The 136,802-nt window shown below is 38.6% G+C and overlaps 13 protein-coding genes across 15 annotated transcripts; 7 read left to right on the top strand and 6 right to left on the bottom strand.

Annotated features, from left to right (window-relative positions):
- Nucleotides 1–12,020: 12,020 nt before the first annotated feature.
- Nucleotides 12,021–13,796, top strand: LOC134662959 (esterase FE4-like). The gene is made up of 2 exons (XM_063519262.1): nt 12,021–12,208; nt 12,532–13,796. The coding sequence occupies exons 1-2, from the start codon at nt 12,026–12,028 to the stop codon at nt 13,783–13,785; spliced, it is 1,437 nt and encodes a 478-aa protein (XP_063375332.1). The 5' UTR covers nt 12,021–12,025; the 3' UTR covers nt 13,786–13,796.
- Nucleotides 13,797–21,080: 7,284 nt separating this feature from the next.
- LOC134662958 (probable dolichyl pyrophosphate Glc1Man9GlcNAc2 alpha-1,3-glucosyltransferase) lies at nt 21,081–26,092 on the bottom strand. The gene is made up of 8 exons (XM_063519261.1): nt 25,944–26,092; nt 25,507–25,779; nt 24,830–24,977; nt 24,190–24,432; nt 23,968–24,073; nt 23,160–23,358; nt 22,543–22,629; nt 21,081–21,569 (listed from the first exon to the last, which is right to left on the bottom strand). Exons 1-8 carry the CDS (start codon nt 26,000–26,002, stop codon nt 21,089–21,091), a joined length of 1,596 nt encoding a protein of 531 aa, XP_063375331.1. The 5' UTR covers nt 26,003–26,092; the 3' UTR covers nt 21,081–21,088.
- Nucleotides 26,093–34,669: 8,577 nt separating this feature from the next.
- On the top strand, nt 34,670–35,546 carry LOC134662822 (transmembrane protein 60). The gene has a single exon (XM_063519145.1). It carries the CDS (start codon nt 34,781–34,783, stop codon nt 35,186–35,188), a length of 408 nt encoding a protein of 135 aa, XP_063375215.1. The 5' UTR covers nt 34,670–34,780; the 3' UTR covers nt 35,189–35,546.
- On the top strand, nt 35,446–37,662 carry LOC134662819 (uncharacterized). The gene is made up of 3 exons (XM_063519142.1): nt 35,446–35,670; nt 35,908–36,142; nt 37,269–37,662. Exons 1-3 carry the CDS (start codon nt 35,461–35,463, stop codon nt 37,481–37,483), a joined length of 660 nt encoding a protein of 219 aa, XP_063375212.1. The 5' UTR covers nt 35,446–35,460; the 3' UTR covers nt 37,484–37,662.
- Nucleotides 37,663–39,997: 2,335 nt separating this feature from the next.
- LOC134662757 (anaphase-promoting complex subunit 4) lies at nt 39,998–43,813 on the bottom strand. Its single transcript, XM_063519044.1, has 6 exons — nt 43,580–43,813; nt 43,030–43,136; nt 42,677–42,868; nt 41,816–42,356; nt 41,513–41,712; nt 39,998–41,194 (listed from the first exon to the last, which is right to left on the bottom strand). The coding sequence occupies exons 1-6, from the start codon at nt 43,686–43,688 to the stop codon at nt 40,004–40,006; spliced, it is 2,340 nt and encodes a 779-aa protein (XP_063375114.1). The 5' UTR covers nt 43,689–43,813; the 3' UTR covers nt 39,998–40,003.
- Nucleotides 43,814–44,746: 933 nt separating this feature from the next.
- Nucleotides 44,747–57,363, bottom strand: LOC134662796 (epoxide hydrolase 3-like). Its single transcript, XM_063519101.1, has 6 exons — nt 57,120–57,363; nt 47,297–47,421; nt 46,738–46,850; nt 46,158–46,326; nt 45,763–45,902; nt 44,747–45,081 (listed from the first exon to the last, which is right to left on the bottom strand). The coding sequence occupies exons 1-6, from the start codon at nt 57,318–57,320 to the stop codon at nt 44,813–44,815; spliced, it is 1,017 nt and encodes a 338-aa protein (XP_063375171.1). The 5' UTR covers nt 57,321–57,363; the 3' UTR covers nt 44,747–44,812.
- Nucleotides 57,364–58,790: 1,427 nt separating this feature from the next.
- Nucleotides 58,791–67,107, bottom strand: LOC134662957 (uncharacterized). The gene is made up of 10 exons (XM_063519260.1): nt 66,912–67,107; nt 66,372–66,492; nt 65,766–65,954; nt 65,059–65,207; nt 64,353–64,525; nt 63,863–64,002; nt 63,367–63,541; nt 62,076–62,183; nt 60,098–60,215; nt 58,791–59,154 (listed from the first exon to the last, which is right to left on the bottom strand). Exons 1-10 carry the CDS (start codon nt 67,049–67,051, stop codon nt 58,845–58,847), a joined length of 1,623 nt encoding a protein of 540 aa, XP_063375330.1. The 5' UTR covers nt 67,052–67,107; the 3' UTR covers nt 58,791–58,844.
- A 1,498-nt stretch (nt 67,108–68,605) lies between these two features.
- On the top strand, nt 68,606–70,302 carry LOC134662955 (thymidylate synthase). Its single transcript, XM_063519259.1, has 5 exons — nt 68,606–68,795; nt 68,885–69,142; nt 69,221–69,341; nt 69,497–69,722; nt 70,026–70,302. The coding sequence occupies exons 1-5, from the start codon at nt 68,720–68,722 to the stop codon at nt 70,233–70,235; spliced, it is 891 nt and encodes a 296-aa protein (XP_063375329.1). The 5' UTR covers nt 68,606–68,719; the 3' UTR covers nt 70,236–70,302.
- A 1,291-nt stretch (nt 70,303–71,593) lies between these two features.
- LOC134662566 (protein ILRUN) lies at nt 71,594–75,253 on the bottom strand. The gene is made up of 5 exons (XM_063518835.1): nt 74,826–75,253; nt 74,564–74,677; nt 73,282–73,508; nt 72,610–72,731; nt 71,594–71,738 (listed from the first exon to the last, which is right to left on the bottom strand). The coding sequence occupies exons 1-5, from the start codon at nt 75,008–75,010 to the stop codon at nt 71,712–71,714; spliced, it is 675 nt and encodes a 224-aa protein (XP_063374905.1). The 5' UTR covers nt 75,011–75,253; the 3' UTR covers nt 71,594–71,711.
- Nucleotides 75,254–76,307: 1,054 nt separating this feature from the next.
- On the top strand, nt 76,308–84,395 carry LOC134662565 (zinc finger protein 710-like). The gene is made up of 7 exons (XM_063518834.1): nt 76,308–76,461; nt 76,625–76,737; nt 76,935–77,105; nt 77,434–77,585; nt 78,265–78,385; nt 83,162–83,261; nt 84,184–84,395. Exons 1-7 carry the CDS (start codon nt 76,354–76,356, stop codon nt 84,364–84,366), a joined length of 948 nt encoding a protein of 315 aa, XP_063374904.1. The 5' UTR covers nt 76,308–76,353; the 3' UTR covers nt 84,367–84,395.
- A 1,686-nt stretch (nt 84,396–86,081) lies between these two features.
- Nucleotides 86,082–89,536, top strand: LOC134662564 (putative neutral sphingomyelinase). The gene is made up of 6 exons (XM_063518833.1): nt 86,082–86,160; nt 86,304–86,477; nt 87,034–87,217; nt 87,392–87,546; nt 87,881–88,073; nt 89,001–89,536. Exons 1-6 carry the CDS (start codon nt 86,120–86,122, stop codon nt 89,469–89,471), a joined length of 1,218 nt encoding a protein of 405 aa, XP_063374903.1. The 5' UTR covers nt 86,082–86,119; the 3' UTR covers nt 89,472–89,536.
- A 10,712-nt stretch (nt 89,537–100,248) lies between these two features.
- LOC134662954 (transmembrane protein 184C) lies at nt 100,249–106,139 on the bottom strand. Its single transcript, XM_063519258.1, has 6 exons — nt 105,714–106,139; nt 105,348–105,587; nt 104,778–105,059; nt 104,144–104,243; nt 103,574–103,748; nt 100,249–100,483 (listed from the first exon to the last, which is right to left on the bottom strand). Exons 1-6 carry the CDS (start codon nt 105,974–105,976, stop codon nt 100,254–100,256), a joined length of 1,290 nt encoding a protein of 429 aa, XP_063375328.1. The 5' UTR covers nt 105,977–106,139; the 3' UTR covers nt 100,249–100,253.
- A 1,260-nt stretch (nt 106,140–107,399) lies between these two features.
- Nucleotides 107,400–117,164, top strand: LOC134662563 (zinc finger protein ztf-16). Of its 3 annotated transcripts, XM_063518831.1 has the most exons (8): nt 107,400–107,418; nt 107,587–107,691; nt 107,968–108,092; nt 110,904–111,412; nt 112,401–112,711; nt 113,521–113,651; nt 115,202–115,375; nt 116,809–117,164. In XM_063518831.1, the coding sequence occupies exons 3-8, from the start codon at nt 108,018–108,020 to the stop codon at nt 117,046–117,048; spliced, it is 1,440 nt and encodes a 479-aa protein (XP_063374901.1). In that variant the 5' UTR covers nt 107,400–107,418; nt 107,587–107,691; nt 107,968–108,017; the 3' UTR covers nt 117,049–117,164. The 3 variants fall into 3 exon arrangements, with proteins under 3 accessions (XP_063374901.1, XP_063374900.1, XP_063374902.1); XM_063518830.1 differs by lacking the exon at nt 107,400–107,418 and having other exon boundaries at nt 107,426–107,691; XM_063518832.1 differs by lacking the exon at nt 107,400–107,418 and having other exon boundaries at nt 107,677–107,799.
- The last annotated feature ends 19,638 nt before the right edge of the window (nt 117,165–136,802 follow it).

Below are 136,802 nucleotides of genomic sequence, written 5' to 3'. Positions count from 1 at the left end.
CATATGTATAAAGGGGAGCCCTGAATTTGCAGCCCTTTGAATTCTCCTTATAACTATGTATCCTACTGTTTTTCAGAACCACATCAGCACATCACGTAGGTAAGCCGCAATTCTTGTCCGTATGTTTCCAGTATAAAAGCGCAAATTCTCGGCAAATGCATCCCAGGCGTAAACATTGCGAATGCCGCAGATCCGCGCGATATTGGCCACGCATGCTCTTTATCGCTATACCTCGTAACTTCAGAGCTTAAGAGGAAATGGGGAAACCGGTTCTCCATACAAATGTAATTCTCATTTTTCTCTCCGTTTATTTACAATTTAGAAAATATTTAATACAGTCATATTTACTAGTCTCTGTTATCATGTAATGCTGTATACTACTGCGTTCGAGTAATCTATGTATTCGATTCTAACCGATAGCAGGCTCGGGGGTAACACGAAATCGGTATTTACGTCACCAGCCCCGACATCGACAGCGGTGTCGCCCGATAACCGCTTCGTCTACTTGGATTTGCCGAGGAGATATTCTAATTCAGCAACGGAATAAATTTATAATTATAAACTAAAGGGCGTAAAGACAGGAAATTAGAAGGAAACAAGACATGGCGTGCCGCGCGAAACATATGTGACGGAACTGATGAAAAATAGCAATGCTAACCATTGTTCATAACATAACTATTCCAAATTTCCAATCGATAGTGTAAGTAGTAGCGAGATACTGAGCGATGTGACAGACAGACGGACGGACAGAGTCGCACTACCATAAGGTTCCTTTTTACCTTTTTGGTACGAAGCCCTAACAATTAACAGCTATTAATGAAAAAAATACTTAAAGGTGACAGTCCATTTCCAACCGCAGCTGCACTACTGTTCATTTTACTATGGAAATTGACAGTAACGGCGATGCGTTCAGTGCCAGTAGTGCAGCTGCAGTCAGAAATGGAACGTCACCTTAGTTCTTTTAAATTACTTTGATTGAGAATAAAAACAAATACATATACATCTAATATTGTATCACGTTTACAATTTCCTTCTCCTCATTATTACGGTATTTACGGTTGCACCCCCTAAAGGAGCCTGAGGTTCACATACAATTTTCAATATGATGCAATATTGGCGCTAAAATATTAGTATGTAGCCAAATTGTATCAGTATAGGTATATCTATCTATTAGTAATTTAGTACCTAAAAAATGCTAGTTTCATATTTTAGATGCCCGGAAAATAATAAGTAAATTTTCATCATTTAGAACTAAATTATTTCCGCCGAATGAAGGCACTTATCTCGCACATTACAATTTACAACATATAAAGCTTTGTAGAGATAAACCAGTTCAATGCAATTCTCTATTCTACATAATCGTCCGATCGGCAAGACCGAGACGAGCCATTAAAATCTAGGAACATTCTAGCGCACATGTTCACCGAATAATTGGCTACTAAAGTATGGAGACGAAGACATTACCTGAGACGCCGCCCTTTCCATGTCCGTAGAGACCCCACATTTTGAGTCCAAATGAAGATTCGGCCCTATAATGGCTTTTTGTGACATTTTTATTCCTTATGTCTACGGAAAAGAGGAATTTAAGAATGAATGAGAAAGGAAACAGTAATCGCGCTTATTTATTCTTATATCCGGTTATCCCAATTCACATACTTATTTTCTTGCAATAAGTGAATTAGAAACTTTTCCGCCGTGTCCTTCTGTATGAGTAAGTCCGTCTGTCCATCCGCGGCTTAGCTCAATGTCCGTTAGGGCTAGAAAGATGAAAATAAGCATGGACATATATTAAATCAATCATACCTCCTCCATGGAGGTCTTGATGTTAATAACTTGTGTAAAATTGATAATTTCATAAAGGATCTACCTAGATAATACAGTTTTTGCACAGACTACCTACAACATCTCAAACGGTTCCAACTAGAAATCTATCACACACTAACACCATCATACATCACCGAGACACATTCCTTTATCTAACACTGTTCTACAGCAATGCTAAATTGCCTACTTAGAACTATAAATATCTCAAACAGTGTTGGTGCGTGTGATGTAGGGGCCAATTCAGACAGTCGATCTGCCCATCAGTCAGGCATGCTACATTGCACTGAATATTCGAGGTTTCGATTTAGATTTAGTGTAGATTCGTGACGGAATTGGCATCTTTAAAAATTACTTACAAAGTAGGATTTTTAAGATTTGTAAAAGTAAGTTGGAGTGTCTTGAGATCACAAAAAAATCTACAAGGAGTGGTATTTATTTATTTATTCAAACTTTGAGACTTAATGCCTTAACTTAAGGCATTCTCTATACTAGTCGTCCATTAGGGCAAACAGAAACTTGTAGATACTTAGTTAAAGATTCAAGATATCGAGATGAAATATAACTGAAACATCTAATAAGATACCTACTTAGAGTATGTTCTTGTAATATATTATTGATAAGAGAAAGAAGAAACTCGAAAGTACATTTTTAAAAATATTAAATTAACAAGTTCCGAAGAAGCCTCTCGATTCTTTTGCGGAGTACAAAGTTAACGGAACCAAAAAGCCGATTCTGTTGTTTTTCAATTTGACATAAAGTGTCATTCAATAGAAATTGCTAACAATGTAAACAAAAGTTACGAGTAAATTGACATTCAGTGTCAATTTTAGTATGCCGGTTTGTTTACATAGTTAGCAAGTTCTATTGAATGACACTTTAGTTTTCATTTGGATACGCCCTTAGCTCGTGTCATCAGCCATCTCACGTGTACCAATAAGTGCGAGCGACATGCGGTATAAGGGCAGTTTCAGACTAGCGTATAAACTAAATTTAGGGAAAAAGAAACGCGCGTGTAAGCTCGTAAAAAACATCCTAAGACGACTCCCGATTACATTTGTCAGCAGGTCAGCACCATCGATCAGTGTGAAGCGCTAATGCTGATTGGCTTATTAAAACAAGATGAAAGTCATATCAAATCGTAAAAACTAAATCGGCCTCCACTCCAGTAAACAAGTTAGCCGGTAACAGGAAACATTGAACACCGAACCCACCTTAAGCTTGAAAGTTTTCTTTGAACAATAAATGTTTTTATATTTTATAAGAAAAGCAATGGTCAAGAATAATGTTTTGATCGGAAACGTAGGTACAATTCGAAGCTAGTTATTCTTTAAGTTTAAAAAAAAAATATTTTATGAAATTCGGTAGTCACATTGACATATCCGATCCATATCGTATCTTTAGAAAAAGTTTTATACGTTCTTAAACTTTGAAATCAGGCCGTTATTTATTTGATCAAAGATCCCGAAACTAAAGAAAGAATTGGCTCTTCTGTAGAAAACATCGACATCTGATCAGCCAAAATGTATGACACAATGACCTAACATCTAATTTATCTCGAAAAATATTGAAAAACATCCCTGTATTTAATGGCTATCGGTCTTGAATTTTATTATGCACCTTACAAGTAATAAATTCTATCTTAGTTAATATATGTTTCAAACTACACGAAATGTGCAGAAGTTGTGGAACCACACTGATCTAACAATTTTCATTCGTTCCGCCCGAAATTAGCAAGTGCGGTTTCAATATCAGCGACTATCGACACCGGTTTGCGGCGATAATAAACACTAACTAGAAATTTAATTAATCGAACACTCCCCAAACGCTACGATCGGAAATTTCGATAATTTTCTTATCAAACCTCGCATGTCACAATTCCTTGCCACGCAGAAAACAACCTTAAAGGCTTTAGCGTGTAAGATGAAATTTGAAGAATGGTGAACGTTCAAGACGAGGTAAAGAAAATTGAGAGAATATTTGCGGAAATAGAACATCCATTTAGCGTAATTTTAACTGTATCCAATGGCGTCTCAAGTAGCGGTGAGTGAAAATCGCTTTCGCGGTTGGCTTTTGTCGGGGCATATTGATAAGGAAAGGAGAGGAATGGATCTATTTACTATTTGGTTGGACTTTGAGTAGTAACAAAAATAATTATTTCTCGTTTAATTATAGATCCAGCACTTATCTACTCCACGTATAACATCATTAATCAGGAAGATTAATTCCGACTAAAGCTTAACTAACTAGGTGTAAAGTAAAGATTTAGTCGGAACTCCACTTTGCGTATAACAGTAACTTTACACCTTACATTCATTACCTTTTCAAAATTTTGGCTCTAAAAGATCGCGTCAAATTTTATAAAGATAGTCATTAAATACAGCTTTTATAGCTAGAATAAAAAGCCCCGAACTCTTTCAGTTTAATTTGTCTAAGACATCTCGTTCACGTTTTATTTTAACGTCTGACGAAATAAGACGGGAACCCGTTAATTTTAAATTACTCTCCATCAAAATGGAAGGACACGGTGCAAAATAATTAATTATTACAGGGGAAATAACAATTTCAGTTTACATTTTACTTCGCGAAGCGGCTTTCATTTGTCGTGCCGAGAGAAGCGGTGATACCGTTGTACTCGTATTCACTGCTGTGCTTAATGTGCTTGCAACTAATAAAACTATGGACTCGACTACGCGGATTCTCGACACGGACCTGTGGAGTTCCCTCGCAAATACACCGGCTTCATAAATATTGGACTCCTGAATATAATTATAGTTGGTCAAACCAATTTGTCAGTATATAAGAACAAAAAAAACTCATCCTTTTCTTTTGGATGTAGGTGTAGTAGTGTAAGACAAAGATAGTATGATTCTCTCTGTCTATTTTCGAAATGAGACAGTCCTTTGACAAACGATAATATTAGGTACTTATTTTAACGTTCAGGTACGAACTATGAGATTCTTTAATTGACCGGATAGTCATAGGACACATTTGTTTTGATTTATCAACTTAATAAGTACCTAAATATACCTACTTACTCTATCCTCCTGAGACGCCGGTACAATTTTTTTTACAAATTCCACAATCTATTTTGAACTTTTATTGAGTAACAAAGAGTTCCTAATTCAAAAACAAACTGCTTCTGAGTTTCCAGATATAGAGTGCGTAAAGTTCTAACTTAGTTTTTTACGTAAAAGGAGCCGAAAGTCACTTATTTTAGTTTATGTCTGTATTCACTATGCTTATGTAAAGCAACCCTTTTTTCCCTTAGACGATAACGTTTCACCCATTTTTACGGGCTCTATAAACTTGGAAGGTCAAATACACATTATGAATAAATTGCTAGGGATCTTTTTGTTCAATTAATTAACATAATAATATGTATGAAGAGGTTTGACGGTTATTCCGTTAACCCATTAACATGTTTTAAGCCCACTTAAATCTGAAGACCATATTTATAGCGACTTTTGATCTTATCTTATCCTATATGAAATTTGCTATATGGGGGTTTTCGGGAGCGAGAAATTGATCTAGCTAGGTGTTATCTCTGGGAAAACGCGCATTTTGAGTTTTTTTATGTTTTCCGATCAAAGCTCGGTCTCTCAGATATTTTAACCTAAAAACCAAACACTTGCATTTCATTTCAACAGTGTTATTTAGTGAAATGGAACTGCTCGTGAAGACCAGAATGGAACTCCTCCGCGAAAAGTATTTGACGTTTTGGGGCTAATTGGAATTACTATGAGGTGCACTATGGCCGTAAATTATTTTAATGGTATTTCAAACTGTTTTGCGAAGTTGGTTTTTAGGGTTCCGTTACGAGTACGTAGGTACAGGTACCTCAAAAGGAAAAGACCGGCCAAGTGCGAGTCGGACTCGGGCACGGAGGGTTCCGCACCATCAACAAAAAATTGAGCAAAACAAGCAAAAAACGGTCACCCATCCAAGTACTGACCCCGCCCGACGTTGCTTAACTTCGGTCAAAAATCACGTTTGTTGTATGGGAGCCCCACTTAAATCTTTATTTTATTCTGTTTTTATAGCGGCAACAGAAATACATCATCTGTGAAAATTTCAACTGTCTAGCTATCACGGTTCGTGAGATACAGCCTGGTGACAGACGGACGGACGGACGGACGGACGGACAGCGGAGTCTTAGTAATAGGGTCCCGTTTTTACCCTTTGGGTACGGAACCCTAAAAACGGAACCTTATAGGATCAGTTTGTTGTCCATATGTCCGTCTGTCCGTCTGTCAAGCATGAACGGAACGCGTAAAGCTATCGAATTGAAATAAAAACTTTATGGTAACTATTTACAAATAATACATTATTTAACTTAAAACTTGCAAAACGAATTGTAATAATAAACAAAAACTATGTCTGTGATGTTTACTTATATACAGGGTGTCCCAAGAAGTAGTGATATACTGAAGCTGGGAGGTAGAGGACCTAGAGGGCTATCTGAATCACCCCCATGTATGTTCCGCGATTTTTCGTATTTTCGGAGTTATGATTTTTTTTTTAATTTTTCACCTATCGCCGAGTACGATGAGATTTTTATTTACGGTGACGTGAATTATTGCGGTAGATGCTTGATTTTTTTTGTCTGCTAAGCTGATAGATAGGCCAATTTAGTATGGTAACATTTACTATCGTTAGATCTTTGAATGGAATTAAAAAAAAATTTAATGCCAAGAAAGATAAAATTACCCAGTATGTTCACAACTTCAAGGGCGCTTAAAAAAATAAAATCACATAAAAAAAAATTACCGTTTGGCTTTTAAAAACTTTCTCTATCTATCAGGTAGCTACCCTGAAAATTTCATTTTATTATTCATAAGGCTTCAATCAAAAAATTTAAATCTAAATGTGGTAAGTGCAAAATTTTAATTTACATGATGATTAATGCAAACAAAGTAAAACCAATTACAAGGTGTTTAATTACAAGAAATTTTCAAAATGGCCCCCCTGTTGCTCAATGCAAGTGCGACATCGCCGGAAAAAATTGTCTTTTAAACGTCTGAATGCAATTCTATTATTTTTAATGGTTTCTTCTGCTACTCTCAATTTCCGGGTTAACTCGTCCAAATTGCGGCATTCTCTCGAGTAGACGAGGTCTTTGTAGTATCCCCATACAAAAAAATCAATGGGGTTTAGGTCGGGGGACCGTGGAGGCCAGGCTATAAGGCAGGCGTCACCCCGGCCGCAACGACCAATCCATCTTTCAGGGTATCTTTGATTTAAATAGTTTCTCACGTCCAAGGCAAAATGGCATGGTGCACCATCACCAATGATCGGAATAGGTAGTGCCATTTGGGGTCAATAACCTCAAACATTGTACTTAACATGGATAAGACTCGCGATTCAAAGACTCTTATTTTTTCACGAAAATATTTCTTGGCATGTCTTTAATAGGCTACATGACTAATTTTCATTTATGGTATCAATCTATCGAGTTTGTTTTTAGGATCAAATGTCTATATGGGAGCCATTGCATTAAAGCAACACAAAAGTCAGAAATTATAGTCAAAGTCCGACAGTCGCACTTCACTCGCGAAACGCCCCTCACAAAAGGATAAGTGAACGTGACGTCAAGGTCATTGAGATCCCATCTTGAAGTAAGGACAAAACAAGAAAATTGCGTTTTTGTCCATGAAATATTGCGTTTATGTATATAGTTGCTATACAATATTTTTTTGGATAAAATGTAAGGAATCGAAAGGTACACATTTTTATCGTTTTTGGAAGTTAAACAAAAACTTAAATTTTGAAACTTTCAGGTCCTGTAACATTTCCGTATTTTATTTTAATATCCACATTATTATGATAAATTGATCATTTGCTATCTATTTTACTAGATTTTGTTATAAAATTCAACATGTGTCATTATCCCTATTGAAGTAGGTAATATGAAAACCCGGGGTGAAAAGGTATGTCCATACTAAGCTTACGCACCGAAGTCCCGTGAAATGGCACTACCAATTCCGATCACTGACCATCACACTGCAGTACTATGCTTCTGCGTGTCTCAAAGTCCACATCTTCTAACAGCGGGGGTAGATCGACGCGTAGAAAATTTAAAAAGTGATTGCCGCCCAAGCGGTCTGGCAGCTGAAAGGGCCCGATTAGCTGACCGCTAAGTATGCCAGTCCAAAGGTTAACACTAAAGTGTTCTTGGAATGTTGATTCCCTTTTTGAATTCGGATTTTCAATTGCCCATGAGTGAGAATTGTGCATATTAAAAATCCCATTTCGTCTAAAGTGGGATTCATCCGTCCACAAGATTTGGTTAAAAAAAATTTCGTTTTCAGCTTGTCTCCTCAGCATTTCCTGACAGAATTCAATTCGCCGATTGTAATCTTCCGGTTTCAACTGTTGCACTTTTCTAATGTGAAACGGATGATATCCTACGCTCTGTAGTGTACGGTGTACCTGAGATTTAGAAAGTCCGGTACGACGTTCCATAACTCTCACACTGGTCGACGGGTCTCTTTCTACTTCTTCAACAACTGCATCTACTACATCAGGATCCGGCATAGTGACCATACGGCCTGATCTGGTACCCGGTATGTGACCTTCCAAATACGCATTATGTACTCTTAAGACCATGCGATAGTCAGGAAACGTTTCAGGTTGAGGCCCGCCTCTTCGTTCCACATGTTCCCGGTACAGCCTTGAAGCTTCCGCCCCATTCCCCCTAGCATAACCGTAATAGTAATGCATTTCTGCGTAGTCACGTGAAGTAAACATGATCACTTACACGCAAACTCAAGTCCAGTTAAATAATGCCAAGTCGTCGATTCCAGGTAATAACACTAATCCAAATCGTAATGCAAGTCAAAGTCCATATGAATAGCCAAAATGATTAGGGAAACGAACAATTAGCAGTATTAAAACACAATTTTTAAATTATTGAAAAATAACAACGATGACCAAACAACGTGAAAATTTTCTCATGCGTCAACCGTCTTTTGTTTTTTGTTCTTTTTCTATTGATGGCCAGTGCGTGATTTAGAACGAAATTTATTTAGAAAGGTTTTGCTTTGCTTGCATTAATCATCATGTAAATTAAAATTTTGCACTTACCACATTTAGATTTAATTTTTTTGATTGAAGACTTATGAATAATAAAATGAAATTTTCAGGGTAGCTACCTGATAGATAGAGCAAGTTTTTAAAAGCCAAACGGTAATTTTTTTTTATGTGATTTTATTTTTTTAAGCGCCCTTGAAGTTGTGAACATACTGGGTAATTTTATCTTTCTTGGCATTAATTTTTTTTTAAATTCCATTCAAAGATCTAACGATAGTAAATGTTACCATACTAAATTGGCCTATCTATCAGCTTAGCACACAAAAAAAATCAAGTATCTACCGCAATAATTCACGTCACCGTAAATAAAAATCTCATCGTACTCGGCGATAGGTGAAAAATTAAAAAAAAATCATAACTCCGAAAATACGAAAAATCGCGGAACATACATGGGGGTGATTCAGATAGCCCTCTAGGTCCTCTACCTCCCAGCTTCAGTATATCACTACTTCTTGGGACACCCTGTATATTTTTAAGCCTGTTAATTTATCTGACGGTTTAAATGTGGTGTCCACTCGTCCAGTCTAAGTTGCAAAATGCAGGTAATTGGATTATTTAACTTACACGGAAATATCTTATACCGTTCGCCATACAATTTTTTGTACTATCGGTCACTAAGCTAGGTACCTACACGTACACCGCGGACGGTCAGAAGTTAAGCGATAGTTAAGCGATTTTCAAAGCATGAATGTACCTAGCTCTATTCATTGATTCCATAGGATTAGGGCTTACAATTCGAATATTCGAGTTTGTCGAATATTCGACCTGTTTTGATATTCGAATATTCGGCCGCTCAGGTTTCGAATATTCGAATATTTTTTATTACTATAAAAAAAATCTTGGTCATCCGCTGTAGTTACAGTTTCTGTGTGTTTCCGGGTATTTACAGTGAATGAGGAACGGTAGGTACCCAAATACGAAGGAAATAATATTTTTACTGTATTCCTCTCGATAGACTTCGTGAATACACTGAAACCTAACTCAATTTAAAAGAAAACGAAATCAAAAAGTATGTTATTTTTACGGTGCGTAAGTTTTAAGTTAAAGGGTCATTCTGTTTATTCAGTACAAGCGTACGTTAAGCGAATTTTTGAAGTCTAAACCTTGCCACTTATCGCAATTCTCAAATTTAATCATACCAAACCTGCCCAACTTGGTAATCTAACCATGCACCTTTAGCTGACGAATAATCCACCTAGTAGTCAACTAACTTTTTCCCTTAAATATTTCAATATTATATAATTAGCCGACCATTAGGAATAAAAACTTGCCAAAACAAATAAAGTCAATAAAGATTCAAAATACAATGGAATTAAAAAGGCCTTTTTACAGGCCTCTGAGTGACCTACTAAAAAAATATCTTACATACCTAGGTGTTTGGATGGTTAAAGTTATTTCACGCAACGACGTATTTATAATAAGTTTTATCTAGAAATATTAAATACGTCTAATTTTGGCGTTTTACTTGTTTTTATAAATGTGGGCATCTCATAGTAGGATGAAAAAACTAGTCACGAGATGTTAAGTGGATTTCTGCCAAATATAATTAGTTTTAGCAATATGTGAAAAAAGCTTTTGAATAAAACGATAATAAACCGATTTCTCGTTCCTTTTCTTATTTTTTTATAATATTCGAATAATTATTCGAATATTCGAATACGTCTTCAGAAAAAGTCGAATATTCGAATATCTGAAAGTTTCGAATATTTGCAATCCCTACTTAGGATTCATGCATATCTATATAAAAGCATATATCTTCATGTTTTTTGTGGCAGAAGCTGCTGGAATTACTGCGATTACGTTGTTGCGCGAATAAAATTTGTAAATGTTCAGATAACTAATAGGTTTCAGATAACCTACTTACACGGGAAATTTAAATATTATTCTCAGGGATCGAATGGATCAATCTGGGAATACTTGTGGCTAGTACCGAGAATGAATCCTATCCTACTATATACGTCTACCGTGCAGTCGGCTACGGAATACGGACTTGACCGCATGAAGCTGATTTATATTAAGTAAGTAAAAACGTATTATAATATAAATTAGTTTGAGTCCCAAAAACTCAGCTAACTTCTACTAGAAAATCATTGCACTACTTTTTTACCCACCGTCTAAATAGAGATAAATGGTAGAGCTATACCCAGTGCCCCTTGTATGGCAGCCTGTCTGCACGAGGCTAAGATCTTTAAGCATTGGCCAACTCCAGGTGTTCAAACAAGCAAAACTTTCTCGAACAGCGATCTATTAGGAGGGATCTCGAGCTTATTGTCCTAATAATTTATGACGGACTTCACTTTTTGTTTACTTCTTATTAGGTCTTAAATTTACTGTTTCATTTAGGCGTAATGATAATTTATTGTTGTACAGGATTTGCTTTAATTACGAGTATACCTAATTTTATGCGAGCGGACATTGTTTGCAAATACGAGTGTTATACGGGAACCGAGTGTAGTTAACATTTACTGATTTTGAGATGTGGTGCTGAATAAATATTTTCAGTGTTCCACCAGGAAAACCCTTTCTTGGGACACCTTTGGATTTTTAACCGATTGCCTGATTTAAACGCAATGATTATCAAGCAATTACTAATATTTAAATAAATGCACTAAAAAATGCAAAGACACTAAAAAGTTATAATTTTGTTTTTCTTAAAATAGAACAGTTTTTCTGATGGATTCGATTTCAGATTTTTTTAGATTTGGATAGACAATTCTAGTCTAGGTACTGCAGCGATAAAAAACGAAGTCCTTCAGGGTTATAATCGCCAAAATCTAAAAAAATCCGAAATTTTCGCGGTTTTCTCAATTTTTGACATAGTTGCGTTCGGCGCTCGAGGTCACAAACTTGGATTTTTCATTGGGCCAACATTTTAAACAAGTAAGCAAATAATCAGAACTACCGGATTTGAGAGGAACCCCGTACTATCAGGCGAGAAAGTTACTGGATTATATAACAAGTGATAAGTAATATATCTTTTACCGACTTGTCACACTTCGTTATCATTTTAAGATAAAACCAAGATAGGTATATCAGTAAAAACAACTTGATTTTAATGACCTGCGTACCTACAATATGCACTATGCAGTTTTACTTATGGACTCATAAGATAATGTCACATCTAAGATTAGTTTTGGCAGTTTTGATATTTAAAAATGTTAATAGTGATATGAGAGTAGATCCCCTAGTACACACGAATGTAGGGTTGATCAAGGGGTTAAAAGCATCGGATGGGGACTATTCTATGTTCTTGGGTATTCCTTATGCCAGTGTTGATAAGGAAAACCCTTTTGGGGTAAGTATGTTCGATTTTTATAACGGGGTACTTAAATATCCATCGACGACGTTAAAATAAAAATGAGCAAGGCGATTAATTAACAGTCATTTGTTTAATTTGCTAGCGTGATGGATTAAATGAGGATTGATTAAATAGTAATTAATTATTCCAACTATTAAAAAATATTCATTCACTGGAGGTGACCTTATATTTATACATTATATTAATTCAGATCGATTATTTATATAGCATCAAATATTACAAAACATACAATACTTACAATAGCATCAGATATTGTTTGATATCATATCAGATTGTATCCTATAAACAAATATTTACAGGCTTCCTTGCCTCATCCAAAATTTGATGAAATCTTTGAGGCATACGATGACTCGGCACTCTGTCCCCAGCTAAACGAGAACACTAACACTATAACTGGGACTTTGGACTGCCTCCACCTTAACGTGTTCACCCCCAACTCTGCGACGTCCTTAAACCTCCTCCCAGTCTTCGTCTACATTCATGGAGGCTTTTTGCAAACTGGCGCATTTGGCAGAGGGACTTACGGTCCAAAGTTCCTCGTGCAACACGATATCGTGTTGGTAACAATCAATTATAGATTAGGACCTTATGGCTTCATGTGTTTAAGTACTCCGGAGATCCCAGGAAATCAGGGATTAAAAGATCAATTGAAAGCTTTGAGATGGATTAAAGATAACATTGAAGCCTTTGGCGGGGATCCTGGTCAAGTAACTATAGCGGGACAAAGCGCAGGCGCTGCTGCTGTGGACTTCCATTTAATGTATCCAGGAGAGAGGTTGTTCCACAAGGTTATACTGCAGAGTGGCGTAGCATTAACCCCGGAAAGAATGTTAGAATTAGACAATGAGGCACCTATGAGGCTAGCCGGATATTTTGAACATAAAACTAGCGATTTGAATGACGCCTTAATATTTCTAGCTACTAAGGATACTAATTCAATAATAGAAGCAACACTGGAACTTGGCATCCGTTTTAGAGCGTGCGTAGAGAAAGAATTTGAAGGTGTGGAAATATTTATACCACAGCATCCAGCCACCGCCGATCGGCTGAATGTGAAAAATATTCCAGTATTAATAGGATCCGTCGACAAAGAATTTTTGACCTCGTATGCCGACAAGGAATCAGATTTTTTTCAAAACCTTACTATATTTAGAGACTCGTTAAATAATGTATTTGATTTTGGCGACGATTTGGACTTAGTACATCGAAACTTGAGAAACTTTTACGTAGGTGATCACGTGATGACAGACGACGACAAATGGGAAATTATAGATTTCATGTCTGATTTTACATATGTTCATCCTATACAGCGAGTTTTGAGGAAGTACAGGCAGAACGAAGCGAGAGACATATACTTTTATATCTTTAACTATGATGGTGGAAGAAATCTTGCGAAGTACAGGGACAAAGTGAGCGCGCCGGGAGCCGCTCATGCCGATGAGTTGGGGTATTTGTTCGATGTCTCTTTTATTACCGAAGCGCCGTCGTCAGAAGATCAGACTGTTATAGACAGAATGACTACGATGTGGACTAACTTTGTCAAATATGGGTAAATAATATTTGTTAAATATTAATTTTACTGATGGCTAAGAGACAAACTTCAGAATAATTCATAAATTCTTCATGCGAATGTGAATTACAACGGCACTAAATACAGTTTGTAATACATAATATAACTAATTGAGTACAAGTTTTCATAAGTTTTGAAAGAGCTCGTGATTTTGAGCACAATTAGCGGTATCCGACGTTTGCAAATAATGTTATAGCCTCGAAATTTGGAAAGAGGCGATTGAATCTATAATGATTCACATAAGTATAAATAGAACATAGATAACAATTCCATGTTTTGAAATAACGTTGACCGTCTCATATCTGTGACCATCACCACCATTGTGTGCGGTATGTTCTCTACTGTGCAATACCAGGAGGTATGCAGACATTGACCGCAATGTGTATTGTTTTTGTTGTCCTAAGGCACCCCAGAGGTGCAGAGCCTTTCTATCTTCAGCGACCCTTCTGGTCTCGTTCGCGCTTTTGGCTCGCTTATGTGTATTAAGAAGGAAGTTATAATTATTTTATTTCTGCAGTAGGTGTATCAGCCCGATGATTACAGTAGGTACTCGTTCTTTTTCAGAAACCCCACCCCGTCGATAACGGAGCTGATTCCCGTCTCGTGGACTCCGATCACACCCGACAAGTGGCACTGTCTCTGGATTGGCGCAGATTTGGCACTGAGAGGCAGACCTTTTCACGACCGGATGGCCTTCTGGGACCTGTTCTTTAACATGTACGGGCATTTGGAGAAAGGAGTGGAATAACTTACCTACTTACCCGAAAATCGTTAAGTAAATTTAGGCTTAAATTACCCACTGTAAATAAGTGACATGTATAAACTTTGGAAATAATTTAATTGGTATTGGACGGAAAATTTCAAATCAGTATTTTTTGTTTAATGATTGTTACCAGAACTCCATTTATTCTAAACAAATTGAAAGGGTCCCATTCCTGTCAACTGATGATGAGATCCATGAGACGACGACGATCAAAACCGACGTGCAAGACGTTATATATTGCATTGTCACTTAAGTGTAGTTAGTCACGAGTAAGTGAAGTATTAAGTGTGTTCAAAAGAGTCCCTGACAATTAATAAAGTAGACGTCACGCTACGATCGTGCGTCTTTAGAATGTCACGTCATGACGCCATAAGATAAATAGGGTGTCATGTTTTTATCGAGGCTCATCCCGCCGAATCTAGCTTGATAAATAGCAGGCAATGAGGAATGACGGGAACCTGCTAATTATTATATTTTATTATTTTATAACAAAGAGCGTGGGAGGTTATAAATGAAGGGAAGCGCTCCGAGACTAGACTGTTATTCTTAAACAAGTCTTGACTATAAATAACTTGCCAATTAATAAGAATAATAAGCTATGTACATATACTGGGTCAAGCAGATCTTGTCAGTAAAAAAAGGCGGCAAATTTGAAAAATTTAGGCGAGAAAGGATATCGTCCCATAGAAAATATGAATTTCGCGCCTTTTTCTACTTACAAGATTTACTTATTGACCATCTATACTTACGTTAATTTCGCCTCAATTGATCACCGCGTGTATGCAAAAATGTATCTAAGTATACCTATCCATGGATATATATAATATAATATAGGCATTTTCATTACTTGCTTTTTATGTATTCCTCCAAAAAATTCAGGGAATATAATATAGTATATCTTTACAGACTATTAATTCAAATAACAATAACTTCAGCGAAATCGAAATACCAACCTTCCGACAGTGATTTTACTTTTTTAGCTACTCAACAATGTGGATGAACTTGTAGTAAGTTTATATGCTAAAACCTGTTGTGAAATCATGTAATAATACTTACTTCAAATGAACCTTTTAAACAGTGAGATGGGAAAACTTTGTTCATCTTTTTTAACCCTAAGTATTTGTCAAAGGTGTTTAAAGTTTCAAAGCCGCGATCGTAATTACCCTGAGTTTATTTCCGGAGACATAATTCAAGCATCCAAAGCCCTGTCACTTGTTTCCACTTTCCGAGATGAGGACTTGAATAATGAAAACTAATTATTTCCCGGCATTATGAATATGAATCGCCGGCGGCCGGATTTTTCTGGGACCAGCGGCGGTATGGCGGCGGGCAATATTGAACGAGGATAATGAAAACAAATCCCTCTGTTGAAAGACGTTTAATTTTACTTGCCTGCACTCAATGATATTAAATAACTATAGATAGGTCATACTCTTACATAACATAACGAGCACAAAAAATACTTCCATATTTATTTATATACTGGTCTACGAAGAATTCTGTTATTTTTGATTAATTTTCGCATTCCAATTTTGGAGATTGTAATATAACCTATCTTTAGATATTTAACATCATAGCCTGCACTTGGATTGGCGATAAGCGTTTATTTTTGAAGGATTTTATTTTACAATTTTTACAATTATTAATCACACTGGGCCCCAACGCTCGTATAGACTCTATATTACCTATAGAGCACATTGTTACACGGTATTACTCTACCTTCATGACAATCATGAATTCATGACTAACGCACTAAGCTTATTAGTTTCCATGAAAAGCATTCCTTTGACGGTATTATTGCCTACAAATCATCAAATTCACTATGTTCACTAGGTATATCTCCGGTGAATGATTGAATGCGTTCATAATTAAGCAAATTATTTAATTCCTGATCGCATCAGTTTCATAATCTAATACTAATAAGATAAAGCGAATATGAGTTTGTTACGTGCATATTTGACGAGATTCAATATTTCAATTCGACAAAAATATTTTTGACGCTATTTTGGGTAGGTAAAATATTTTAGGTACCTACTGGCGACATCTGTAAAAAGCTTCCCCATTATAAGTAGGTACAATACAAATCAGTTTAGGATTTGGCATTTCTCTGTTTTTGTCGGCAAGGCCAAAGACCGAGTATATGTACGTTGTAGTTATTTTTGCCACGTCGTGTATCAGTGTCGTTGCTTCTTCATCCACCCCACATTTCACCGTATGCACGGGGAATTAAAAAATACTTAAATATTGAAATCCCTTTCCGTGTTGACTGTCAGTCTGTCACATGCCAGAGACCGTTTTACTGAGATAAAAGCTTTTAGAGCTATTTGGCGTTAATTTAATAAATTTAATTACGTCAGGCAGTACGGACCGTTTAATTAAAATTGACCTATTCATTATCGCATACCAGCAGCTCCGAGCATGTAATCAAATCCTAGTATAAAAAAAATATAACAAACTTTTTAGGGTTTCGTACCTCAGTCGGCAAAAACGGAACCCTTACAGGATCACTTCGTTGTCCTCTATCTGAAGAGACCGTTTTTCTCTATCAGGAACGCGTGTATCAAGCTGAAATTAATAGGTATTTTATAGGTACTCATAGAGGAGAGGCCAATTTGAAGGAACTACCTTATTTACGATTTTCGTAGGAATTGTCCTCTTGTAGCATGTTACAGCTCTACTAGTTCCCCACAAAAAAAAATTCAATTATTATTTATTTTTATTGTATGTGGTTATTTTTCTTAAAAGTTTCGATCCTTAGCCGGACATTGCCTCTGATTCAAGTTGTTCGGGAGAATCTAATTTCCTATGATTCTATTTTAGTGGAACGACCATCTGTCGCAAACAAAATCGAATAAATAGTATTTAAGTACGTACTCGTATAGGTACTAATCTTTTAATGTAAGCTAAGCGCTTATTTTTTGGTATCGTAGTAGGTAACCTATCTAGTCTTCGAATTCCATAACAAAAACAATAACAGTCCGCCTTTATAAAGCAGTGCCAATTCTCAAAGCCGTGATCCCGGTAGGTAATAACAGTAAATCGTAATTTTATCGCCGCCCGAGCGGCCTAAGTACACATCTCATGAAAAAAATATATTGCAATACAAAAGGAGCGAACTAATGCGGTGCGAGGCGAGTATTATTGAAAAGGTAGACAGAAAATTTACTTTTTTTGCTAAGAGAAAATAGGGAATATTACGCGAAAGTCTGCGTAGGGGGCGCCACATCAACAACAAGTAAACAATCTAAGGGCCTACCGCAAACGAGAGAGTCGACATTTTGTTATCTAACCTCTCTATCACTCTTGCATATTCGAGCGATAAAGAGGCAGATAGCTGAGTTTCGATTTCGCGTTCCCCGGTAGGCCCTTTGTAAGCAAACCGCCTTGATGTATCAATGTCATATTTTATTGTCTGTGAAAACTTGTCAAAAACAGTTTAAGGTACAGTATGTATAAGTTACTCTATGGTATATTTAAGTCACTAGTGCTGCACTCTGACGGCAAAACATTGCAGTAATACTCCCTATTGGAAACTTAATAGAGATAGCAAAAAGTTTTTATTGCGTTTTTAAAACGATTCCGCGTCTAAAACGGATAGACTGGCATCTCATTCAGCAAAATAGATCCGAAAATAACCCGAGAATAAAACTTGACTATTTGATTTACCTAAACGATTTCGTCTATCATTCTAATTTGTAATTAATATAATATCATGCCTTATTATACAGAGATAAACTGAAACCCTATATACATAACCAATTTGATAAATGATGTACAGTCGACGTCACAGATATAACACTTTTGCAACTTACGTACAAAGGCGTAAGGCGAAAAGTGTACCTAAACATATATTTTACGTCTACTGTACATTTTCAACAATAAGTTACTCTTAGTATCCAGTAAATTGTATTCCATTGCAAAAAGATGAAGAATGTGCACATATCCTATGGTCGACCGGTAGAGAATGCCTTTAGGCAGTCCGCCATTTGTACATTTTATTTGTATTTTCTGCAATAAAGTTTATTTAAACTTTATTATTTATTTAAATAATATTGTAATTGCGTGCGCGATGTATTAATACCGGTTATTACCTATACATATTATTGTATAACATTTTCCCTATAGCTCCAGAATATCCCCCCAGACTCCCGGGAGCGATCACCACGCTCTGTTTTACGCGCGCCACTACTGCGCCCGCTAGACCCATTCACATTCGGCCTATCCCGAACTAGCAGGTACAAAGTTGCAAACAAAAGACTGCCACGGAGCGTGACAGCTTAACGTCTTAGACCGTTTCTCTTCTAGTGGAGCGAGGCCAGCTGAACGTCCGATTATACGGCAGCCTTATAGAACAGGCCTTTGGATTATGGGTACCCAATACCCACCCATTTACTTATACCTATAGGTAAATATGTAAGCTAATAATTATTAAAAGTATAGCCATGTTAAGTTAAAAAAACAGTTTTCTTTTAATAACTGTTCCAAGTTTTTGGTATCTTTTGTAGTGTAAAAAAACACTGTGTATAAGGGAACGCAAAAATAGGAAAATAAACTTTACAAATCCTCATAATATATACCTATTCCTGTTATATCCAATTGTTTTTATTCCTCGCTGAAAAGAAAATACTCGTTTTACTTTATCGTCAGGCAAAGATCGCAGGTAGACCGTACGTCTACACCTGTCCCGGTTTTGGGTTTGACAGGTTTTTTATTGGATTCGCGATTTTCTATTCAATGAGTTAGGGTGTTTTGGTAACTGGACCGTGAAATAAATATGGCTAATACTGTGCACATAGCTATACAAAAGTAGACTCGTAACCCGGATTAATGTAAAAAGGAACTTCAGTTTTTACGAAACACATTATATTTTATTTTAATATCGTGATGTTCGTATCTTAAAGCATAATTACCTTAGGTAGGTAGGTACCGACTTTAAAAGACAAAAAGCCATAATAAATAATAACACAAAGCCTCTTTTAATAAAATCAGAACATTACATTTTATTTTAAAGTTTTTCTTAACTTTTTCTATACAATCCTTATCTTATAATAATTATTTAGTATCACTAATTAATCAATAAATTACTTCGATCTGGCAACCCAACTGTAGGTAATTTTGAAACGGTGATAGGTTAAATTAATGTTTTAGTATGTATTGACTATTATTAAATTAATGTTTTAGTATGTATTGACTATTATTTTAATTGGCACTCCCAAACAACGCTAAGCCATAAAGAGTTTACAGTATTACACGTAGTGTTGATTCGCTCACTCGTGAGGCACCTCATTTGTACCACTCATTTTGTTAATTTGTCGCACTTCGTACCGCAAAAATGTCTTACTTCACTCCTCTATTCATTTTACTCATTTACTCGCGCGCATTACAAACAGCTCTTGCCACACAAATCAAGTGTCAAATTTCAAAAAAACTCTTATCCTTTCAAATTCACTCGCAAGTCTCGCGACCGTCAAAACTCATACACTCCTCACAACTCGCAACAGAGTCCCTGCATCGCGCGAGGCGCTAGGTGCTCGCCTGCTCGCCGACACTCAAAACTCAAATGTCTCAAATGAAGAAACGAGTAATGATCCACACTGTCAACTGCCGAACTACAAACCTTATTGCAACGACAAAAGGTCCACCGAGAAATGCGTTGAGTTTGTACCACTCACCGCCTCTCTGTGACATAAACCCCTCAAAAATCCTTTCAAAATGAAACAATGAATTAGAAATACCCAAAGAGGGAGTGAGACCGACACGCGACGTACTTCAATATAGCTTCGCGTCACCACCGAAAATACGTTAACAATTAAACACGAAAGACAACAAGCGTAAGCGCTGCAAGCTTTCATACATCTTAAAAAAATTGTCGCTGTTGGAATTAATGGAATAGTTGACGCTGAAAATATGCTATTACCTCACCTCATTTGAAGTAAGACATTGTAACACCTCATTTTAGAAAATGAGGTACTCATACAAACCCATTTTAAATTGATGTCCTACCCATCACTAATTACACGTAGGGTAGGCATAAATACAATGCATTGCATTTAGGGTTTGCACGACGGATCCGAAATGTATGGGAATATCCGCGGATCCGGATCCAATTGCAATGTAAAAAAGTCATGCAGAGTACCTAGGCGTTCGAGAAAACATTGATATATTAGTTAAAAAAAACACTTATTATGACGATTCTCTTGGTAATCGTTTTCTACAATGTTTTTTTAAATTGGACTAGTTACTTACATTTAATCAGTTTCATGACAGTACTTCCATCATGTGCCTACTTTAACGAAGAATATGTATAGTTATTAATATTATTAAGACTTGTAGATTCTAAAACTTTTAAAATCATCTCTATATTAATTATACACCGACTCCACAACTACACTTATGAGCAAAACTGGCCACTGCAAATTTCCATTATCAACTAATCCGATTTCATTGCTCATAACTGTATTTCAATTATTAATTACATAGTTACCTATAAGTAAAACAGGATTTTCCTGTTTTTTAACACAACCTAGTTTATTTTACTCTTAGCATACTGCGTTAGGTTTCCTGTGCCCAACATTGGCACCCTGCTCACGTTAAAGTAAAGGAAATAATAATAATATGAAATCCAGAAATACGCAACTCCGAGAGCGCAATAAACCGAAGTCATCATCAGAGGCAAAAATGGTAGAGTTTTGTCCAAACCCCACAAAGTATGAATGAAATTCTCGTAAACGCACAGTAGTATTAAACCATAAACGTACAACGATTCCACATGACCCAGCATAGGAAGGCGTAAGAAACCACGTCGAGGTTTTTTCCTTAGCTTTACAGGCTGCTCATATAATCTTGGTATATTCCCAAAGGCAATAGCGCTATGAGTTAACAACATGAATATTTTGATGGATAGGAGACTTTTTGGATATAGTAAAGGGAATAAAGAGTAGTGTCCGATGGGAGACAGAAGAAGAAATAGTCTTCCGTCAACATCTCCGAGTACCGACAAGAAACTGGAACAAATAATTTAATATAAGCACGACGAATAAAACAAGACCAGGCGTGTCTCACTCCGCGATTTCGTCGCTTTGCTACAGGTAGCTAAAAGTACATCCGTTCGGCCCCAATTTTGGGGAAAGCCATAAGCCGCGCGTGGCGCTGTCGCCACCTAGCGGCCATATCTGTGCTGATCGTAACAGACGAGTTTTGTTAGAGAGTGAGTCTTCTGTACTTAGTACTATTATTTATTCTGTGACGAGACGGACAGTCTAGTGTCTGAACAAAATCGCGTTCCTTCAATATTCAGCGCCATTTATTTAACGGAAGTTGAGTTATTTTGAACAGAGGTGTAAAGGCCGAACACAATGGATTGAACTGAGACCAGCTTCAAAACAACTCAACTTCCTTTCGATAGATGGCGCTGTGGAACCCGAATCCGTGACCAGAGGTCTAAAGCTTTGGATTCCTCCGAAAACGGTGCCGTAATATGACGGCCGTCATATAGCGGCCGCAAAAGACGGCCGTCTTTACGGTGGCGACATGTGGAAAGTACCACGGCGTCATAACACACCGTCAGCCACCATATAGTACGGAACCATTTATTCAAATCTCGTGTCATTTATTCAAAATGGCGTCACCGCTATCTAATAAAACGTTCACGAAACTATCGACACCGTCATGGCGGCCGTCTTCCAAATGACGGCACCGCTTTTTTACGTTACGCTGACAATCAACGCCGTCTAGGAAACCGCGCCATCTTGTTTACATAGACAACGTTCTAGTGACGTCATTCAACGCTATATAGCGGCCGTCATATTACGGCACCGTTTTCGGAGGAATCCAAAGCTTTAGCGTCAAAATGGATGGAATTGCAAGCTGTTGCGTTAGTGACGCCATCTAGTAATAACCCGAGTATTAACATAATATATATTGTCCTTCTTGTTTTATTCTTCTATGAATAAATTAATAATACGTCTCTTTTCTTACCTTAATGGTATCAAAATTAAAAGGATAGCCTTTTCATGAACATGCCAGCTGAACATGAACGACGTAGTAGCACATAATACCAGACATCTGAAAACGAAAATTGACAATATTAATATTTTCAGTTAATATACCCAAAAAAGGAATGGTGGTTAATGGACCACCACCTTGAAAAAGAAATGTATAGATACATACAATCTGATTATGGCTAAGAAATGAAAGTAATAAAAACAAACCCCAAAAAAGTTAAAATACACGAATCAAGTAGTCACAATAAATTGAAGGCTGCTAAAATACGTAGATATTATCTTACTATGCGTAGGGAAACTTATTTTGATTCAAATTAAACTTTGATTGAACTAATATTACAATTTTTTTTTATAATGGTCATAATTATAGGAACTGAAACTGAACCTACTTTAAAGTTAGGCCATAACATCAAGTCGCTTTCCCACTGTCTGTCTGTCAGTCTGTATGTATGCTTAGATCTTTAAAACTAAGCAACGGATTTTGATGCGGCTTTTTTTAATAGATAGAGTGATTCAAGAGGAAGGTTTATGTATAATTTATTAAACCATGCGAAGCCGGGGCGGGTCGCTAGTTAATTATAAAATACGAACCTCACAAAACTAACAGTTCTGTACTTTCTGTCAGCTCCAAGGTGCCAAAGTTTTACCAGAGCCGGTATCATGAAAATGGCGGTCAGTGCCATGGTGTGGACGGGCTTTATGGATGGAAGCACCACGTGGTCAAACTCCTGCACCAGCCCACCCGTCATTGAAGCCTCCACCTTTGGCACCGCTATGCCTGCCCGCGGTACTGAGTTGTCAACAGAATATTATTATTTTAAATGAAAATGACTAAGCAGGATAATAAAACTGGTTAGAATAATTATTTCATTAATAAATTAATCCTTAATTTGACAATGCAAATGGAATGCAAAGTACTTTATCTCTGACCTCACCCCACCTCACTGGTTTAAGTGGAAATATTCCTTTAAGCTAGCCATACTCAAAGTGTGTTCCGCGGAACCCTAGAGTTCCGCGACACCCCTGCAGAGGTTCCGCAAGAACTTAGAATTATGCTTATTTAATTAAAAAATACACTTCTAAAAACTATTGTTTTATTGTAGAGTTCCATCAAGTATTTCGCTTTCTAAAAGGGTTCCGTCAAAAAAAAAGATTGAGAACCACTGCTTTAAGCAATCCAATCATGCCAGCAGTTGTAATACTAGTATTTTTTGTCCAATAATATAATTACTAGCTTTTGCCCGTGACTTTATCTGTGTGGAGTTAGTAATTTGGGTCAAACTATCTCTGTATTAAATTTCAACTGAATCGGTTCAGTGGTTAAAGCGTGAAGAGGTAAGAGACAGACAGACAGACACACTTTCGCATTTATAATATTAATATGGATAGTAATACTCACGAGCATGCTGCAGCACCTTGTCTGAAAAATTGTAGAGTGCCCAGAAATTTGGAGCCCAGTATGCGTGGCACAAGCCTCTTTTAAATGGAAACAATCTTGAAATTATCTGAAAACAAGACATTATCAAAAATTAATGAATTCGGCTAGTTCAGTTGGCTAGTAAAATAAAAAAAAATAAAAATAGTTCAAGGAAATACATTTTTTTATTTATGTACATTTTACCTGTGGTATATGGTTCAAAAATGGTCCAAATGATAGAGCAAACACTGTAGTGACAGTTATTCCCAATTTCAGCAAGTTCACGAAGGAAAAAGAGTACCATGGGGTGTGCACACCATCGTTTGTTGATATGGTAAAGCAATACGCTCTGAGCAAGTGTACAACGTACACGGGTGCCACATATAGGTAGATGTGCTTTAAGTTCAGCAGCACTGCAAACCATAGCGCTGCAGACACATAATTACCCTGTAACAAATGTTAGGTCTTGGTTACATTTGACAACTTTACTTTAGAACTACTAAAAAGTTATAATTGGGTACTAATACCCAGTTAGAGCTTTGTGAGATTTAGCACAGGGGCCCGTTTCTCAACAACTTGTAACTTGTAATTCAAGCGGACGTCACTTTTTGACAGCTTTTGTTAGAAAGGGACTTCCTCTTGTATTACAAGTTACAAGTTTTTGAGAAACGACCCCAGGAATGCACAACAAGAAATTAGCCTACTTTACATCTACTGTAGCTATTAACTATTCATTTATATTGGAGATAAGATTGTTATTAAAACTGTAATTACATTTACAGTAGAAAAAAACGAATAAAAGCAAGTGTTCAAGTCAGACTAATAAACTATACATTTAACTTACTCTTATCATATTTGACATGGAATAGAGAAGAAAGCCATACAAAAATCCATTGTATTGAAAATGTATGTGATCTACCATCAGCAGCCCCGGGTTAGACACTAGCAGAATAAACACAAGCAGCTTACCATCACTAATAAGATTTGCACAACTGAAAAAGAAACAAAACATTTCTTCTAAGTTTTGTTGAAATAGGAAGCTATTTTTTTATCCTAGCTGTATTAAGTATAGACCTTCTACTCGATAATTACAAGCAACAAATAGGCATATGTATTTTTTTAAACATTTCATTTTCTTGCATTATTAACTGAGTATTGTACTTGGAATAATGAGTAAACCCCATTAATAAAGTTGCAATTCATTTGAAATCAGGGTTGGCAAAAGTATCTCCCATAGGGAACCCTAAATTTAATGTTAGTGCCCTACTTCATCCAAGTAAAAGATTAAAATAATGTTATTTTCAATGAACTGCATCATAGATAATGGGATTTGATAATGATTAATGAGTAATATTGTACAAGGTAAGAAGGTTGGAGAGGGCCTATGCCAAAAGGCACACCAAACTGCGGGACATATTGTAGTAAAAAAAAGGAAGATAATAATATTGACTTAATAACTGTTGTACCCAAGGATCGGAAATAAAAGGCTATATAGATAGATAGATAGAATATTGTACATACCTCTTAGCACTAGCAATATAAACCAAATCTAAAACAATTACAGTTAATCTTTGGAAAATCACAGTCATATCCGATGCATAGTTTAAATTATCTATGTGCAACATCCGGGGATCAAACAACTTCGCCACAAATGATAAGGAATATTCCAGCCAAGCAAAGAATGGTGGGTAATCCAGAGTCCATTCTGATGTAGCGTCATAGTACCATTCGCTGATGGAGAGGTTGTGTGTTATTGCTAACCAGTTTCTGTGAACCTCGAAATCCGTTGAGTGGCTAAAACAAACAAATTAATCATTTCACGGATGCCTTACTCCACTTCCATGGTGAATGATATGTATATTTAAACAACCTAGCCTAACGGTAACAGTAATATTGCTTAGGCCCTAAACAGTAATTTAGCCCCATGTAAAAAAGTAAATTAAACAACTGCAACTTACTAAAGAGGAATAAATAAGCACTTGATAGTGCTCACTATCAGTACAATTTGAAATATCATTATTGACTACGTATTTTTGGTTAGCTCTTCATCAATATTATGTTATTGAACTTTAATTTCATATTCTTGAGAGGTTATGTCGGCGAAACAAAGATTGTTTGTAAACGTCACATATATGAGCTGTCAAAAACTACCACAGATTCTGTGAATGTGTGTAATCAGATTGCACGTCAGGGGGGGGACAGTCACATATAAAGCCCTTTATTCAAAAAATAGCACCACCTTTATCATTGAACACTAAACTTTTTTTTTAAATATGGCTACATTTTATTTCCTCAGAACGTCTTAAAAGTCTCGTATCTAGGACATGCAACAAACAAGAAACATTTAATAGAACAGAGTATTTTATGGCCATCGTTGCCATGGAGACGATTGTCACAATAAAAAACATTTTTGTCAAATAAAACTCAAAATATAATATTTTCGTATTTATTGTACTACAACATAATTCAGATAAATAAAAAATACTTTCGGTTATACAATGTTAAAAGAAACAAAGTTTTCATACGCCATCACAGTCGCTGAGAACTTTACAAGATAATTCAGAAAAAACCATGGCGGGTAGATTCCCGACCTGCTGCGTGTAATTGTGTTTCGTGGTCAATTGTGTGTTATTTCAGCCGTGTATGTTACGAGAGCAGAGAGGTCTCCACGAAGTCCACAATCAACTTATTTCAGATGCGGTGATGCACGTCTGTCCAAATCCAGACAAATACCCTGAGCGTTTTAAAGTTTGGGTTAAGCTTATTGGGGGCAAGTTGGATACCCCGTCAGATTATGAATTTTATAAGAAGAAGAGGGTCAAGAGGATTTGTGATCTTCATTTTACAGATGAACATAAAAATCGCTTTAAGCCACTGAATGCAATAGCAGTACCGACGCTATGTCTACTTGGTAAGTCAATAATAACAATATAACCACACAGCTACACAGCCACACAGCTAGTATGCCTGGATGGCGGTTTTGAAGCCTAAATCACTATACTAAGTATGCTAAACTTTTACTCATAATTATCAAAAAATTGCATGTAAATAAATAAAATACCTATGTAATAATAAATAAATATTACAGAACATTATTACACAAATAGTCGCACAGTAAGCTCAATAAGGCTTGTGTTGTGGGTACTTAGACAATGACATGTATAAACTTTTATATACCTATAAATACTTAAAAATACATAGAAAACATCCATGACTCAGCAACAAATGTCCAAGCTCATCACACTAATAAATGCCCTGACCGGTTTTGAAGCCGGGACCATTGGCTTCATACGCAGGGTCACTACGTACTAGGCCAGACAGGTCGTCAAAAGCTGTCCACGATTGTAATTTACAATGCACCTACATGTGGAACTGAAATTATGCAACAATTTTGGATATGATATACCTTTTGTACAGTCAGCAATAGTATGTACTTACCTATTCGCTTAGAACCTTTGCATACTAACTTCTATGCAGGGAGATTACCTTTCTTTGCAGATGACTCTGCCAGCGCGAGCTACGCGTTACGAGCGCAGGCGTAGCCAACAGCATGAGAAAGATTGTAGGTCTATGTAGTCAAATTGACTACACACAGAAAACCCGCCTAGCGGGTCGCGGAATTGAACGCGTATGCAAAGTTTTTTGTTGGTGCAATAAAATTTAAACAATCATAATTTTAATACACTTTCAGGCACAACCACCTTTCAAGATTCTGCTCCTATCTGACATTCAAGCCACCTTTCATTCTGCTGCTTCTACGTCAGGTAAATCACAAACCATCCATATTCATAACTAGATTGTTAATTAAACACTCTACTTTTCATTTCGATAACGAGGAAAGTAAAATGCTTGTGATTTAAAAAAACATGACTGAGTACTGTATACGTTTTTATACTGTTTCTAGAGGGTACTTTGAATTAACAATTTAGGTTAAATAATCGTTATTTATGGAATGCAGGGTTAAAAATCAGAACGGAAATTGCAAATCTATTTAAAACTAAATTTCAATTATTTATATAAAAAAAATGAAAAAAAATCGTCCTTGGAAAGTTAACGCATTCACTGCCAGAGGGAGTGGCCTAGGAACAAACTTGTATGACGGTCGACGCACATGTGCGTCAGTGGCAGTGAATGTGTTAATGCTCTAGTGCAGAAACGTATCACTTTCTGCACACCTTTTAGAACAACAATGACCCTCTTTCAGAGCATGAGAAATGAAAATTATACACCTAAACCTTCCCCAAGAATCACGCGGTCGAGTAAATACTTTGTACAGTACTTAGCTCGGGATTTGGTAGCTGCGTAACAAACCTGTTTTTCCACCCATTGAAAGGCTTTTTTTTAAATAATGCGTCGGTGGCAAATAAGCATACAGCCCGCCTGATGGTAAGCAGTCACCATAGCCTATATGGATACCTGAAACTTCAGAGTTGTTACGTAGGTACGTACACGTTGCCTTATGCCTACCCTAGGTAACACTTCGCACCCTCGTTGAAATGATCTAAATATGTATATTTAAAATAAGGTTTGTGTGTAAACATACGTTTAATATGCTTTTTCAGGCACCTCCAGCGCCCAACATACTTCTCCTGAAATAAACAATCAACCTACCTTTAATTTCGCTACTTCTGCCCCAGGTAAATAACGATCCTTTCACTCACGTACTAACTGTACTAATAAAAGTAGGTAACTCAGAGTGATGTCTCAGTCCATCTGTTATCATTTCATGGCTTACTTAAGATGCAATAGAATAATAAGAACGTGTGTGTGTGTGTGTGTGTGTGTGTGTGTGTGTGTGTGTGTGTGTGTGTGTGTGTGTGTGTGTGCGTGCATGTACATCTGTGCATGTGATAGGCAGGCATATAATACTTAATAGGTAGGTAGGAAAAAAGGAATACCTACAATTGATATCTATCTTTAAATTTTCTACTGGAGCTGAAGTTGTTTCTAATTAGTGCACTAATAAATTTGAGATAAATTGGCAGTAAAAAGATAGGAACATAATTAAGACAAGGGTAAAAATAGGCATCTTGGCTAGGCACCCAGTTTACTAAGTAACTAGCCCTGGCGTCCGTTCCGTAGCGGTGCGCGTGTATTATGGCTAGACACCAAAATCGGCGTAGGCCGCATGTACTCGTAGTGACGCGATGTCATCGCGGAGTGAGCCACGCCTGTTCTAACATAGGAGAATAAAGCGCTTTGTGTGTCTTTTTTTATTAACCGACTTCCTTTCCCAGAAGTAGGAGGTTCTGTATTCGGTTGCGGTTATTTGTTATGTATGTTCGCCGATTACTTACTCCGACATCCGTGATCCGATTTGAGTACTTAATTATTTTTAGTTTGAAAGGAGGTCCTCAATTTTTAAGGTACGTGTATGGTGATTTGGTTGTTTTCTTAAGCAACTCGAGAATTTTCTCTCGCAAACCACCAATTTGATGAAGTGAAGCATGAGCTGCGTTCTCGCGCGCGAGTCCATACTTGAAGTCGATGATGATTTTTTTGATGATAATGAATAATGATAAAGATAATGATGTTTTTTACTTGAAAGAAGTTACCTCCAAGGTGATGGTGATGGAGTTCACGAGGAATTGAGGCAACTCCTTGATTTTGAAAGGCACGTGTATGGTGATTTCGGTGTCTTATAAAGTAACTCAAGCATGTACTCTGGATAACTACCAATCTGATTGAGTGCACCAAGGACTATATGTGGAACTTAATTCCCTCTTATGAAAGGTTTATTATGATTTTGGATGTAGGTAAGGTAGTAGGTATTGGAAATGACTAATGAACCGTGATAGCTATACAGTTGAAGTTTTCACACATGATGTATTTCTGTTGCCGCTATAAAACAAAGTAGCTTCCCTGTCTGTCTGTCTCTCTGTATGCTTAGATCTTTAAAACAACGCAACTGATTTTGATGCGGTTTTTTTTAATAGATAGAGTGATTCAAGACGAAGGTTTATATATAATTTGTTAACCCGTGCGAAGCCGGGGCGGGTCGCTAGTTTATAATATAATTGTTACCTACATATTTGCTGTGACTTATTTTTCAAGAGTGTTTTTAATAAGAAAGACAGTAAAGACACTTCAAGATCGCTTACCTACTTTCTATTGCTAAGGAAAAGTATACTTAGTTTTGATGATACCTAAGTCTACAGAAGAGTGACCCATTATGGCATAAGTTGTAGCGATTATTACGTTGGAGTTTTTTTTTATAAAAATAAGCTTTATAATACTTCCAGGGCAGGCACATCCATCCAGCGCCCAACATTTTGCTCCTAGAATGGGCTATCAGCACGCCTTTCATTCTGCTTCTGTGCCAGGTATATGATGGTTTCTATATATTCATGATATTAAAATGAAAAAAGAGCATTATATTTTATTTCATTATAAACTGAAATACATAGTATGTGACTTCTTCCTCGCGTTGTCCCGGCATTTTGGCCACGGCTCATGGGAGCCTGGGGTCCGCTTGGCAACTAATCCCAGGAATTGGCGTAGGCACTAGTTTTTACGAAAGCGACTGCCATCTGACCTTCCAACCCAGAGGGTAAACTAGGCCTTATTGGGATTAGTCCGGTTTCCTCACGATGTTTTCCTTCACCGAAAAGCGACTGGTAAATATCAAATGATATTTCGTACATAAGTTCCGAAAAACTCATTGGAACGAGCCGGGGTTTGAACCTCCGGATTGCAAGTTGCATGCTCATACCGCTAGGCCATCAGCGCTTCCTAAAATAATTTGATTTGTTCCCAAAGTTGTGTAATATTTTTCATTGTTTAGGGTTCTGTGTCAACTAGATACATCCCGAGGAAGCATAAATTTTTATGGTTTCGCTATATCTGTCTGTCTGTGTCTGTCCGTCTGTGGATTTGCTACGTGATCGTAAGGCGCATTACACTATTTACACTGCACCCAATTAGCACGTCGCTCTGATTTTTGAGCGAGACAACGCTATGCGCGTATTATAACCACATCCCGCTTGTCGGAATCGGATGCAGTGTGCCGTGCGCCTTAGTGCTAGAAAGCTGCAATTCGGTACCTATGGATACAAAAATCAATGATGCCGACTTTTTTTTGGCAGAAGGTAACTACGGAGCCCTACACTGAGCATGGCCCAACCTACTGCAGCAATCTTGCAAGCTAAACTAGACCCACTTCCCATCATTCGGTTGAGCTGAAAGTTCACATAGGTACTTAAGTAAGTCGGGTGACAATGCAATACATATAGGTACCTATAATTGTCTTTGTTAGCATTTTCTCGGTGAGTCTCGCTAATCGCCAGTATGATAGGGCCCTTAGCGATAAAAGCTGTATTTTCTGTAGGTATTTTGTTTCTAGATAAAAATGGATTCAATCACCATAATTTATTTTTAACTAGCGACCCGCCCCGGCTTTGCTGTGGTTAACAAATTATACATAAACCTTCCTCTTGAATCACTCTATCAAAAAACCGCATCAAAATCCGTTGCGTAGTTTTAAAGATCTAAGCATACACACAGACAGACAGCGGGAAGCGAGTTTGTTTTATACTATGTAGTGATTAAAATACATATACGTATGTGAGAAACATGAATAGAAAATATTTGTTAGTATTTATTTTTCTGGAGTCTCGATAGAATTCTAAGATCTCCTAAGTTCTGAAGTACGCGCGTAAACAATGATTTTGTATATTTTTTTGTATTCTTCTAGTGACACCTGCCACACAACATTCTGAGATGCCTACCATCAACAACATAACTACTGCAGAGTCTTCTGTATTGGCAGAACATAATTATAGTGGGATAACCCGTTCGAAAAGAAGGAGATTAGATCACGGTAATTAAAAATATTTATAAGTTATAATGTCATACTGATTGTGTATATCAATATAATGTAGGTACTTAATAGGTTATATTTATTATGAAGAGATCGATTCGATCTGATGATGAAAACCAAAGCTGAGCATAGGAACTAGGTAAGAAATAAATGTAACTCGTAAATATGGTGTATTTATAATTTTCTCAATTCGTGAAAGATAATTGTAGAGATAAAAATACAGTCGGTAATAAAAAAATGTATCAATACTAAATTTGATGACATAACAAACTTTTCACCACACCAGCTAGGAAAGGCTTACTTTGCACTTCAAAAACGGATAGCTAAATTGCACTTTGCTATCAGTAAATCACATGTGAGGCAAAGTAATCAAATGCAAATTTTGAGTTGTTTTCTTATGTTTGCTGGTAGAATTGACTTTTAATTGATGATTTTGGATGATAAATATTTAATAACATTCGAACATTTGAATGTGATTTGGTTTGATATTTTACATTTAATATTTGCTTCGGGTTGGTGTAGTGAAAAATTTTGTTTAACCCTCGTGCTTTGAAACCCTCGCAACTCTCAAGAATCTTTCGCTTGGTCGGGTATCAATATTAGCACGAGCAGTTAAACAACAACTTTGCCCCCTTGTAAAACAAATAACTATAAATGTATAGTGACAAACCAAAGCCAAAAGTTATTAAAAATTAAAGGTACTTAACATTATAATTTTGTTTTCTTTCAGGTTCGAAGAAAATTGAGGTGCAGCTTAAGGTAAAACAATTTCAAATGGAAGTTAACCGTTTGCGCAAAAGGGAACTTTCATACAAGCAACGATTGGAACAAGCTCACCAAATGTACCAGACAGTAGTGCGGCACATGACGAAACCAGCTCGGCTTTTAGTGAACATGCAAAAACAATCAACGAAGCAACCTAAAGGACGACGCTATTCATTAGAAAAAAAATACTGACAATGTCGCTTTACAAAAAGAGTCCAAAGTGCTACAGGCTGTTGTGTGAATATTTTTCACTGCCATCTGGCAAAGCCATTAAACGCCAAATTAAACTGACCAGTGGCATAAATACAATTATATCCGAAGAAATTAAAAAAAACAATGGCTTCAAAAGAACCTGCTGACAGACTGTGTAGCCTAATATTTGATGAAATGTCTATTACGCCTCAAATTCTGATGAGTTTTTCAATTCAGCTGGTATCAATGAGATTTTCGAAACTTAATATTTGCGAAATAGCATTTGATATTTGTCAGTCGTTTTTCGGTGAAGGTACCTACCGATATAGTTTACCCTTTGGGTTGGAAGGTCAGATTGCAGTCACTTTCTTAAAAACGAATGCCTACGCCGATTCATGGGATTACTTAACAAGCGGATCACAGGCTCCCATTGAGCCGTGGCAAAAAGCCCGGATTACGCGCGGAAGATGATGAGGCAGTACCTTTCACGTCTCTAAACTAAGGGCTCATGTGTGAACTCGTATGAGATTTTAGTTACATTGCGGACCATTAATGTAACATCAATTCAGCCGACCGATCAAATAACGCAATGTAAGGAAACTCGCATGCGAGTTCTCGCACCGTCTAAATGAGCCCTTAACACTTTCGGTGCCAGCGCTTGCTACGCGCTACGAGCGTAGCCGATAACATGGGAAAAACCGTATGTAGCGAAAATCGACTACGGATAGTGCACCCACCTGGCGGGTTGCTGACAGTGAATGCGTTAATTTTAAACAACCGATTGCCAATAATTCAGTTTTCTAGGTCAAACGGTTTGGGCTGAGCTTTGATATTAGTCAGTCAGGGACTTTATAGCATACAATAACGTTATGTTTACCCAGGTATTGGCTCCTGTACTTGTATCTGTTGCGATGTTTTCTTTTACGTTTGTATAATATAGTTTATTACAGCATACAATAACGTTATGTTTACCCAGGTATTGGCTCCTGTACATGTATCAGTTGCGAAGTTTTCTTTTACGTTTGTATAATATAGTTTATTACAGCATACAATAACGTTATGTTTACCCAGGTATTGGCTCCTGTAGGTATTTGTATCTGTTGCCATGTTATCATCATGTAAATGTTATATCAACATGTGTAGTAGATAAAGATCTGTATAGGTAAATGTGACTTGTGTAATAAACTTTTGAATTTTAAATTATGAAATATCAACTATCTTTTCTTTCCCATTTATACTTACCTTGTTATTTTATTTAATCCGGTATTTAATAAGCTACTTTATTATAATTTTCTTGTTAAAATCATTCTTGGATATCATTGTATTGTACTTACGTTACCTGTTGGACTTTAAAATATCTGCTTGCCAATATATACCTATAGCAAGCAAATATTATAATAAAGTTGTTGATTAATGGGTAAGAAGAGCAAAACTCTTGATATAACAAATTATATATGACCCTGTTTACACATTGATTAATGTTTAGTGTGAGTTTATACATTTGTAGCAAATGTATGAACTCATATTAAACATTAATCAATGTGTAAACAGGCCCTGTAGGTATGAATATTGACGTTAATATTGTGTGTTCAGATTTACAGATGGCGCTTCATAATGGATACAAAAAAGTTCCACGAGAGGGCTCTCTTTCTCATATATATATTATACTACTCTTTGTTGCACGTACTGATTAAAAGCCTTAACACACTACCGTACCGCATCGCGACCTTGGTGCGCTTCACCCATAAGTAAGAGCAAGTAACAGATATTTCTTTTTCGCTTACACTTATGGGTACGGCGTACGTGACCTTAGTGCGGTGCGGTAGTGTGTTATAGTTTTAAAAGGACATTAAACAGAATGGTCTACGGCCTTAGCCTCGATTGAAAAACTGAAACTGTCAATAATGGCTGATGACGTCAATGTCAAAACAAATACGTCAATGTTCTTAAACCACCTGAATATTATATTTAATTTTCTATTATTAGAGAATTCTTTGTATATTTATAGCAAACAATAAAATGGCCATACTTCACAGAGCCCTGTTTACGTGGTTTATATTTTTAGTGTTCTTAATACTACTGTGTCTGAGATTAGAGTCGAGAACACACTGGAATTGGTTCATAGTATTTATACCAATGTGGGTCTATGATAGCATTCTTCTTATATACGTTTTGTTTCATATGGTATCGCACTGCCGGAATGGTATTGAAAGATTTAGAGGAACAATCAATAAACATGTGTGGTACATAGCAGCAATTGGACTGAAAATGGCAGCTCAAATCATAATTTGCATCAAACTGGAATATACAAAAGGAAGTCTTCCAATTTATGTTGTCATGACTCCAATTTGGATGCTGTTGCCTGTATTGAGTGTAGAAGTCTTCATGCATTTAATAAAACATTCTAGTGGAAGTAGTAGATACTAACATTACCTACTGTGTTTTCTAAATAAACTAGAACAATTACCAAATAAGTTTAAAATTCGTTTGAAGGACAGAATCTGTGACTCAGAAGTGAATAAACTCAATATGCTACCTTCAAGAAAGTCATGAACATGTGACTGTATTGTAGATAATTTTAAACTTGGCACTCATTCAGTGTCACCATAGAATGTTTACACATGTCAAATATATACTCAGTGCGCCAAGAGCGTTGATGATATAACAGACCCGAGAAGTGTTTAATAAGGAATTTCATAATGGCTATAACTGAATCCCCTGTGCTAAAGAGTTCTATAGTGAAAGAGGTCCCAGCTGGAGGCACAGCTGTGCTGACGTGCAACAGCAATGATTTCAACCACAACTTTATGTTTTGGCTGTTTGGCAAAGACAAGGTGATTGGCCCTGACAATCATTACGATGAAAGAAAGTACAAGTATGAAGTGCTATCAGGAAAACTTCACATTGATGTAAGTAGACTGGAATATTTTATGTTCTATTTCTTAATTAACACTGATCTCTTATTATGTTTACATATTACACTTGTTTTGATTTGAATTATAATGTAATTGTGATTAAACATAGTTATTTTATATTGTTATATATAATAACATAATATAATTATTGGTCTTTTGAGTAATTTTTTTTTTATTGTAATTAACATTCAACAACAGTTTTTTATGTGCCCTATGTTTAAATTCTTACAGAATGTTACTCCAGCTGAGTCTGGTTATTACAAATGCATCTCGAGGAAGCTTGACGGCTCAGGGATTGCAGTCGGGCAGGTTGAGATGATTGTCTCTGGTTCCACATTCTCTACCATTGAGGCTGTGAAGCTGATTGCTATAGTTGTGTCCATCATTGTGCTGATCAGCTGTGCTGTGCTGTACTGGAGACTGAGGAAGGACTGGAACAAATATGATGGCCATGCTATTGTACCAGGTTTGTATTGCAATATATATTTTAACGGGACAAATGTTTTTTATACTATGTCGGAAAACAAGCATACGGCCCGGCTGATGGTAAGTAGTCTCTGTAGCCTATGAACGCCTGCAACTCCAGAGGTGTTACATGCGCGTTGCCGACCCTAACACTGCACCCTCGTTGAGCACTGGCAACCCTACTCACCAGCAGGAACACGAGACTATGAGTAAATATTTGAAAAACGTGGGTACGTTTTTCAAATATTTACTCATAGTCTCGTAGGCTTACAAAAACATCATCATCTTCCTCGCGTTATCCCGGCATTTTGCCACGGCTCATGGGAGCCTGGGGTCCGCTTGGCAACTAATCCCAGTAATTGGCGTGGGCACTAGTTTTTACGAAAGCGACTGCCATCTGACCTTCCAACCCAGAGGGTAAACTAGACCCGTATTGGGATTAGTCCGGTTTCCTCACGATGTTTTCCTTCACCGAAAAGCGACTGGTAAATATCAAATGATATTTCGTACATAAGTTCCGAAAAACTCATTGGCCGGGGTTCGAACCCGCGACCTCCGGATTGCAAGTCGCACGCTCTTACCGCTAGGCCACCAGCGCTTTTTTCGTAGGCTTACAAAAACAAAAAGTTAAAAAGAAATGTAGGATGGTTCCTACATTTCTTTAACTTTTTGTTTTTGTAAGCCTAAAAATTTGACCTGTATGTTTTAAATTTTAAGTGTAATATTAAATTACTTTCTACAAGGTAGTATTTCACAAAAAGAAGAAAATTATTAAATTGTACAACGGGACTTAATCGCGTATCTAAGTTTTTAAGATTTACCTCCGACGTTTCGAGGACGGCGTTGTCCCCGTGGTCTCGGAGAAGACTGGCTTAAGTTGACATCAGCATCGTCTAACCCAATTTGTTCTAACCGCGCGAATTTTTTCGAACTACCCGCACTTGGTCTTGTTTATCCGCTTGAACAAGGCTTGAACGTTTTGCGCACTAGGGATTCACTCTGTCGACACACAACACTAACGATATTCGATTTATCGACTGTCGATATTCGTTTACGCTAAATCGTGAAAGTTTAAATCAGTGTTAAGAAGAAAATTGTTTTATGGAAGCGTAAATTCTTATTTACAGTTGATGACATGGAAGAAGATGATGCTGATGAAGTTTATAACCCAACCACAGTGACTTCTAAAAGCCAACCGGTAGCCGGGACCAGCCGAGGACCAAGCAGGAACCCATCATCAGAGCATCTCCTCTACGGCATAGACAATCAGGGCTTGGATACAGACTTCAACTCCGTGTTTGAAAATATTCAAATTAAATCACCACATGCCAGTTTAATATAATTTATTCCACTTAAATTATGTATTTGACTATCACAAAGTAACAATGATTTACGACTCGATGGAGTTTACTAATATCGATTGTTGAAATCATTTCTGTTTCATGTTGATTGGTAAATGCTACTGTAAATTGTTATAGGTAGTTAAGAACATTTTAATTACATCAGCAACTTAAGTATATTTTATTATTATTATTAAAGCCTTTCTTATACGAACAGTTAACATTTCATTTAACCATCATATGTGTATATATATTTCTACATGCATGTTCGTAAGGTCTTTTTGACCTAGGCCTCTTCCGAATCGCCTTTTTCTAATATATTTAAGTATTTGTCCAACATTCTCTTCCATTCTTGTCTATCTATTGCCCTTTCTTTCCAGTCTTTTCCTATTGTTTCTATTAGGTCTTTTTCCCATCTTGTTTTTGGTTTGCCCTTTTTTCTTTTACCAATTTTTGGATTCCAATTTGTTGCTACTTTTGTCCATCTGTTGTTTTTCATCCTGGCGATGTGCCCTGCCCAATTGTATTTTTGTTTCAGTATATGTATTGCCGCATCTATAAATCTTGTTCTTCGTCTTATCTCTGTGTTTCTAACTCTGTTTGATAATTTTATGTTAAGGACACTTCTCTCTATTGACCGTTGACATACTTGAATTCGTTTGATGATATCTCCTGTGAGTGACCATGTTTGACTGCCATATGTAAGACAGGGTAGAATGCATGAGTCGAAGGCTAGTTTTTTTTTTAAGTTTCATTGGTAGTTTCTTCTTAAATATATCCTTGCATTTTGGCTAAGCGTAATCTATTTTCTGATAAAAATTTTCCTTTGTTAGCTAACATTTATGATGAATGGAAAGATTTACCTGTGCATCACTGTGACAAATTGGATATGTACTCTTTGAACACTTGGGTGTCCTCAGTCGACACCAGGTCATGTATATTGGATAGCATTGAATATATTGATGTCCCTAAGCGGCATCAACAGAATGAGGCGTTGAGAAATTCTACATTGAGAGTGCTTACTGAGCAGTATATCCAATTTTATAAATTATACACTGATGGTTCGAAGAGTGTACAAGGTGTTGGAGCAGCTCTGTTTGATCCTCAGTGCAATGTTTCACTCATGTGGAAGCTGCATGATGACGCGTGCGTTATGCGAGCTGAACTTGTAGCTATTAAAGAAGCTTTGTGTTATGCAAAGAATCTAGCTGATAATGCTCCAGTTGTAATATTATCTGACTCAAAGAGTGCACTTCAACACCTTAATAGTTGTGTTTATGGACAAAGAGGCATGCCTGTCGCATATGAAGCTCTCCAGTTGATTCATGAGTTTATTTGTGATGAAAAGGTTGTCAAAATACAGTGGGTTCCTTCCCACGTAGGGTTGGCAGGAAACGAGGCAGTAGATAAGCTTGCCAAAACCGCTGTAATGGATGGCTCTGTAGTAGATTCTATACCATATTCGGGTGAAGTAATTCCCAGAATTAAAAAAAGATGTTTACAAAAATGGGAATACCATTTCGGAGAAAAAGCTTTATCAAGGGGTGTAGGAATCTGGTACAGAACAATCCAAGCTAGGCCCTTGTGGATACCCTGGTTTGATTCTGCCAACCTTGCTAGAAAAGTGTTAGTCTCGGCTTTCCGAGTCCGGTCCGGACACATTCCTACAAACAAGTTTCTGTGTACGATGGGTGTTAAACCGTCACCACTGTGTCTAGACTGCCAGAAGACTGATGACGTGTATCACGTGTTGTTGGAGTGCGTCCGGAACACGGACTTGAGAAAAAGATTTTTTGGTAGTTTGGGCTCCATGCACAATGGACAGATCAATTGTTGGTTGGCAGAGCCTTTATCTGACAAAGCAATCAGTGTATACCACTTTATTGATCTCTCCCTTGAGTAGGGAACTATGTAAGCACCCATGAGGCTGACATGTTCACCTAGAGTGTTCAAAGCCTCAATAAAAATTAGATTAAAAAAAAAAAAAAAAAAAAAAAAAAATATATATATATCCTTCATGGACCAGTACTTCTTCCATGTCTGTCCAATTCTTCTTGTTATTTCTTTGTTTGTGCAGTCTGTGAAAGATACCTGTTTTCCAAGGTATATATACTCGTCAACATATTCCAGTGATGTATTCTCTATCTGTATAGTCACTTTTTTTGAGTTGGTCATAACTTTAGTTTTTTCTTCATTCATTTCTAAACCTACTTGTTGACTTTGTGTATTTAATTCTTGTAGTAATATACTGAGCTCAGTTGCACTGTATGCTAATATTACCAGGTCATCTGCGAATCGGAGATTTGATAAATATTTGTTGTTTATCTTGATGCCTTTTTGTCTTTCTTCCCAGTTTAGATTTTTGAATATTTCTTCTAAGACCGCTATGAACAGCTTTGGTGACATTGGGTCTCCCTGTCTTACCCCTCTGTTGATCTGGATCTGTCTTCCTATTTTATCTGTTTTTACTCTGGCTGTACTTTTTTCATAGGTGAATGCACTTTTTTTTCTATTTAACAAGATCATTGATCACTTCTGTATGAGTCGTTAGTTGCCGACAGCGACTGTTGCGTCGAGTCCAGAGTGTCATCGTCGTCGTCTGCGTCGGCCTCCATTTCGAACACTCTGACTTTCCTGCGGCTCGCGGACAGCACCACGGCCACCCGGCGCCCGCCCGACACGGCTATTCTAAAACCATCCATTTTGTCCAGCACGGTGTAAATGCCCTGATCTAACAGAGACGTAATGTTTCTTCGAGATATTTTTTCATTAAATATACAGGACTTCGCTTTAACATTGAACTCGTTGGCATTATCCAACGCTATTTTTAGAGGCAACTGCACGAATATCGTACTTTCACTGCTGCACGGGTGCCGTATCAACATAGACAAGTACTCTGCTGAGTAAAACTGCAAGTCCAGTACTGCTACATTTTCCTCGTCAAACTGTTCCTTGTTCAAGTCCCGTATCAAACCGGATGTTATGTAATATTTGATAGCTGAAGCGTTGCAAGATTTCTCCTTGATAGCCACCGACATGAAACAAATTCCATCACTTCCGCTTGCGTTGTTTGTAAACGCCATCATGAATCTTTGCTGAGCCGGATCAAACATTTGAGATACCCGTAGATTATTCTTAGTATACGAACTTGATTTGTCTTCATAACACCTCAGATTGTACAGAACTGAAAAGTGTTTTCCGGTATCTTTATCTGTGACGTCGAAGACTTTATTGATAGCATTTTTCAGAAACGTTTGTTGTTGCACTAGGGAGAACTTTCTAAATTCGGACATAGAGAAAATGGTCTCGTTATCTTTCATCAAGCACGCATTTTCTGCAAGAAACTTATGCCAGGGGTTATCATCGCTATCAGTTAATATAGTTAGATCTTGGTCCTGAAGGTACTGCCCGAGTCTTTCCAGATTGAATTTCACAGGCTTTTCGGACACAGTTTCGCTCCCTTCCACTTGAACATTATCAAAGTTGTACAAGAACTCTGCAAGGTGCGTGAGTTCTTGCTGAGTTATTTTGACGATTTCGCTGGGTGTTTGTTCATCTAGCAACCTGGCGATGACGACGAAGAGCCAGCGGAAGAAGGCCTTGTAGTGGCGCATGGAGATGTCGATCACTTGCTGCAGCTCCAAACTCTTGTTCAGGAAGGCGCAGCACGCGCGGATGGCTTCGGTCACGGTGGCTTCCTCGAGGCCGAGTATCTGTAAACAGCACAAGTCCACTAACCTCTTACTCGAATTTGAATGTATGTCAGGATTTTTCCGAAACCTCAACTACCAGCTAGAATAGAAGCCATCTTAAGTTTGGAATTGGGGTGAGGTAAGGGAAAAGAGGGGCACAGGAAGTAGCTACAACATATTGCAGTGAATTAAGAATTTTTAAATAATGTATTTTTTAAACATCTTTAAATAGTTTTTAAAAATGGAAGATATAGAGAGGCAATAAGAGGAAATATCAGGATATTTAGTACCTAGTAAATAAAATAAATACCTGAAATGTAATAAAAACACATGACCTACCTTATATCGATCTGGTATCCTTGCCAAGCCTCTAAGTTCAGCCAGGTAGTATGTTAGGCTTTGTCCAACAATGTTTAATTGCTTGAGAACCAGTTTCTGAATTGTAGAATAACTCAGTTCGACTGAGCTCCCTAACTTTTTCAAACCTTTTGCTGTTAATTCTTTCAGAAGAAACAACTCCAGCTGATCAGACGGAACACCTGAAAATCCATAACAACTTTTTATCAATTCCTTGATAACTATTACATATCGGCCAACAGCACAGAATATTTTTAGTGCATTTATTGCACAGAAGTATTTTACCTAGCATAAGTAGCTCTAGTAGATCCGCAGACACTCCACCCTCCGGGACAGACGCAGCATAGTACGCCATTTTTGTATCCATTTCCAATAGAATGTGCTCCCAGGCTTCAGTAATAGATATCATTGTCTGATCAAGATGAGACATCAACTGAGTCAGTTGGCTGTGTTTATTTGCCACAACAAATATCTCCTCTGCATAGGCAGACAACACACTTGTGTTGATAAGTGCCGCGTACAGATTGTTCGTAGCTCTATCTAAGTAAAATACTTGCATCATACTAAAATCTTCTGAAAGATTTATGTCTAATACTTTGAACTCTCCAAATTCGTCTTTTGCAATTTGTGTGAGATGGATAGTGCCGTATGGGTATCTGCCAAACACACTCATATAGATGTGTCCAGTGCCATAGCCAACCAGCAGCATGTTGAGTTGGGTCTGCTCCTGCATCTCCTTGATGTCCTTAACATTATCCTCGGACGACTGGTTTTTATAGCCACTGCTAAGCGATGGTGTTTTTTGGAGAAATATTGATGCATCGTCCTGAAAGATTTAAGGTTTCTTATTTTCTTCCAATAACATTAGTTATTTACGATACAAGTGCGAAAAATAGGAAATTCGACACAAGTTACGAATTTGCATGTGTATCGTTTTAAATTTTCGATATAGTTACGTAATGTGCTTATTATATCACAGTCGTAATGGAGCACCAGATGTACTGTAAAAGTTTTATACCTAGAGGTATTTTATTCACCAAAGTCCTACCTGGAGATTAAAATTGATACAATTCTAAAGATTTTCAATTAGTTGGTATATTGTAAGTTCTATGCTTAATTAATTCTTGACACAAAATCAAAACTTACATAGATATTATACTCTGTTGCACTTTCCAGAGTAGTAGCTCTGACTGCCCAAGTGATGCAAGTGATACCGTAATGCTTTGAGTCTTCAAACTCTTCAGAAGGCTCCGGTTCCAAATCATACTTGTCGAGGATTTCCTTGTCTTCTATGTCCACAATGTGGACGCTGCCAGAACTGTAGCCAACTGCTAATGCCTGAATATAGTACAGTAAATAATGATTTATCATTGTATGGGTTGACACAATTATATAACTGATTTCATAGAATGTATTCCAAAAATAGGAACCAGTATCACTAAATATACAGCTTCATTACTGTTAAAGAATCTTTCTAACAAAAAAATTCAATACCTTACCTTTCCATCGGGCCTCCAAGCCAGAGCTTGCACTGTAACATTTTCTTTAGGTGGAGATAATGTCCACACTTTTTGCCAACTTATAAGTCTATGTACTTGCACCTCTCCTAACAAAACATGTTAACAGGAATGTTAATATCTGACTATAATGACTTGGCAATCGCACATAATGCTTTACTCGTACCATACTCGTAAATATGTGTAATGCTCAAACTGCAATTAGCGCTAGCGTTATGTTCAATTAGAATTATTTTTAATAGGTGGCGATGATCCTTATGTCATTATGCAGCCGTGCGATGGCCAAGTCATTATACGTTTTACAAATTAAAGATATCTTATTGATACAGTTTTAACACCCCCTGGCACTGATTAAAATAACCGACTTGGTTTCACATTACATCTCAAAACTTTTTTGTAGTAGAAGCGTTGCGAGACGTGCACCTTTTTACATGTAATGGGTTTGATTGACTCTAGGCAGAATCAGATTTTCATACAAGCTAACTTAGAAACTCCGACGGTTATAATGTACAGCGATAGTTTACAAACTTACCTTTGAAGTTACTTAACGCTAACAAATCAAGTCTGTTGCTCCAAACCATAAGATCAACTTGGTTGGCGACATGCCTTTCTTCCAATTGACGCATTCCACAGTGATACATGGCGGCAATGCAACGAATCTACTTTTAAATAACTGTGGATCTAATTTATTAGTAAGAAATAGCCAGAATCATTTGAAATGAAATTGCCTCAACTAGTAAAATAATAAACAACGCATATAACCGGCTCAGCTGAATAATGGCTGAATACAATTTTTAGTTTTAAACTCATTGACAGTGACAGTTTTTGACAAGAATACGTTCAGAAACGATAGCAAAGAGTAAAGTAAGACGATAGATGAAAATTATTGCACATGGTGTAACGAAATTTTTGCGTCTGCCCAAAGTGACCTTGCAAGTTTCTAGATTTTGATATGGGGACTCAATACAATTTGGTTGCCCACCACCTCGGAAACTATAAAGATGGTCAACCAAATCTTGTCAGTAGAAAAAGGCGCGAAATTCAAATTTTCTACGGGACGATATCCCTTCGCGCCTACATTTTTCATATTTGCCGCCTTTTTCTACTGACAAGATCTGGTTGACCAAGTATACCATGGTAGCAGTGGTCGGAAGACTAATATAGAACTGCTATACTCAAACGCACCCAACTTGTCAGTAGAAAAAGGCGCGAAATTCAAATGTTCTATGGGAGATCAACCCTTGTTCAAGTGTTATTTATACGTCATAAATCCATAGAAGTTTGAAATAACACTTGTACGACTTGCACATCAGTGTATGCGTGAGTTATCTTTATCTCAGCCTAACTTTTAGCTGTTGGGTTGTCGTGTAGAAAAGCCCGACGTTGCTGGCAAAAGGTGAGCCTGGCCAGAAGCCCAGAAGTTTGGTTTTCAGCCGTATAGCCCGTGTATCTCGCGTGTATTACGCCAACACAACATCCTGTGCAATGTGCATGTTCTTTGTATTGACCCGGGCCTTATCTTTGATAACTTTCTCCAGTTATAAATAGTTACATTCATCACTCGGACTGGGTTAAAAATATACAGACTAGGACTATAGTAATAGGATATTTTTATTTATTAAATTATTTACAAATAATAAGGACGTGCGTACTGGTGAACCAGTGTAAATTAAAGAATTGTAATTATGTATAAGTAGGTAGGTATATAAAAAAAAACTTAATTTCTATAAAACAATGGTATAGCTTTTGTACAAAATAACCTAGTTTAAAGCTTATGTTTCCCTAGGAACTCTCTCACTAGCTTGTTAACGACTTCTGGTTTTTCTTGCATAATGAAGTGTCCGCAGCCGGGCACCAGCTTCGCTTCGATGTGTGCGTATTCTGTCATCATGCGGTCTAGGATGGAATGCGAGAGGTACTTGTCGTCGGCGGCGTTGGCGACCAGCATGGGGACGGGGCGCTCGCAGCGAGCTTTGTCGGGCAAGGTGTATACGAAGTTCGCACGGTAGTAGTTGATTGGTGGGGTCACGGCCGCTGTAAAACAAGTTATATAAGATTAAATCCCCGTCAAAAACACAACGTCATCGACACCTAGTTTCACTTGTCACGTGGCAAAGACAATTCACCATACATTTCTGGTTACTTACTTTATTAGCCTAGAAATATTCAGGAAATTGCCACTGCTAGGCTACAACTTTCGAGTTAGTGAAACATGCGCCTTTTGAGTAAAACCTATCTAAGAACTATCGCTAGTGTATTAGAAATCCTCGGTAGAAAAGCGCAACTATCGGGTCTACCGCAATAATCGGTCGATCCGTTTTGGAGGTAAAAGGTAACATTCATTAAAAGCCCCCTCCAGACTATGTGCGTGAATCACGGGCGAAGCCGCGATTCGCGCACTAGTGTGGAGGGGGCTAAATATATGTGCAGCCTCGCACCTATAACGCATATTATACTGCGTCCGGTCCTTCGGGGGTTACCGCATAATAAGTAGGTAGCACGCTAGCACGAGAAAGGATTTGCTCTAGTTTCCCGTCACTAGCAGGGCGTGATGCAAAATTAACTAGATCTGCAAAGATCAAATTTAATATTGTTTCAGAGGGCCTACCGCGAATCTGCGATTCCTTCTGCTGGATGTTCGTGCTACCTTTATTACTCTCTCTTCTCATACTTTATCTTACTCCTCACACTGTAAACGGGTTTTAGCACACTTACTAGGTTTTCCGAACCAGTATTTGTAGCACTCGACGTCAAGGCTGCCGGGCTGGGCGGGGATGCACAAGTCAAATACGCGCAGGTCGTCCATCGTGATCAGCTTTTCGGGGAGGGATGGCACGCGGTACAACATTACATACCTGAAACAGATTGCAGGTTTTAAAATTTTGAACGGGTAGTTTCACTAGACTTATATTAACCGGGATGTGGACTGTGATTAACTTTTGTATTGTTTTCGAGCTCCTACCGATAAAAATTAAATATAAAATAAATGAAAACAAAAAGAGATCGTGTAGCCAGGCCTCGTGGGACGCGCTGGATAGCATCACGAGCGTGTCCAGCGCGTCCAACGCGTCCGTGCGCGCGTCTACATTAGACAAGCAACATTCCCTCACCAAGACATTTTCCTCTGCACCGGGTTGTGCACTAGCTCGTGCAGCCAGGCCTCGCGGGACGTGCTGGAGAGCATCACGAGCGCGTCCAGCGCGTCAGGGTGCACGTCTCGGAACCGGCACGCGATCAGGCCACCCCAGTCGTGCGACACTAGGATGCACTTCTCTCGCCCTGAAATTATGCGTTATACGCTATTTAGGGGGTTATTATTGCTCAGAGGGGAAGATAAAGGTTTAAAAAGTTGTTTCCTTGTCCTTCTTAGCAGAAAGAGTATTTTGCTACTGAAGTACCCAGGGCGGTGAGCGGGAACATCGTATAAAACTATAACCTTTCCCTGCTAATGTTATTGACACTTCCCGAGGCTGCTGTTTAACTACCTACTAAATTTAGAATTCTAAATTCGTGTGTACCCTTCTCTGATGGAAAGCCACAAACATATTCCTAGTTTTCTAAGAACTCTTTAAATTTATTCAGTGCGCCCGCACAACATTTTCCCAAACGTACCTGGTGGGTATATTGGAATGGGGAACATAAATATTTAAATGAATATAGCCATCGCGTTCGCGTAATATTCTTAAGTACCTAACTGACGAACAAGGTCACGAACATCTTCCACCAGGAGATCAATGTGGTACGCAGACACATCATCCGGCCTCTCCGAGTCTCCGTACCCTCTCATGTCCACAGCAATACACCTGAAATACATTATTACATTTAGGTACATCAATACGTTGATCACTTGATACATAGTCACAATAATTAAAATGAAAATACCTACTTAGGTATAAGTATGCGATAAATTAGAATTTATATAGATCAACTCCTGGTTGACGAGACTTTATTTTGGATTGATATATTTCCTTATCAGTTTTAATGAACATTAATTATAAAACTTTGTATTCTACATAATCGAGGCAGTGTGCTATTTTTTTTGTTTTATTAGAAATAAAATATTAAATAAATATGAGTAAGTACCTACCTACCTACCTAAGGTACAGTCACGTGATTGTTATGCCATTCAGGGTTCTAGCGAAATTGGATATTCCATAGAATAATTACGGACCAAATAATTTAGCTAGGACCCTAAATGGCGTCCCAAGGTAGAGTAATAGGTAAGTAGAGTAAGTTGTTACGTTGTTACCAATAGTTTTTGTTGAACTCCACGATCTGATGCCTCCAAGAAAACCAGAATTCAGGGAACCCATGCAGAAATATCATAAGGGGTTTCGACGGATCGCCGCTTTCCAAATAATGTAACTTGACATTCTGTAAAATATAAAACACTACGGTTAGGTACCTAAAACAATCCTTCCGGCTCACACATGATAATAACAAATGAACGCCCCGATTCGCGCACGAGTGTGGCTTAAAAAACAACAGGTTGCACTCCGGGAGTGCTGGCAGAAGTGAAAACTCAATCACTATTGCAAAATGTCTGCAGCACTATGTACCTATAATTGAGGTTAACGCCATCAAGCGTTATTTAGTCGCATTACTTGAAACCCCTAATCACATCACTGTTAGTACTCGAATTATGTTAATACCAGTTAGAGCGAAACTCACTAAATGGCATTTTTTTATCAATAAAGAAAAACTCAATGACATTGAAGTAGGTAACAGTTTTTCGATCAGGTCACGTGTCCGTCTTACGTCTTACGGTCACGTGAGCGTTTTCCAAAAAAAGTGTACATTTCATTCATGTCTTCAAAATATTGACTTCTTGGGCTCCTTTTACTCAGAATCATTTGTACATTCACGCCTCATACATAAAAAAATGTGTCCAAAGATTTCCTTTCCAGATCGTCACATTCTTGTATGAAAAATTTTTGGTTTTGTATGAACGTGACGCACTGGAAAAAAAAAATTCATACAAAATTTTGGGACACATTTTTTCATGTATGAGGCGTTAATGTACAAATGATTCTGAGTAAAATGAGCCCAAGAAGTCAATACTTTGAAGACATGAATGAAATGTACACTTTTTTTGGAAAACGCTCACGTGACACCTCTCGCGAGTTTAACATTTTTTCCCCATCACAAAAAGTGCACAGCGCCGCTAAAGAAGTTTTCACTTCAAAAATTTAATTAGAAACCCCCAACGAAGGCGCGAAACCAGTCCAAACTGAATGGAGCATAATTTTATTGGACGCACTATATACTAAGGTGTGCGTAAGTAAATTACGTAACTCTCGGTGAGCCCATCGCCATCATACCACTGACCTACAACTGAGCCCGTTTTTTCTGTGCCAAGTTCAAGAGACCACGAAATATTTCTTGCCATTTTCTTAAAGCGTATAATTTAGGTAAGCCTACTACGACGCAACGACTTGAGTATTTACTCAGTTGAGTTCAGGAGTCATAAATATACAAGAGTGGCATACATTAGAATTTTTGACAATAATTATAATATATCCCAGTAGGATATATGACAGTATCTAGTCTCCATCTTACTAACATGTGAGCAATATCAAATATAGATAATGCTATTCTATCTATTGGTCGTTTTGTAGCAAAGGTAAACGAATTCGGTATTGTAGGGGAAGTCCGGGCATAGTGAACACCTTTACCTTTGACTTGACATAACAGAAAAATTTAACGAGGAAGAAATGAAAAAAGTATCAATAATAAGTCTTTATTTAATAATCTTTTAATTTAAAAACAACACTAGCCTCCAATGTTTAATAGTTGCTGCAATTTTGAACGAAACGTAAAAAAATATATTTTATTCGCTTTGCCCAGGGTGCCGGGCAAAGTGAAACAGGCCCCCGGGCAAAGCAAATATTACTAATAAAATCTTAGTGAACTTAATAACTAAGTGAAAATTAATCAACATAAGATCATTTCAATAATATTAATTAGAAAAAGCTGTCACAAGTAACTTTTGATATATTTTCACTGATTTCATAAGCATAAGTCTTCACGGCACATCTGAAGACATTTTAACACAGCGAATCCACGTTCTGATAGCCATTTACATGACGTCTGTTAGCCAGGAGTCATTATCGATCTTTTTTTGATATTTATATACCATCTGTAACAAAATATTATCATTAAAAAAATTACCTAATAAATTCAAAGTGAACACGCTATCCGCTTTGCCCGATCCACTTTGCCCATTCAGTCAGTTAAAGAAATTAAGAATTAAAAAAAAATAACCGTTGGATTGTTTTAAAAGAAATGCGTTGTAAAAGGAAGATACTTTAATAAGCAATAGAAGCATCTTGAATTAAAATTCGAGATAATTACTGTGACAAAATAACATACAATGTACTTACCTTTCAAAATCGAATATTTTGCACTAAAAACACATTTTGACTCCTCACCGACGACGCTCACAGCGACCGCTCCCTGTGACGCTTGCCGCTCATAGAGCGAAGGATCTTGAACATTATATAGGCGCGTGGTGCGACAAAGTCGACTAGTTTAGGATTGGGAGCCCGAATTCGCTTTGCCTGGGGTGTTCGCTTTACCCGGACTTCCCCTAAATGTAAGTATGCCCGCTCCACGGGTTGGGTGTGATATACTCCACATGCATATCCGGAATTTCGATACTTATGTTTCTACATCAGTACATTCGTTATCTAGAAATGGATGTTATCTAGAAATTGTATGTTTGGGTTAAGAATGAAATGATCAGTAATTTATCGGCGTGCATAAACACAGTTTTGAAGTGCAGCACGAGAGTCGATCGTTCCGCTTTCTCGCCACATTGCACTCGGGGTGAACAAACTGCAAACTGCAACGCGATGCGGACCAACCCGGTTTCTGAAACTAGATATCCATACTTCCCTACTTCACTACATCATCACTATCACTACATAGTATAAAACAAAGTCGCTTCCCTGTCTGTCTGTCTGTCTGTATGCTTAGATCTTTAAAACTACGCAACGGATTTTGATGCGGTTTTTTTAATAGATAGAGTGATTCAAGAGGAAGGTTTATGTATAATTGTTAACCCGTGCGAAGCTGGGGCGGGTCGCTAGTAATATTATAAATGCGAAAGTAACTCTGTCGGTCTGTCAGTCTGTTCCGTGCCCTACTATACTATGCCACTACCGTGCCCCCAGATAATATTTGTATTGTATTGGAGGCCTTAACAGGTATAGCAGCAGGATTCCTTGAATTTCGACAAAATGTGAGTGGGATCTCACAAGGCATATTAGGGCCTCTTAAGTTTATAAAACGAATTATAATTATATATTAAACTTCCGAATTATAATTCAGAGATATTTATCTTGTATCATGTTGCTCAGAAAACAGAAATATTCTTCACATTCTCAATCAAAAATGAAAAACGTCTAGTACCTGCCGCCTTTTGTTTAAGTACCTCTGCTTATGTTTCTGTTTTCTTTTGTATTGTTTTCTTTTACTGAGGTGTGCAATAAAGAGTACCTACTTGTATTTGTACCTTTTTGTATGATATAGGAGGCTAACGAGCAGACAAATCCCTGATGGTAAGCGATTACCGTCGCCCATAGACACCCGCAACACCATAGGGGTTGTAAGTGCGCTGCAGGCCTTTAAGATAGTCCTACATGGATCCTACCTCGTTTACTTTCCGATTTAGACCACAAGATGGCAGAACGTACAAAGCGCAATGGAGCGTCGTACGTGCACTGTAAATTTTTACTGTTTTTAGGTACCTAACTAATGTTAGATACGATTCATTATTAAAGATAGGTACATAGGTAGTAATCTACCTATGTACCTATCTTTAATAATGAATCGTATGTCATAATAAAAAGAACTTTCACAATAGGTAGGTACCATAATACTTATACTCTTTGTTATCGGTCTTCGCCACACAAGTTTTGAGAAATCAGCAATGACAGTTACGACATCATTTCTAATAAAAATATTGAGTGAACCGCATTACTGTTTAGCTGAGACTGCTGAGGACAGATCTTTACGGCAAGGTTTTTAACTTTCTACTGATGAGTAATGAAGAACTAATAAATATTCGCCTTTAAAGTACTGTAAGGTAAGGCTTGCGACTTCAAGAAGTTATAAATGCTTTGATTTAACTTATTTTATGCCAGCATAAACTTTAATACCTACCTAAATAATTTAAAACGGTGTAGAATCTTATTTCTAATATTACCATTTTCGTAACTATTTCAGATTTAAAGTTTTTGACTTGTAGGTTCCAACCATCTCAATAGACATGTAGCTTAATTTTACAGTATACCTAATTCAAAAGCACCACAGGTCTCAAATTCTGATATAAAATTTACCAGGCCCCTATTTCACCAAGGTGACAGGAGCGAGAATTGTCGACATCACTGTTACTGACGTCACAGGCCTCCATAGACTACGGTAACCGCTTACCACCGGACGGGCGGTGTGCTTGTTTGCCAACAACATATTCATTAAAAAAAAATTAAAAAATTAAAGATAAACAAAAATAAAACCAAAATAAAATAACTTAATATAATATCTTTTTAGGGTTCCGTAGCCAAATGGCAAAAAACGGAACCCTTATAGATTCGTCATGTCTGTCTGTCTGTCCGTCTGTCCGTCTGTCTGTCCGTCCGTATGTCACAGCCACTTTTCTCCGAAACTATAAGAACTATACTGTTGAAACTTGGTAAGTAGATGTATTCTGTGAACCGCATTAAGATTTTCACACAAAAATAGAAAAAAACAATAAATTTTTGGGGTTCCCCATACTTCGAACTGAAACTCAAAATTTTTTTTTTCATCAAACCCATACGTGTGGGGTATCTATGGATAGGTCTTCAAAAATGATATTGAGGTTTCTAATATCATTTTTTTCTAAACTGAATAGTTTGCGCGAGAGACACTTCCAAAGTGGTAAAATGTGTGTCCCCCCCCCCCCCCCTGTAACTTCTAAAATAAGAGAATGATAAAACAAAAAAAAATATATGATGTTCATTACCATGTAAACTTCCACCGAAAATTGGTTTGAACGAGATCTAGTAAGTAGTTTTTTTTTGTATACGTCATAAATCGCCTAAATACGGAACCCTTCATGGGCGAGTCCGACTCGCACTTGGCCGCTTTTTTTAAAAAGGGAACCGCCTTCAAAAAACCAACCCACTGAAAAGTACAAAATAATTTTTATATGGCACCCCTTTTCGTGTCCAGTCCCTATCCCGTCGTAAAGCAAATTTTTGCCAAAAAGTAATTAATAAAATACCTAATAATAAGAAAATTAATAATCATCCGGGTAATTAATTAGTTTTTGAAGTCGGTGCCAAACCAAAATTTTTGAGAACCGATATTTTAGAGAACAAAGAACGCTGCACTTACTTGCATTATAAAGACATACTTAGTTTACTCATTAATTTAGTTCTTGTAGGTACTACGTACTCGTATTTTTTTTCTGATTGGTAGTAAATACTGTTTTTGTTGGTTTGGCACCGCCTTCAAAAACTAAGTAATTACCCGAATGGTTATTAATTTTCTTATTATTAGGTATTAATTACTTTTTGGCAAAAATTTGCTTTACGACGGGATAGGGACTGGACACGAAAAGGGGTGCCATATAAAAATTATTTTATACTTTTCAGTGGGTTGGTTTTTTGAAGGCGGTTCCCTTTTTTAAAAAAAGATATTATATTAAGTTATTTTATTTTGGTTTTATTTTTGTTTATCTTTAATTTTTTAATTATTTTTTATTTATTTTATTTTATTTTATTCTTTTTAGTGATAGGTAGGTACTTCATTTATTTTAGGTTTTAGGCTAAAATACTAGTTTGTTAGGCTCTCCATTTAGTTTTGGGCTAGTAACTACCTACCAATGTTGGTGATGGCCTAACTCGATGATAATCGCGACACAACATAATATGACGTTTTGGTGCTAAACGATTTGTAAGTATATTGCTCCCACTCCCACTCCCATTCCCGGTCCCAGTCCGAGTCCGACTCCCACTCCCACTATTTTATCTAAATCGGATTCAGCAACATAAATTATAGCATGGCCACCTACCGGGTCCAATTGGTTTTTCAAACCATCCATGTACCTACTGTACACTAAAACCTTCTCCAGAATGTAACAAACACTTTTCTGAAAACCGAATCAAAATCGGTTCAGCCAAACGCGAGATAATCACGAACAAACATACACACATACATACGGGTCAAACTGAGAACGTCCTTTTTTTAAAGGCAGTTAGAAAAAAGTTCATCGACCCACCTAGTGGAACTCTGCAACATAGACACACGACGACAAGTCGGTTAACCAAAACAAAGTGTGCCGATGTTGCACCAAACCTGAGTTCCACTAGGTACATCAAGGGTTCAGCATCAGCTCTATCTTGGGTACTGCTCTCCCAAGTGCTCATCAAGATGTGTTAGATGTGACGGATGACCAAAATAGCGTTGGCATATGTTGCACCAAACCTGAGTTCCACTAGGTACAGCAAGGGTTCAGCATCAGCTCTATCTTGGGTACTGCTCTCCCAAGTGCTCATCAAGATGTGACGGATGACGAAAATAGCGTTGGCCTATGTTGCACCAAACCTGAGTTCCACTAGGTACAGCAAGGGTTCAGCATCAGCTCTATCTTGGGTACTGCTCTCCCAAGTGCTCATCAAGATGTGATGGATGACCAAAATAGCGTTGGCCTACGTTGCACCAAACCTGAGTTCCACTAGGTACAGCAAGGGTTCAGCATCAGCTCTATCTTGGGTACTGCTCTCCCAAGTGCTGATCATGATGTGATGGATGACCAAAATAGCGTGGGCCTATGTTGCACCAAACCTGAGTTCCACTAGGTACATCCCGAGTTCCACTAGGTACATCCAGGGTTCAGCATCAGCTCTATCTTGGTTACTGCTCTCCCAAGTGCTCATCAAGGCGTGTCGGATGACCAAAACAGCGTGAGCCTATGTTGCACCAAACCTGAGTTCCACTAGGTACAACCAGGGTTCAGCATCAGCTCAGATCTATGTATACTAAAACCTTCTCCAGAATGTAAGAAACAGTTTTCTGAAAACCGCATCAAAATCGGTTCAGCCAAACGCGAGATAATCGCGAACAAATATACATACATACATACATACATACATACGGGTCAAACTGAGAACCTCCTTTTTTTTTTTTGAAGGCGGTTAAAAACTCCATTACATCGCCAATAAATAAGTACTTATTTTGCGAAGCTAATGACAATTGTCACAAGAAACACGACAATTGTCTGTCACAGAACTCATTTTCTGTCAAGAATTACCGAAAGTTCTATTAAATCGTGTGACAATTGTCATCATCATCATCATCATAAACTTCAAAAGAGAAATACATGTTTTTTGCCGATATAATAAAGTTTTTTTAATAATACAATGATGGTGGCAAACAAGAATACGGCCCGCACAATGGTAAGCAGTAACCGTAGCCCATGGATGCTTGTGACGTCAGCAACAGTGACATTTGTCGAATTGTCGCACCTGTCGCCGTGGTGAAATAGGGACCAGCTCACAAAAGAAGAGAAGGGCCTATTTGAATTGTATTGTATACCATTGAATTGTGTGTAATTTTTTAATCACCTCCAAAAAGGAGGAGGCTTTCATTTCGTCGCGCGCCCACGCGCATACTCGCATCAGATTCATGTTGGTGACTCAGATCTCAGATGATAACGCAATTGGTTACGAATTACGTTATCCTCAATGAAAATTTTATCACACTTGACCTCGAGTAGGCTATTAATTAGGTCATAACGCAACGCAACAAGCTATGTGACCTTCAACTGACGCGAAAGACACATGGATTAGCGCACTATGGGCTGAAACGGCCAAAAAGCGAGAAAGTTTTTCGCGAAAAACCTGTCTTAAAAAATGGCATTCGACAGGAAATAGCTCGACAAACAATAATTGTGGTATAATAATATGTTTTGCTGATAATACATTTTTTTATTATTTAATGAAAAAAATTAACAAAATATTTTAGGGGTAAGTACCTATTATGTTTTAAATTGATACTATTTATATATAAATAAATTGTTGATAAAACGCAGTATTGGTAATTTGTTTTTATTACTATAGCATTAAAATATCAAACACTAATGTAATTTTACAAAAACAAGACCTTTAGACAAAATACGATTTTTTATGGACTTTTGACTGGACTAAGAAAACAAATAGGCACCTGAGCCCGTACCATGAGTCACTGACAGTGTCAAAACTGACATTTACGCTATCGAGAACGTAATTTACTTTCTATACATCTCGCTCGTACTCGCATATTAGTGCGAACGAGATGTACCTATAGGAAGTAAATTACGTTCTCGATAGCGTATATGTCAGTATTGACACTGTCAGTGACTCATGGTACGGGCTCTGGGCATTTTCACTTAACTGTGCACTTTTAACGGCCGGTTAGCAATCATTATATACAAAACTGACGGTCAATGTCAAATCCCATATACCTATTTTGTCAGGAATGTAACGATTAGACGTTACAACACGACTTAAGTCGCGCTTTAAAGTGCAAGTTAAAATGAAAATGCCCACCTACATAAGTAGGCTGCTTATCTGTTTATACTTTATACAAGTAGAAAAATAACCTCCTAAAAATTCAATACCTTCCTCAAAATAAGGTGGAATAGGTATTTGTAATTTTCATCCACTTTTTCATCCAAAAAAATGTTTTTTTTTTTGTTTTTAAAATTAAATATGCATTGTTTTGAAAAAATATTGTACCACAATTATTGTTTGGTGAGCCATTCCCTGTCGAATGGCGTTTTTTTTAAATAGGCTTTTCACAGAAAACTTCGAGTAGGTATCCGCTTTTTGACCGTTTCAACCCATAGTGTAGCGGTCTCCTATTTGGAGAGATATAAAATTAATATGTAGGAATCTGACGGCCTATCGCGAAAAGAGCCTACCAGTGACATTGAAAATCGACATTTCATTATATGCCTCTATCACTCGAGTATTATAATGTGGAGTACCTAATAAACAAATTCCGATTTTCGATGTTCGCTGTAGGTAATATAGGATCTCCGAGAGCTTATCAGCCTACCGTGAAAAACGAAAATCAAAATTTTGTTATCTGGCTTCTATCTGTAACGATCTTACTTACATATTCAAGTGATAGGGGCAAATAAAGAAAATTCGATTTTTCGCGGTAGAGCCCAAAGGGCCTATTGGTTCTAGGAGCACTTAAATTGTGGCATAAATTATGGCCCATAACCTGCCACCGCATAAGTAGGTGTATCGATGGAGTGTTTGTAATTATTGTGAACAGGTATTAATTGTGCCTAGTCACGTTCTGTGGGTTCTTCCATGGTAGGTACCTACTAATAAAGCTACGTACGTGCCATATATGTGCTACACCATTTAAATTTTACTGCTAGGCCAATCAAATTAGATTTTTTCGAAGAATTAATTCCCAGCAAGCTGGATATCATTTTGATGCCTAAATGCGTGTGATCAGAGTTTGGTCCATCCCACGAGGTGTGCATAAATTTTCGCTCTTTTTTCAGTTTTTTGCTTGTAAATCAAAACGATGACGTCCGACGGAAAATTTGTTCTAATCACAATGAAAATTGATATCAGAGTAGGTACCTACCTAATCTTAGTCAAAGTTTGTAAAAAATGGCCGCCACCTTGAATTTCTGTTTTTTATATATTAAAAATCCGATTTTTATGCTATAAATCCGAAAACGCCAGTGTCTGATTCAATTTACCAAACCTTGCTGGTAGTGCCATTGTAATTGATAGTGGGTCCCTTCTAAATGGAGTGCTTTGGCAAACAAAGCAAAAAATTATCTCCTAAGGCTCCCAAAATCTATGCACACCTCTTGAGATGGAGCAAACTCGGATTACACGCATTTAGGACCAAATGAAAGTACTATAAACAATTTCCAGCTTGCTGGGAATTGATTGCTCAAAACGCTATTTTTGGATCTAATTTAATTGGCCTAAATATGTTTGCTCTTGGGTGTACACCCAGAGTAGGTAAATAATTAAATTAATAATTTTTAAAAGTAGCAACAATAAACTCACATTAACTTTAATGTACTTATGTACTCCATATTTAGGGTCCGTCAGGCAGGCCGGCGGTTCCAGCCGCAGCTTCTGGGCCCAAGGGTCCGCAAAGGGGTTCTTGACATATCTCACAGCGAAATATCCCAATGTGAGGATACTGTAGTAAACAGTAAGTAGGTTAAACACTACGAAACGCGTGATCGCGTCTAGAACGCTCATGTTGGCGCGGGCACGTGCGGTAATCGCGGCGCCGGCTCTCAGACTGACTACTTTGTATTAATTATAGTAAGCACTTTGTAGTTATTTAGTACTATGTACACGACCACTACCTGCAGTGTCTAGGAGCCCGAATCTGCCTAGCTAGTGACATGAGTTTCTTGAATTTCCCGCGAATAGAGAAATCTATCGATAATGAGACCTATTGATGAGAAAGTAGGTACAGTCAAAAGCAGAAGTTGATAAGCGGGCGAGGTGTTCAAAATTACCTTAACACGCTCTTATTCTCTTAACAATAAAGTCGCGTCAATTAAGATTATTTTGAACTCCTCGCCCGCTTACCTAGCAACTTCTGCTGTTGACTGTACTACCGACTCAGTCCGACTCGGTACTCTCGACTCAACAGACTCGACTCGACTCGGTGATCACTGAACACCCATTTCAGTCTCGAACTACAGGCAGTATGGGTGCAATGGTACACTTTATTCTCGGTAAAACCCCTGATAATACCTACACGACGACACCGAAGGAGGTGTTAAATTGGGGTCAGAGTTTACCCTATATAGGGGTCACTATCTATACTCGATAAAAACTAGTTAACTCCATCATATTTAATCAAACATTCACAATAACAATGGACAAAAAAGAAGTCTTCAAAAACAAATATTCAACATCAATGAACTATGAAGGGATCTCATAGAGCACACTTTAAATGCTGATATTCTCATGTAGGTACCTACAATCTGACAACTACCTCCTACTAAAACTGTAGTTTTCATACTGAATTCTTACAAGAGTTAATCAAGATCAAATGCCATGAAAAAACATACACGAAAATTAGACTATTGCAAGGGCAGCCTCTGACTGACCAAAACCTACAAGTTAAAGTTACAGACCGTGTGTTTAAAGCCCTACAAATTACCATTTCTTACCGATTGCTTTTCAGACATGGACGGAATTAAACCATTTTCCTCAAGAATTATTTCATTCGCCTGGCTCGATAGGTACCACGACTTCCGGTTTGAAAGTCACATACCTAAGTACCCTACCGCCTCAAGAGTCTTGAGTCAAGACTCAAGAGACAAGAGTGTTACGGACGTTAACATCGGGAAGATAAACCTTTATACCATTAATTATTACAATTCACTAATCTATTCAGTTTATTTAAATAACGTAGGTATTAAGCACGTTTTAGAATCAAAATCGATAAGTCTGAGGTTTTTACATGCATTCTTTAATTAGGTATCATACATGCAGGGCCAGATCTAGGGTAGAGCGAGTGGAGCGGCCGCTCTAGGCGCCAAATGGTAGGGGGGCGCCAAAATGGCAAATACTGTGAAAAAAAAACATCTTGAAAAAACGGACGGGTAACTACAGAACCTTATACTGAGCATGGAGCGCCAAAACTTAATCTCGCTCTACCCTGATCGAGAACTCGGGCCGGCGCTGCATACATGTCACATTAGATTCGCTATTCAAGCCGTGACAATAACGAAAACTGTAATTCTAAAATCCCTCTATTGTAAATTAGGGTTGCGATTGAATGCCCATAGCAATAATGTTTTTAAACAGCACGTCGACTTCGAGCCTGGGGTCTGGCCTGGGGCCGCGGGGCTCCCGGCTGGAGTCTCCAGAGCCGCTCCACGCGTCACACTCGCTCGGGGCTCGCATGTCGAACCTCCCGGCTGACGAGGACGGTATATTTGTACTACACAACTCCTTCGAAGCCTCTTCTTGCAGCCTTTCCAAGGTCTCCTTTTCTATTTGTTCCAGGCGATCCATCGCGGTGCTAGCATCCGCTTGTGGTCGTGCTTTAAAGTCGATCTCGATGTCGATGCTAAAACAAAAATGTGTAGGTAAATTAAATGAAATCTTTATTTCAGGCAACTAGTACCTTAAAAGTAGCATACTTATTATAAAAATATAAACTAAACACTAAAAATCACTTTAAGATTGCGATGCAATACGCAACCCGCAGTGTCAGGGAGCCGGCCGCGGAACCGCCGAAACTTGACACGCTTCGGCCAAAACGTCGCTAGATGTTCAGTCGGAGCGCTCAGCACAAACGAATTAAAATTCGCATTGTGTCGAGATTCCAACTTCGCAACCCTCAGGATGAATCCGGTCTTTGCTTACAAATGTAAACAGTGTTGTGTTTCAGTGTTCTAACCTTTTCGACGCCGTGTCAAACACAAAAGCTGTCACGCTGACGCCACGTCACCGAAGTGTCAAAACTGAAATTGTACTTTATGCATATGCACGTAGGTCTATGTTGCTCTGTGGTCTGTGATCGATTAATCGGTCTTTGGCGTTGAACCTACGGTGCGGATGTGTCGGTCATTGGCGTCCAAAAGGTTACACACACCGTTAGAGGTTTTTCAGTCCAACATCCTCATGATGGTATTGTGGTATACCTATTGCAGAATAAATTCATTGTTTTTAATGTAAACAAGTTACCTACTTAAATACGCACACGCACGCACATCCATGTTTACTCATCTTTGTTCACTCAGTCCGAAAGTCAAGTACCTACTTAAATAAGCAGTAAGAGATGAGAGAAACCGTTTAAGTACACAGTAAGAAAATACCACCAGTCCACGTGTAAATAGTACCTACATCGTGACGTAACGTAACGTTGAGAAATCGAGTTACCTACCATCGGTGACCTTCGTGATGGGCTTTCATGTCTCATTATGTCATTATAAAAGGTCGGAAACGTTGACCAGTATTGATCACAGATGATTTTTCCATTACAAGGCCAACAGGCGTTCAAAACTAACCCGGTAAGGTTCCGGAACTGAGCCCAATCCTCCACGCACGGTGCGCGGGGTATCTCCTTCGCGACAGCGCGCATCGCGTTTTCGACACTCTCGCTCACCAACAGCTTCTCTTCTTCTTCTGAAATTTTCAATCATTAGGTATAAAGACATTACAGTAGGAACATGCTAAGGGTTTATTCATAAATTACGTCATTTCAAATTGGGGGGGGGGGGGGTGAATGGACATCATCGGATGATGGTAGCCTGACGTAGGAGGAAACGGGGTCATTCGAAGCATGATTTTTTGGATAATTTTAATCGATGACGTAATTTATGGACAGCCCCTAAGTCTGCACCGACTCAGACGCGGCAAATTGTGGAAAGCCATAATTAACGTCATATTATCATAAGAAAAAATGTTTTGTCTTCACTTTGTCATCGCAAGTTGGTTCGACTCATTCTTTCACATTTGTGTACAGAAACAGGTAAAAGTGCAGAGGCCCTACCGCGAAAAACGAAAATCTAAATTATATATGATGACTGGTCTGGCCTAGTGGGTAGTGACTCTGGCTGCCTGTGAAGCCGCGGTCCTGGGTTTGAAACTTCGAATCCCGTTCAGGGCATTTATTTGTGTGATGAGCTCAGATATTTGTTCCTAAGTCTTGGGTGTTTTCTATGTATTTGTTTTTTATATATCGTTGTCTGAGAACCCACAACCAGAGTTGCCAACCGTACTGTATTATATAGTATTGTACTATATTTTGGCTCTCTGTACTAGGTATATAACTTTTGGAAAAATATATAGTACGCTAAAATACTATATTTCCGATTAAACGTATAATTATTACACTTATGTTTAGTATTTTATCTAAAAGTAGTATAAGTATTTTTTGAAATGTACTATATTTTTGATGCCTTATTCTGGAAAATACTATATTCCACCAAAAAATTGTTGGCAACCCTACCCACAACAAGAGCCTTCTTGAGCGTACTGTGGGACTTCAGTCAATCTAGAATGTCCTATATATGCGAGCTCTATCCCTCCAATATGCGAGAGCGGTAGAGAGACAGAAAAGGAAACTTCGATTTTCGTCTTTTGCGGTAGCTAGGCCCTCAGTTTGCAACGTTAAAATTAAAGTGTCAATTTCGTTTACACTGTAGATTTTACACTACATCGATATCATTGTCTACAAGCTAGTGAACTTGGCCGAATCTAGCCATGCGTAACATAGGTAAGGTAAGTAGCGTTCGCATCCTGTTATACCAACTAAAATTTGTACTTTACTAATTCCCCTACCTGAGAAACTGAGCTATTAATCAACTAAATTTACATTGCATTACCTTGGCAATAGGTAATAGGTATGGTCGTTATGTCAGGTAAACCTGTAGGGAGTCGTGTAGGTAATACACAGGAGAATATGCGCTATAGGTAATTGTTGAACGTACTTAACGTTCTCCCCTGCCTGAGGGAAACACATTATCTTCCTCTCTATCGCTTCAATATGCAAGAGCGATAGCAAATTTTTGATTTTTAGGGTTCCGTACCCAAAGGGTAAAAACGGGACCCTATTACTAAACGGGACCCTATTACTAAGACTCCGCTGTCTGTCCGTCCGTCCGTCCATCCGTCTGTCACCAGGCTGTATCTCACGAACCGTGATAGCTGAATTGAAAATGACAGTTGAAATTTTCACAGATGATGTATTTCTGTTGCCGCTATAACAACAAATACTAAAAACAGAATAAAATAAAGATTTAAATGGGGCTCCCATACAACAAACGTGATTTTTGACCGAAGTTAAGCAACGTCGGGCGGGGTCAGAACTTGGATGGGTGAACGTTTTTTTGCTTGTTTTGCTCTATTTTTTGTTGATGGTGCGGAACCCTCCGTGCGCGAGTCCGACTCGCACTTGGCCGGTTTTTAGATGTTAGCAGTAGGTATATAGGTATAAAATGGGCACTGGCCCATGGAAGGGTTGCTTATATAGTGCTTATTTACCCAAACGCGTCTGCTGAGCTGACTGCGGGCGCCGCAGGGCCCTCGCTATGTTCCCACACACTGGGTGCTGCGAAGTCAATCTGCTACCACTGTTGCGCCACTCCTCATCTGTGGCAACAAAATAACATTTACTTATTTATCTTTTTGATAAACAACACTGTTCGAGCAAAAACCTATTCCATTAAGGGGTTAATTCAAAGGTAGATCTATGCTTTCCCAGGACACTTTCTGCTAAGAGGAACAGAGAGGAATAGGTATAAGTTATTTCCCTTAGCGGCAAAATATCACAAAGATTCCGGCGAAAGGATAGATCTAATAACCGGTTATTAAGGGGCCCCTTAAGGCAAATAAAAAGTCCTTTGCGTAGAGCCTTAAAAAACACCCAGTTAAAATAGACGAGACGTGTTATTTTAATTTAACGTATGATCATATGACCCAAAAGCTTGAACTAGATGAACTCTTGCGACACTATTGACGCGAAAATTACGCACTTTTGTAATTTCACTTAATATTTATCCTCTTCCGGCTAACCGCTCAGCGTACAAAAAAATGTAAAGTTCCTAAACTTGTTATGTTAAACACACTCGGTCGTCACCGGTCATATAACTGCGCCATATACAAGTAGGAGCGTGTTACCCATGAGTCGCCACACTCGTGTCCTTACTTTTTTTTCTCATTTGCCATTTTGGCACCCCCCTTGCCATCCGGCCCCTAGAGCGGCCGCTCCACTCGCTCTACCCTAGATCCGGCCCTGAGGGCCTACCGCGAACCACGTTCGACGTGTTGCCTCTCTGTCGCACATGTAAATTCATACGTAAGTGTGATAGGGAGGCAACACGTCGAACGTGGTTCGCGGTAGGCTCACTGAGCCTACTCGGCGCTCGCTCTCCCGCATCGGGAGCGCGGTACTGGGCTGCGGCGGGAGTTGCACGTCGCGCGGCCTCGCTCCGACACACTCGGTCGTCGCCGGTCATATAACTGCACCATATACATATACAGTAGAAGCGTGTTACCCATGAGCGTATTCAGCGAGGGTAGCCTGCTAGCCAGCGAGAGCGCGTTGCTGGGCCTCGGCGGGAGTTGCACGCGCGGCCTCGCGCGCATACACTCGGTCGTCGCCGGTCATATAAGGTCACCCTATTTACCCATGAGCGTGTTCAGCACATGTAGCCTGCTCGGCGCTCGCTCTCCCGCATCGAGAACGCATTGCTGGGCCACGGCGGGAGATGCACGCGTGGCCTCGCTCCCACACACTCGGTCGTCGCCGGTTATATAAGTTCACCCTATTTACCCATGAGCGTGTTCAGCGCATGTAGCCTGCTCGGCGCTCGCTCACGCGTCGAGTGCGCGGTGCTGGGCCGCGGCGGGAGTAGCACGCGCGGCCTCGCTCCCACACACTCGGTCGTGGCCGGTCTTCGACGGGAGACACGCAATGGGCTAACAACATCGACATCAGCTTCTAGGCTCTGTGACAGATAAAGACAACAATTCTCGCTTTTGTCCGAAGCTCTTCGGACAGGTAAGCCAAAGGCTCCAGATTAAGGGTTATTACCTACTTATAGTACTTATGTAGGTACTATTTCACCACCTTATTTAAAAAACATGTTCTTAGCAGCCAATTTATAATACTTAGGTGCCTAATACAAAACTATAAAACTCTATGAAATGATAGTGATAGACACAGCGTTTCTAGAATATATATAGTAAAATTAAGCGATACACTTTTAAGTCTAAATTGTTAATTACTTACAAAGGAAGCGATCCATATAACTGAATGAAGTGTGTACCTCTAGTTGTGAATGTGACGGTCCAGGTTGCGGTTCCAGAGACACGTCAGGAGTCATGGAGGCGGCCGTGGTGTCCACCTCGCATTCGCTCTCCGAGTCCGAACTCAACGTGGGGTTCAACTCTGCTGCGTGAGCATCCTCTGCCAAATATAAATAAAACAGACTTACATACTTAGGAGAGTCGTTTTAGCGACTTCTACTTGGGCAGCAGCTAATTGTTCATAATACAGAAGAATACCTACTATGAGGCAGATCTAGTCAACTCCTCAAGTACTTACTTAGTCATCAACATCTCTGTCATCAGATTATTAGGTAACTCTTACAACGTAACCCTTACTGTGTATCATATGTGTCACATAGACTATAATCTATATCATGGAGGAACATGGGAAATTCTGCTTCGATCCTTGCGCGATAGCGTCCGTTAGTAAGGGTATCTCGCAAACTATTAAGAGGCACAGAATCACACAAACTCTGGCTAAGTACTAACCATCATCGGCGTGCATCGGACGGTCGTCTAGATACTGCAGTCTGGGTAGAGCGGTCTCGACCCGCGCGCGGTAGTCCTCCGCGTCCGCCAGCGGGGTGCCTCGCAGCGTCAAGTTGCGCAAGGAATCACACACACCCAACGTCCAGAGCCGACTTGACTCTGCTATCGGGTTGCTAAGAAAAATACGTGATAGTTTGTAGGTAGGTCTACGCTTACATCTAAAAACTTAAGTCGATTGTTGGTAGGTATAGTAGGGTTAATCACAAAGGTTGCAACTATTAACTAATAACTACCTACTATACTACAGATCTTCAATACAATTTGGAGCTGATTTACAAACCCTACTGCTGGCTGCTGGCATATACATAAAAAAAAAATTTTAAGTAGGTACGCATTTTAAGGTCTGTAATCTAGATAAAAGCATTAGGTACAAAAGTTTCTTTCTTTGGTTTCTAAAATCTTCACAACTGAAAGCAAAAAACCGAGGAAACCATTTTTCAAATAAGTATTTGTCTCGGCCAAGACATCCAGTCTATCCCGTACTCTCTACTCTCTGAACTTTTCGATTTATAGCAGTATATGTTAGCAAAATTTTGTAGGACTGCTATAATATTAGCTATTGCTCCAGGATGATATGACAAAATTGAGTAAATTGAAAAATTTTGATAACATATACTTAACCATATTTTTTACATTATGTACTGACTTTGCTAAGTTCAACGTATGCAATTTCTGAAGACCGGCCAAGGGTTGTATGTCGCGCAGCCGGTTACCGGCCGCGTGGAGCTCCCGCAGGGCGCCCAGGCCCCACACCCCGTCGAGGCTCGTCAGACCGCAGCGATTTATGCTCAAGATCTAAAGCAAACATCACAAAAATAACAGATATTGTCAGTAGAACAAGGCGGCAAATTTGAAAAATGTAGGCGCGAAGGGATATCGTCCCATAGAAAATTTGAATTCCGCGCCTTTTTTTACTGACACGATTTGCTTGACCAGCTATACTTATTACTGGGTAGGTATAGGTAGGTACTCTGGGTCGGTGCCTGTCGGTGATATACGGCAAATGATGATGATGGAATTTCCTTTTGCAGACTTGCTCCTTTTGACTCACAGATTAATTTAGGAAGGGGAGCCAATCGAATTTATGATGCAAAATTTTACTTCAGGGGGACTTATTGGCTCCCCTTCCTAAATCAATATGTGAGTCAAAAGGAGCAACTCTGCAAAAGGAAATTCCATCATCATCATTTGCCGTATAATTAAATCTACACCATGCATCAGGGAATATACATATACTTTAGGCTTACCGCGAGACTTTCTAACGCCCTTGCTTGTTTTAGTGATAATCAGATAACGAAATTGCGATTTTCGGCGTTCGCGGTAGGCCCCTTTAACCTGACAGCTTCACAGAACCTTTAAACGCGCAAGTCCGATGCCAAGGTCGCGCAACGTCGCGACGGCGCTCCCGTCAAGCGTGAGCTCGCGCAGCCTCGGCGCCAGCACGGGCAGCCGCCGCAGCCCGACCTGCTCCGCGATCACGCGCAGCTTCGCCTCGCGGATGCGGAGAACTTCCTCGTCGGTCTGAGCGCCGCTCGATTGTTTCTGGTCGAACAGATATTTTAAAGCAATAAGGGAAACTGCTGTGGCGAGGTGATCAGCTTGGCAAATCTTACCCCTTAGGAATTCAAAATAGAGTAGTAAATATATACCTAGGTAGGTAGCCCAAAGTGTATGTTTGAAACTACGCTTCTGCTTCACAGGCGACATTTGAAACTATAATAACGTTAGTTTAGACAACACAATTGTTGAAAGCATAATGTGAGATATACTTTCGACTATATAGTCGGGTCGAAAAAAAAGACACCACCCACCAATAACTCGATGAGCGTGAGATCCCGCGGTATCACGATGCGCCTGTAGCCCGCGCAGCGATCCAGCTCTTCCACTCAAAGCAGCTGCTGGAGTTAAATGGAACCAGCAGATAATATATTTTTCTGTGACGACAGTGACACTACTCACCAACAGCTCGATGAGCGTGAGATCCCGCGGTATCACGATGCGCCGGTAGCCGGGCAGACGGCGCTCCAGCTCGTCCTGTCCCGGTGGCTGCTCGGGCTCGGGAGGCGGCATAGCCAGCGCCCTGATGTGTATAAACACTGAGTAATAGTTTCACTGTGAGTGTAAATCTTAGTTGATTTCAAATTGCGAAAGCAGACAAATCCGGCGTGCAAAAACAAAGTGGAGGCGGGTCAAAAAGTTTGGAGACCCCTGTTCTAAGGGTGCAATGGGGATAGCCAGATGCCGGCCCGAGCCACACTCGCGTCTTTTAAAACTTTTTTTTTCTCATTTGCCACTTTGGCGCCCCCCTTGCCATCCGGCGCCTAGAGCGGCCGCTCCACTCGCTCTACCCTAGATCCGGCCCTGGGGATAGCAGTGTAGTAGGTACATACGAATATTACTAAAGGGGTGGGTTGGGATTCTGTTTAAAAAACAACTTATACGACGCCACGCCGGCGAAGTCGCAGGCAGATAGGTAATAGTATAATATAAGATAGGTACCTAAACAAAGGTGTCGGTCGCAAATTATGTGGCTCGGGAGTACTTGTACTTGATATTTCTGAAGGCGACGGCGATGGCCCGACACTCGGCGTCTGGGGAGCGCTGCCAAGTTCCACGCACGGAGCTTCCTGGCCAGGCATCGTGACTGGCCGAATCACTGATGACTACTCCATAAAACTTCCAAAAAAAGTTAAGGTTTCACTATCCTTTTTCGGGACACTTTTCTTCGGGACAGAGAAAGGTGATAGCAAGAATTAAAGCAAGCAGAAAGCGTCCGGCGAAAGGATACGTACATGTAAATAACTCCTTAAATTATTACTTATTGCAGGTACGGAAGTTTAACCAATACAATAAAAAAGTTGCATTGTGTATAGAAGAATTCAAAGGGGAGATAAGAATTTGAGAGCGGAGGGCGGAGGTAGGTACACTCACTCACGCACATTACGACTGAAGTTTATATACCTATATAGAGCAGATATTTGTTGCTAGAGTGCATGATTGTGTGTCCTTGGGATCATGTAGCCCCCCTATAATGATATTATTGGGGAAGGCGTGGCTGGAAGCCACTGGGACGCTTCGTTATTCCACCGGGCATGACCTCAGTCTGTCTAATAGATACACAGATACTACATTATGCACCTTACATACACTAGATAGTGACTAAACCAAAGGATTCTTCATTAGTACCTAGGTCATAAAATTGCGACTGAAATAATTATGACTATGCCATAAATATCCTTACCGTCGAATATCCTGATAATAAATGTGTTTTTAACGTTATGTTCTGCAAATTATTCAAGGAAAATTATTTATTCTCTATTCAATTGATTTTATTTACAAATATGATGTCCAATAATAATCCGTTGCCATAGTGACAAACAGAGAATAATACTCCAATCAAGTAAGGTCATAAATAGGTATAGTTTGTCAAACCAATACTACTCTTTGATAAATACTCTAATCGAGTAAGGTCATAAAACAGGAATGTCGTCGGCCTAAGTCGCAAACCTCCATCAAACCTCGGAACTCCTCCGAGGGAGTTACGAGGTTTGTGACTAGAAGTTTAAAGTATTGTTGTCCAAGGTAGCAATTACTAATTTCCTTGAAATGGAGTTACGAGGTTTGAGACTTAGGCCGACGATGTATAGGTATCAAAGCATAGATGGTAGTATCAAAGAATACAATACTCACTAGGATAGGTATTAAATACCTATACATATACTTAATAAAATATGTAAAGCTCAAAAGTATAACTATTTAATAGTCAGTTTAGACTCGCGGCTCGCGGCTCGGCTCGCCGCGCGTCTCGTGGCTCGCCTCGACACACTCGCGTTCGGCTTATCATTCGGTTATAAACCTTATGCCGTGCCGTTAGTGTTTAAATTATATAAGCTCGATGAGCTTGCGAGCCACGAGACGAGCCGCGAGCCCACCGCTCACACTCGCGTCTCGTGGCGCGGCTCGCGGCTCGTCTAGTGGCTCGCGCGAGAGTCTAAACGGCTATTACATACCCGCGATTACCTTAACTTGCGCTGGATGCGTGCACTATGTGCAAGAAATTGGCTACAATGCAATATCAAAACGCGTGTTCAATAAAAAAAACTGTCACTGTCAGTACTGTCACAAGTGTCACATGAACTTTTGGCGCGAATTGTCGACGTATTGTCAAGTGTTTTTACATTAATTTCTTATTATTACATATTTAGTCTATAGTTGAACTGAATTCTCACTGAAACTAAGTTATTTTAGTTTCTGCAAGATTTATTACTTTCAAAATCACTTAGATATCTGATCATCTAGTGAAAGTCATGGCGACCAACGGCTTCACTGATCACCACGATGAGTATCAGTATCTTAAGCTCGTTAAGCAAATTATAGACACAGGTATGAATTACGAATCTTTACATCTTAACATGTAACGTAATTGTCCAAGATCTATGTCAGCTACACTACATACATCTGTTTTATTACAGGCGACAAAAGAGTCGACAGAACTGGCGTCGGCACTTTGTCCATTTTTGGGGCAATGCAAAGATATTCACTTAGAAACAATACTTTGCCCCTTTTGACCACGAAGCGAGTTTTTACTAGAGGAGTTCTGGAAGAACTGCTATGGATGATCTCTGGGTCAACTGATGCCAAGGTCTTAGCCTCTAAAGGTGTCCATATTTGGGATGCTAATGGCTCAAGAGCTTTTCTAGATAATCTGGGCTTTACAGATAGAGAAGAAGGTATTAACTATGTGTAATTCAATAATATTTGCTGTGTTCCTAGATTACCCTGTCAGTAATCATTGTTTTTTTCTGCAGGAGACCTAGGTCCAGTGTATGGATTTCAATGGAGACACAGTGGTGCTCAATATATTGATGCTAAAACTGATTACAGTGGGCAAGGAATTGACCAGCTCCAAAACATTATTGACAGTATAAAGTATGTTGTTAATTTTTACCACATAAATCATGGACATTTATAGATGTCACCATTTATTTGGAAGTAAAAATAAAAATATGTGACTTGTAGAAATAGAAAAGCCAGAGAAAGATAAGTTTTAATATATTCAAAAACATGTGTTAAATAATTTTCAGGAAAAATCCTGCAGACAGAAGGATGCTGATGTGTGCTTGGAATCCTTCAGATTTGGGTAAAATGGCCCTCCCGCCGTGCCACTGCTTGGCCCAGTTCCATGTAGCCAGTGGCAGGCTGTCCTGTCTCTTGTACCAAAGGAGTGCCGACATGGGCCTTGGAGTGCCCTTCAACATTGCCAGCTATGCCTTCTTGACCCATATGATTGCTCACATTACAGGTCTTGAGGTAAGAATTGATTTTCCTGTCATCTCGGTTCTTCAAAAACTACTTTATGAACACTTTTAATATTTAATAGTTGTGAAGTGAACCTCTTATAGTTCTTCTGTTTAGTAAATGATCTCTGGTAAATGATTTATTATTTTACTATGAATATGACAATAGTTATATGAGATTGGTGTGAGATGTTCATTGTTCATAGTCATCACTTTGCTCAAGGGGCAGTCAAATCCTCCAAGCTGGTTCCATTTCACCACCTTGAGCCGCCCCCCATGCTAGCCATAGTAAACAGTTCAATATTTTGTTTTGCAGGCTGGAGAATTTGTGCACACAACTGGTGACACTCATGTTTACCTGAATCACATTGAGCCTCTCAAAGTACAACTGGAAAGGCAACCCAAACCATTCCCAACTTTAGAGTTTGCACGCAAAGTAGATTCCATCAATGACTTTAAATATGAAGATTTCATCATTAAAGGTTACAGTCCACATCCGAAGATTGATATGCAGATGGCAGTTTAAGCAGTAATTTTTGGGTATGATATTAAAAATACTAGATATGACCATAAGTATTATTAAAAATGTAAGTATTAATAAAGTAATCTAAAATCATTTATTGCTTTCAAATTGTACTCTTCACTTACATATTTTACAACTACAAATAAAACCCCAATTTTATTTTACTAAATGGCAATGCAATTTATAAATAAAAAAATAAGTGATGCTACTAAAATAAACACTTCATTACAATGTCTTGTAAATTTTTCATTAATATCTAACAAATTCATATTTTTGTTGTCTTACAGCTATTCAACAATTGGCTACATGCATATATTTTATAATGTTTGTTCAATGAACTGTGTTGTTGAACAACATAAAATTAATCGTGTTTGTAACATGATCGTAAAGTATTTCAACATAATTTTTATCGTTTATGTATATTAAACACTTGACAGATTCTTAATGTTATATTGAGAAAGAGAAATACGGCAACAATATACATAAACGCATTTTTATGGCGTAAATATTAAAACTTATTTTTCATGATTCTTTTGCATACATTTCGTCGCAGCCGTGTATTGTGACGTCACAGGGCGCGCGCTTTTTGTATGGGGCAATTTTACTCGCGGTGCACGCGCCATATTTATTTTCTCAATTTGGAAGTTTCTGGCGTACAATAAAATAGCAGGTGTATTAGAAACATTAGAATCTCAAGAAAAGTAGAACTGACATCTAGCCAAAAATTCATGCATGAAGCTAATTGGAGGTGTATATACAATGTATATTACTTAGTTCGGGTGCTTGAGATCCCACTAGCGAAACATACCTTCGTAAAATTATCTACTTACATCCAGATTGTGTAGGTTTTCTTTTTTTCAGCACTGAATTCAGTTCGTAAGTCTTGTTCAAAATCCCTTTTTCAGAATGTCCCTTCTTCACAAGATATTGTTAAACAAGAAGGTGAAAAAATATTTACATACCTACTTACTAATTTATAAGAAAAGCTAGCTCAAACATTTCAATAAATTAAGTAACAAAATCCTAATTGAAGCAGGTCCATTTAAGGTAGTTAAACGTGCATGAGCGCCTAAATAAAAGGTGATTAAGTAAAAGTAAAGAGACAAGCGTGAGTATTCTAATTGTTAATTGAAATAGAGGCATTGTGTTGACTGGACATTTTGCAAAAGGGACGTGAAATGTTTGGGAGGCTTCTTACAAATTGTATTATTACTTACTTATCATTCTTATCAATCACTAAGCAACCAATTTAATTTGTACATTTGTGGTTCAATTAATTAAGAAATTAATGGAACATGAAAGAATACAAATAACTTAATTTTTACTACAAAATGCAACCTTTTTATAATCGACAAAAAAACTTTATTTAAATAAATCAAATAGTAATATTATAATATAATGATAAAAATGAAAACCAATGGTTTTGTGATGTATAAGTAAAATTAAATTAAAAACTTTGTGTCACTGCATCAATTTTTATCAACACATCTGGTCATCTTGTGGCATCTGTAAATAAAAAGAAAAGACAAATTAAATCCAAGTAAATAATAATTAGTAACATTATTGTAAAGCCCCGTCTCCATATCGCGCGGCAAACTATCGAACATTGTTGATAGCTTCCCGCGCGATATGGAGACGGGGCTTAAGACCCCTTATAGCTTTCTTATTCATTGTCTAACGTCCTTGAGAATAGTACTGGGTGAATAATAATGGTTGATATTCTTTAAAAGTACCTAAACCTTCTTTCTAGTTGACCCACCTTTTTACCCCGGCTCATGGGAGCCTGGGGTTCGCATGGCAACTAAATCCCACAAGTTGGCGTTACTAGTTCTTACGAAAGCTACTGCTATCTGACCTTCCAACCTTACTTTTTCGGTTTCCTCGCGATGTTTTCCTTCACCAAAATCGGCTGGTAAATATCAAATGATATTTCTTACATAAGTTCCGAAAAACTTACTGCTACGAACCGGAATTTGAATCCGCGACCTCCGAATTGAAATCCGCAAGCCCTTACCGCCAGGCTAACAACGCTTCCAGTTTTTATCTATAAGTATGTACTATGTGAAAAGAACCTACCTATCATCATCAGAGTGCATCTACTCAGGTTAAGCAATTCAAAGGAGGCAGTGACAGAAAATAAGAAATACATTGACTTATATAATACCTATGATTATTATGGTGTGACCTTCATATTTTAAGTAGTTTATGTTTTGCTACGTAGCTTGTACAGTACGGTACAAGTTGTACCAATGGTCTTGGTGTTTCATTTTCATTCCATATTTGGATATGACAAATGCAGTATGGCGGTCAAAATACGACTGCATTCAAAGGTTTACTGGTTATTTTGTAGGAATGTCTCATATTTATAAATGCTGACCTGAGTAACGTTAGATGTGGCGGTGTCATCTGTTCTACTACTTGGGACGGGTAGTGCAGCCAGTTGCTCCACGAGAGCCATGGTCATCTCGGACTCCACCGTAACTTCCACCCACAATGTGTCTGTGAAGTATAAAGATATTTTGTGTAATATAATACCTACATAATTATATATTTAATTTGAAAAGTATTAGTGGAATTCCCTACATGTGCATTATATTACTATGATCTGGTTTTACCTCATTCATTGAAGGAAACCTAAATAACAGTAGCTGTATAGAGGAAATATTATTGCTGTTTTTCCTTATAAAATATTGTTTATTTTGATTTTTTTTTTCTTAAAATCTACTTACACTTGTTGTTGTTCTAGGTTTTTCTGTAATCTATAGATAGTGAACAATTCTTGGTATTTTTTTTTATTCTTGCCCAGTAGTTTCAGAGATATGGGAGGAATGGTCAAATTTCGCCTTTTTTTTAAGTTTTTACGTGACTTTTGTCTGTCAAAGGTCACCAATTTACATTGTCTAGCAAATTTTAACTTGTTTCAGTTGTTTTGAAGCCAAGTGATCCTACAAGGGTTCCATTTTGCCTTTTGAGGTATGGAACACTAAAAAGAAACAAAAGATCCCTGAATAAACTTGGTTTGCTTATATCACAACCAATCACAACTCACCTCCTATTTGGTCTCCTTTTTCAGTCACTAAGTGGAAATAGCCCCTATGTGTACCAGGCCTGCTAGGTGCTACTAATTTTAACATAACAGTGGTGGAGTGTCCCGGAGGTAAAGGAGGCACATAGACAGGTGTAGCACCTAGTGGCTCTCCTCCGGCTTGTAGCAATCTACAGCTACCAGGCCAACTCTCCGCCCCTGTATTGGCAATGGTCCAGTTTTGTTCAAAACTGAAATAAAAGAGGCAATAATACTGTCACTTGAGGTATTATTATGACTCATGCATTCAGCTTAACAATGACTTTGTTGTAATGTGACTCATGTTGGGGGTAAATTTTGTATTGTATCATTGTTACTAATTCCAAAAAAAAAATTTCCAAAAATAAAAATTTTAGGCTCTCTTCAGATGAATAATGGTGACATCCAAAATACTTAATTGCTTTTTTCATTATCATAAAATATTTGGCAGCTAAGTGGAAAGTTGTATTCAACATTTAATTATTGTAAGATTGTTTTTTTTTCTTCAAGATTTAAGACCGAAAGACCATAAAATGATGTCATACCGTTTTGTGAAGACAGTTTTTTTTTTCTTTAAAGGTTAATTGCCAATATAAATTTGTCAGAGATAGTAGAACTTCTTCTCAAACTGTCTTATTTTATAAGCAAATGGAATATGAAGTGGAATGGACCGCACACTGCAGTGTGTTAACAAATATCAAAAAAGCGGCCAAGTGCGAGTCGGAGTCGCCCATGAAGGGTTCCGTATTTAGGGCATTTATGACGTATTAAAAAAAACTACTTACTAGATCTCGTTCAAACCAATTTTCGGTGGAAGTTTGCATGGTAATGTACATCATATATTTTTTTAGTTTTATCATTCTCTTATTTTAGAAGTTACAGGGGGGGGGGGGGCACACATTTTACCACTTTGGAAGTGTCTCTCGCGCAAACTATTCAGTTTAGAAAAAAATGATATTAGAAACCTCAATATCATTTTTGAACCCACACATATGGATTTGATGAAAAAAATTTTTTTGAGTTTCAGTTCTAAGTACCCCCAATATCTATTGTTTGTTTTTCTATTTTTGTGTGAAAATCTTAATGCGGTTTACCAAGGTCTACTTACCAAGTTTCAACAGTATAATTTTTATAATTTCTGAAAAAAAGTGGCTGTGACATACGGATGGACAGACAGACAGACATGACGAATCCATAAGGGTTCCGTTTTTTGTCATTTGGCTACGGAACCCTAAAAACGAAAAAACCTTTAAAAAAATGTATTTACCAGACCCCAGGACCGACAGCTGTTTCCTGGTTTTGAGCTGCCTTCAATGACATTGATGGAAGTTTTTGTGGTAAGGTATAGTCTAAATAACAACATATTGCAGTCTGCAAGTTCCTAAAACATTAAAAGAGAAACTTAAACATAAAGTAAAAACATGTTTACTAGCAATCAGAAACGGACATTGCAATAAGCTGCTGCCATAATGTGTACATGAATATAAACACCACATAATTTTTAAATAACAATATAGTAAAACAATTACCAATTACTCATATCAAGAAAGAAACTAGCTGTGTTATGGGTCAAACTAGGACCTAATAGTCTCTGCATTTGACCTATTAGTTCTTCCCTGTCTGTAGTATTCATACAGCTAAACTGTAAAAGTAAATTTTGATCTATTTCCCCAATATTTTGGGGATTTGGCATAGATGAACCATCAATATCCATAGTTACAGTACGGATCACAATGTATTTTGTAAATATTTCACCACTTCACAGAATATTATCATGCCCTTTGTTTATGTTCGTCAGCTGATCCTTTTATCGTAGTATTTTTGGGCACTGACTTGTAACTTATTATAGTGTTACTTTAATAATTAATATACGGTCGCAATAAAGCCAAGTAATTACGGTAAAAATTTAGAACAGGTAAAATGTGAGACGTGAGAGCTAGTGAATCTCACTCGAACTCGAATCACGTCATTATTTATCATGTCATGTCAATTTCACCACAGAATACAATAAAATATGAATTGAAAAGGGAAGTGTGTCACTAACCTAAAAGTCGTAACAGACTACCGCAGTGCAGTAGTGTGTTACGACTAAGTATAAAAACCGTGCGGTAGTGTCAAGTGTGTTACGGCTATCAAAGAGAATATAATCACTACGTTTTAATGGCTATAACTGTCCGGTAAAGGCCCCCCATTCACACTCCTACACTGTAGTCCGCCTCATAATGTAGGATTGTGTATGGGGGTCGCGGACTGCGTGCCGTCCTACAACACCCAAGAAGGATGCCTCTTGGGTCCTGCAAGTCCCGCCCACCGCTGCAGTCCGCCGCGCTTGATTGTGGGTTGACGTCCTACGTTGCGGACTGCCGTGTTTGACGTAAGACAACTGCGCGCAATTTTTTCGAAATTTATAAATAAAATCGCTGTTTGTGGGACTAAAAATCACGCAATCACTCCAACAAACAACGGAGGAATAATAGGCATTGCAACAATTATTACTAATACTTAAGAAATATGACGCTCTTTGGCGAATTTTTAGCAGTTTCTTCTCCCACACTCTTTTTTATTTTTATCCAATAACAAGAAAATATATCCTAAAAGACTTCGCAGTCTGCGAGCCGGACTAAAATTAGGAGTGTGAATGGGGGGCTTAAGACTGTCACAATACACCGGCGTTTTTTAATGTAGCTTAAATATTCCTGCGGGCTCAGCACGGTTCCATTTTTTATCCACTATCACTAAGCCCGTCACTTTCGCACTTACATACTTGTTAGAACGTGACAGGCATGGTGATAAATGATAAAAATGCGACCGTGCTACTAGGGCTGGGGTTTGACAATTTTTTTTTTGACGTTTTAGAACTTTTAGAAGAGCTTAGGTTATGTCTCGTGCATATGTGCGTGCGAATTTTGAAATTTTGTGATGTAAAAGTGAACTGATAATTATCACATAAATTCAATCTGAGAATAAAACACACAATAACTTCGTACGAGACCGACCACAGGTCGGTTTTACAGACCGAGTTTTTTAAATAATGTGGTAGCGATAGGAAATACAAACATGCAAACTAAACAGGAAACTTTACTTCGCTGCACTTTTGAAGGTTGCAACAGCGTTTTTAACAGACCCTATAGATTGGCGCAACACTTGTTAGTTCATAATAATATCGTAAGTATTTGTAGTACTATTAGCTGATTTCATTTATGGAAAAAACTGTCCATTCTTGATTATAGTGGGCTAGGCTTGACGGTTATTGAAACAACGGCAAAAAAAAAGAAAACGTTTAATCTAAGGCTTTTGATGTCTATACATGTGATAATTTTCTTTTCAGAAAGGTTTTCCATGTCCTGAAAGTAACTGCGGCAAAGCTTATACGAACAAAAGTCATCTAGATAGACACATCAATCATACACATAAAACCACTGAAAATGATATGTTATTCAGGTATTAAACTACCATTTACATATACTTATATCCTATTGAATAGTAAAAGGCTTCAAATTATTGCATGGGAATAGGTGATTCATATAAATCATTCCCCTCCTCATATATGGCGGGGGTCAGGTAGGGCGGAGAGAGGGGGGGGGGGTGAGAATACACCAAATTATTGTATTAAATTAAGTTATTGTCCCATTTTGCAGCTGCCCAATATGCTTAAAGAAGTACGCTAACAGACAGAACTTGAAGAGACATATAAACATTACTCACAAAGTGAAGATACCATTTTCCTGTGACATTTGCAAGTTGAATTTTCTGAAGAAACATCAGTTAACATCACATATATACCAGCATACTGGAATTATGTCATTCAGGTATACTTAGGGTTACATTCATATTATTTAAAACAGTTTCAGTAATGATTCTACTCTTTGAAATTAAACAGCACTTATTATTGTGAATGATGAATGAATGAATGATTATTGTGAGATGGCCTTGTTATCTTGTGTGTTTGTCATAATACTGTATCAGTTGGTATAATTTCAATTTATTAACAGCACTCCCTAAACATGTTGATTTCTCTCATAAGTAATAACTTAACACCTTCACCATGGTAGGGGGTTGAAATACCCCATGCAAGGTACGGTTAACTAACACTAATTGCCCCAGCGAAGGTGTTAACTGAAACGTTGTATGTTACAGCTGTGACCTATGTCACAAAGAGTTTGTGAGTCTCAAAGAAAAGAAGAAACATGCTCGGAATCATAAGATATACAGGTGCTCGGAGTGTGATGCCACATTCGACCTGTGGTCTAAATATCAGAAGCACATAAAGTTAGACCACATGGGCAGAGGTAATTAAAATTAGTTTGTCAAAGGACTGTCTCATTTCAAACATAGTCAGAGAGAATCATACTATCTCTGTCTTACACTAGTACTAGCACCCAAAAGAAAACGATAGGTATAGGTTTTTTTGTTCTTATTTACTGTCAATTTGGTTTGACCAACTATACATACCTACATTGTCATTTATGCCTAAATACTAATTAGAGTTTAAAACAAAAGACTGCAGAATTTCTTACTTAATTTTTATGTAAACAGCTGTTATAGGTACCTCAACAATTGAATGTTTTTCTTTTTTATAGCCTCCTGAATACTATTAGGCCTTTATTTTTATTTTATTATTATAGCCTCATTTATTCCTTAATACATTTTAAAAATACATTCATTAAAAAAACAATTCGTAAATAATTTCAATGCAAAATTATTTTAGATTGGCAATTGGATTAGGGCTTTATAGAAGACAAAAAAGTTGAAGAACTGCTACACCATACCATACCATAGCTTAAAGATTGTTTACGTACTGATATCTTTTCTGGAATTTGTTTGAGTTCTTTTACTTATTGCTATTTTTTACATTTTATTGTAGGTAATTTTTGTATTTTTGTATTTCGCTTTGTGTGTTTTATATGGGTGCTTGCCTGAAATAAAATCAATTTATTTTATTTATTTTTTATTTTATTTATGTTTCAGCATTTGTTTGTAATGAGTGTGACAGACACTTTAAACTACGCAGTCACATAGTGCGGCACATTAAAACGCATTCGAAAATAAAAAACAGAACTTTTCCATGCCCTTATGACAACTGTGAACGGTAAATATTTTTAAATTTATTTCTCTAAATCACAATTAATTACATTAGTTCTTTATGACTATTAACTGTATTATATCGCGATATTATAGCCGAAATTCGGGAGAGCACATGTAATTGCGTACCTGACATATCCAGACTGGTTTTGTTGGGGTACCCCACAGAAGTACCCTCATATTTCAATACACTACATGCCTTCCCCTCGAGATAGTTCACTAAAACTAAGTTTCACTAATCACTGATAATTCACTAACACTAAGTTTCACTGTTTATTGGTAGTTCACTAACACTATTCAATTGTCTGTTACAAGGTCCTTACGCTCTATCATATTTATACTAAAACTAACTACTTAACGTCGTCTACGAGTCTTGGTTTGAATCTTCAGTCTGTTCATAATCAGATTCTGACAGACTCTCATAGGAATCTATGGCTAATCTCTTGGCTTCCATGTTTTGTGGTGATGAAGGTGATCTCACTCGTTTGTTGGTTGGCGGTATGCGTTCTTGGCTCTGATTAAACGTATAATCCTGAGGCCCAGAAATCCCTATGATATCAGCCCACTGTGAGGCCGGTGGAGTACCATTTAGTTTGACATTAATATCTTCATCCTCATCACTATCTTCACATGGTTTACTTGCCTCCGTGTCATGTATAACTTCACGACCAGTATCTTCTGATGTATGCTGGCGGCTATCACTCGCCTCTCCCCCATGACCTTGTATCTGATTAATATGTCTTTTCATCAGCTTCCCGTTCCATCGTATTATATACCTACAAATGCCTTGTTTCTTCTCTATGACTCCTTTCAACCAGCGTGGTCCTGAACTGTAATTCCGGAAATACACAGTCTGTCCCATTTGAAATGAACGTACTACAGTGTTTTCATTCTCGTCACATACTTGCGTTTCCTCTTGGTTCTTAAATATGAGGGGATTAAGGTGGTCAAACTTTGTCCTGAAACGCCTACAATTTAAAAGTTCCGCCGGTGACTTGTCACTAGTACTATTGGGTGTAGTACGCAACCCATACAATATTGTAGGTAATTTTATGTTCCATGGAAGTGTGGACTGTTTCTTTAATTTATTCTTAACCGTTTGAACAGTCCTCTCGGCCTGTCCATTCGACGCCGGATGGTAAGGTGGTGTCAAGACTTGTCTTATTCCATTTGTTGATAGGAATTCTTTAAACTGATCTGAAATGAAACTTCTGCCATTATCACTGACCAAGGTGTCTGGTAACCCTTGTTCTGCAAATATGTCCCTTAAAACATTTATTAGTGTCCCTGAGCTCATATCAGGAACAATCTTTACTTCAGGCCATTTTGAATAAGCATCAATTAGGATGAGAAATGTTTTGCCTTGAAACGGCCCTGCATAATCAATATGTAACCGTGACCATGCCTTCTCCGGCCTTATCCACTTATGGCTCACTTGTGATGGCATATTTCTGTTTTCAGCATAAGTTTCGCACTTTTTTACCAAACTTTCAATTTCCTTGTCTATAGCTGGCCACCAAAAATAACTTCGTGCTATGGCTTTTGTTATCACTATCCCGTCATGATTTGCGTGTAATTCCTGTAGGATATACGGCCTCATTTTGTCCGGTATAATCACCCGATTACCCCACAGAATGCAATTTTTATATTCTGAAATTTCGTTGCGTTTCTGCCAGTACACCTTATATTCCACATCCACTTTGCTAGGCCACCCGTTTCGAATCCAGTATAATACCTTGCTTAGTGTATTATCTTTAGTTGTCAGTTTCGCCACTTCACTGGCTGACAGTTCCAGGTCTGATGGAGTTTCTTCTATGAGGAGGACTCCTAAGTATTCCTCTTCAGACGATTGGTCACGGGACGGCCATCTGCTTAACGCATCAGCGTTTCCTAGTTTTTTACCTTCCACATATTGTATGGAGTAATCATAGGAGTTTAATAATAAAGCCCAGCGGAGCATTCGTGGAGATATAACATTAGGAATGGGCTTTTTCGGTTCAAACAATCCCAACAATGGTTTATGATCGGTTCTGATCGTAATCTTCCGGCCACTAATAAACTGGTGGAATTTCTTAAGACCAAACACTATAGCTGCTGCCTCTTTATCTATCTGACCATAATTCCTCTCATGAACGTTCATGGTCCTTGAAGCAAACATTACTGGTCTGACAGATCCATCTTCCATGACGTGTTCCAAAACAGCGCCCAGGCCAAATTGTGACGCATCACATGACATAATTATCTCTTTATTCACATCGTAATGGACTAGAGTGTCAGTACCCGACAACATCTTGCGTAACTTCTCAAATGCCTTCTGATGTTGCATAGACCACTGCCATTTCACATCTTTATTTAACAACTTATACAACGGTTCAGCGATATTAGCTTTGTGTGGTAAAAACCGATCATAAAAATTAAGCAATCCTAAGAATGCCTGGAGCTCTTTTACATTACTTGGGGCCGGTGTACTCTCAATTGCATGTATTTTATCCTCACAAGGATGTATACCACATTCATCAATGAGAAATCCTAAAAATTTCACACTTCTTACTGCAAAATTACACTTTTCCTTGTTTACCCTTAGGCCAGCCTCTTGTAATTTCTTTAAGACCATTTCTAACCTGGAGTTATGCTTAGCGACGTCTGTGCCACTTACAACAATATCATCCAGTAATACAGCTATCCCTCTTATTCCTGTAAGCAAGGAAGACATTAGTCTTTGAAAGATGCCTGGGCACGCCTTGACTCCAAAAGCTAAACGTTTCATTTTGTAAAGGCCTTTTGGTGTGTTTATTGTTAACAGCTGTGCTGTTGCCTCGTCCACACTAACTTGAGTGTATGCCCTTTCTAAATCAATTTTGCTGAAAATTGTGCCACCTTGTATCGCTGTGAAAGCCTCATCTAAAGTAGGCAGAGGGTATGTATCAGTGTCGGTCACCATATTTACTGTAGACCTATAGTCACCACAAAGCCTTACATTGCCATTCGGTTTCAGAACTGGTACTATAGGGGTAGCCCACTCAGAGTGTGCAATTGGCTCCAAAACTCCTTCCTCTACTAGTCTGTCTATTTCCTTTATTACTCTTTCCCTCAAAGCAAAAGGAATGGGTCTACTTTCCAAAAATTTAGGTACCGCTCCTTCCCTCGGTGTAATTTTCACTAATGGGCCTTTATACTTTCCCAAACCTTCCTGGAAAACATCACTATATTTCTGTAGGAGCCCTTTAATTTCCTCACCGTTTATTTTCATATGCATTACTCCTTGAACCCGTATTCCAAATGGCTGGAACCAATTTCTCCCTAAGAGGCTGGGTCCATTACCTCTAGCTATATAGATCATGAGGTCATTTTGTAACCCTTTAAAAGATGCTCGCACTTCAGTTTTTCCTAATATCCTTAATTGGTTTTCTGTCCATGTAATTAATGCAACATCATCCTTCTCTAACATAGGTAATTTTCCTTTCCAAATGAGTCTGGCTGTCACTTCAGAAATTAGAGTAAATGCACATCCCGTGTCAACTTCCATGTCAATAATAGAATCATCAATTGATACCTTTACCATATAAGGGTCAACTTTATTTTCTCTCACATTGTTCACATTGGCATACAACCCATTACAATTTGATTTATGCCCACCATCCTGTTTATTTTTGGTAAGACACACTGCCTCAATGTGTCCCGTTCTGCCACATGCATTACACTTACTCCAACGGAATCTGCACTCCCCCCTATGCTGCCTACCACACCTGTAGCATGGTTTATTCTGTTTGTCAACCTTTTTGTTAGTGATCTTGTTTACTTCCATAGGTTCATCGACCTCCACATCTGGTTTTGATGGTCCTGGCACTACAATAATACTAGAATCAAATGTGGCACTCTCATGTGAAAATGCTATCTCAGCTGCTTGAGTAAATGTCAGCTTCTCACATTGTAACAGTTTCCTTTGAACCTCTTTGCTCCTAATACCACATACAAGCCGATCACGTAAAGTTCGCTCCAAGTCTGTGAAATTGCAATGAATACTCATTTTCCTTAAATTTGCCACATAATCTCTGACTTTCTCCCCCTCTTCTTGATTTCTTGAGTGAAATTTAAAAGATTCTACAATCTCATTAGGTGTGGGGTGGAAATGAGCCTTCAAAAGTTCCAAAATTTGTTTATAGGTTATGTTCGCTATAGTAGTTGGAGATGCCAAAGAAACTATTAAATCAAATAGTTGAGAGCCACATACCGCCAACAAATTCGCCTTTTTCTTATCTGCATCCACAATATCATTTGCACTTAAACAGAATTCAAACCTTGTAATGTAGTTTTCCCAGCACCCCTGACCCATATCAAATTCACCAAATTTAATACCCATTTTCTTGCACTTTGCACTCAAAACTTCACAAAACTCACTAACACAGCCGAATACACGCTTATACTACCGATTTGTCCCGTCGCCACTATTATATCGCGATATTATAGCCGAAATTCGGGAGAGCACATGTAATTGCGTACCTGACATATCCAGACTGGTTTTGTTGGGGTACCCCACAGAAGTACCCTCATATTTCAATACACTACAAACTGTAAAATTGGACTTGCCTGGCTGCTATTATAATATTTATAATACACTCTTTAGAGCTAAACTCTAAAGCATTATTAAAGCATTGTAGGCATATGTTTTATATATGGCCACTAGGATATATAAAAATACAAAGCCTCAAGTAGTGATTATTATGTCAGCATTTATTTTTATTTGTAATAGGTACAGTTTAATTAATTTTGCTATTTCTTTCAGGGTTTATTCAAGAAACAGTAATTTAAAACAACATATTTTAACGAAACATGAGAGAATAAGACATCAATGTAAAATATGTGAAGCAGAGTTGAGTACTAAGGTAATAAAATAATTACATTAAGTCATTTATTGTAAAGCAAGAATGAAAAATAAGGGTAAACTTGATTTAATGGCTCCTCTACACAATGGGCCAGCGCCGGCCACTCCAAGGGACGCAGCCATACGGCAGAATGAGATAGCAATATCACTTGCTCCCTCTAACGCATAAATGCGTCCCTTGGAGTGGCCGACGCTGGCCCATCGTGGAGAGGAGCCATAACAGGCCTCATTCGCACGAGCGCTTTTACGCGCGTTAAAAAAGCGTTTGAATGGATACATGTGTATTTATTTACGCGATGTCGGTGGCGCTTTTTATCAAGTATCCAACAATACTTGATAAAAAGCGCCACCGACTTTAATATTTCGACTTTAATGTTCGCACGAGCGCTTTTTCAACGTGCGTTAAAAAAGCGCTTGAATCTGCCCGCACGCTAAATTCGATTTAAAGACCAAGGCTTAAAGTTGAAAATCCAACAACGCTTGATAAAAAGCGCTACCGCCATCGTTGAATAATGCCAACTAGGTATTGCGAAGGCCGTTAGTTTTAGTGATGGAAAACCGTGTGGAACATGAGCTCGCCTCAACATGTTTCTATGTGTGTCATTCAAACGATTTTTTAACGCGCGTTGAAAAAGCGCTCGTGAGGATAAGGCCTAAACTACTAACCTGATATACCTGATAAGCTATTTATAGATGGTCAAGCAAATCTTGTCAGTAGAAAAAGGCGCGAAATTCAAATTTTCTATGGGACGATATCCCTTCGCGCCTACATTTTTCAAATTTGCCGCCTTTTTCTACTGACAAGATCTGCCTGACCATCTATAACGACAAAATTTGCGCCTGACTCAGGGTTGGCTTGTCTATAAATGCGTGTTTTGTCCGACTGACCGACACAGGCTTAACTGTTTTAATTTTTGTTTTAGGCCAAATTGGTCTTGCACTTGAAGCTACACAGTGAGCCGAATATTAAAACCAAGCCTTCAAAAACAAAACTGACTGGACGTAAAGAGAGAAAAGATGCGGGTAGTATGAAAATCTCTACGGCTGTCAAGCTCGCTGGAGTCAACGAAGCATTAGAACCAGAAATAATTGGTGTTATTGTTTGATTTTTATTATAAATGCTTTAAAGTTATAATGTTACTTTTAGTTTATCTATTTTCCTTCGAATCCTTCGCGATAAATCTCCATATACTTGGTCAAGCAGATCTTGTCAGTAGAAAAGGAGGCATATTTGAAAAATGTAGGCGCGAAGAATATCGTCCCATAGAAAATTTGCATTTCGCTCCTTTTTTTACTGACAAGATTTGCTTGACCAGCTATACATGTCTAGCCTAGCGTGTCGTGGCTTTACTACGTGGAAGCAGTGGAGAAGGAAGGTGTTTCACAGTGGAGAGAGATTTGTAGACCGGACCAAGGTCGTGGTTCGGTGTGTTTCTAGGCGCACGGCATACGGCCTGAAATGAAATACAGAATGGTATAATAAAACCATAACATCTGTTTTTTAGGGTTCCGTAGCCAAATGGCAAAAAACGGAACCCTTATAGATTCGTCATGTCTGTCTGTCTATCTGTCCGTCTGTCTGTCCGTCCGTATGTCACAGCCACTTTTCTCCGAAACTATAAAAACTATACTGTTGAAACTTGGTAAGTAGATGTATTCTGTGAACCGCATTAAGATTTTCACACAAAAATAGAAAAAAAACAATAAATTTTTGGGGTTCCCCATACTTCCAACTGAAACTCAAAAATTTTTTTTTCATCAAACCCATACGTGTGGGGTATCTATGGATAGGTCTTCAAAAATGATATTGAGGTTTCTAATATCATTTTTTTCTAAACTGAATAGTTTGCGCGAGAGACACTTCCAAAGTGGTAAAATGTGTGTCCCCCCCCCCTGTAACTTCTAAAATAAGAGAATGATAAAACTAAAAAAAATATACGATGTACATTACCATGTAAACTTCCACCGAAAATTGGTTTGAACGAGATCTAGTAAGTAGTTATTTTTATATACGATACGTCATAAATCGCCTAAATACGGAACCCTTCATGGGCGAGTCCGACTCGCACTTGGCCGCTTTTTATGGAATATCTCTGTCTCGCTCTATCAAAGCTGAGGTTCTACCGCGACATCGGAATTTTGCCATTTTAGCGTCTATCGCTCGAATACGCAAGAACGATAGAGACGCAAATATAGACGAACGAAGTCGTTCGCTTCAATAGTGTTTACAGGCGGACCGCGACCTTGGTGCGGTCAAAATATTTTTTTCTCGCTCTCTGTTATAGCCATCCTTAACGGACGTACGGCGAACCACCAACACGACCGAACGTGCACCGGACCGCTACTAAAATCGTGGTCTGGTGGGGCCGTCGTCGATGTAATAAGATAAACGAGCGTTTCATTCAGTGTCTCAAACAGTGTTAGAATGTTATGTACAGTCGACGTCAAAAATACGTTTACACTTTTGCACCTTACTCCTTTGTAATAAGGCGAAAAATGTAAACATATCTTTGACTTCGACTGTACAAGTAACCTGAGAGTACAGATAAATTTAGACTTTTGTACTTAAGCATTAAGGTTGAAATTAGTATTAATAATTTGAAGTTTAAGACAGTATTCTGACAGTTAAGATTTTCATTTAGGTTATTAATATGTTGTCCATTCGCTAGGAATAAATTAGACAAATAATAAAATTTGAGATAAAACATTAGTTATTTTCTCTATATGAATAATAAGAAGAAGCACAGTTGAAGCTATATATTTTAAAACGTATTACGGTACTAAAAAAACTAAGAAAGTAGTTAAAACTTAAGTAAAAACAAGTTTCTTTGTTTTGCGTCGGCTGTTTTTTTCCTTGCCATGTCGGACTTTTCTTTAAATATTTTTACGCTTAATTGTTGGTAAGTTACAAGCAAACTAAATATTTTTAATGAAATAAAAAGTTTCAGAGAAATTAGGTTAATCATTAGCAACATTCTATAGCCAATAAGTTATGTTTCTAAAGCATACTTAATTTGTCTATATGAATCTTTCATTTTTCTAGGGGTATACCTATTGTCTCTAAAAACAGAAAAGAACGTATGGAAGCAATCTCTACATATTTACAAGAAAGTTGTCATACAGTGGTGTGCCTACAGGAGGTGTGGAGTGAGGATGATTATCTTTTTATGAAAGAAAAACTGAAACGCAACCTGCCCTACTCACATTACTTCTACAGGTACTACTTTGCTTTGCTTTGTGCTTCTAATTTGTTTTCGAATGCACTAACACTACTAACAGTACCTATTTATGTTGTCAATAATAATGTGCACAATCCCCAATTATACCATTAACCCGTGGAGCGCCCTAACAAGACACGTGTGCTAGTAACTAGTATAGGAGTTCCATACTACGGTAATTCTGGGGCGCTCCAGGGGTTAATTAACATTGATACTTAAATAGTTTCTTAGCCTCCTCACATTATATATTTATTAGTTTGAGCAATTAGAAGTATTCCTAGATCAGGGCTCACCAAATCGTGGACCGCGGTCTGGATCCGGACCGCCAACCTATTTTTTTTCCTTATTTAATAAACGCAAGTACAAACAGATCACATTGGTCATTTTATTTTAAGAAGAGGACCCCTGATCAAAGTAATTGGTGATCCCTGCCCTAGATGGTTGTTTATGAATGCAAATTTTTATGAGAATAACTAGCATTATTCTTATAATCCCTCCAAAATAGATTTCTATAACTGAAATTTATTAATGGTTTTTTTTTAAATAATTTTCCAGTGGAGTCCTTGGATCAGGTCTCTGCGTTTTCTCCAAGTGGCTTATCCAGGACGTATTTTTCCACCAGTGGCCATTGAATGGCTACATCCATAAGATCCACCATGGGGATTGGTTCGGAGGCAAGGGTGTTGGTTTGTGTCGGCTCCGGGTAAAAGATAGGCTGGTGAACATCTACTGTACCCATGTAAGTATTTGAATTAACTAGACCAATATTTCTTAAAACATGTCTCAATTTGACTCTTTGGTATTTGTGAGCCTCTGGAATAGAAATTATTTTAAAACGATATCTGCCCAAAACAGCTTTCTCTAAAAATCACAAAACCATTTCAAATGTTGAAATTCCATTTTTTTTTTTCAGTTACATGCTGAGTACCATGAGGATGACATTTACTTAGCACATAGGGCTCTGCAAGCACATTCCACTGCAGAGTTTGTAAATCTGACTAAATCCACAGCCGATGTATCCATCCTTGCTGGAGATCTCAACACAGGCCCTGGCGATTTGTCCTACAGGTATAATTAAATAAATTTTAATGTATAAAAAAAAGTACTTTCGCTGTAGCGGCTACGAAAGTAGTCATAAATAGCAGTAGATAGTAGATAAATAGTAGCAGATTTTATATGTATAAAGATAAAGCTAAAATGAAAAAAAAAAACAGTATGGGGCACGTGAGGAACGCGGTGTTCTCTGTCTTGACTATTTACCTACTGGGGCCCGTTTCTCAAAAGCTTGTAACTTGTAATACAAGTGGAAGTTCCTTTCTAACAAAAGCTGTCAAAAAGTGACATCCAAGCTTTTGATAAACAGGGCACTGGTCTCTGGTAAAGTTATATATTTTTGTTTTAGATTAATAACAGAACTTCCATCACTCATAGACCCGTACGACTTAGAGTGTGAGAATACCAATCCTGCCATTAGGAAAGCCACCGGCACCAACGACAACGCCAACAACAGCTACTCTGATAAGAAACAAGCGAAGCTGTGCCCCGAGGGGAAGAGGATTGATCATATTTTGTACCATGTCAACACTCAGTGGGCGGTAAGTTTATTACAATGGGTTTCTAATTCGCAAATTAGATTAATATAATGTGTATCAGGGATGTTGCGAATATCCGCATCCGCAACCGCGGAACTTCCGCATTATTTTCAACATCCGCATCCGCATAAAATCGATGCGGATTTAATGCGGATGCGGATGTGGAACAGGTCGGTACAAGAACGTCTTAGCTTCGGCGTAAGTGCTAGACTGCTAGGTAATTTAGTCATTAACCACCTATTATACTATTATATTAAAAACCTATTAGAAATGAGCAGCCAAGCGTGAGTGGGACTTAATGTAACCCTTGGAATGCGAGTCCGACTCGCACTTGGCCGGCTTTTTGAAATAAAAATTACTAAAATGTAATATTTGACGTTTTTTAAGGTACTATCTTGACATCCGCATCCGCGGATGTGAGTTTTAAAAATCCGCATCCGCATCCGCGGATGTCGAAAAATCGGCATCCGCAACATCCCTGATATGTATGTAATATAATACCTAATTACTATTCATAAGTGCTTGTTGCTAGGCCTACATGAATAAAGTATATTTTGAATTGAATTGCAATCTTCGAGCAACACGGGCTTCCGCCACGTAATGGTCTAAGTGACATTAAGAAGATTATTAGGATAATTTTATGTAGGTACGACATCGGGACGTTGTTCAAATAACATGAAGTAACTTTTAAAAAACTTCGTTAGGCCTGCAAAGGACCTATTTTTTAATTGACGGCATCAAGTTGATGGGAAAAGAAAGATGACTAGGGTGACTGCTATAGTTATGGGCCCTTCCATAGTAATTGGCCACTCCTAACAAATCAGAAAGAGTCACCCTAGGCCAATCATGTGGATGATAAATATGTAAACACTTCTGATGTAGGTACCTACTTATTTTCTAGATCCATCTAAAACGAGTTTTTATTTTTAGATCGAGATAATGAACTTTGGCAACCCGCTCGAAGACAGGGTGCCTGGGCAGCAATTTTCGTACTCGGACCACAACGCAGTTGCCCTCGAACTGCATATGCGGCCGACAGAAGGCTCGTACAAATACCATAAGGTCTATAACAAGGACGGGGCGCTGGATGACACGATTGCAGACGCCTACAAAGTCTGCAATGAGGCTTACGCCAACTTGTCCAAAACAAGAAAGCTGTATTTGTTTGCCGGAGGACTGATCTTCATGTTCTTACTAGGCTCATTTGGTTACTGGCCGGACTACGTGTTGTACAACGTACTAAAGATAATTATCACTGGACTAAGCTTCTATTATCTGATAATGGGGACTTTGTGGAACAGAATTGAGATGAACAGCTTGAAAGCGGGACTGAGCGCTCTTGACAATTTTGGCAAAAGCAGGACCCAGTTGGAAAAGGGCGACGGACTGTCCAACCTGTGATAGTATTGTTGATTTTGTTCACGAAGATTACAATTAGAAATTACAAGGAATAGCAAAACTAAATGTGATAATGTAACAAGCTAAGCGCCACTTGCACCATCCCACTAAACCGGGGTTAAGCGGTTAAACCGTTAACCCAGAGTTATTGTACTAGTAACCATGGTAACTCCAGGTTTAACCGGTTAACTCCTTGTTAGTAAATGGTGCAAGTGGCCCTGTCATAAAATGTTATATTAGAAAACGCTTTTGTTGACAGTCAACAATAAGGTAAGTACTTACCTATATAAGTTTTAAAGTTCAGTATTAGTTACTCAGGCGTACAGTCAGCAGCAGAAGTTGCTAAGCGGGCGAGGTGTTCAAAATTACCTTGACGCGCTCTTATTCTCTTAACAATAAAGTCGCGTCAGGATCATTTTGAACACCTCGCCTGCTTAGCAACTATTGCTGTTGACTGTACTACAATTATTTTAATAATATAATAGTTAAATATGCCGCATATCTAATTAAACATTTCAATATTGTTACGCTAACATAGAGCTGATCTGATGAGTGATGCAGTTGGAAGGTCGGTCAACTCCTCGACGGGAAAACGGGACCTTCTACAGTTTGGGCTCTTTAGAATGGTTTCGCTTTCGAGGAGAAATTATTAGACGTGCAATGGGGATGAGGCACAGGCAGCTACCTATATGTATAAAAAACATTGACATTACCAGCCACTTGGCATGGCTTTTATGTTATTTATTTAAGTGAGACAGTATTTACTACTTTTTAATTGCTTTGATTGCGGGGGACAATTGTTACTCGCGTCCGCAGGAATTACCTACCACAACCCTGCACGTGTCCCCTGGGTGGTGCTAAATGAATAAAGCCTTCCAAAGGCAAACCAGCAATCAGAGAGATACAGTATGGCGATCACGAATGTCAACGATTCTACAGATACAAGCTCACTTAAAAAGTGTACTCCTAGGAGTCTTAGAACAAGGGATGTCGGACCCTCGGTACGCATCCTGCAACTGAACATAGAAGGAATAAGTTTAGCTAAGAGTGACTATCTGACGAAGGTATTAAGGGACTATAGAGTTGATATTGTTAATGTTCAGGAAACTCACACGAGAGATGAAGCGGACTTTGAGGGAAGGGTAAGACTACCGGGCTACACTCTAATTAAAGCCATCCACCATCCTAAACACGGCATAGCCACTCTTGTCAGGTCAGACATCTCAAACATTCATGTGGCCACCGTCAGCGCCAAAGATTCTTTATACTACATCGTCGTGCAAGTAGAGGACATCTCTGTGACCAATGTCTACAAGCCCCCAAGTATCTCATGGCCTTCCGAACTGCTCCCTGTCCAGCCGCACCCGAGTGTGTACGTTGGGGATTTCAATAGTCACCATACGAACTGGAGATCCTCAGAGGTGGACGCAAATGGTGAACTACTGGCTCAATGGGTGGATATGAACAACTTACACTTGGTATTTGATGCAAAAGATAAGGGAACCTTCCATTCTGCCAGATGGAGAAAGGACTATAACCCTGACCTAGTATTTGTATCCAAAGACCCCTTGGATCATCCACTTCCTTGTAGTCGTTCGGTACTGTCCAATTTTCCGAACAGTCAACACAGACCCGTATTTTTGGAGATTGGTCTTAAAATTCCCCTTCAAAATTCTATGCCCCTACCGCGATGGAACTTTGCCCGAGCGGACTGGGAGAGCTACGAGGAGCAGTTGGATCTTAATGTGTCTTCAGCTAACTTGGACCCTATAGCCTCCAACTATGGAAACTTCTGTAAGCTGATAATCAAGGCTGCAAAGGCATCTATACCAAGGGGGTACAGAAAGGAGTACATTCCTGGATGGAGTCTGAAAAGCGAGGATCTATATAAAGAATACCAAGAAACGGGAAACCCTCATACTGGCGCCGAACTCCTCGCTTCGCTCGACGAGAGCCGAAGAGCAAAGTGGGAAACCGCAGTTGGGCAAATGGACTTCAAACGATCCAGTAGAAAAGCTTGGAGGACCATCAACAGCCTAACTGGGAAGAACAGCCAGAACCGAGATTGCCCAAGCGTTAACCCAGATGCCATAGCCATTAGACTGGTTGAACTAACTAGAGCCAAAAGTGACAAAACCTTCACGAAGAAAATTAAGAAAGAACTGACAGCTCTCAAGCAAAACTTCCCAAGAAACCATGAGCTTGCCAGACCATTCAGTGTAGAGGAAGTTGTCACCGCTATTAAGCAGCTCAAAAACAATAAAGCCGCTGGGTCTGATAACATCTTTAATGAGTTCATCAAGCACATGGGGCCCATCACAGTCAGCTGGCTTACAACCTTGTTCTCTAACATCCTGGCAAACAATAACCTGCCGAAAGAGTTTAAATTAGCAAAAGTAATAGCCGTGCCCAAACCAGGAAAGCCTAAAAACCTTGTCGAAAGCTATAGACCTATTGCTCTCCTCAGCTGTTCTCACAAGCTGCTAGAACGTCTCCTTCTAGGCCGCATTGAACCTTATATAGAAGCTGTCGCACCGCCCGAGCAAGCTGGTTTCAGGAAGGGCAGGAACTGTGTCGATCAGGTGTTAGCTCTCACTAACTTTGTAGAAGCCGGTTTTCAAAAACGCCTTAAATCTACCGCGGTTTTTATCGACCTCACGGCGGCCTACGACACAGTCTGGAGGCACGGCCTGGTTTATAAGTTAATGTCAGCAATCCCAAGCAGAGAATTAGTAGACCTCATTTCCAACATGCTGACTGAAAGGACCTTCGAAGTTTTCTTGGGAAACAAGAAGAGCAGGAAACGCAAGTTGAACAATGGCCTTCCTCAAGGTTCGGTGTTAGCGCCAATGTTGTTCAACTTGTACATCTCAGATCTTCCGCATACAGAAGCTACAAAGTTTATATATGCCGATGACATCGCACTTATCTCACAGAGCAAAGATTTTGAATCTGGTGCCCAAACACTATCATCGGACTTAAAAGCTCTGACAGCATACTTTAGCGCGTGGCTACTTATACCCAGCCAAAGTAAGACTGAAGTCTCCTGTTTTCATCTATACAACCAGATGGCCAGCTATCATCCAACTGTATACCTGAATAAAGAAGCACTCAAGTACAATCCCTGCCCAACATATCTCGGCGTTACGCTAGATAGGTCCCTGACCTATAAGGAACATCTAACCAAGCTCTCGCAAAAGGTAGCAACGAGAAATAATCTCCTCCATAAACTCTGCGGCACCAGCTGGGGAGCTTCAGCGGATTGCTTACGCACTTCGGGTATCGCGCTTGTGTACTCTGCGGCCGAGTACTGCGCACCAGTATGGCTAGGTAGTGCACACACCAACAAAGTGGACATCAAGCTGAACGAGACCATGCGATGCATCTCTGGTACTATTAAATCTACTCCGGCCCACTGGCTGCCAGTACTAAGCCATGTAGCCCCGCCTCATCTCCGACGTGCTCAGGCTTTGAATAGAGAAGTGGAGAAGATTTTGAAAAACCCAACGCTACCAGTACATCAAGAGTTCTGCCACCCTCCCCCACAACGTTTGGTTTCTCGAAACCCTCCCTGTGCTATAGCGCCAGGCCTAAGCAACTTCAACATCTTGGATAGGTGGAAAGCTGACTGGTCTACTGCTACGGCTGGAAAAGACACACCCTATCTTTCAGACCCGACGAGAAAACCAAAAGGGTTTCACCTACCTCGTAAGATCTGGTGCCGTCTAAATAGGATGAGAACAGGTCACGGCCGCTGTAATTATTTCCAACATAAGTGGGGTCGGAAGGAATCTCCCCTCTGCGAGTGCGGCGAAGAAGAACAAACCACTGAGCACATATTACGGCGCTGCCCTCTTCACTCCTATCCTGGCCCAGCTGAGTAGTTGCCTGGCTTAACAACCTCAAAGCTGTACTTTGATTGCCTAATCATGCATGCCATACGATTAAATAAATAAATTGCTTTGATATCTTTCTGATGTAAGATTATAATAGATATTATTTTAATTTCATCCATTTTATGTCACTATCTATATTAATTTAAATACGTACATACCTAATATAAAACGTACTACATTCCATTGTTTTCAATTAAAACTAATAAATATATTTATAAATGAACTAAAATTGTTTGTATGTCTTTCCCGTACACGGAACAATGGTGTTCCAGACATTTAATTTAGAGGCGCAGCCAACACGCATGCTGCCCTTGCCCGTGTCTTGGGACGCACGCAGATACATCACCCACTAATCTAGGCTACTGAAAGAAAGCGATGTACTATATACTGGGCTATGTGATAAAAAATCGGACGCATTCCAATGATTTATAACTCAAGATAGGTTATAGGCGTTCCAAAATTGAAGCGTAAGCGCGTATTGTGACAAATTGTACAAGTTGCCTTTAGTCGCGGCTGGACAAGCGAGAAATGTGCGCGTGCTAACGAGCTCCCGCACACCGAAAGAGAAAGAGACGACTTTATGTTTAACAACGAGTGTGTCAAAGATGGCTGGAATGAGAAAATTAATCAAAAATAACAGATTTCTTCGTAGGCACAGAAATATATGTGGAAGTATTTTATGTTCTCCTCAAGTATGAGTATAACCAACCTATCTATGGTTATATAATATCATTGACGCATGCGTCGTCTGCCTATTCTATTTCCGTTCGGCAGACGGATTCGCCCTCACAAGATGGGCCCCCACAAAGTGACATCTATTATGGCTCAAGGGCAACATTAGTGTGAGGGCTCTGGGTAGAGAGGTGTCCCTGGACTTTTACAGCCAAATTCTAATTTAGATCTTGAGGCGTCGGCATAAGGTTGTTTTTGGAAAGTGTTGGTTTTCGTCTTGGTTCGTTTTTAATTCGAAGCTGCTATGTGTGAACTGCTGCAGATGGTGCCACTTATATTGACTTACATAGGATAGGTCAATTTGCTTCATGCCACGGTGAAGTTTCACTTGAATGAAAATCAAACTCATGCATATTGGATAAAGAAATACTTTTATTCTAAAACTTAACAGACGAACCGCTCCAAAAGTTGCGGTATATATCACAATTTATATTCATAACATAATATATTAAGATATACCTATTTAAGTCAATATCGCAGATCAGAAGATCGTTTATTAGTAATTTAAACAATTATGCTTAAAGTGCAAAAAGCTGTTTACTTTTATTCAGATTCCAGCTTTGGTAGATATTTAATTAAATAATGGTTGCTTTCATTCCATTTCCGTTTTATTACCGTGAACATCCACGACTAGTGGTAAAGTGGGTAATAGACTAACCAATATTATAGTTTGTAGCTTTCTAGTAGAGCCTGAAGGCTTATCCTATTGTCTATTGTTCAGTAAAACCGCACGTGCTACTTACCTGCAAAAAAGGGTCTTCGTTATTCTATTTGGCACCTGAGCGCGGGCTAGTCCAACGCTCAAAAAGCCAGTGTAGGTGCGCTCTCCGATAACGCGCCTTTGTTACGCATCTCGATGACACATTTTTGACTGGTTCTGTAGCGTTCGACTCGCCGGCACTCAGTATTTCGGTTACTGAGTTGAACGGACCACACACATATTTATCCATTAGTCCATTTTGAATCTTATTGCAATTTCCATAGGAGTTGTAATTCAATTACCTGGGTAAAGTGAACGAACGATTTTTTATGCAGGTGGTTGTGGCACGTGGCACGAGCGGTTTTACTTAACAATAGACAATAGGATTAGCCGTCGGGCTCTATTAGAAAGCTACAAACTATACCAATATAAAGCTTACCCCATTCTTTCCTTTTATCAAAACTTATTGTGATTATCTATTTCATAGGTAAGTATTTATTAGACGTATAAGTTTTAGTGACGATTCACATCGCCGTAATTATCTAACTCATTTTATTTTCCTTTACTAAAGGAAATTTTATTTTACCACACCAGCTGGTAAAAGCTCTCTTGATTGTTCAAAAACCGATAAGAAAGTTGCATTTTATACACATGTGTGGCAAAGTCTTCAAATGCAAATTTTGAGTTGTTTCTTTATGCTGGCTGGTAGAATTGACTTTTAAATTATAAATATTTAATAACATTAATTTTGAATTGATTTGATAATATACAGTTAGGTAGAATTTTCCTTGCGTTGGTGTGGTGAAAAATGTTGAGTTTCACTCGGTGGCTAAATTTTAATCCTCGTGCCTTGAGACCCTCGCAACGCTCATGATTTCACTTTTCGAACCACTCGCTACGCTCGTCGTTCAATTTTGGAATCTTTCGCTTGCTCGCGTTTCAATATTAGAACCAGAGGTTAAACAACGACTTTGCCCTCTTGTAAAACATATACCTAATGTTGTTCTCACAGAAAAATAAATCGTTAATTACATTTTATTATTGACTACATCGAAATATTCGATGATCCTATACCTAATCGACAAATAATGTTAAATAAATTATTATGTTGTTCATCGAGTAAGTGTAAGGCCTGAGTGGACGCTCGGAGCGGAGCGTTCGGCGGGGCGTGCAGCGTGGCGTCGGGCTCACGCGTGATGTGAGCAGCGTGCACTAAGGCCGCTCCTATACGCTTGCATTTGTTTAACATGCACGCCGCACGCCCCGCCCCGCTGCACGCCCAACTCGAGCGTCCACTCAGGCCTTACACTAAGGAGGCGAAACATATTCCCACCAAGCTTCACTAGAGGACAAAACCTTGAGCACGATATTACCTAGGTACTAATATATAGTTCGTTTTTTTTAGCATTAGAAAGAAGGTAAGCGATCTTGACATGTCTTTTAATTGAAAAACGCTTTTTGAAAATCAGTAACTATTGTTTATGAAAGCTGAAGAATATAAATGATCGTATTAGATTAATAATTGTTACATATTTGCCGTGACTTATTTTTAAAACGTGTTTTTCAATTAAAAGACACATCAATATTGTAAACCTTATTTGTAATGCTAAAAAAAAAACTATAGCAGGGCTATAACGGCGAAAATCGAGGTTTTTACAATTTCGGGCATTTTTCTCTGTCATTCCAATTACGTCTTAATGAGAGTAAAAGAGAAAGATCCCCGCAATTTGCGAATTTCGTTTTTCGCGGTCTCGTGTAGCTGACGCATACACGGAAACAAATCATAGAATTCTGATAAGTCGAGTAAAATTTGTCCCCAAGTGAACTTCGAGCTTTATGTAAATAATACAATTAAGCATATAATAATATTATGCTTTAAATTATTTGGAATGTAGAAACATCCAAATAAATTAATGTGACATTGATACAAAAGTTAAATACAGTAAAAAATATTTTATCAGTTAATAAATAGTGAATCAAATCGTGCAGGTAACCGGTCTTTTTTCAGTCCATTTTATTTAAGGCCTGTCCAGACGAGGACAATTTTTCGCCAATCTGATTAAATTGTTCGATCAAATCAGGACGTGCGGACACAAACGCCAACCAATTTGGCTCGCCGAATTCGACCGCCGATTATGACCGATACTACCGATAAAATGGGGTGCGGACGCAAAATTGGTGAAAGTGGCCAAATTAGTGTTTGCGTCCGCACCACCTGATTTGATCGGACAATTTAATCAGATTGGCGAAAAATTGTTCTCGTCTGGGCAGGCCTTTATTCTTGGATTGTCCTTAATTTTAATATCAATGTTATTTTTGGCAATAAAATGTGATGTAGGAAATACAAAATATAAGTTACAAAGAAAATTCATTTACCTATAATCGTTAAAGAGCGTCACACAGCAGAATTAAATCGCGTAACAATTAGGGCTCGCGGTTGAGTCCGTGTTTCGTTTACACGTTTCGAATACCCGTTTCCGAATAACACGTACACGGTTTTCTGGCCCGTTCCGCACGTGTAATTAAGAAACGTGTAATTAAGATCCGTCGCCACGGATAAACGGGTATTCGAAGAAACGGATCTTATTTACCCGTGGCTCCGGACACGTCCTTGACGAGTAGCGAAGGAACGAACCGACGTACTTAAGAGCTAAAAATGAATAGACAAAAGATTATGACGAGTTTCTGTCATATTTAACCTTATTACGTGGTTCATAGAGTCGAATTTCAACTTTTAAAATTTATATTTTTTAATTTAATTATTTTTTAAATTACGTAAGCCAGACATCTTTGTATTATTATAGTAAACTATGTAAAAATTAAAAAATAATCATGTGTAATAAGATATGTACTTACAACTTATAATATAATTAATTCCGTACACGGCGGGAAGAAGTTGATAACTCGCGGGAAAAAATTGAATAAATTTGAACCTTATGCAATTTAATTTTAAGTTCAAATTTCTTCAATAAAATATCTCGAGTTATCAACTTATTCCCGCCGTGTACCGAATTATGAATTTACGAAAAGTCTTCATCTTATTATCATATAAAATGAACTTTAAGACTGTACTAATAAATATTATTTACAATATTTAGCAACAAAACAAAAACGATTTTAAATTAAAGTAACTTGGAAAGTCTGTATTTTACGAATTGATCGACTAAGTGGCGAACTGGAGCCATACTTAAACACAATATTTTAAAAATCATATTTATTTCTTGTTCATTCTAATTGTTTTTTCTCTCCCTCTTATCGTAGAAAATGCTTTTTAGTGTGGTGCGGGCTGTGCGGCTATAAGACAATAGGAAACATTTACTACTTGAAATTTTTGCCGCTGCATTTGTTACAATTTCTTGTGTAGACGTGTTCACCTTATTACGCCGACATAAAGCTTATAATTGGCTGTGGCAGGTCTGATAATGGTTTGGGAACCTACTTGTTTTCGGCGATATCAGACAAAAGAGTATTGAAAAACAACACGTTTTAATGAATGGAACACCAACGGCCGGCATTTATTACCTGAACACTTGTGACCCAAGTGAACATGAATGAATACCAATTTTGAGATCTATCTTAATGTATGTAACAATATAATCACAAGGTAACTATGGTAGTATGGGTTTTTAAGGTTCGCACGTGAAATCTTGTGTTTCGAATGCCGCTTGTAAGTACTTTTTTTTGCGTCATTGGTAGATTTGCTGTTTTCGCGCAGCAGTAAATTGATAAAAATAACAAATAACCACAAAGTAATTCATAATTATTTTCTAACTGTTATTTTTAACTAATATAGGTAGTATTTGTATTCACATCTATTCTTCACAAAACTATATTACTTACACCACTATATATTAAATGTGTTTCTTTGATTGAATTGAAATATAACTATGTAATGAAATAAGCTTAAAAGCAATCATAGTAAAAAAATGAAGGTTTTAAACTACGGACTGCTCGAGGTTTAAAATTAAAATTAGTAGACAATATAGAATATAGGGACACACTTTGATGCATATATTGTATAGTTGACTAAATATGGTATATCAACACAGTTATAAATAATTATAAAAATTCGTACGCCAAAAGAGTTCATCTGAAGTCAACATTCCATATTAGACCTTGCATACCCAGACCTAGAGCATTGATTGGATCAACCTGTTTCGGATCCGTTCGGGCCGGTGTTAAGTACCCGTGTAAACGGAGATACGTATCTGAGAAACGTATCTTGGGAACGGTTCTTGGAGACGTATCCGGATCCCGGCGGTTCCGTGTAAACCGTGTTCTTAGCACCGCCGGTCTTAAGAACACGGGTATTCGTTTCGGCGTGTAACACGGATACCGGGAGCCCTAGTAACAATAAGAATAAACCATTTTAAACCATATTAAATAGGGTCATAATTTCTCGTTCGGGATTCAAATCCGAAATCACTGTAGTCATATGTAACTAGTGTAACTACTATATTATATTCAGACAATGTATAGCAGGTGGTACAGTCAGCAGCAGAATTTGCTAAGCGGGCGAGGTGTTCAAAATGGTTTTGACGCAACTTTATTGTTAAGAGAATAAGAGCTTCTGCTGCTGGCTGTAAACCTACCTCAGAGAAATATAGTAAGCAGTGGTTACCGTAAGCGTAGAGTGCTCACTCCTTATATTATCAGTTTTGGTACCAAAACGCTATTATTTTCGTAGACGACATCTAGCATCGAGTAGCGGAATTATCAGTACTGCTACTTGACACTAGACTAACCCTGGTGGGAAGTGGCTGACTTAGACCGGGCGAAAATTGTACGTGCTCACAGGCTTCGGTCCGGTCACATTCCATTAAATATGTTTGCTCATCTGATGAGGAAAGCAGAGTCGCCCAACTGCGATATATGCGACTCTGTTGAGGACGTACATCACTTCCTAATGGAATGTGTCCGGACTCGAGACAAGAGGGCGCAACTATTTCAAGGTAGGGATTATACAGTAACGGATATTGGGGTTTTCCAATCTATATTGGCGGAACCTCTGTCAAAAAGTGCGATATTTGTGTACAGTTTTTTTGATGTTTTTGTTTAGTAACACTTGTTGAAATTCTTTGTTATAGAGGCCCAACGGAGCCGACATGTCTTTTTGATAAAGGCTTCTTTTAAATAAGTAGGTATGTAGATAAAAAAAAGACACTAGACTAGATATTGCGACGACTATAGTAGAAAAGTCAAGTAAGTAAAGTAAAGTAAGTCTAAAGGAGACTTTTCCGTCGTCGCAACATCTAGTCTAGTGTCAAGTAGCAGTACTGACAAATCCGCTATCTGACGTCGATGCAATGACAATCGTGAGGCATTTATGCTCTACCATTTCATTTCTAGCTTTCCGTTACAACAGTAGTTAGGTGCTTAACACAGGTGACCTGCCAGCAGCCCGCCCAAAACGTCAAACGCCACTTTTATCGTGCCTAATAACATACCAGACCTTACTCATGCCTGAGGGTCATTCACGGAGCTCAGCAGCGGCTCAGAGTCGGAAGCGGTGACCGTCGTGTCGACAGAGCCGTAGACCGATGGCCGGATGTCGACGGCCGGTTCCTCCACGGTGAGGTTCGGCGCCGAGCTGCTGGTCGCCTCGTTCACCAGGCGCGAGCTCTCGTCGTACCCTCGGGCCATGTGGTACATGGACTTGCCTCGCAGTCGCCGGCTGAAGGAACTCCCTGAGAACAGAACAGTTGAAAAATTATTGATTGTAGAAGAGGTGTAATGTAACGTCTAATGGCGTTATTCATAAACGCCTCAATTAGCTGTTAATCATTTGTCTTAGGAGGATAGTGGACCACCGCTTCTTCATATAAACGTATTTTCCTCTATGGATATTGACTTTATGGAAAATACCTTTAAACGAGCAATTCTTGTTTATTTATTTATTTATTTATATATATATATATATATATATATATATTTCGGGGATCTCGGAAACGGCTCTAACGATTTCGATGAAATTTGCTATACGGGGGTTTTCGGGGGCGAACAATCGATCTAGCTAGGTCTTATCTCTGGGAAAACGCGCATTTTCGAGTTTTTATATGTTTTCCGAGCGAAGCTCGGTCACCCAGATATTGGAAAATATAAGTAGGCTAATAGGTACAGTCAACATCAAAAGTAATGGATCGGACTACGTGTCAAAAGTGTCATAAGTGTGGGAAAAGCCGACAGGCTCTATCAATTTTGATATATATTTATAACATAGGTAGGTATATACAATTCAAAATTGCTTGGGCCTCCTGGGCCTGTTCACAGAATTAGTTAGCCCCTCAGCTGTGGGGCTAACTCATTATATAATTGTATAGATAGATAGTTCCTTGTATGTAGAACAATTAGATTATGACAGGGATATCCCGAACTGTAAAAATATATCTATTTGGAAAATAATTCCAGGATGGCAGGTACTTTGGAGCGTTGCTTTATCCTCTACTACTGATGCTGGTTGTACACATTACTAAGGCCGATCTCACACTCAGTAATTATTTTCTTTACGTCGTCAAAATGCTCGACATAGCATAGGTACATAGGTAGGTATAAGCAATTTGCGTCTACAACTACAAAATAAAGAAAAAATAAGGTCTTAACAACTGCAGGCTGAAAAAGCGTGTTCGTTGCATATTGTCTCCAGGTGAAACACAGGATTGGATAGCAGTTGTGTCAACAAACCAATAAATAACAGAAATGCAATCAATTATACACCATATTGCAACACTATAAGGTAGATGTTCGCTTAATCGCCTGTGTTGGTGTGTAAGTGCACTAAATGCAGCGAAGGTCGATTGATAACGTGAACGATAATACCTAGTCAAACTTATTTTTGAAAATAATGGTAAAACTAGTTAAACAGGTTAAACCAAAGGTTATCGTACAAGAAATCGTATCGTACAGTCAAGTGTAAAAATATGGGTGCACACATCATACTCAAAAATATCTCCCATACCTATGTCAGAGAATTAAGAACCATGGGACATATTTTTGAGAAGTTTGAGAAGCACCCATATTTTTACACTTGACTGTACCTATATATCCTCTAGCCGCCAATACGTCAAACCTTACCAAGCAAAATGAAATATTATTTTGTCAACACAAAGTTCAAATTAGAATGGAACAGGAGACCTTTTTATAGGCCTCTGGGCGGCTAGAGGATATGAGCGCCAGCTCTTTTGTTTTTCCTAACCTTTTTCCTCTGTCTGTTTCAGTCTCATAGAGGCAGAACGTTTGTATAAATACTTAACTAATAGACCTGATAAAAATGGTAACTATGTTAGATAATTAGTTAACATTTATTGTTGACTCCATAAACTAATTAGTTCGCGACAGCTTAATTACGTACATAATTAGCTCTCGAAAGTTAGCATCCTAATCAAGTTCTTCTGATGGGATGGGCAATATCTCAATGGCATATTTGAGCATAATAAACACACAATCAATCAAATCAAAGCAATAAGTGACATATTACACAATCTTAGAGCGGGTGTACTACGCTATCCTCCTAAGGCCCAAGGTCCTACATATAGTACCTATTCAGTTCGATGTAAATTAAACCATGTTCAATTGGAACAGAGTCGCTTTTGCTTTGTTTCGTTCAATTTTCAAACAACGCAAAATCAACTCTATTTCCTACAGTTTAGGTTCAAATTTCAGTGGAAAATTTTGGATGTTTTGTTTGAATGGCTAGGCCTTAGGAGGCTATACTCAGTTCTTGCTATAGCAAAAATACCTACCGTAAAATCAGGTAATTTTATTCCACAACTTACAACTATGGTCCTAATTCAATTCCAGTAAAATATGTAGGTACCTATAGTTATTTTTCAAATTAAGTTGAGTATGTAATATAGAAAGAGCATAAGTGTATCTAAGCTCCAAAATATGTAAAGAGTAGGTACAAATCATAAAGGCTCGTTAAGAATCAACGTAAAAACTTGAACATAATAGTTGTACTTAAGGACTATAGTTACCTGATTTGACGGTAATTAGAATTTATAAACACATTCTGAGATTCAAAACCGAGAGCGTACCGCGCGATAACCATGACACTGTATCTTGGACATCGGATATTTCAACATCGACTCCCTAAGTTCCTACTCCGGCCAGGATTCAGGTAATTTATGTATCTAGGTATTGAGCACGACACCACGTCTTATACCTAATTGATATGAATGAGCCGACGCACTAACACGAGTAAAGCTCATGCCGCGCGAAGCTTATGTCGACTGTACACACTCGTCGAGAGCCTCTCGCCGAGAGCACAGGGCGGACACGCCATACATCAAAAATCATTTGCGTTTAATATCTGTGCACGGCACGTCTGTACAGTCAGTAGTTGCTAAGCGGGCGAGGTATTCAAAATGATCTTGACGCGACTTTGTAATTAAGAGAATAAGAGCGCGTCAAGGTAATTTTGAACACATCGCCCGCTTAGCAATTTCTGCTGCTGACTGTACAGACGTGCCGTGCACAGATATTAAACGCAAATGATTTTTGATGTATGGCGTGTCCGCCCTGTGCTCTCGGCGAGAGGCTCTCGACGAGTGTGTACAGTCGACATAAGCTGGGCACGTGGCGGGGCCGTTCTGTATGTATGATAAATTGATAATACTTATTCTGTGCCGAGAGTCTCGGCATCGCTCCAATCCAATCGGAGACGCGTGAGGCGAGACAAGGAAGAGCGAGACTAGAATGGAGCAGCATGTACACACTCGTTCTCGGCCTGTCTCGGGGTCTCTCGACGCGTGTGTACAGCCCGCATTGTGGTGACGTACCAACAACGCCGAGGTGCTCGGATATGTCCCGCTTGACGTCCGACACGTCCCACATGGCGAGGAACGAGCCGAGGCAAGTGCGCGAGTCCGGCTCGTGCCGCGCGAACGGCTTATACGAGAAACTGTAGTGGTGAGCAATGGCCGCTAGGAACATCTCGATGCAAATCAGGAAATCCTGGAGAAAAATACAATCTTTAAGACTACTAGATACACATGTAAATTTTACTTACGTAAGTAGGGACAAAGCTAATTGTTAGAAAGAGATAACGATATTCATATCTCATTCTGTAGTAAGGCTAGGCTTCACGCGCGTAAGTTCAGCTCGATGGCGCCTCTCATGGGGGCGGTAAGAACATCAAGATAAGGCGAGCGTCTTTAGGCGCCATACATTGAGAGTAATGAGAGTGCCTTATTTTGAGTTATTTGAATAAGTAGGTAGGTGTGCTCGGAATTGACTGAATTGGATTTTCTTTCTTTCAGATAAAGCATCCATATTGTGAGCCCATGTTTGTATTTCTATGTCAATCAGATTTAATGACGCGGGTCGGGTGGCATAGGCTTATATCATACCTGAAGTTTTGAAGACATAATTTTGGTATCCGATTCTGGTATTCCAAATAGGCTTGATATAACTCCACAATAAACCAGAATATTTATAATTACACCTTGGCTGTAAGAAAATAATATTAATTAGTAGTAGTACTTATTTAATTATGTTCATCAATTCTGCTAATTGCTAAATTGTTTAATATTCAATCATAAGCAGAAACTGGAGTAAAAAATGTGTAAGTATCAGTAATTAATGTACTAATAGTCTTTTCCACTAAGTAGCAAAAATTCAAATTTGTGTTTTTTTTGGCAACAAAACTTCAAACAAAGTTGAAGGATTGCTACATGGAGCTGATTAAGATATGTACAGTTGATATCAAAAATATGTTTTCACTTTGGCACCTTACTTCTTTGTAATAAGGTGAAAAATGTAAACATATCTTTGACAACTGTAAATTATACTAGAAAACCAGAACACAACTTTTTTGCCAATGGCCTGAGTTAAATGGTAGACCTCTAGCACTGTTCACTCATGAGCATGCAAGACGCAAAAGGCTTATTTTTTCTCGCAGCAAACATACTGATGGGAATCAAGTTATATGCACACCATGACATAATGTTTATCAAAAATATCTGAATTATATCAAATACTCACAAGAATGAGAAGAAAACAACAGCTTTTATGCAAAGAAACTTTCCAATAGGCTTCATTGGCTTCAGCTCCACCCGGTTAGCTCTATAGAACAGCACCAGGCAGTACATGGCCAAAAACTGAGACAGATTATTTATGGCTATCATGTAAGGGAACGCCACGTTGGGGTTGAAGTCACTCTCTCCATACACCCCGCACAGCTCACAGATCATGGAGATGACGGTGGTGACGGGCCGCACTACTGTGTACTGTAGAATGCCATGTTTGCAGTTGTGGACAAATTCCCTGGACAGATAGAGACGTGTGATAAGTACATAAACATAAAATTAAGAACAATGTGGCTAATTCTGTCATAGAGGCTATTCCGTCCACAAGCATAGGTATATTTCTTTGATTTTCAATCGTAAGAAAAAAAAATCTGCTTTTGATTGCTGAACCAAAAGCAATTGCTACTTTGTTGATGGAATTATAAATTTTGTTAGTTGTTCGAGAAATACGCTAACTTTAATGTATATTTAGTTTGCAATCTAATAAATGATTATTATTTAGTGTCAATATTATTGTCATAATCACCTTCCCATTTCCCATGGTGCAAGGCAGCAGAGAGGAAATATGTGATAAACTTGAGGTTTCATTTCCAGTAGTGCCTCTAGATCTTGATCTTCATTTAGGTAGTTTAATAAATACTTCATGAAGTTGTAGATCACATATGCTTCATAGCATTCTCGCAGAGAATCCATATATATAGATTGTTCTGGAAACTGTAAGCCTAGCCAGGCATTTAGTGCATAAATTGGGACCATCCATAATATTCTGTGGAGGGAGATTCTTCATTAAACAGAAAAATATAATATACCTAATGAGATTACAGGCCACAAAATTATAAAAATAATTAATCATTCCACTGTTGTAACATTGACATTGTTAGTATTGGATTACCTTATAATATGTTTTTGTAACGAAGGTTTTGTGTAATGCAACACATGTTGTGTGATCTCCCATATCGAGATGGGCATCGCCAAGAGGACGAATCCGCCTCCCACCAATGCGCCTTGGTCAGCTTTACTGAATCCATTGCTTATGGAATGAGCTATCAATATTGGCACTAAAACGATTATAAGTATCACGTACAAAGCTACCAGCAGCGGTTTAATCCATAAACGCCACTTACTAAAGAATGAAACCACACTATAAGAACACATCTTCTATTGCTTTTTTACATAATAAGTAATAAGAATAACGAAACAAGATTAGTTTCACAACATTTTCTGTTTCGGTGTGACGCACGGAAGACATGTAACGAACCGAGTTTGGAGGGTCTATTAGAAAATAATGCACAACAACTACGAAAGTAGGCGCTAGATTCAAGCTGACTGGCTTTGGACTGGCTGAATACTGATTTAGTTTGATTACACTAGCAAAATATATTTATTTTAAGTAGATATTTATCGACTGACAGTGACGTGAGTGACGCAGCTGACTGACACTGGGACTGTCCAATCCAAAGGGACTGTCTATTGTCATTCTATTGTATTTGTGTTTTAATTTAGAATTTATTTGCAGAACAATATGGTAATAGTACATTATTGTCGAGGTTCGGAAGTAGCTACTTGCAGGCTGAGGATTCGGTTTTAAACGGACGACCTTGGGAGTCCGTTTAATTGAATCCGAAGCCAGCAAGTAGCCTTCCAGCCGAGTCATATATAGTGCTTTTCTCAAAAATGGTGCAAGAAATAGAAATATTTTACAGAACTTACAGAAGCAATCGTTCTAATTTTCCATTAATTTTCACAGAAAAAATACAACCATTAAAAAAATTTGCTTGCCGCCTTTAAAAAAAAAGAAGTGTATTTTTCTGCTGAAAATACGCCAACCTATTTGAGACACCTAAATAGTCGCGGTACCAACATTAAGCCTGTAACAGACTATCGCACCGCACCGCGACCTTGGAGCGTCGCACCCATAAGTGAGAGCGAGAAAGAGATATCTGTTTCTCGCTCTCACTTATGGGTGCGACGCTCCAAGGTCGCGGTGCGGTGCGATAGTCTGTTATAGGCTTTATAATAATAAGTGCTGATCATCTGTTTGGCTGTTTAAGGGACCTATGCCTTCATTTGATATGGCCATTTGAAGTTTTAAAAAGTTTGGAACTCGTTAAATAATGGAATTTGTATGCGACATTGCAGTCCCGAAATCGAGACTGCAATGTTTTTAACTTTTTAATTTTTTGAATGACCATAAACTACGCACTTTGCGACCTATTTTTTAACCGGCAACGTCGACTTTGCCGTCCATTTTTGAGAAAAATATTGAATGAGTTTCTGATGACCGTTACGGCCTTTACGCGTGGTGGTACTCTCCCACTTCTACAAGTCCAAATCTATACGAAAAGTACGCACTAAATATTTAGTATGATTCGGACTATAGAAGATTTCTGTAGAAAAAGCGATTAATATAATTATTTGTTTCACAATACCCTAAAATATTTAAAAGAATGATATTTTATTAGTAAAGTATATTTATATTTTTTATGAAAATTAAGTGAATATTGTGAAAAAGTGGTAATACCACACCACACCAGTGTTACTAGTTACAGATAAATTTTAGAAAAAAAAATCACATCACAGGTGTAGTGTTGTGTGAAGTAGGTATAATTTTTTTTCTGTTCGAATCATGATCAAAATGGGATTGCTGTAGATAAAATACTATTATTAATTTAGGAAATCAAAGCTTTTAATGGCGTAAATATAGTTTAAACATGTCCAATCAGTGCAAGTTAATAGTGGGGATCGACTTATTTGTGCATTTACAGTTATACGCGTAACACGAATTTGTGCATCGAGTTCTGAGCATCGAATTAGGCCACATAGCGATCTCTCCCTAAAATACCGCTGGTTGTCGACGTATCAAGTTAAACGTGAGTTTATAATTTACTATCGTGTTCATTATTCAACTTAGTGGACGGGATAAGTGAAGTGTTGTTTGGGATGAATACGATAGATAACGTTTATAAATAGTGTATAGCGTGAGTCGATAATTCGTATGTTTTTGTAAATGGGTCACCTCGCCATTCTTTTACGAGCGAAGTTGTTTTGTGATTTCTTGGCGTAGCAATTATTGTTGTTTAACTTATCACCTGTGTATTTATTGTAGGTTACTGTATTAAATCCAATGTTTGTGTTTTAATTTTAAGTGAGTGTGGCGGGAGAGTGATGTCCAGAAAGGCCGCGAGCTGGTAATGTGATGTCATCAAAAGGGGAAACAGAGGCCGATTCAGGCACCGTGTCGCCGAACCTGCCTGTAGTCAAAAATGAACCGGTTAGTACTTAAAAAGTAATTAATTCGTATTAAGCTATTTTAAGTATATGAGCCATGTTAATGCTAAAATACTTCAATTCCGAGTGGGTAGATATTTTGTTCTTTCTGATTTTAACTAGACCTTACGACCATTTTCTATATAATATTATCAAAGTAATATTTTGTTAATTAGTTGATTAGGTACTAGAACAGGTATGGTTTTGTCATGTAAACTCTGTAATAACATGATGTTATTATTAAAGCATGATTGCATTATTACAGCATACACTACTAAAGTGATATAATATTTGAATTTGTTGTGATATGTAGAATTGGTTTTTGTAACCTCTTCAGTATTGTAAGATAAGTAGTGCTTGTTTCACCATATTGCACAGCTGCTTGGTGGGGTTTTTGGTTTTCCTTATTTCCATTAAGATTCTGTATTCCCTAGGATCAATTTATTCAAGTAGTTATCTTCATTAGTTGGTATGTGTTTGATTCTAGCTTTTTAATTACCATAATGTAACGGCATTTAAATATTTTCATGCAAATTAACTGCAGCTATTAATGACAACACAGTGATGAATATTATTTTCTTTGCCAGTTGGGAAAATAAATATTGTTATGTACTAATGAAATAATGTCATATGACAAGAATAAAAATTATAGCATGTACATTAATGAAAAGAGAGAAAAGTTCTGACATCTACACATGCGATTTTATTTTTTTATTTTATTTATTTATTTTTAAACACATGTCCGGCTCACAGCGTAGGCCAAAGGCCAGGACATGTAAAAAACCGGCCAAGTGCGAGTCGGACTCGCGTTCCAAGGGTTCCGTACATTAAGTCCGACTCACGCTTGACTGCACATTTCTAATAGGTTTTCCTGTCATCTATAGGTAAAGAACTATTTTGTGTATTTATTTCGAAATTTTAGACCCAGTAGTTTCGGTGATAAGGGGGGTTGGGGGGGGGGGGATGGTAATTTTTTGCCCATTTTCTTGAATAACTGCTAAATTATTAATCCTATAATTATAAAATATATATATTTGAAATCCTTACAATGAGCTCTTTCATTTGGTATGAAACACGATATAGTTTGAAAAACTTAATTTTTTAATTTTCTTATTTACCCCCCAAAAATGGCCTCCATATTTGAAATTCATTTATTGACGTAAACGTCCATCTTTGGGTCACAAACTTACATATGTGTGCCAAATTTCAACTTAGTTGGTCCAGTAGTTTCGGAGAAAATAGGCTGTGACAGACGAACGGACAGACAGACGCACGAGTGATCCTATTAGGGTTCCGTTTTTTCCTTTTGAGGTACGGAACCCTAAAAACATGGCAATTGTCAAATATACAAAGTCATATATTACAAATACACAAGACAAGTAAAAAGTACCAAAAAAATCAATTCATAATAATTAAACATAATAATAACAACATTTTACATGACATCAAACTTGTCTTAAAGGGCCTCTGCGCTGTTGGCTTCGGCCCCACGCACGCCTCCCAAAGGTCTGGGACCCCATGGTTCCGAGATATGGTAAGACAACATTTTATATTCAGGCATATCTCCCAACCGCTCTCAGTCTAGGGACGTCTGACAGAAACATTTAAATATTGGGGTAATGTTGAGCACAAAACACCTAACTTATCATTAAAATACTCTTACTCATATGTATTTAAATGTGCACCTTGAATCTTGACATGCAAGGTATATGCCTACAAGATGTTAAATACTATTCAAATAGCAAAGGTTGTTTTTATTATGTTTCCAGCTTGGTCCAAGCTAAGACTTATGAATATTTATAAATTTTCAACTGTTAAGGAGGTAACAATGCTATTTAATGGATCATGCACTCGTTTAATTTATTTTGCTTACAGCTATAAATTAAAATGTAAGATGAAGCTTGTGAAAGTTTTATTTAATTGGTATATAATTAGAACAATTTAACTAAAAATACAATGTTATTTTATAATGGACTCCCTAAAAAAATTATAGATAATTATAAATGGAAATATAAAAGCTATGAAATAATTGTCTAGAATTGTAGATATTATCAATATTATGTATAATTCAGATTATACAGACACTGCATTATGAAGCATTTACAAAGAGTAAGAGAGGTCAACACATATACATAGGTGCAATTTTACCACAACCAGCACTACTGATTTGCCACCATTTTATAGTAAAACAGTCCATGTTGATACCTAAAACAACATTTTTAAAGATATACAATGTGTTACACCAGCCACTGAAAGTGGGATGGGTACACGTTGTGTAGGTCATACTAAGCAACTTTTACTATGGGTCCAACCCCGTTATCGCGGAAAAAAAAATTGACTCTCCCATACATTTTGGCTGGCTGATGTTGATATCTTGTATGGGAGTGTAAATTTTTTTTTCGCGATTTCGGGGTTGGTCCCATAGTAGGTAAAAGTTGCTCAGTATGACCTGTACAACGTGTACCTATCCCACTTTCATTAGCTGATGTAACACCTTGTATATTATTGACATTGGTACAGTTAATGTCAAAGATATGTTTACACTTTTGCACCTTACTCCTTTGTAATAAGGCGAAAAATGTAAACATATCGTTGACGCCGAGTGTACTGTGGTTTAAATTTCCAAACATTAGGGTTCCCCCACATATGTCGACACGAAATCGGCAAAATCCGATGGGAAAAATCTTTATGTCCGCGCAATAACGGCGAAAAAGTCGCCGACGACGACTTTTTCGCTCTTATTGCGCTATCGGACTTTGCCGAATGCGCATCGATATATCTGGGGAGACCCTTATGTGACATTTGTCTTTGGCAGGCAACCACAGCTAGTAAAGAAGAAACTCCTAAAAGAGGCAGCACGCTGCTAAAATGCACAACTTGCAACACGTTTAGCACTCTCAGCAGCCGCGCGCTGACCACGCACATGGCGCAGTGCTCGCCCGACAACAACAATGTGGCGGCCGCGCAGGCGGACGCCCGCCCCCACAGGAAACTCTTCGAGTGCGACGTGTGCAACATGAAGTTCTCCAATGGCGCCAACATGCGCCGCCACAAGATGCGCCACACCGGCGTCAAACCTTACGAATGCAGAGTCTGCCAAAAGAGATTCTTCCGCAAGGACCATCTAGCGGAACACTTCACCACACACACAAAGAGCTTGCCGTACCATTGCCCGATATGCAACCGAGGGTTCCAGCGCCAGATTGCCATGCGCGCGCATTTCCAGAACGAGCACGTCGGCCAGCACGACCTTGTCAAAACTTGCCCCCTCTGCAGCTACCGCGCCCCCACCATGAAGAGCCTCCGAGTTCATTTCTTTAACAGGTAAGGATTGTGTGATGTAATGCGTATATAATCATATCATTTATTTAATACTACATATATTGTATTACAGTTTGATAAGAAGCAAGGGCTTTAAAAAATGGAGAATATTTTATGGTATATGTGCAGCTCAGTAGGCATTTGTTCGATGTAATAAAAACAAACTTCACTTTGACATTTTATTTAAGACTGAACTATACAATAGTCTTCATAATTTTAAATAGCATTATTGTGAAGGAAGATCTGTTTCTCTGAGTATTGAAAAACAGCATAAAGTGAAAGTAATTCCCGATGAATAATTTCTCCTTAAGTTCAGGTTCTCCTTGCCTTAAGTTTTTTAATTGGGTTTCATCCCACAAAGTTTGATTTAATTGTACTTAATTCAAATATTACCCGCGTCAGAAAACTAATTGATTTCCACACATTCACCAAAACCGTCTCACTCAGTAGAGTCTATGTCACACAACACACAATTGACATAAACATTACTCACATACATACACACTCTGCCGAAATCATTCCTTCTTGCAGTCTGGTAAAAACTGTAAAAAAGCCTTGATATCTAAAAAATCCTATCTTACCTTAACTTATGAGAAGTACGTATTTTTATGTGTTTACATTTTCCTCATTGTCTTTCGAGTCGAAGACAAGGTTTGTACGTTATTTATCCTGACAGGTTACGTAATACTGCTCAAAGCTAAACATTAACATGTTTCCAAAGCTAAACATTAACATGTTTCTCTGATATAAATTACATTATTGAGACAAGTTTTCATTACCAGCTGTTTTCGACTACTCGTCGAAAGCGCCTAAACTGTTGTCAGCCTTCTTTTGGCTACATTTAAAGTTAATGCATAAGATAAAATTGCATTTTCATCACTACAAAGCTTAAGTTAGTTAACTTTTAGGGTTAAATCCTACAAAAGTCCCATTTTAATAAAATAACCCTACACTCTATAAGCATCTATTTCAAAGACATATAATATTACAGACACGGCATCGACCTAGACAACCCAGGAACCGGCAACAACTCTGTTTCCCTGCTAGCAGCCGGCATAGCCAACGCCGCGTACGCCGACGGTTCCATGGATGCGAGCGCCATCAACGCCCTCGGGGCTCTAGGCTCCGGGCTGTCCGTGTCCGTGGCGGCCGCGTATTCGGACAGCGGGGACAGCAACGGCGCCCGCTCCGTCGACAACGCCACACCGCCCATGCACTATCTGACCCCGCACGTGGAGATATCTATGGCAGACAACAACGAGACCTTCTCGCCGGGACAGTCGAATCATCTAAATAATTCCGGTAAGTAATGTAGAAAGAAAAAAGAAAGAGAAAGTCTTTTATTCTATAAAGCACATGGGACAAGAAGATGAAAGACAAAATAAAGAAAAAGTTAATGTATTTAATTATAGATGGTCAAAGGTATTGTATTTATAGATGGTCAACCAAATCTTGTCAGTAAAAAAAGGCGCGAAATTCAAATTTTCTATAGGACGATATCCCTTCGCGCCTACATTTTTCAAATCTGCCGCCTTTTTCTACTGACAAGATCTGCTTGATCAAGTATAGATACTGATCTATCTTGTACCGATATACAGATATCCGACGATCCGATGGCCGACAAGTACCCTTTACAAAATAGACAAGTGTGCCTTGACTGAGTCGTCGTACACAAATCAAATTATTCCCAACCCAATACAATCTTCATCAAGTTTGTATAGAGTAGCGCCGCTTGGCCGAAGCTTCTGAGCGATCCTCCTCTATCCTTTTAATACATCATGTAATTAATTTTAGACGTGATACATTTTCTGCCGGGCTAGCACATGATTGGCGCGACGGTATCTCGCGGCGAGATAGCCGTTCCCGTTCCTCTTTAATTAACATAGAAAAAGACGCGTAGTCTATCTCGCTCTTTATATTATTAATTAGAGCTCATTTAGACGGCGCTCGCACTCGTATAAGATTTTAGTTATATTGCGGACCATTGAGGTTACATCAATTCAACCGACGGATCAAACGACGCAATGTAATGAAACTCGCATGCGAGTTCTTGCACCGTCTAAATGAGCCCTTAAAAAGAAGCGCTTGAATGTATGGTTCCCTTGTCGCAGATTCGCGCATGAACGGCGAGGGTGGCAGCTCGCCGCAGTCGGGCGACAGCTCGGGCGCCGTCGCCAGCTCGTCGCTCGCGCAGCTGCCCGCCGGCATCACGCCCTCCATCACGCTCATACCCATCAAGCAGGTACAGTACAGGGGCCCCATACACTAGGAATCCTCTAGACGGAGTTTAGAGCAATTATTTCATGAAACCGATGCTGCCAAAAATACTGGGGTGCGGGGGACGAGGTGAGCTAATCCCGTGCCGTAATTGGTCCGTTCAAAGACACGGACGTCATACAAAGACACTTTGACTCGAAAATGGAGTAAAACTACCGTATATTTGTGGCAGAAGGGGTTGTCTGTGAGGGGCCCATTCCGCCTATTTCTCGAACGGTTAATTAGTCTAATATTATTAGTGTGTTTCCAACTTTCCATGGTAACCCATACGATTTGACAGTTCGCGGACTAATATTATTAGGTATTAGTACCGTTCGAGAAATAGGCCCCAGGTCGGCGACTGCTGACAACTGACTAGGTGTGAATATATAAAAACGTTTAGTAGCATGAAAACAGGACAACTGTCACTAGAGTTAAAATCTTTAAAAAATCAACGGGCTGGTTTTAGTACTTAAATCAATTTATAATTTGAACTACATTTTACAAGCTGTTATTGGGTGACAATGCAATATTATGGTATCATCGAGCTAATCTGATGATGGACACCGGAGGTGGCCATAGGAATTCTTGATATAACAACGCAACCTAATTGTGATTGGGTTTGTTCGAATTGTCTCGATGAGCATTTGTTGACTGTTGAAAAAAACTACCGTCAGCGATAAAAGCTTGCAACTGTTTTGTTGTATTTATTGTTGTGATAACCTGTCCGAGTCATTATTGTTTTATTACATAGAGTTAAACCAATCGAAGTTGGCAGCGATTTTGATAGCCCAGACTGTGCAAGTATTCTTTTAAACGTCAACCTTTCATTAAAAATTATGACACAAAATTAATATCTCGCGGTGTCACAATTATTTATTACACAGAACCAGGTTTCCAGCGCCTAAAATTACTATCGTCACTTCATTAACTAAAATCAACCTATTACGTGCTATTACCCATGATTTACTAATGTCCATCAGCTAATTAGTCTAATTACACTTATACTTAAAATTGACGTAGATCCCGGGCCAGGAAAAAAAAACAGTCACATATAACTATTTTCTACCTGTTTGTGTGGCGGGGCGAACCCTACCGATGGAGCAGCAGCTGACATTCACGAGGATTCGGTATACAATACATCTCCCTTAACAACCACAAAAAAGCCCGTTTAGATCATTTTAATGGTTTTAATGCCATACAGAGTGACCCATGGGAACGTAACCATCGACACAGATCGGTATCGTATCGCTGTGACATCCTCTAAGCATTGTTCAAATTGGGCCGTTACTCTTAAAAGTTGTCTTGTAGTAAGCAATCTTGACGTGTCTTTTTTTTTTGAAAAACACTTGAAAAATAAGTTGCACCTTATTAGGTAACAATTAACAACAACAACACACAAATGCTGCATACTTAATATGCTACTATTTTTTTAATTGCGTTTTTCAATAAAAAGACACATCAAGATTGTTCACCCTCTTTCTAATGCTAAAAAACGAAGTATAAGCACTCAACATGATTACATTCGTATTATAGGAGCCTAACGCGGAAGAGTCGGGCGGTGGCGAGTCGCAGGGCGAGGCGAACGGCGACAAGCGCGGCGTGTCGTCCAGCCTGTCGTCGCTCATCAAGGTGTCGCCGCTCAAGAGCCTGCTGCGCGAGGACCTGCGCCGCCGCATCAGCGCCCGGGGCCGCGCTCGCGGCTCCAACGTGAGGAACACCATTACTCTCTCTCTGTCTCTCTCTCTCTCTCTCTCTCTCTCTCTCTCTCTCTCTCTCTCTCTCTGTCTCTCTCTCTCTCTCTCTCTCTCTCTTCGTTATAATTGCTTTGGGCGGGCTTGTTCTTCTCACTCGTGACGAATTGGGTAGCTAACCGCGCTGCATAAAAGATACAACGTGTAACAGATTGAGGTTTAAGCCGAAAATATGACCTCAGATAATTTCAACTAAATGTACGTATAATATAAGTATTATTATATTTTATTACAAAGACAGAACATCCGTTTAGTAATGCTAAAATGAAAGTGTAGTGGCACTTTAATATTAATTTCATACGGTCCCAAAATTCTACATTTTCACCTGGTATTGGCAATACGAAGAGCATTGTAAAATTCAGGTTGTTGGTAACTATAGAAGTTATGATTTTAAGTTGTAATTACGAAACTGAGTTTTGTATTGTTCCCACTTTTTTCTGCATACAATTGGCACACCAAATGCCATGTGGTCGAATTAATTTAACGAAATAAAGAAATATGGTGGCTGCAGGCGTCACCCCATAGCAACCCATCGCCGCTGTCGGATTTAAATTTAGTATATCATCGCCGAGAAACACGCACACATGCATGAGTTTTGTGGTCTCGGTCATAGACTAGGAATCCTCTAGACTGAGTTTAGAGCAATTATTTCATGAAACCGATGCTGCCAAAAATACGGGGGTGCGCGGGGGGACGAGGTGAACGAATCCCGTGCCGTGATTGGTCCGTTCAAAGACACGGACCAATTACGGCACGGGATTGACTCGAAGATGGAGTAAAACTACCGTATAAGTGGCAGAGGGGGTAGCGTTACTATGCTCAGTCTAGAGGATGTCTTGTCTGTTGGTCTCGGTATAGTCACAAAATAGATACAGTACAGAAATCAACCTACATACAAAGTGCGCTCGAGCAACGCACACATAGACACTGCTCACGGACACGATATCTCGGACCGCTTGGGACCAGTGCGAGCGCGAGTGCCATCCGCTTGAGACACGCGTCTGTGAACTTTTTTGTGCAATAATGGAGAAACAAAAAAAAGTTATTATAACTGTTCAGTGGACGGTTGTTTGAATTCAACATAAAACGATGAATTGTCGTTTTTTAAGCTACCAGTGGTTTCAGAGAGGTAAGTATCTGCTTGTATTTCGATGGTTCGTTTTAACGTTAAACAGAACAGTTAGGTAGGTAGGTACCTATGCACCCCGCCCCGGCCACTACTAGATACGAGTGCCACTATCACGTTACTACGATAGTTTTTTGTGCATAAATCATAGTTGACAACCCTAGAGCGACCGCCGAGCGTAGGTATGAAAAGTGAAGTACATACATGTGATTGACTTCTGTACTGTATCTATTTTGTGGTAAAGGTTCCCTGTGTGTGTGCAGAGTTCGCGCGCGTCTCCGTCAGAGGGCGGCGTGATCACGTCGACGCACGGCGACGCCGCGCTGGCGCCCGCCTCGCTCATGTGCTCCTTCTGCTCCATCACCTTCCCCGACTCCACGCTCTACTTCCTGCACAAGGGCTGCCACTGCGACTCCAACCCCTGGAAGTGCAACATCTGCGGCGAGCAGTGCTGCAACGTCTACGAGTTCAACTCCCACCTGCTCAGCAAAAGTCACCAATGACTGTTTGCAGGGGGGCCGTTCCGATAATAATGACTCTGTGTTACGTGTTGCACGCGCTGTGTGCATAGTACGGGCGCTTCGGAGCTTCACTGTCGTCTTGGATTACGCGATTCTGTTCTGAACGCTGCGCGGGCTATGCGCTGAACGTCCCCCCGAAGATATCATTTTTAAAAGTGCAAATTATGTCGAGTTATATTTTTAGCGGTTATAATTGTTATGTTAAAATGCGTGGAGATATTTATGCGGATATTCTAGTACTTAAAGAAAAGGGTTTATAAAAGGGTAATATTAAATTTTAATTGTGAAGGGGTCAGATAGGTTTGGGGTACAGCCTAGTAACTAAATTGAAAGATCTAAGTGGTACCACTCGGTGATGATAAATATTACATTCCAAAACGTGACGTAGCATTCCATGATGAGAGATTCGAGTCTTTGGTGGGGAATATTATTGTAGTAACTAAAAGTATCTTCTCTATCCATTTTAATAATAATCACGAAAACTAATGTAGTGTGTTGCTGCACCTTACATCACAAAGAAATCGCAACTCGCGGATGCAATGTTAGAAACATTGTATGTGTAAATGTGTACTTATAGTAAATGGATAGTAAAGGGACACTTGTATTGGTTTACCATTCTACTTTTCAGTACTTAATTGTACTAAAACTATATCTAATCTAAATTTTAAAAGTATTTTTGGTGCGATAGTGAATTTTACAAATGTTTTAAAGTATGGTGGAAATTGTACAAATTAATATATTTTTACATTTCACTGTTGAGAAGAGAGGGCCTAGCCTGTATTTCCGTGATTATTTACTTATTGTGATTGTGTACAGACAGGAATTATAAATTCTACATTCCATTTTTATGTTATTAATTGTTTCTTAATATGCATGTAATGCAAGTCCACGACTAATATTTAATGTACAAGTTATATTTTGTTGTTATTATTTATTTTTCTAAAAATACGTCTTTTCTTTAATAGCTATGTTTTATTATTTTTAGTTAGAGGTGCGTTATTATGGTCATATGTACTTATTTCATTCTCAGTCTACTTATACAATGTTCCTTTCGTCAGTTCAGTTGTATGATATTATCGTTAGTTGAATTGTTTAATATTCAAAACGAAAAATATTGACGGCACACTTGCTCAATATAGCTTAAGTGTGGGGCATGGCAACTTCGCACAAAAGCATATAATAAAATTCATTTTAAATTAATTGGAATTAGTGTAAGTTTTATAAAACACTTTCGAGCATGCTTATGGAAGTTTAAAATCGAATCGTTAAATTCGAAGATACTTAATTTTATTTATTATCAAGGTTTAGAAAAGCCCCATTAGATTTAGAGAAACTGACCCGTATCATATAATTGTACTATCCGAAAGATTTTATTATGTCTTGCGACCTAAATGCAAAGCCATCGTTTTCCAGCTAATAGAACGCTTAGGGTCCATGTCCGATCTGGGCTATAACCGCGAAAATCGAAATTCGCAAATTGCGGGCATTTGTCTCTGTCACTCTAATTACGCCTTCATTGGTGTAAAAGAGAAAGATCCCCGCAATTTGAAAGTTTTCGCGGTCGCCCCTCTGTATCCCGCGGCACCAATATTGCCTGGTCGTATTTGTTTTTGCGTCCCGGACCCGGATCGGACGCGGTAAGTTAGCGTTCTAAAACAGAAGTGCTCAACCTAATGGGAAACGATATTGATCTCTTTTATTTTGAAGAGTTAAATTTCTATATTGACTTTCAATTTATCAGTTAGGTAAATAAAATATATTTCATTCGTGTGCTTATAGAGTTACATACATTATTGGTTTAATGATACAATTTAAAATGCTGTAGGTTAATGAAATTAATTTTGTAATGTAGCTGTTAATTTTGTTTTAGTACATTTTTCGTGTTTAACGTAATTGGTCAGTCCGTTCCATTTTTCTTAAAGTAACCTGAGATTTACATTCCTGTAGCTCTTAAGTAGGTACTTACTTTCGGTTGTGGTCTTGCCTGTTAAGTTTACGAAATTACTTAGATGGAACTGAAATTATGTTTACCAACGAAGTTATATATTTGTTTTGTTATGTGGTCATCGCGTGTATAAAGTAGGGCCGGCGCGGGACCGTCCGTGAGTTACCTGAAACGAGCAACATATTTATTTATAGAGGTTCTTATATACTGCTGTTTCGTTGTTGGTTTTGCAACTTGATTGTTTACTTTTATTTGGTCCCGCCGCCGCGCCACAGTTAGTTAAGGTACATAGAGTCTAAGAGCTATTAATATTATTAACCGGTCACCCCACTGGGCGCCTTTACTTAATCCGTCCATATCTAATGATAAATATTGCCTTTAATATTTAATAAAAAATAATATATTTTGTAGATTTTAGATATGACTAGGGAGAGATCTTAATTATAAAATGGTTAAATAATTGCAGAGATTTAAATATGTAGTAATAATTTATTGAACATTTAATGTAAATCTCTGCATTGCTAAAAAGTTAGTAATTCTGATGTCAACCAGTAATGTAATGACATTTTATTTACGTCTGATTAAAATATAATTATGAAATTTTATTCCATCCCTCACTTATATAGAAACTGTTCAGGATTTGAAGGAATTATAATATAATACATAGGTATTATTAGAGAAATCGGTATCCAGCCACCGACACGTTACTGAAGGTTATTTATTAATTGCTGTTGACATATTTACATTGTTTATCGACTCGCAGATTTGTAGGTCGCGTTAATTTCATCACGAGAGAAATGTTTATCGTTAAAATTCAAATATATATACACATACTTTATTTTTGTGGTGTAGTTATATTGTAAGTACAAAATAAGTATTGGAAGTTGTGTTAGAACCACAGCCAATTGTTAATGTTGTTTGTGAAATACGTGGAACAGTATTTTAATTAAAATTTCTAAATTAGAAAACTAGAAAGTTGGCAAAGGGATACGTTTTAGAATTTCACAAAGCAAAACAGTTATTTGTTCTATTCTATATATCATTTATACTACTAAGTACTCAGTCCAAGTCAACATCAAGCCTTTAGTATAGCGACCCTCACCTTAATACCAAAACACAGCTTACCAACATTATATATTGTTTAAGTTGTTATATATATATATATGTACTTTAAGATAGATAAATATAAATTAATGTGGTTAAAAGCAATTGCTTGTAATTTTAAACAATTGAAAGCGTCGTTAATATTTTGCTGTTACATTTATTGTCATCGACGTATATCTCAGGACGGGCCTTACAGGCTCTAAAAATGGTACTAGTTCAGCGGTGTCACTCACGAATTCGAGCCAAACGTGCAGTCTAAGAAGAAGAAGAAGATGTATTTATTGCCACAACGGCGAATACAGAACCCACAATATTTAAAAAAAAGTTACTTAACCCATAAACATTATACATATAATCTAAAATAACGAACGCAACTAGTTGCGACCAATCGCGCGCGGGATGGGAACACATCAACCAATCGCGTTGTAGCGGTGTCACACCGCTGTACTGGCCCCATTCATACTCCATTCTTTACATTCTTATTGCCCGTAAGGCCAGTCCTGAGATATACGTCAATGTTTATTGTGTTGTCAATTGAAATGAAAATAATATTTATTAATATTAAAAGGGATACTATTTTATGAAAAACCAGTTTGTAATTATGAGTGATAGTTACTATATCAAGTTTTAGCAGATTGTGCCTTAGATCAATACTTTAATATTTTAAAAATACATATTTAAAGAGACATTTTTTGGAAATTGTTTAATATATCTCATATCTAGATGTGTGAATTTAAAATGAAATATTGTCACATTAGAGTTATATATTTATACACAAACTAGGAAATCAATGACATGTTAATTATTTATGTATAAGACAATGTACGCAATATGGCTGTTGCTTGTTTTTATGAAAAGTTTATTTTGCAGTTAGGAAATATAATTTTCACTTATCGTCCTGTAACGGTAAATTAAGATTATGAAGGATTGGTACTTATTACCATAATCTAGTTTTATTTATTTACGTTTAATTTGGTAAAGGGTCTAATAAAATATTAATAAATTATGAAGTATTTAGCTTTTTATTTTTTTCCAAACTGATCCCATTGACACAACGCAACATAAACGTATACTGTTATTCAAATTGATGTCCGTCTCTTATTTTTCTATATAGGCTATTACCTGATTAATTATTTTAAAACATATTATAGACTATAGAGGATAGATAATCAGTCACTTGGTATATATTTTAGAATAATCCATTCAGTCGTTTTGAATCTAGAACTGTTCAAAGCATAGAATGACAAGTCTGTGGTTCAAAGTCGACAATGCATTGTGAATTTTTTTGATGTTTTCTAATAATTTGTTTTACCAAATATTTTTTGTAATTTACTCACAAAACCCTTTCATTTGATACCCCACATGGTATGTTTAAAAGAAGTAAAAATCTTTACAGTACATATGGGGCTTTACTTATGTTTCCGCACTAGTGCGTAAAATAGCATTTTTCGTGCGATGTCGAAACTTTAAAGCGCCATATGTACCTAGACCTACTGTAAAACGTTGTTCGATACACGTGCGAATAGGTAATTCGCAACTCGTGTCGATTTAAAACACTCCCTCCGGTCGTGTTTTAATTTATCGCCACTCGTTTCGAATTTCCTCTTTTTCGCACTTGTATCGAAAATAACTATTGTACCGCCGACTTTATGACGTCACAGTTACCATCCCCATGGCATTGATAGTATTGATACGATATTATACAGTATGGAAAAAAACTAACAATAAGTATGGGCCCTGGAGGGCAAGTGCCTTAAAACCTTAAGTTAGCTCATTTTACTTAAAGGAAACATTATTTTTTTTTTTAAAGAAACAAACGCTCGCTATGTATTTTTATTTATTCTACTAGTCGATACAGTTAATGCTAATATTGTTAATGATAAGTATTGATAACATTTCTCCAAGAAACATTACACTCTTCTGTCGTAAAATATCCATAAATTTTGAATTTAGCGCCTCTCTGTAATGACAAAGTTGACTTGCCAGAGTGTATTACTCAAATTTCGAATTAAATTTATATGGTAGTCACAATAATAAATTCCTAACTCAAAAAGATCCTGCTACATCCAAAATGTCATTTAGTGAGAAAATCCTTGTAGTTTTTACAAGCTTACAATTATTATACCTTAACTTTTATTTGTGGTTGCTATCAAATTATAATAGTTGCGCTATTTGCATCCTTTTCTTCAATATGTCAAACGAAAGAGACGCAACATGGACAACCGAACAAAATAAATGACGCATCGTCCATCGCCTGAAACCGAATTTGCAGTCATTTGAACGCACCCTATCTTCGCTTTTTTTTGCTTGCCTTCAGCCTTGTGACGTTTTGTTGACAGTTCGGCCGTAAAAAGTTAACTTTTCCTAAACTAAATCACCAACTAAGTTGATTCTAACAATTGAACCTACATTTGGTGTTGAACTGCTGAATTACTTTATTCGTGGAATGGGAAAAACAACACAGGTTGATGGCGACAACAACCCAACATCGGTCGATTCCGATCCAGACCCCGCTAAGTTACTGGAAGCTGCTTTACTGCAGATGGATGGCATTATAGCGGGTAAGTTCTTTTAAATGTGCATCGGGTATCGGTATACCGCAGTTCACGACCCGCGTACGGCTTTACTAGTCTCCCAAGCTCTGAGCTTTTACACCGACGATAACAATAAAAATAAACAATTGTGGTTCTGTGAGATTCCTGAAACTAACATTGGCTCTTCTTTAAGTTGGCCAACCCCTGACCTACATGTAGTGCTCTGAGAAAACAATACAATAAAATGTTCATGATCATTAGCTGCTTGAACATGAACAAGAAATTTCCTGGAGACAGATTTCCAACTACTATATTCCAGTTGCCCCATAGTCATTATTTACTGCTTATAATTTTACTGGAGCTATAAATAATATTTGTATCACAGGATATAATGACTAATAAAATATGCTATATTAATGAAACATACAATAATAATTTGCCAATAATGTGACCAGGGCCGGATCTAGGGTAGAGCGAGTGGAGTGGCCGCTCTAGGCGCCGGATGGCAAGGGGGGCACCAAAATGAAGAAATAAAAGTTTTAAAAGACGCGAGTGTGGCGAGGGGAGGGGGTGGAAAATACGCTCATCAAGGGCTAATCAAGGGCTCGGGCCGGCACTGGATGTGACTATGACTCGAACAAATTATTACCCAGGGTATTGGGGCAGTACCCTTTTGGTTGAAAATGACACATATAAGAAACAATACTAAAGTCTATTTTTTTATTTGGTAGACTAAAATGATATTTCATAGTATGAAATGACATTTTATGTTCATACTATGAACTGTCATTTCAGTCTACCGAATAAAAAAATAGACTTTATAAAAAAATTGTGTGAGAGAATTACCTGTCTGCCAAACACATATAAATTGATGTTCCATTTATTTCATTAGAATCTCAAAAGATTGTTAATAATAAGGTAAGCAACTACAAAAAATATTAAGGAGTTAATATAGAATTATAGATCGATAAAGACAAGTAAGTATTAGTGTCCAACTGATTTTGACTCAGTTTTAGTGTTAGACATTTTAAATGATTAGAAAACAATGTTCTTGGCCTTTCTTTTTAACCGCCTTCAAACAAAAGGAGGTTCTCAGTTTGACCCGTATGTATGTATGTATGTATGTATATTTGTTCGCGATTATCTCGCGTTTGGCTAAACCGATTTTGATGCGGTTTTCAGAAAAGTGTTTTTAGACATTACGAACAATGAAACACCTATAATTCGTACAAGTGGTATAAAACTATCCGAAAGTGCTATGTATAAGTATTGGCGCGCCCAAAAGGTTGAGAAGTTTTTTTTTTCTAAAACTGAACCTTGGGCTGAAACATGATTTACAGTACAAATGGTGCTACTTTACCACCCTAGTGCGGTAATTACCACAATATGTGCCTATGTCGAAAATTTTAAGGGCCATATTGTACTGTAAAACGTTGTACAATACACGTGCGAAAAGGTAATTCCCAACTCGTGTCGATTTAAAACACTCCTTCAGTCGTGTTTCAATTTATCGCCACTCGGTGCGAATTTCGTACTTTTCGCACTTGTATCGTAATTTACTAATTCTTAATTCGAAACAGGGTTGTGTGTAACGTAGTACCTACCTACTAACTTAACCTTAGCTACTTGGTTGACATAATATCCTCCTAAGGCCCAAGGTCCTACCTATAGTACCTAATCCTATTCAGTTCGATGTAATTTAAACCATGTTCAATTGGAACAGAGTCGCTTTTGCTTTGTTTCGTTCTTTACGGAAGCAGGCTACAACAAATAGGGTACATGAGATGAGGGGCGCGATGCCGCGGGACCCGGCGGGAGGGTGCAAACTGTTGAACGGAGGGTGGCTGCGGCGCCAGTCCGCCGCCGCTGGTCCGCCCGGCCGGACGCGTCGCGTCGCACTCGCAAATTTGCACGCGAACCTACATCGCAAATTTTAACTACACGTACCCATCTATCTTTTTTATTTAATTTTTACCCTTTCCAAACAATGTTATTTGCTATAGTTTTTTTCCTAAGTTCTTAAACTACCCACATATTTTGTCAAAATATCTGTGCGGACGTATTAGGTTGACAAATTATGAAATACGTAAGATCGTATGACTGAACGCATTTTATACACGGACTATTAATGATTTAATTCTACTTTCATAAGATAATGTATAGTGTATACCTAAGTAGCTGAAGTTAACTATTGCAAATACATTAACAAATGTGACGTTTTCGACGAAAAGGTACTACCACATTGTCGGTTAACGATAAGGTTGATTTCAAATTGAAGCTACATGGAAATAGCGCCTTTTATTGACAACGGACAAGAAGTAACCTTTTGGTTGAAAATGGAAAAAATATTAAAATTCAACATAATTATCATAAACCTCCTCTACACTCACAACCCAAGTGCAATTACCATTGTCTCGAATTCTGCATTATCTTAATCAATCTCATATAACAGATAAAGATAGGGTAGAAATAATAACGGATCCAAAACCATTGGAAAACATTTCCGATATTCATTAAATGTCGCTATTATGTTTTGGAAATAAAAATACATAATAAATTATGGCAGTTATGGGTAAACTTACGAGGGGCGTTCAAAATATTCTCGGTATTGATATCTTACGACCTCTTCTAAAATTTCTTTCGTTACTGGCCGCTAAGGTTTATTCATTGACATTAAAAAAAAGTATAATTCGAACCGAGATAGTCTTTTGTTTTTCTGCAATTGCTGAACAAACATGAACATCCTGTGCGAATTGACAATGTTAACTAAATTAGAACATCGATGCGTGATAAAATTCTTGACAAAACAGGGTAAAAATCAAAAAACCATAAAAGAGGAAATGGATTGTGTTTACCGTGAGTCTGCTCCTTCTTTATCTACCATTCAAAAGTGGTCAAGCGAGTTTAAACGCGGAAGGGAGAGTATTGAAGATGACCCTAGACCTGGCCGGCCTGTAGTAGCTACTTCACAAGAAAATATTGATAAAGTGGAAAAACTTATATTGGAAGATGGTCGAGTGAAGGTAAAATCTATAGCACAAGTAACCAATCTCTCTATTGGTACCGTACATGATATTATACATGACCATCTTAATATGTCAAAAGTAAGTGCAAGATGGGTTCCGCGAATGCTGACTCGGCTTCAAAAAGACATGCGTGTAGCTTGTTGTTCCGATTTTATTGACCTGTGCGGTGAAAATCCTGATGAGGTGCTGCAAAGAATAGTTACTGGAGATGAAACCTGGGTTCATCATTATGACCCAGAGAGTAAACAAGAATCCATGCAGTGGCACATTAAGGGTTCAGCTCATCCCAAGAAGTTGACGGTCATCCCTTCAGCTGGCAAGGTCATGGCCACGATATTTTGGGATTGTGAAGGAGTATTACTAAACGATTATAAAGAAAAAGGTGTAAATATCACAGGACAGTACTACGCTAACATTCTACGTCAATTAAAGGATGTAATTAAAGAAAAGAGGCGAGGAAAGTTAACCAAAGGTATTCTGCTTCTGCATGACAACGCCCCCGTCCATACTGCTCATATTGCCAAGGCAGCTATTGTTGAACGTGGGTTTAAAACTGTTACTCACCCACCGTATAGTCCGGACTTAGCCCCCAGCGACTTCTTTTTGCTCCCCAATCTTAAAAAGGATCTGCGTGGAAATAAATTTTCTGACGATGAAGCATTGAAGGCGGCAGTGGAGGAGCATTTTTACACGAAAGATAAAAAATATTTTTACGAGGGATTAAAAAAAATAATTGATCGATCTTTTAAGTGTATGAACATAGGGGGGGATATATTGAAAAATAAAAATATCAAACTTTTCGTACTTGTTTGTTTTCATTCTCATACCGAGAATATTTTGAATACCCCTCGTAGAATTGCTTCTCATTCGTTGAGTTATTCATGAGGTTCAAGTACACTGTAAACAAGATGAGAAAATAAATAGTTGCTCAGCAGTTTGAAATAAACCGTTGCCGCGTCTCGTGTTCTGCAGTGTGGCGCACTAATGAGTTTTTGAATGACGGGCGAGGGATCCGTTTACAGTTCAGATACCTAGGCACTGTTTTACGTTCCTTTTTATCAGGGTTCCGTACCCGAACGGTGCCAGCGGGGTCCCTATTTTCAAAGAGTTATTTATTGAGAGGGTCTGATAAAATAACGTTCCTCATAGCTTGACAGAAATACATCATGTGTGAAAATTTCAACTGTCTCTAGCTATCACGGTTCATTAGATACATCCTGGTGACAGACAGACAGACGGACGGACAGCGGAGTCTTAGTAATAGGGTCCCGTTTTTCCCCTTTGTGTACGGAACCCTAAAAACGAGTTATACGTACGGTGTATCATGGTCGCATTTTTATCACTTGTCATGCGTCACTTCCATACTTGTTAGGACGTGACAGGCATGATGACAGATGATAAAAACCCGACCATCTTAGCCCTACAGGCAGCCTACAGGACACAGATTTCATGTAGATAGCGAAGTGATGCAGTTTTATAATTTTTTTACGTGACGCGTTTATCTTTTCCTGTCTTGAAAAACAGAACAAAAACAAACTCTAACACACATATAATAGACTTTGTCACAAGAATATTAAAAGCCAACACATGAAAGAATGTAATCTCAGCCGGGTCCCGTCAAGATTAAATTTTTGAGCTGTTTCTTATCGCGACCCAGTGAACGCTCTAAACATTCTTAAAGGGACTTCCATTATCGTCGATTTTTTTAATGCGGATCACGAATGTTCCTTTATACCGCTTTCGTCAAATATTAAAGAAAAGACTGTCGAACCGAACAAAAGAAGACTGTCCCTCGAATGACTTCCTTAAACTCTTGCTGGATATTATTTATTACATCTTTGTTTATGGGCACGACTTCCACTAAGAGAAAAGCGCAATGCGTATCTCGACAAATAATTTACATCCTGCCCTAGTAGCACGGTCGCATTTTTATCGTTTATCACCATGCCTGTCACGTTCTAACAAGTATGTAAGTGCGAAAGTGACGGGCATAGTGATAGTCGATAAAAATGGAACCGTGCTGAGCCCGCTGGCGTTTATTTCACAACTTCATTTATTTTTGTGCCAACAGGGAACGAGAAAAAACAGAAAAGTCGTGTAATTACCATTCGCATCATGTATATCTCGTGTTTTTCACTCGGTATTCAGCGTCGTGCATGTTTCCGCCTGACCTCTATCTGCCTCCCGGATAACCCAGTGTCCAATAAACAAAGGGATGATCCTGAATAGCATTTTAATTGAAAAACTTGTGGAGATGTTATCTATATGTTTGGAACAATTTTTAAAGCGGATATAATCGGGACCGAAATTATAATTACTTTATTGACAAGTAAACAGTTTACAAACTTTAACTCCATTTTTTTGTATAGAACCATCTCATATTTTGACTTTAGACGGTTTACAATATTACGACAATTGATTTTTCATTAATATCCTTTTCTGATTCACTCCGTTCTTTTATATTTATAATGCTTTCATCCTTCACGTTAAGCCCGTTCAGATAAATGTTTGCTTCAACACGTTCCGCTCCGATTTTCTCCTTTTCCTATCCAAGCTAAATGAATTTATTCGAAGTGAGATTCCTTGTACGCGCAGTATTGGATGCTAAGTGATGTGATTACGTGTACGATGCCGGGGTGTTGGCATTTGCCGGAGCACTTCACCCGCTGGTGGCTACTAGACGTGTGCAGTGAGAGGCTTTTCGGGGAAACCGATGCCCCCGACTCGCAGGTTCCACAACGTATGTGTACAGCTGAATAATAATGAAATCCTGATTTCATATTAATAATCCGTATAAAAACAGATTATAACTTTTTGTACAATGTTCAAGTGCGAAAGTTATCGGAAAGTCTTGTAATAAGATTGGCTATTTAGCCAAGCACTCGACCAAATATGTAGTTATCTGAATTGGATCTTTGCTTTGTGGTAAAAATAGGTATATAAGAGACTTTTTCTTGATCGAGTTCAAAGTTAGCGAGCGTAGCGAAGACCCAAGGACTAGGACCCGCGTAGGATGGAAGGGTCGGAGCGTCCCACTATGGTATAATTGCGGGAGAGATCGAAGGTCTGGCTGCTCAATCATCCTATCCTGATGAATGATTCTGGTTAGGAAAAGACTTAATAATGGTGGGATAAGTGAAATGTTTCGAAGTCATCTTCCTCGCGTTGTCCCGGCATTTTGCCACGGGTCATGGGAGCCTGAGGTCCGCTTGGCAACTAATCCCAGAAATTGACGTGGGCACTAGTTTTTACGAAAGCGACTGCCAATGACCTTCCAACCCAGAGGGTAAACTAGGCACTTAGGGTGGAATCACATCTGTCAGTATCGAGCCGCATTTTATATACCTATGAGAAATCGCTCGTTAGTATGAAGATGCGTACGCATCGGAAAGCTGAAAGCATGCGTACGCATCTTCATACTAACGAGCAATTTCTCATATATAAAATGCGGCTCGATGCTGACAGATGTGATTCCACCCTTATTGGGATTAGTCTAGTTTCTTCACGATGTTTCGAAGTATTCAAAATGTCTGAGAGTTGAAAAAACTTTGTAAACTTCTCAATTCAACCCTCAATTTCTATTAACTCCGTTTTACGGTACTGCAAAAATACTTCACGTTTCCGTTAACACACATGCATGAATCACATGATCCTATTACATACGCAATTCGCATAGGAATTGTATCTTTTTATATCGTGATGGATGGAAATATGGTTTAAAAATATTCCTGCGCAGTTTTATAACGAAGGTAAAGCGATGAGGTTTTTTCTTTTTCTTCTCGAGCCAACCCAAAGCGTCATTGTTCCTAGACGGATGCAATTCACTCGGTTCCCGCGCAATTTGCGCGAGTGGAGTCCTTTCGAAAAGATTTTAGCCTCGTTGAGATGGAATGATTATTAATTTTTTGCAGAGATTTTTTACACTGACATTTTATCGAACAATGTTTAATAAGCGTGTGTGAAATTCAATATCTTGACATCTTTATTAACATAATATTTTTCTTTTTGTTAAACTCCGTGTACAGTGGCGTGTTTCTACGTTCTCCACTTTGTCCAGTAAAATTCCGGAGTAGCGTTCGATTATATATGGAATTTTTGAAAGAAATACCTCTCGTTGCTAATGGCAAAACACTTAAGCCCCCTCTTAAGGCAGGAAATTACAAGGAAAGGAAACAAAAGAAGACCAGCTTTATCCTTTTAAGGTTTTGGTTGGATTCTGATGCCCTTATATAGTCAAGTTTCCGTTTGATTTTTTTTCATGGCATTGGCCTTGAAAACGTGTCTATCTATCTAATCTAATACCTTTAAACGAGCAATTCTTGTTTATTTATATATATATATTTCGGGGATCTCGGAAACGGCTCTAACGATTTCGATGAAATTTGCTATATGGGGGTTTTCGGGGGCGAAAAATCGATCTAGCTAGGTCTTATCTCTGGGAAAACGCGCATTTTCGAGTTTTTATATGTTTTCCGAGCGAAGCTCGGTCACCCAGATATTGAAATATAAAAACTACAATCTTGCGTTAGCTCCGGCTCCGTCTTAAAAGAGACTCTTAGAAACTATTGTGTAATTAAGTGTTGACTCAAGGAGACTCTTAGAAACTATTGTGTAGGTATAGGTAAGGTAATTAAGTGTTGACTCAAATGTGAAACATGCAACTATTTAATCTGTTTCCAAATCTTTAAAGAAAAATATATGACATCACTAACCCATTCACTGCTAAATTACGCTCGTAGCACTATTTCGCAGTCGATAGCATATTTTTCCGGCATGTAGCGATAATGATTCGTAGAGGCGCATCGACTATTCGCGGTGATTAGCGGTGAATGGGTTTAATATTAACGGTTTACCTACAATTCCAGAGGACAACAATTTGATTGGAACTATTAATGCCTACTAACTAGAGCGTAATGCTCACTCACCCGTTACTGACAAGATCGTATATCTTAATGTCGTCAATCACAATATACTGTCTTCCGTAACACTAAACGAGATATCGATATGGATATCTTCGTATCAAAGTTACGCCATTGTGATTACATTGGTACGTAACGTATACATCACATCCAGTCCTTGTTACAACGCCTTAGAAGCTGTTGGGCTCAAATGTGTAATAAATATGATTAATAAATCAGTGACTAATCGTTGTATTGAACAATTCAAAAACGTGAGACACGAGTTTACTTAAAAATAAGTGCCTAAGTTAAACATAATACCAAACTGATGGCTTTTTTCCGAGTTTTATACCAATGTGGGCTATGTTTTAGCCTTAGAGGGAAAATCTTCCTATAGTGGCTGTAAATGCGTTAGTTCATCAAGAGATAAGCCGGTTAACATAATCCCCTGAGATAACGCGTCTATCCTCTGTACGGATGCTGCACTCACCGATCAATGCTTAGTAATAGTAAGTGTTGACTATCCACCGTAATGGCTTGCTTCAACTATATTGTACTATTATGTGTTCTTCATTGAAACGTGTTGGAAACTTCACAATTCACATGCACCTTTGAATATCTGTCTGCAGGTTTCCTCACGGTGTTTTCCTTCACTGAAAAATGACTGGTATATCTGTTTTTTTTTACATACACTTCCAAGAAACCTATTAGTAGATAGTGAATGGGTGGAAAAGGTACTGGTCCCTGAAAGAAGTCTTCAAAGATAAACAACTACACTCTAAGACAAAGGGTAAACTATTCAACACATGTGTTCTTCCCGTCCTAATGTATGGTAGCCAAACCTGGGCCCTTACAAAAGCGACTACATCCCAGCTAGCATGCTGCCAGCGCGCCATGGAAAGGAGCATGATAGGAGTACGTAAGACTGACCGGCTACGAAACACCCTAATTAGGAATAGGACGAAAGCCCAAGACATTACCACAAAAATTAAAAGACTCAAATGGAAGTGGGCTGGCCATATCATCCGAGGCACAGACAAATGGAGCAAGCGAGTCACCCAATGGTACCCAAGAGAGGGAAAAAGAAAGGCGAAGAAACCTCTAATGAGATGGGACGATGACATAGCGCAGTTAGCTGGCCGTACCTGGAGCAGAGTGGCATTAGATCGGAGAGAGTGGAAAAGGTTGGAGGAGGCCTTTGCCGAAGGGCAAGCAGACAAAGAATACAAAAGATGGGAGATAATAGAGAGATAAAGTGCAACTATTCTCTGTTCTGTAAATAAAGGCTATTTTATTTATTTATTTAGTAGAAGACGGGGTTTGAACCCGCGACCTCTGGATTGAAAGTAGCACGTCTTACCACTAGGTCACCAGTGCTGTTACGCTACATGCTTCTTGGCCTTTTTACGAAGTTATTTAAATTCATTTCGGTCCTCATTTTCCCGTTGTGAGAGCAACTTTTTTAAATTCCAATACGTATTTTAATAAATTTGATGCCGGCCAAGTGTCTAGTTATAACCGGACGTGCGTAGCGAAAGTAGGCCGGCAATGTTGTATGAAAATCTATTGCCGGCGCTTCTCACTAAAGCGAGCGATTAAGGCTGAGTCACACCGCTTGCGTGCGCAGCACGTACCTTATGCGTCAGGTCTGTGCAGCACCCGGGTGCTCCCGGTGTGACACGGCGGTGATACCCGCACGTCCAAGCATACGTCGCATCGCATTATTTTGCAACGCAATGGAACGTGCGCTTCGATGGACACGCATCCGATATTTTACTGAAGGGCTTATATTTGTGTTCAGAGGCGGGCGGCGCCGGCACCGGGCCGGGGCGCGCCGCGCGCGCTCGAGCGCTGGAGCTGGCGCAGCAGCTGGCGTCGTCGCTGCAGCACGCCATCCCGCCGCCCCCGCGCCCCGACTTCACCACCGCCAGCGCCATCTTGCGGTGGCTACAGCAGAACAACAACACGGTCGCACTTGTAAGTACCCTCACTCGAAATCCTTTAATATCTACCTACTTAGAATCAATTTATAGGAGGATTACAAACTACCCCATAAATTAGGAGAAAGCAGATCGGATCGTACAGCTTTTACTCTAAGCCTCGTAGAAAAAAAAACCGTCTATAGTAGTTCTAGAGTTTGACCAAGTTAAGGCTGCAACGATTTTGATAGCAGATTTGATAGTCTTGGTCTTAGACTCTATGATATATTTACCATCCTCATATTACACATTGGGGCATCGTTGCTCTCTGGCGGACCTCGGCGGATATGAGTTGGCGTCTCCGAAATATCTTTATCGCTCATTTAACTCATTTTACATGAAACTTTTGCTTAATTCGTTTAAAATAACGGGCAATTGGCAACTTTCAAAGGTTTTTATAGATTGCGCAGCTCTTCCTTGGCTGCATGGGTTTTATTGGGCAATTCATTGGACTAACATTAATCCATCAGGAAAATCTTGACTAAAACCGCGTTTGTGAATATTTTATTCAGCAGTTCTGGTTTTCGCGATTAAGGTAAGACATAGCGGAACCATTTGCATTCTTGTCCCAGTTCCGTCGGATTACATTGCAGCTGGAACACTTTGAACGTGATGGGATTTATTTGGATATCTCGGAAGCACTTAATCAGATTTAGCGAAATAGTTCCATTTTCCATTTTACTTACCTAAATACTTACATTAAATATTAAAAAAATGCGACCTTTGGTTACAAAAACTTTGATTACTTATACAAGCCCGACTCTAAACCAGAGAGGAACGAAATATAAATAATTTTATTTGAGTAACCAAACGCCCGGCCGCATTTCCTCGACACGACACACACATGTATTTCATGGACAAACGTTGCATTGTCAGGACGTTAGAGTGCGTATTCAGATATTGTGAACACCTTGGCCGCTCCGATATATCTCATGGTGACTGTACAGTTGGGTTGGGGGTGAACAATAATTAGTCCCCGAGATCGAAGGGTGACTTATGTCGGGTCGTCCGCAACTCTGCGAGTCCGCACGTCTAGTTGTCATTGTCACACTCTGTGACATCGGTTCGGTTGTGACATCGGTGTCAGAAAGAGGAAGTATTCGCATTATTCATGGGTGGCTTTTGTCACTACTCGTGACACAACTGTGAGCACTTCCCGTCCCCAGTAAGAGTAGGTACAGTCGCCATCAGATATATTGGTGCGGCCAAGGTGTTCCTAATATCTGAACACGCAACATACTTGTCATAATTACGCAACGCAACGCATGACAAGTATGGTTCTAAGCATATAACTTTCAGGGTTCAGATTGTCATAATGCATTGCATACGTTGCGTACGTGGGATAAATGTGTTTTCGCCTTAACGCCCTGACAATAGAGGCGTGTTCAGATATTTGTGAGAGCCTTAGCCGCTCCGATATATCTGATGGCGACTGTACAATAAAATTGGACCCTTATTGGTTTAGTAACAAGCGTGGTCGCAGGGCAAAGTTAAATTAGTTAAATTGGTAGAGCGATGCGTCCCGCAAGCGATGTGAATTAGGGCCCTAATAATAGATACCTCCACAGATAGATTCTAAGATATGTGCCGGTTTCAAGCAAAGGATAACTGACTGACGGTTGTCCGCGGTAATTGAGCGCTTAGCCAAGATGCCAAGAAGTTTAAAAGTAAGTTACGTTCTTGATAGCGTTTATGTCAGTGCCAAACTGGTGGTAGCCACACGTATTCACGTCACGTAATTAGTAGGTACCTACATACGTATTTAATGAGCTCGTGTAGGCTTTCGTCGTAGGTATGGAAGTGAACAACGTTGGTAATTGCTCCCGAGTGGAACCTTTGCACGCTGTTGTGAGCACTGTGAACAAGTTGTAGGTACCTACATACGGTAAATATACTAAGGACCTAGATCGGGTCTATTTCGAAGCGGGTAACTTTGAAAATTACAAATTTAGATATTTGAGTATATACTAACCTATAGCTGGTCAACCAAATCTAATCCGTAAAAAAAAGGCGCGAAATTCAAATTTTCTATGGGACGATATCCCTTCGCGCCTACATTTTTCAAATTTGCCGCCTTTTTCTACTGTCAAGATCTGGTTGACCAAGTATATAAGGGTTGAATAATCATTGCAGTACATATAGTGTTGCCAAAATATGAAGTGCTTCTGGTTATTACTAAATACTAGCGACCCGCCCCGGCTTCGCACGGGTTACTCAAAACCTTAACAATTAGGTATACACGTAAACCTTCCTCAAGAATCACACTATTTATAGGTGAAAACCGCATGAAAATCCGTTCAGTAGTTTTTGAGTTTATCGCGAACACATACAAACAGGCAGACGCGGCGGAGGACTTTGTTTTATAAAGTGTAGTGATTAGCGATTTTCAAAGTTATAGTTTGTAGCTTTCTAATAGACCCCGAAGGCTAATCCTATTGTCTATTGTTAAGAAAAACCGCTCGTGCCACGTGCCACAACCACCTGCATAAAAAATCGGTACTTCGGTTACTGAGTGCCGGCGAGTCGAACGCTACATAACCAGTCTAAAATGTGTCATCGAGATGCGTAACAAAGGCGCGTTATCGGAGAGCGCACCTACACTGGTTTTTTGAGCGTTGGACTAGCCCGCGCTCAGGTGCCAATTAGAATAAACAAGACCCTTTTTTGCAGGTAAGTAGCAAGTGCGGTTTTACTGAACAATAGACAATAGGATTAGCCTTCGGGGTCTGTTAGAAAGCTACAAACTATACCTGGTTGTCGAAGTTACCCCAATGGATCCTATCATATTATTCGTAGCACGTATCACTCTCCTATTAGGCAGGCTACCTTATAGGTAGGCAACTAGAGCATATAGGACTAATACCGACATTGGCGCTCCCGTACTAAATAAAGTACCTAGTGAAATTAAGAGGGCAAATACTCATAGCGGCAAGGGCTTTAAAAAAATTCTCATGTATGTCAAATAGATATCTACACCATGTACATTGTATGGGCACATTTTTGATTTATTCACAAACTTCAAAATGTTCATTGTACTTTTACATGTAAAATGTATTGTTATTGGAGCAATGAAAAATATTTACTTACTTTATCCCCCTGCTTCATGTCGGGTAAAAACAGATAATTGCTTGCAACAAAGTGACATGCTTATCTGGACATGGACATATGCGCTCTCGGAAGTAATGAAATGAATATTCAAACCGCGCATGCTAAAAGTTCGGTTCAGTGAGCTAACTTCGTTATTTGACAGTGTGCGCCTTTGAAGTCATTATTTATAATAGACTTAAACGCTGCAGCCACTCCCCGTTTTACTCGTACGTACAGTCGTACATGTACATTAGGTGCTCTATATCTCCCAAACATAAAAAGTAGATATTACCTGTCGAGGTTTTTTAATAATCTTTCTAAAGGATAAAAGAGAAAGTTATTTAGTCCTTCCTAACCACGGCGTCCTTAAGGAGGCATTAGTTAGACAGTTCGCGAGTACTAGGGTACCAGGTGACACGTATATGTGCTGAATGCGCTTTGTTTGCTGACCATGCATTGAGCGCTGAATGGAGCTTGCAAGCGCTCAAGCATTCATTGCAGCGGGTGACGGGGTTATTAACCTCTCCTGCTCCTGTGTGATGAATACCGAAATAATTAAATGCTGCAGGACGAGACGCCGGGAGCATCGCTTTAGGCTTCCCTGTGACAACGAGCCGGTATCCGTTACACCTTCGAGTAAGCTTAGTGAATTACAGCTTCGTGACTTACCTATTCTGAACCGAACAGACTATTGAGAGATTCAGTAGTCAAATATTTAAGGAGTAAATGCATTAGGTCATGAGTTTTGCCAAGTTAGTGCAGGCCAATCGTAACCTAACCTAACCCTAACCCGCGCCGGCTTCGCACGGGTTATACACAAAATCTTAACAAATTATAGACCTAAACCTTCCTCAAGTATTTAAGCTCGATCGGAACCTTCTCCGGCTCTCTTGTGTGACCTGCGCCTCTGTGCGTTATTTCTGCGGAAGTCTAGTCACGATAAGCTTACTAATATAATTATCAGCCTCAGAGCTGATATATGAGTAGAGGGCGCCACGGTCAGAGCAGTATCCCGGTTTCCCTACTTACATATACATGTCGGCGTCCGCGAAAGTACTACAGAGGGACAAATGGCAAAGCTGACGGTCTAGCATGACTTGCGTTCTCGCGCGCGAGTCCATACTTGAAGTCGCGTTAGATACTGTATAGAGTTGCGCGCGAGA

This window comes from Cydia amplana, chromosome 3 (genome assembly GCF_948474715.1).
Source record: "Cydia amplana chromosome 3, ilCydAmpl1.1, whole genome shotgun sequence".
Classification (NCBI taxonomy): domain Eukaryota; kingdom Metazoa; phylum Arthropoda; class Insecta; order Lepidoptera; family Tortricidae; genus Cydia; species Cydia amplana.
Note: the sequence above shows the minus strand (reverse complement) of the source record. Positions and strands in the feature narration are given on the sequence as shown.

Coding starts and splice junctions, on each gene's coding strand:
- LOC134662959 (XM_063519262.1), top strand. CDS start 12,026: ATGTCACATCTAAGATTAGTTTTGGCAGTTTTGATATTTAAAAATGTT. Junction 12,209..12,531: donor ATAAGGAAAACCCTTTTGGG/GTAAGTATGTTC, acceptor AAATATTTACAG/GCTTCCTTGCCTCATCCAAA.
- LOC134662958 (XM_063519261.1), bottom strand. CDS start 26,002: ATGATATTTCAAATTGTACTGATAGTGAGCACTATCAAGTGCTTATTT. Junction 25,780..25,943: donor TGCTTATTTATTCCTCTTTA/GTAAGTTGCAGT, acceptor TGTTTGTTTTAG/CCACTCAACGGATTTCGAGG. Junction 23,359..23,967: donor CAAGGTGCTGCAGCATGCTC/GTGAGTATTACT, acceptor TTGACAACTCAG/TACCGCGGGCAGGCATAGCG.
- LOC134662822 (XM_063519145.1), top strand. CDS start 34,781: ATGGCCATACTTCACAGAGCCCTGTTTACGTGGTTTATATTTTTAGTG.
- LOC134662819 (XM_063519142.1), top strand. CDS start 35,461: ATGGCTATAACTGAATCCCCTGTGCTAAAGAGTTCTATAGTGAAAGAG. Junction 35,671..35,907: donor CAGGAAAACTTCACATTGAT/GTAAGTAGACTG, acceptor AAATTCTTACAG/AATGTTACTCCAGCTGAGTC. Junction 36,143..37,268: donor TGGCCATGCTATTGTACCAG/GTTTGTATTGCA, acceptor TCTTATTTACAG/TTGATGACATGGAAGAAGAT.
- LOC134662757 (XM_063519044.1), bottom strand. CDS start 43,688: ATGTATCACTGTGGAATGCGTCAATTGGAAGAAAGGCATGTCGCCAAC. Junction 43,137..43,579: donor AGCGTTAAGTAACTTCAAAG/GTAAGTTTGTAA, acceptor ATGTTTTGTTAG/GAGAGGTGCAAGTACATAGA. Junction 42,869..43,029: donor CTTGGAGGCCCGATGGAAAG/GTAAGGTATTGA, acceptor TACTATATTCAG/GCATTAGCAGTTGGCTACAG.
- LOC134662796 (XM_063519101.1), bottom strand. CDS start 57,320: ATGAGCGTTCTAGACGCGATCACGCGTTTCGTAGTGTTTAACCTACTT. Junction 47,422..57,119: donor ATAAGTACATTAAAGTTAAT/GTGAGTTTATTG, acceptor TATATTTTACAG/AATGTCAAGTTACATTATTT. Junction 45,082..45,762: donor ATACTGGTTCGGAAAACCTA/GTAAGTGTGCTA, acceptor CTTGTTTTACAG/CGGCCGTGACCCCACCAATC.
- LOC134662957 (XM_063519260.1), bottom strand. CDS start 67,051: ATGCCTGGCCAGGAAGCTCCGTGCGTGGAACTTGGCAGCGCTCCCCAG. Junction 64,003..64,352: donor TCCGATGCACGCCGATGATG/GTTAGTACTTAG, acceptor TATATTTGGCAG/AGGATGCTCACGCAGCAGAG. Junction 59,155..60,097: donor CAGTTCCGGAACCTTACCGG/GTTAGTTTTGAA, acceptor TTTTTGTTTTAG/CATCGACATCGAGATCGACT.
- LOC134662955 (XM_063519259.1), top strand. CDS start 68,720: ATGGCGACCAACGGCTTCACTGATCACCACGATGAGTATCAGTATCTT. Junction 68,796..68,884: donor TAAGCAAATTATAGACACAG/GTATGAATTACG, acceptor GTTTTATTACAG/GCGACAAAAGAGTCGACAGA. Junction 69,143..69,220: donor CTTTACAGATAGAGAAGAAG/GTATTAACTATG, acceptor TTTTTTCTGCAG/GAGACCTAGGTCCAGTGTAT.
- LOC134662566 (XM_063518835.1), bottom strand. CDS start 75,010: ATGGATATTGATGGTTCATCTATGCCAAATCCCCAAAATATTGGGGAA. Junction 74,678..74,825: donor TTTCTTGATATGAGTAATTG/GTAATTGTTTTA, acceptor TTAATGTTTTAG/GAACTTGCAGACTGCAATAT. Junction 73,509..74,563: donor GCTGTCGGTCCTGGGGTCTG/GTAAATACATTT, acceptor CTTTTATTTCAG/TTTTGAACAAAACTGGACCA.
- LOC134662565 (XM_063518834.1), top strand. CDS start 76,354: ATGCAAACTAAACAGGAAACTTTACTTCGCTGCACTTTTGAAGGTTGC. Junction 77,106..77,433: donor ACTGGAATTATGTCATTCAG/GTATACTTAGGG, acceptor TGTATGTTACAG/CTGTGACCTATGTCACAAAG. Junction 83,262..84,183: donor AAGCAGAGTTGAGTACTAAG/GTAATAAAATAA, acceptor TTTTTGTTTTAG/GCCAAATTGGTCTTGCACTT.
- LOC134662564 (XM_063518833.1), top strand. CDS start 86,120: ATGTCGGACTTTTCTTTAAATATTTTTACGCTTAATTGTTG. Junction 87,218..87,391: donor TGAACATCTACTGTACCCAT/GTAAGTATTTGA, acceptor TTTTTTTTTCAG/TTACATGCTGAGTACCATGA. Junction 88,074..89,000: donor ATGTCAACACTCAGTGGGCG/GTAAGTTTATTA, acceptor TTTTATTTTTAG/ATCGAGATAATGAACTTTGG.
- LOC134662954 (XM_063519258.1), bottom strand. CDS start 105,976: ATGTGTTCTTATAGTGTGGTTTCATTCTTTAGTAAGTGGCGTTTATGG. Junction 105,060..105,347: donor GCACCATGGGAAATGGGAAG/GTGATTATGACA, acceptor CTATCTGTCCAG/GGAATTTGTCCACAACTGCA. Junction 103,749..104,143: donor TTATGTCTTCAAAACTTCAG/GTATGATATAAG, acceptor ATTTTTCTCCAG/GATTTCCTGATTTGCATCGA.
- LOC134662563 (XM_063518831.1), top strand. CDS start 108,018: ATGTCATCAAAAGGGGAAACAGAGGCCGATTCAGGCACCGTGTCGCCG. Junction 113,652..115,201: donor CGCTCATACCCATCAAGCAG/GTACAGTACAGG, acceptor TTCGTATTATAG/GAGCCTAACGCGGAAGAGTC. Junction 115,376..116,808: donor GCCGCGCTCGCGGCTCCAAC/GTGAGGAACACC, acceptor GTGTGTGTGCAG/AGTTCGCGCGCGTCTCCGTC.